This window comes from Mustelus asterias, chromosome 21 (assembly GCF_964213995.1).
Source record: "Mustelus asterias chromosome 21, sMusAst1.hap1.1, whole genome shotgun sequence".
Classification (NCBI taxonomy): Eukaryota; Metazoa; Chordata; class Chondrichthyes; order Carcharhiniformes; family Triakidae; genus Mustelus; species Mustelus asterias.
The window spans coordinates 38,145,040-38,279,887 of record NC_135821.1 but is presented as its reverse complement, the minus strand read 5'-3'; the positions used below and the strand labels follow the sequence as shown (position 1 = coordinate 38,279,887).

Sequence of the window (134,848 nt, the reverse complement as noted above, 5' to 3'; positions counted from 1 at the left end):
TGCCATCCTCACCTCCTGTTCAAGAGAGCCCTGACTCTGGACAGCAGCCACCTATTCACTCCACTCAGGAGGTAGGTGATACAGTTCAGTGGGTAAGGCAAGGAATGGATCCAGTGTGGAATTCGTTAAAAAGTCAACCAATAAAATTACTGCACCCTGACAAGCTGTAGTAATTTTGTTAATATACACTTTATCTGGCAAAAAACGTCCCGTTCTGTGTGTGAAAGGGACCACTGATGTTTTTACTGATCATTTCACTCTGGTCAAAGAGACAACTCATCGCTCAAGGGTTTTTTACAAAACACTCTTGCCGCTATGTGTATGGTCACAGTATCAGAAGGATTTCAGATCCAGAGAATATAGGAATGGAGGTGGAATCCTGTTCTCACCCAACCCGCACTATCTAACGGAGCGCACTGGAGAGTGAGCTGAATCCAATTAAATCCACCGCCCAGAGACTGGGCAGGAAAATGGGAGTACCCCATGATTGCTTCCAAGAACAGGAGTGTTGGAGAATGTGTGTAGCTGCCCCCTCCCCCCCACCCCCGCCGCCCTCTGTTACAACTCTCAGTGCAACAACATCAGGATGCAGGGGAGGTCATTCCAAAGATGTGTAGGATAGGTGGATTGGCCATGGTAAATTGCACCTTCATCAGGGGGATTGTTTTGATTTGATTTATTATTGTCACATGTATTAGTACACAGTGAAAAATATTGTTCCTTGCGTGCTATACAGACAAAACATACCGTTCATAGAGAAGGAAAGGAGAGAGTGCAGAATGTAGTGTTACAGTCATAGCTAGGGTGTAGAGAAAGATCAACTTAATGCAAGATAGGTCCATTCAAAAGTCTGACAGCAGCAGGGAAGAAGCTGTTCTTGAGTCAGTTGGTACATGTCCTCAGACTTTTGTATCCTTTTTCCCAACGGAAGAAGTGGAAGAGAGTATGTCTGGGGTGCATGGGATCCTTAATTATGCTGGCTGCTTTCCCGAGGCAGCGGGAAGTGTTGTCAGTGTCAGGATGGGAGGCTGGTTTGCATGATGGACTGGGCTTTGTTCACGACCCTTTGTAGTTCCTTGCAGTCTTGGACAGAGCAGGAGCCATAACAAGCTTTGATACAACCAGAAAGAATGCTTTCTATGGTGCATCTGTAAAAATTGGCGAGAGTTGTAGCTGACATGCCAAATTTTCTTAGTCTTCTAAGAAAGTAGAGGCATTGGTGGGCTTTCTTAACTATAGTGTCGGCATGGAGGGACCAGGACAGGTGATCTGGACACCTAAACTTGAAGCAGGGTAAATAGGTGGGGTTATGGGATAGGGCCTGGGTGGGATTGTTGCAGGCTTGATGGGCCATAGGGCCTCCTTCTGCACAGTAGGGATTCTATGACTCTGCTCCCAAACAGAAATTGGCCCAGAATGAATGAGATTCTCTTGTGATGTGCAAAGCTCAGAATCACACCTCTGGAATACTTCCAGTAATAAATCCAGTTGTGGGTGTCCTGTTGACCTTTGTTTTAGAAAATGTGATGATGATAAATGGTTTTGAATTGCTGTTTTGTTCCTGCCCCAGCACAGAAGGCAGGAGTTGTGTTGTACATAAAATAATGAAGAGTTGGATGTGATTAGAGAGTTGTGATCTTGTCGCAAGGCCATCACAAAGATTATCACTGTCACTCTGTAGTCACTGTGGGTAAGAGTATGTGCTGCCTGAGGTGTACAATATATAGACAATCTAATATGTAAGATAATGTGGACATCTCCGTGAACTGATTCACAAATGATTCAATGGATAAGAAGGCCATAAAGTGTATGTAAGCACTTTCTGAAGGAATAGAATTTTTTTAAAAAACAGAAATATAGCCATAAGCTCCAGGGCAGTGCAACCCTTATTAACCCTCAATAACCTATCTATCTCTGTCTTAAAGACACTCAATGACCTGGCCTGCACAGCCCTCTGTGGCAATGAGTTCCACAGATTCACCTCCCTCTGGCTGAAGAAATTCCTCCTCATCTCAGTTTTAAAGGAGCGTCCCTTCACTCTGAGGTTGTGCCCTCGAGTTCTAGTCTCTCCCCTCGTGGAATCATCCTCTCCACGTCCGCTCTATCTAGGCCTCTCAGTATTCTGTAAGTTTCAATTAGATTCCCCCCCGCCCCCATCCTTCTAAACTCCATCGAGTATAGACCCAGACTCCTCAACCTTACATCATTACTTACCCAGAAAAAAAATAGAATCAAGACCATTTCTAGCTTCTGGGTAACTATTGCACAGACCCACACCAATACCCCTCAGAGCTGGGTCCCACTCCCCTCCCCACCACCAGCACTGGACTACTAGACTTACTAAGAAGTCTCACAACACCAGGTTAAAGTCCAACAGGTTTATTTGGTAGCACAAGCTTTCAGAGCGCTACTCCTTCATCAGGTGAGTGGGAGTTCTGTTCACAAACAGGGCATATAAAGACATATAAAATGTTTTTTTAAACATTATTTTGTAAATTGAGTTTGTGTCTTTATATGCCCTGTTTGTGAACAGAACTCCCACTCACCTGATGAAGGAGCAGCGCTCTGAAAGCTAGTGGCTTGTGCTACCAAATAAACCTGTTGGACTTTAACCTGTGTTGTGAGACTTCTTACTGTGTTTACCCCAGTCCAACACCAGCATCTCCACATCATGGCTACTAGACTTACACCACCCTTAGTATGAAGAAATTTGTCCCGACATTACAGTTAAAAACCCTTCTACTGAGATCAGATCCTTTTTAAATTTCATTGCATAGTAGAATCAACTGCTTAACTTGCTGGTAGTCTATACCAAAGGCATCTCCCTCAGAAATCCCATCTGTTTTGTATTGTAGGCTGTGTCTAACCATCCAGCGAACCAACAGCTACTGCAGTACATTGAGTCTCGGCAGCAGGTTTTATTGTGTAACATTAGTTACTGCAATAGTATGCTGGAGCAACTGGAAATACTCTCCAGTCTCAGTGAGGTAAGTGAAAGTTACCATTGCGACCGATCATTTCCATCACCTCTCCATCTGCTTTTTGTTTTGTGCCAGAGTTTAAGGTGAAAAACTTGTTTGTTTTCCTACTGCCTTCTGCAGAGAGGAAGGAACTGCATTCACATGGTGCTGTCCTTTCAGGACCGTGCTACGTCCCAAATGCCTGGTCAATGAAATGCCTTTGAAGTTGCAACGTGGGGACGTGTGACTGAGAATTTATTTTCATTCGTGGGATGTAGGCATCGCTGGCTGGGCCAGCATTTATTGCCCATCCCTGAGGGTATTTGAGAGTCAACCACATTGCTGTGGCTCTGGAGTCACATGTAGGCCACACCTATGATTCTATTCTATCTATAATATTTCATTGTGTCCTAGCACAATGCTGCTCCTGTGTTGCTAGGAAAAAGCATAATTTTTTTGTGAAACCTTTGGAAGTGGATCTTGCATTTAATCTCAATCTAATGTAAAGTTAGCTCCTCCCTTGTGGAAATGTTCCATTCCCTTTGTGAAAGTACAATGGGGTGGCATGGTGGCACAGTGGTCAGCACTGCTGCCTCAGTGCCAGGGACCCAGGTTCGATTCCCGGTTTGGGTTACTGTCGGTGGGGAGTTTGCACTTTCTCCTCGTGTCTGCGTGGGTTTCCTCCAGATGCTCCGGTTTCCTCCCACAGTCCAAGGATGTGCGGGTTAGGTTGATTGGCCATGCTATATTGCCCCTTAGTGTCAGGGGGATTAGCAGGGTAAATATGTGGGGTTATGGGGATAGAGCTTGGATCGGATTGTGATTGGTGCAGACTTGATGGGCCAAATGGCCTCCTTCTGCACTGTAGGAATTCTGTGAATTGGATTCTCCTGATCCACCATTGTGGTCTCCTTCAGGGAATTTGACAAGGAATTTCCTCCCGTCGCACTGTTCTCATCAAAGTGCTGAGGTCCCCAAGTGCTTGTATATTGCATCCCATAGCCCTGTCTTCAGTTTCCCTATCAGAGGTCACTGGTCTGGAGTTTTCAATGTCCGGCTGGATAGGATGTTAAACCCCATCTGCCCCTTTAGATGGATGTGAAAGATCCCGTGACGTTATTTTGAATAGCAGGGTGGGGCATTCAGCCTGGCATTCTGACCAATGTTTATCCCTCGACCGGTGTCGCTAAACAACTGATGATCCAATCTTTAACATGTTGCAGTTTTGTGGAGTCTTCTGTGTGTGTGAATTGGTTCCTGCACCACAGTGATTACACTGCAGAAGTATTTCATTTGTTGTAAAGTGCTGGGGGATACCCTGAGATAATGACACTTAAACCTTTTTCTTTCAAATAAAGAGCGCCAGTCTGACTCCAAACACGATGCTGATTACTGGTACATAACACATTCTGAAAACCCCTGTTCAAACTAGAGTGCGCAATGGCTCTTGGATTCATAGAATTCCTACAGTGCAGGAGGAGGTCATTCAGCCCATCGAGTCTGCAACAGAGCATCTTACCCAAGCCCTCTGCCCGTTACCCCATTAATCCCCTAACCTACACAACTTTGGACAGTTAAGGGACAATTTATTGTGGCCAATCCATGGGGGATTTGAGAAAAAACTTTTTTACCCAGAGGGTGGTGATGGTCTGGAATGCGCTGCCTGGGAGGGTGGTGGAGGTGGGATGCCTCACATCCAAAGTGCCTGGATGGGTACTTGACACGTCATAACATTCATGACTATGGGCCAAGTGCTGGCAAGTGGGATTAGGTGGGCAGGTCAGGGCCTTTCGTGCGTCGACTCAATGAACCGAAGGGCCACTTCTGCACTGTAGTATTCTGTGAATCCACCTAACCTGCACATCCTTGGACTGTAGGAGAAAACCGGAACACCCGGAGGAAACCCACATGGAAATGGGGAGAACTTGTAAACTCCACACGGACAGTCACCCGAGGCTGGAATTGAACCCAGGGCTCTGGTGGTGTGAGGCAGCCGTGCGAATCACTGTGCCGCCCATTGTTACATCATTGACACAATGTCCTATAATTGCCCTTCATCCAAGTGACTGAAGACTATCAATTCAATTGTTACAGGAGAGTATTTGGAAAGTACTGGATACAGCACCAGCAATATCCCTGGGCAGAACGGAAGTAGTTGCATAATTTCATTTTCCATTATCGATCAAATCTGTAGCCCAAGTAATTGTAAATGACTGGGTTTGATTTTATGTGTATCATGGAACTATCCTCCACTCGCTGTATTTCACTAGCGAACTAATCCTGCTTTCATCAGGAAGTGTTGCTATAGTTCTTGCCGTGAGTTTTATTCAATATTGTTGAGTGATTCTTTGCTGAATGTCCCTAACTCTGGCCGATCGACTCAGTGGAGGTAACAGACACTTGGACAGAATATTTATGCATCACTAAGTTAGCACTGCACTCAATAAACTCGCTGTATAACTGATTACATAAGCCAGAGGTTCACGACATGGTTACCAGCCAAAGGCTTACATGAAGCTGGTGCTTCAGATTGGATGTGGCATGGTGCTGCCACCCAGTGGCTCAGCAAGAACTGCAGATGTAAAGATCTCATATAGAATCTTGGTACCCTACAGTGTTGAAGGAGGCCACTCGGCCCATTGAGTCTGCACCGACCACAATCCCACCCAGGCCCTACCCCCATGCATTTACTCTAGCTAGTTCCCCTGACACTAAGGGGCTATTTATCATGGCCAATCCACCTAACCCGCACATCTTTGGATTGTGGGAGGAAACTTGAGCCCCCGGAGGAAACCCACGTAGACACGGGGAGAATGTGCAAACTCCACAAAGGCAGTGACCCACTTACAACAAACTTGTCTTTCATCCCTTTCATTTTTATTGGCACTTAAGAATTCTGCATCAGTGTTCTTTTGTTTCTACAGCCTTCCCCAACTGAGGTCGAGGAGCCGTGTGAAAATGGAGGCCAAAATTCCCAAGGGAGTGGAGAGCCAGTTGATGGCCCCATGGCTGACTCTGAACTGCCTCAAACTCAACCTGCTTCTAATTTGGACAATCCCAATGAAACTGATTAAAGTGGGCAGCAGATGAAACACTCACCCCAAGCTGCATTCTGCTCGGTCTGCGATGCATAGGTGCACCAGAGTGGAGTGGTTGTTTTAATCTTCTAAATAAATAGAACTACTGAATGGAAAATATTGTAGTGTTTATGGGTGAACCAGTAACTTCCACCTCGGTTATCTTTGCCTCAATGGACACACCGCTGGAGTGTTTGGGGCTTTGGGTATGTTTTGATTTTGCTTTGTTATTGTCACATGTATTAACATACAGTGAAAAGTATTGTTTCTTGCGCACTATACAGACAAAACATACTGTTCATAGAGAAGGAAATGAGAGAGTGCAGAATGTAGTGTTAGTCATAGCTAGGGTGTAGAGAAAGATCAACTTAATGCAAGGTAAGTCCATTCAAAAGTTTGATGGCAGCAGGGAAGAAGCTGTTCTTGAGTCGGTTGGTACGTTACCTCAGACTTTTGTATCTTATTCCCAAAGGAAGAAGGTCGAAGAGAGAATGTCCGGGGTGCATGGGGGTCCTTAATTATGCTGGCTGCTTTTCCAAGGCAGTGGAAAGTGTAGACTGAGTCAATGGATGGGAGGCTGGTTTGTGTGATGGACTGCAAGGGTATGTAGGTGACTGTTGAGGGTGTTCTGTGCCTGGAAGGTTCTGCTGCAAATAGGATAGGGGACTGCAAACAATTGAGGTTTGGACAAGCTGCTGTCTGGAATTTCCTCCTCTTGTTTTCTCTCTGCCTCAGATATGCTTATGAAGGAGACCACAGTTTTTAAAAGGGGGATTGCGGCAGGTGCCGTCATAATCATTGAATCCTACAGTGCAGAAGGAGGCCATTCAGCCCATCGAGTCTGCACAATCCCACCCAGGCCCTATCCTCATCACCCCATACATTTATCCTAGCTAGTCCCCCTGACACTAAGGGGCAATTTAGCATGGCCAATCCACCTAACCTGCACATCTTTGGACTGTGGGAGGAAACCGGAGCACCCGAAAGAAACTCATGCAGACACAGGGAGAATGTACAAACGCCACACAGTGACCCAATTCGGGAATCTACTCTGATCACTATTGCCTAAATGTTCTCCTACTAACACTTACTTCACTTGGTCCCACAACACTTCCCATCTCAGAATGGAAAAATAATGCTGTGAAAAATGTTTCTAAACACATTCTAGAAAAGCTTTCCTTTCTCTGCTACTTCACACTACTTCTATTCCAGTTTATATTCGGGCAACTGAAGTCCCCCATTATAACTACTCTAATTTTTGCACCTCTGTCATTTCCTTGAAAACCTGTCACTCCACATCCATAACGACATACATTTGAGTGTTGAAGGGACCACTTGTGCACAGTAAGTTCTGTGATGGTGCTTAGCAGCACACTTGTTGACTGAAAAACAGCAAAACGTTTTGGTTAAACTATACATACTCACCATTTTCTCAACGCTTTGCTGAACAGTGCTGGCTCCATTAATTATCCATTGTAGATTCTGGTCTGCCATTACAATGCTGGGCTGTAGAATAGTGGTACTCTGTGACGGTGTAATTGTTATCCCAGAAGTGTTTGTACCTAAAGGCACAGTTTGTACCATGGATGGCATTGACTCTGTGCTACCAGATGATGGTAGACCATTGCTCAACAAAGCTGGAAGTCCTTGAGTTGGTGGTTGAGTTGTTGGGGTAGGTTCAATAAATTCTTGTTGACTGGTTGAGAACTGGGTCATCGCTGGGACAGGGATTTGATGTCTGCAAAATGCTGGTGGATCTCATGGATAAGATGGGTCAAGTGCATCTAGTTATTCTGCTAACTCTTGTGCATCTGGAGAGGAACCAGCAGAGGACAGCACAGTATTAAGCACAAAAATGGCCAGAATTCCAACACGATGCAGTAGCAGAGGGTCAGACAGCCCAGTGAGTAACCAGGAGCCAGTGAGTCAAGAGATTCCACTACTTCAAGGCTAATTTTTAATCAGTAAGGGAATCAAGAGTTGTGGGGATAAGGCAGGAAAGTGGAGTTGATGATTATCCTATATCAAATCAGTTATATTATCATATATCAGATCATCACATTGAATGTCAGAGCAAACTCTGGGCCAAATGGCCGCCTTCTGCTCCTATGGCTTATGGAATTCCCAAATACTGTTTGGTGTGGACTGGTAATCAAAGCATCCAATGAAGTTGAGAAGGGGTGCTGTTGCTTGCTGGGAATGGTTCTCAACATTTGACTGTGTCATGGTTTGAAGCGGGATGGGAAACATAATAAAACAGCAAAATATACTGAAATAGACCGCTACACATTTTATTTTGTTAAATTAGCCAAACTGAGTCAGGAGAGGATAAGATGACTTGGTGTATTCTTCCTGAATAGCCATTGTACACCACAGCTGAATGGAATACAACGGATGATAGATGTTGGGGGAATCTAAGGGATTGCAGAACCACGATCAGTGTTTTGGACAAAACCACTGGATTAAACTAAACCAAGATCTACATTTCAAAACACTGCAACTTAGCTCTCCAACCGCAAGCATTTTAGACTTGCAAACTATAACTTCATTATTACAATAGGAGATGACCCACATAGAAACACAGAAATTTAAGTCTACTTTTAATGTACTTATTGTCGGAATTGCAGACTGGAAAGAAATGGTTGTAATCCTTATTAAGCAAATTTCTGATCATAGGTCTTGTATCCTTTCCTCTCTGTTTCCTCGGGGAAACTCAATTTACATTTATTGAATCATAGAATCCCTACAGTGCAGAAGATGGCCATTTGGCCCATTGAGTCTGCACCGACAACAATCCCACCCAGGCCCTATCTCTATCACCCCACATATTTATCCCTCTAATCTACACATCCCGGGACACTAAGGGGCAACTTTACATGGCCAATCAACCTAACCCACACACCTTTGGAGTGTGGAAGGAAACTGGAGGAAACACGGGGAGAATGTGCAAACTCTGCACAGAGAGTGACACAACCCGGGTCCCTGGAGCCGTGAGGCAGCAGTGCTAACCACTGTGCCACCATGTTGCCCCATTTTTTGTTGAAAAATAAATGTGTTTCAATAAATTTATATAAATAGCAATACTCAGTGAATTAATCTGGGAGGAATGTCGACATTATTAAAAGTCTTGATTCGCTGATAATCTCTTTTGATTTTTATTTGTTCATTAACCAGCTGTGGACACTGACAAGGGCAGCAATTTATTCCTCTCCAGAAGGTGGTGGTAAGCTGCCTTCTTGAACAGTTGGGAGTGCACAGTGATGTTCGAGAGGGAGCTCCAGGATTTTGATCCAATGACGATGAAGGAACGATCATTTCGGGCCTGAACATCCATGCAGTGCCAACCACAGTCGAATTGCCACTCCCTTCTTTTTTTACTCGCCCACGGCTGGAGCGCAACATTTCTCACTCGATCCTCCAACCCGGGCCCGGTAAGTAACACACGAGCACAGCAGCATCAGGGGTGCACAAGCAATTAGAAATGAGCCACGATCAGGTTCATACATCAGGGAAGACTGTTTAGCATTCATTTATTTTATGTACAGGCTGACGCAGGGGCTTGTTATCATGATGCCATGAATAGCATGTGTACAGTACATGTAGAGACCTGGACCATTGTAGAGTATGCAAATCACTCTGCTGTTTTCCATTAGTCATAGTGTTAACTGGGAAAGCCAAGGCTTTGTCAAGGAGCCCCCCCACTATGTATGTGGGTGTATGTGTTTTTCTTTTTGCTGCCTTAGTCTTGGAATTACCTGTTGAATGGATCAGTTCCCTTCATGTCCACCTTGAAGTATAGTTTCTTCCAATCTTTCGTTGCCTGCTTTGACAATTTGAAGGATTGAGCCTACAATAACAACATATCTGTTGTCTAATATTCTTTTCTTTTGTGGGGGCTTATACCAAAATTGGGCGAGCTGTCCCTCAGATTAGTCAAGTAACAGCCTGACTGTCTGTAGGTATGATTAAATTTCCCTAACATCACTATCCCTGGATGTGTCCTGTCCTACCGATAGGCCAAACCCACTAAAGGTGGTGGCACAATGGTGGACAGTCAGGAGGGAGATGCCCCATGGAGGGGGGGGGGGGGGGTGTTCTCAACATTGACTCTGGACCCTGTGAGGTCTCCTGGTATCAGGTCAGATATGGGCAAGGCATCCTGCTGATTACCATCTACCGTGTCCCCCTCAGCTGAGGAATCAGTACTTCTCCATGTTGACCACCACTTGGAGGAAGCGCTGAGGGTCTACAGGCTGTTGTCTGGGTGGGGCAATTCAATGTCCAACCAAGAGTGGCTCCATAGTACCGGGGCAAGTTTCTTGTATTATTGGAGCAAAATACTGTCGATTATTGTAAATCTGAAATAGAGAGAAAATGCTGTAAATAGTCAGCAGGCAGGCAGCATCTGGAGAGGGAAACAGTTAATGATTTTCCGACCCTGTCATGGCAGACACACTCAACCAAAAGTCCATTGACTTTCAGCGGGATTGGACAATCCCAGCGGTGGCCAGGGCTGGAAAATCCTGCCCAATGTCTCCGGTAGATGTCTGTCTCCGGTATCCCACCAAGGATGGCTGAAGTGCTGTTTTCGTCCCTGGTAAACATAGTCACTAAATAACTTGTATTTTGCACTGCTCTGGCCCTTGTGCATCAGTGTGGGAAAACTCCCAGGAATGTAACTCGTTCCTGTGGTAGCTGAACATTTAGTGGATTCCAGATTAACCTGGCCCCTTTTGGAACAGCCTGCCCCAAAAACAGAAGATGTTCATCCCTTCATTGCTGCTAATATATTATCTATGCAGAAAAGTTGGGTTTAGAAAATCCTTCAATGGCACTGACAATTCACGTATGAAACTTTCTAATATATTTAACAGTTCTCTCTCTCGGGTGTTGTCACTTTCTCCTTTAAGTCTGGGTCACCACACTTCCCAAAAATCCAGCACTTGACTCCACTGACCTGAAACAACTGCTTGTTTCTAACTTCCCTTTCCCATCCAAAGTCATGGAATTTATGGGTGCCTGCAAGATCCATGTCCATCTTCTCTGGAACGCCATATTTAAATCCCTCCAATTAGGAGCCCGATTCTCCCATTGCGACCTGCAACTTTCCTGCTGGGTCGGGTCAGGAGATGCGCATGTCGGCCATTTTGCGGGTTCCTCGCGAGCTTTTACGACCCGTGCGCATCTCCCAAACGGAAGAAAATGGTGCCGCGGGGAACACGCAGATGTCCAGCAGGAAGTGAGGAAAGTCATTTGGATATGTTTTAAATATATTTAAATGTGATTATTGGGCCCGGCAAGCAACTCCCACCCCGCCAGGAGTACTTCATTCGGGTGGGGTTTAGACTAGCTCCCCACATTCAGGGAACGAGCGGGAGACTCTGCAAGAATGAAGGGGGTGGCAATTGGGGCGCCCCAGGGGGTCAGGTGGCAGAAGATGGTGCTCCCTGGGCATGGGCACCCTGGCAGTGCCAGCCTGTGTCCAATGGCAGTGCCTAAGGGGCAAAATGCCCATGTCAAGGGGCCAACTTGGCACTGTACAGCAGGCATTGGGCAGTGCCAAGGGGGTGGGGCCTATTGTGGGGGGTCCTCCTGCCACTCTGCATTGGGATCGGTCTGGAGGGAGGGCAGCAATTGGGGCAGGCTGGGGGGGTGGTGGTCTGCTAGGGGGGCCTACCGAGGTGACGGGGGTGGGGGGATTGCCACTATTGGGGAGGCTGGGCTAGACAGAGGGGCGCTCTGGGAGTGGAGGGGGAACCAGGGCTAGCCCGGGAATTGTGGGGGCCGCGATCGGGCCGTGGGGGGGCTGGAGTGGCAGCACTGCGGGGGTCCTGGGCTGCCCAGCGATTGAGCTGACCAGCAAATGGGGAGACTGACAGATCGGGGCTACTGCGCATAGTTCCAAATTGTCAGACTCCAGTGCGAATAGGCCCCGCCCCTGGGTTTTTAATGAGATTCACAATTGTGACTTCTGCAGTGCACAGAGTGTGGAGATTCAGGTCTGAAGCTGCACTGAGAAAACAGTCGGGATCTAGAACCGTTTTCCCACCAATCAACGCTTTTGGGAGAATCGCCCCCTAGGTTTCTGCCTCTTGCACAGTGTTAAAATGGCTCTTACCAAAGTCACAAATGACATCCTATGCAAACGTGACAAGGAGAAACTATCCCTCCTCGGCCTTGTCAAGCTGTCTGCAGCTCTCAATTTAATTGGCCATCCTATCTTTCCCCAATTCCTCTCCACTGTTGTCCGGCTGGGTGGGACCGCTCTCACCTGGTTCCATTCTGATACATCGAAGCATAGCCAGAGAACCATTCGGTTTCACTTCCTGCTCCCGCACCATTACTGTCATCTCTTCCCATTTCTTATCCACCTGCTGTTCCTCGGCAACTTCAATCAAAAGCGAGGCATTAGTTTTCAGATGTAAACTGACAACACCCAGCTCCACCTCACCACCAGCTCTCCCGACTCCTCCACTGATGCTAAATTATCAGATTGCTTAGCCAACAATGGGCAGCACAGTGGCAGTGGTTAGCACTGCTGCCTCACAGCGCCAGGGACACGAGTTCGATTCCCGACCTTGGGTCACTGTCTGTGTGGAGTCTGCACATTCTCCCCGTGTCTGCGTGGGTTTCCTCCCACAGTCCAAAGATGTGCAAGTTAGGTGCATTGGCCAAGCTAAATTGCCCCTTAATGTGAGGGGGACTAACAGGGGTTATGCGGGGTTACGGGGATAGGACCTGAGTGGGACTGTTGTCAGCACACTCGATGGGCCAAATGGCCTCCTTCTGCACTGTAGGGAATCTATGATCCTGTACCAGTTGAGCTCACCTTCCCTCCAGTTAAATATTGGGAAGACTGACACCATTGTTTGGTTCCTGAAGGGGGTTAAAAGAAAAAAGAGACAAAACAGAGGAGGGTGGACAAACTTAGCTAGATGTGCTTTGTTAGTGACTGGATATTGTAATCACGTGCATGCTCAGAATGTAGTTAAGTGATTCAGTTGCCAGTATGTATGTAGGCATAATCAGGTAGAGATAAGAGAATATTAATGTGCAAGTGATTGGTAATGGCACATTCAATACTATCTGTCCATCAGCATAAAAATGATGTTTTGTAGTCTTTCAAAGAACTTGCACTCCATCCGGTGTGGGTATAACTTCCTTGCATATGAACGATTAAACCGGTGAAAGGAAACCAGAGTCTCATTTGGTCTTTGCGGAATTGGAGGGTAATTGATTCCTCGCTTTCATTTCCAGTCCCTGCTCCAACCTCCATCCCGCTACCTGACAGCAATCCGAGACTAAACTAGGCTGTTCACAACCTGTGTCACACTTCACATCGAGATGAGTTCCAACCACATATTTGCTCCGATGCTGAGTCAGCACATTTCCACGATGTAATATTGCCTGTCTTCATCCCCGCCTCAGCTCTTTTGCTGCCGGAACCTTCACTTGCGCCTTTGTTACCGCGAGACTGGACTATTCCGATGCACTCCTGGCTGGTCCGCCACATTCTACTGACTGTAAACTTGAGGTCATCCAAAACGTTGCTGCCAGTGTCTCACCTGACAGCGAGTCTCACTTCACTATCACCCCTCTGCTCAGCTCACAGCAAGTCTCATTTTGCCATTTATTTGATTTTATTATTGTCACATGTATTAACGTACAGTGAAAAGTATCATTTCTTGCGCACTATACACACATACCGTTCATAGAGAAGGAAACGAGAGAGTGCAGAATGTAGTGTTACAGTCATAGCTAGGGTACAGAGAAATATCAACTTAATGCAAGGTAAGCCCATTCAAAAGTCTAACAGCAGCAGGGAAGAAGCTGATCTTGAGTCGGTTGATACGTGACCTCAGACTTTTGTATCTTTTTGCCGAAGGAAGAAGGTGGAAGAGAGAATGTCCGGGGTGCGTGGGGTCCTTTAATTATACTGACTGCTTTTCCAAGGCAGCGGGAAGTATAGACAGTCAACGGATGGGAGACTGGCTTGTGTGATGGATTGGACTGCATTCATGACCTTTTGTACTTCCTTGTGGTCTTGGGCAGAGCAGAAGCCATACCAAGCAGCAAATTACATTTGCTGCTCGGCTGGGAGTCATTTTCATTTTGAAATTCTCATCCTCATTTTCACTCTATAGTGGCCTCACTCTACCCAATCTCTGTCATCTTCTCCACCCAAGAAATCTATACACCTTTATTTCTGGCCTCTTTTAACATCTCTGATTTTAATTGCTTCACCGTTGGTTGCTGTGCCAACAGTTGACAAGGCCACAAGCTCTGGTACACCGTTCATCTCACTTTCCTCCTTTTAAGAATCGCAATCTCTGACCAAGCTTTTGGCTGTATGGGCCAACATCTCATGTGGCTCGACGATTCATTTTGTTTTAAAATGCTCCTGCAAAGTACCAGGACAGCTTCCAAATAAGTGGTCACCCATTTCAGAGAGAGATGAGGAGAGATTTCTTCTCGGAGGGCCCTTAATCTTTGGAATTCACTGTCCAGAGAGTAGTGATCAGAACACCATATGAAATAGCAGGAACAGGCCATTCAATAAGGCCATGGCTGATCTGATTGTGGCCTTATCACTTTCCTGCCTTGCCTCCCATAACACTTGACTCCCTTGTAGATCAATAATCTGTCTAATTCAACATTGAATATATTGACCCAATCCACTGCTGTGTGGAAGAGTCAGAGGTTTAAAACATGGGAACAGGCCCTTTGGCCCAACTTGTCTATGCTGCCCTTTTTTTTAAAACCACTGAGCTAATCCCAATTGCCTGCATTTGGCCCATATCCCTCTATACCCATCTTATGTAACTGTCCAAACGCTTTTTAAAAGACAAAATTGTACCCGCTTCTAGTACTACCTCTAGCAGCTTGTTCCAGACACTCACTGCCCTCGTGTGAAAAAATTGCCCCTCTGGTCCCTTTTAATATCTCTCGCCTCACATCTTAAACCTATGCCCTCTAGTTTTAGACTCTCCTTCCTTTGGGAAAAGATATTGACTATCTCGCTGATCTATGCCCCTCATTATTTTATAGACCTCTATAAGATCACCCCTCAGCCTCCTACGCTCCAGGGAAAAATATTCCAGTCTATCCCCTGCCTCTCCTTATAACTCAAACTATCAAGTCCCGGTAGCATCTTAGTAAATCTTTTCTGCACTCTTTCTAATTTAATAATATCCTTTCTATAAGTGACCAGAACTGTGCACAGTATTCCAAGTGTGGTCTTACTACTGTCTTGTACAACTTCAACAAGACGTCCCAACTCCTGTATTCAATGTTCTGACCAATGAAACCAAGCATGCCGAATGCCTTCTTTACCACTCTGTCCACCTGTGACTCCACTTTCAAGGAGCTATGAACCTATACCCCAGATCTTTGTTCTAGAACTCTCCCCAACACCCTACCAGTAACTGAATAAGTCCTGCCCTGGTTCGATCTACCAAAATGCATCTCCTCACTTCTCTAAATTAAACTTCATCTGCCATTCATCAGTCCACTGGCCCAATTGATCATGATCCCATTGCAATCCTAGATAACCTTTTTCACTGTCCACAATGTCACTAATCTTGGTGTCATCTACCAACCATGCCTCCTATATTCCATCCACATCATTAATATAACTGACATAAGTGGACCCTGAGGCACACCGCTGGTCAGAGGATTCCAAAGAAACGCAGATTCAATTCTTCCTCAGATCCATTATTTTTAAACTATGCCCCCTAGTTCTTGATTCTGCCATGTGTGGGAAACATCCTTTGTCCATCAAGTCCTCTGAATATTAAACATTTCAGTAACATCAAATCTTATTCTTTCAAATACCCAATGAGTATCATCCCAGTGCTCAACTTTTCCTGATAAGACAACCCTTCATCCTAGAAATCAGTGAAGATTGGTTCCTTGTCTAATTGTCAAGCTTGAATATATTCAAGGGAGTTGTTCAACCTTCAAGGGAATTGGCGGGGGGGGCATGGCTGATGAGTAGCCTCTGAGGAATCATAGAATCCCTACAGTGTAGGAGGTTGTTCGGCCCATCAAGTCTGCACATACTCTGACACAGCATTTTACCCAGGCCCCATTCCGGCAACCCCACATATTCATCCTGCTAATCCATAACCTACACCTCTTGGGACACTAAGTGGCAATTTTAGCATGGTCAATCAACCTAACCCGCACATCTTGGAGTGTAGGAGGAAACCAGAGCACTCAGAGGGAACTCACGCAGACATGGGAAGAATGTGCAAATTTCACAGTCACCCAAGGCCAGAATTAAAGCTGGTGCTGTGAGGTAGCAGTGCTAACCACTGTGCCACTCCACAGATCAAAAAGCCAATCTCGATGAAGATGACTGCAATGCTTCAACCGTCTTCTGCCTTGCCTTTTGCATATTCATGCTGTCAAGGTTGTTCTGAGCTTCCTCCTCTTGTTTAATGGTTGACCACCATTCACAGCTGAATGTGCAAGGCTCTAATTCAATTCATTGTTTGTGGGATTGTTTGGCAGTGTAAGTAGCATGCTACTCACTGTCAACATGCATATAATGCAACGTTGTAGCTTCACAGAAGGTATCTCACTTTCAAGTTCATTTACACTGCCAGAACCTCCAGGGCTATGGGCCAAGTGCTGGAAAATGGGATTAGTGTGGTCAGATCTCTGTTGACCAACAAGGATATGATGGGCCAAATGGCCTCTTTCTATGCTTTAAATCTATGAATCTACTTAGTACTGGTCCTGGTATGATTTTCTCTACATCTTGTACAGGAGTGTCTCTTCTGGCTTGATGTTAAAAGTTGAGTGGGGAGATGCTGGACCATGAGGTTATGGATTGTGCTTTGGGGACCACAGCCCTTCAGGAAGATCCAGTTTTGAGATGCTACAATGGCTCCTATTCTATCCCAGTTGGCATGGTGATAGTGTGTCACAGTGCAATGGATCATGTCCTTTGTCTCCAGAAGGTCAACCCTACCACTACTGCCAGAGACAGGCATAGAATTATAGAAACCCTACAGTGCAAGGGGGCCATTCAGCCCATTGAGCCTGTACCATCAACACTTCAGTTTTTAAAGTTAATTTATTTGTATCACAAATAGGCTAACATTAATACTGCAGTGAAGTTACTGTGAAAATCCACTTCCACCCTATCCCCATAACACCACGTATTTACCCTGCTAATCCTGTGACCCTAAGGGGCAATATACCATGGCCAATCAACCAAACTCATATCTTTGGACTGTGGGAGGAAATTCTCACACCCGAGGCTGTACCTGCACCAGGTGGATGAGTCAGGACGCAATTAAGTAACATTTGCCCTTGCATTGGTATTCTCATCATCCCAAAGTCCAGATTTCAGTCATGTCCTTCACGACTTGGGCAGTGGGGCACAGCCAAGCAATCCTTGGTGATGGACATTGAAGTCTGCCAAGTGGAAAATCTGTGCTCTTGCTATGCTCAGCCATGTTGTGGGATCTTGTGGTGTGTGAACTGGTTATCACGTTTTCCTGCACTACAACCCGTTACTACACTTCAGAAGAACTTTCATGGTCCCTGTTGGGTGGGGTGCGAAATGCTAAAGTCTTTTCTGTGAAGGACATTCAGCTTTGTGAGTTACCTTACATTTGCTGGCAAGCAGAATACAATTAAAACTTCTCCGAGGACATCTTGCATTTGTCCTGTTGGTAGCTGATGTTATGGAAAACTGACATTTAACCACTTTCAATCAGTAACCCAGCCAGACAACAACATTGTTAAAGAGCAGAAGGTTGTTTTGGAGTGATGAGGAAAGGGAAAGAAGAATCTATTCTACAATAACACATCTTACTCATAATAAGTCAGTATTTATTAATCAGGCTCTTCTGCATCATATTGCTCAGTTTCAAAAAGGTTAATTTTCCACATTAGCAGATATTCCAAACCAAAGTACAATATTACTTTTATACAAAAACAAGCAATTCAGCAAACAGCATTTTTTCCACATTTACATTCTTCAAAAATACAAATCCATTGTTATTCCTCACTCTTTGGGTTTTGGAGACATTCTCTTCCTTTGGAAGCAACTGTAACTTTTTTTTCTTTCGCATCAGCATTCAGGAATGAAGACATTCCCATATATTTACACATTTAAATAGATCCAGTAATACAGTACACACTGCAGTGTTTGATCTCCAACATCCGTAACCCAAACCCTTGACTTCACCATGTTTGGCCTATTGAACATTACAGAAAAGTTAGTACCAGAGAATCATTTCCTCTGCCCACATTACAGTCTACAATGGTGATGTGGTTAGCTCTGAGGTTGCATATAGTCAAGATGCAACAATCCAAACACGTGTTGTGAGCCAATTGTGCATCAACAAATGACCGGACAAATAAGTCACATCTAGTGTGCAGCATGAATGTTGCAAAGTAGCAAAAGACTCACTTTCATATCACCATGTAGATCTATACCTTTTAAAAACCAACCAATTACAAAGGATTAAGAGTAAACACACAATCCTGTTTTAATTTCAATTAATCCTTCGGGATGTGTGTGTCGCTAGTAAGGCCAGCAATTATTGCCCATCCCTAGTAAACATTTACTGTTGATTTTAAAGTTAAACAACCCATCAGGAGAATAGGATTGAAGTCCAAATACATGTGGGTGCCAAATTATCAGGAGGTATGGTCACAGGCCTGGAGAAGCCTTATAAAAGTAATATATAGGATATAGTTCGACTACTTTTAGCTCCTATGGCACTGTTGGGTTCAGCCACTATTCCAAGGCAGCTTATCCCATTTGTCCAAATAGATATTCTTTCTACAAATCTAGAAGTATGAAAAATAATACATTAGAAAAGCGACAGTACAACAGCAAGGGAAACCATTTCCCCATGTCGCCGAGGTAGCTGCACTGCTGTTTCAAGCAGTGACCAGGAAGGGGGAAGGTCAGAAAGTGAGTTGTCCCCAGCCTGGAGAACTGGGACAAAATAAAAGGTTAAACCAGCAAAAATTAACAATGCAGAAATGGTTCATTTTACCTCTTTGTAATGGTTCAATTTTCAAAATGGTCACTGATGTTGCAACTCACTCTTAAAAAGCATTGCAAACAGTTTGCAAGTCCACTTTAAGATGCCATGAATCCAGCTGATGAGGCAGAGAAATATCCCTATGCCACATAGATCACACAACCATGTCATTCCACATTAAATCAGAGCAGTTAAAAACAAACGCAAGTAAATATGGAGTGTTCCCAGGAGTTTAAAAAATATATATATCTAGGTCAGTAAGAGAAACCCATGGGCGTATCCGGAGATCACTCAGCCAGGGTCTTGGAAGAGTTGCTCTCCAAATTATAAATCAGCTCAGTAATAAGTTCATCTGCCTCGTTATACCCGAAAATCACCACATAAATGTTTCAGCTCAATTTACTGCGTTAGTTTGCCTATCCAAGTTGAGATAATTTTGATTGGCATCACCAGTTGGCATGTGCAATAGATTTAAAATGGACTTCAAACTGGTTCACCGTCCATAATTTACAGCAAGATGTTTCTAAACCAAACTCATCACATATCCAGTTAGATGGTTGTACAATAGAACAAAGTGGTTGGACTCCCAAGTTTGCATAGAGCCTAATAAAAAGCAAAGTGCCACTAACAGAGTGTACAAAATGATTACAATTAACAGGGGCCAGCTGCATGAAAAGAACCAGCACTTTCTAGAGATGCATTCACATCACAGAGCTCCCCCGAGTACTTACACAGTACTCACCAGTGCTGGTATTGTGATATGACAAGGACATAGTCTATACTCAACATACACCCATAACATGTACAAATTAAAGCAAAATATATTTACATAAAGTTTTTGCAACAAAAAAATAAAAGACCTCTCAGTAAAGAGTGCAACAGAACACAATTGCAGATTAATCAACCTAAAGTGCTTCAATTTCAGGGATAAACAAAAGAAAAAGACTTAAGGTACCCTAACAGTTTTCCTAGTGTATAGATTCAACCTAAATGAAACGGCAGATACTCCTGATGAAGCTTTCATTTATTTTCTTTCTCTCCCTTACCCAACCGAACAGCAACTCAGAATAATATGCATCGCACTGGGCATCAAAATAAGAGCCCTCCATAGCTTACAACATATTTCAGAGTTTTCAAAATATAATGGGTCAAAGATCTTCCTTTGGGAGGGAGGGAGGAAAGAAGGTTGCTGTGATCAGCGAACTGATGGATGGCAAGTTTTCCAGCTTCAGTTCTATACTAACCACATAGTTTTAACAAGATTTTGGCACAGAGTTCTCTGGGGAAAGTGGGAGGGGGAGGCATTCATTCGGTTCTGAAACAGATTTTACGCAATCTTCACCATTCTCTTGCCCAACCCTGCTCTACCGTAAAGTCCAAAGCTCCTGTGCAGCATGACAATGAAGTCAACAACTTTGCCACTGCACAAGGTGCCCATTTAATTATCCCCTTTCTTTGATAAATCAGACAAGTGCAAAAGGTAACAGTGAACTCATTATAAAACACCATTTTTGACATTTTATATTTGGTCGGTGAATTTACATCAGCTGCAACGGAGGAGATTAAAACTCTAGCTTTGAAAAGCAAAAAAAAAAATCAGTGATACATACCAGTGGCCCCAACTGCATGAGGTCAGAAACATCTCTGAACGTAGCGACTAGTACAGATTCAACAATAATCACTCAGTGCAGGTTGCAACAAGATTGAAATGTTCCATTAAGGTGCACAAAAATATAAAACCAAGCCATTATCCCAAAATATTAAGATATGGGTGGGGGGGGGGGGGTGAAGTGTAATAACACTGGCCAGAAATCAGAGGGGCGGCTTGCAAGTGACAGAATTAAAATGTATAGATTTTAACACTTTTCAGAGTGCACTCTTCTTCAGATATTATATTGAGACTCTATTATATTGAGGCTGAGGAGATGAGGATAGCTGCCAGAGGAGGGGGGGAAATCAGATATTTAAACTTATTTTGGCCATGCACAAACTGCAATTTTTCACTAAATATAGATTTTCTCGTGGGGGTTTATACATCACATCAGTAAGTTTACAACTGGACTGATGGCACTGTGAAATATCACTGATAATTCACAGCAGTGTATGATGCTGTTATGCTGCTGGCTGTGAATGACATACTGCCTGCCAACATGCGCTGGCATACAGCTCAGACCACTGCTCCCAGCCAACACATTCGTCAGTTTCAAGATGTGCAAGTCTTGGCGCCCATTTTGTTAAAGAAAATTGTTCCGGAGTTTGAACCATGCCCAGCAGGTCCAAAACAGAATCTAAGAATTTTCTGAAGCCACATTCCTCCAAGTGACTCAAATGGTTCCCCCACCAACAGTCCCCCCCAGGGTTTCAGACTCCTGTATGCCATCTTCTGACTCAGACCCAACTTGAGTAATGCTGTATTTTGTTACTTCCACTGTTTTAACAGAAAAATGGCAGTATACAGATCTTTTAACATGCGATTGCCTACTCAATGCTTAACTGAGTTGAAACAAAATTGCCTCAGAATAGACTATTCATCTGGGGACTGTGGCAGCATTTCCTTTCTATCTGAGCGAAACTAACCCCAGCACTTGTATTTTTTTTATATTGAAAAAGACTGCATGGGAGATCAGTGCAAAGACAATGACAGTGGACGTGATTCATTACTAAAATGCGTGTTAAACCTGTATTGGCCTTTGGTTTTCCTTTTAATCAAATCAGTCCCTTCAGCCAGAGGAATGGTGACAATGCCTATACCAAAGTCACTTTGGGATAAAGGCAGCAAGGTCCGGGGGGGGGGGGGGGGGGGGGGGGGGCTTTCAAAAGTTGCAGCAATTGAAGCATTTAAAACCCACGTATTACTAATGAGGGGCATGCCTTTTCAATTGGATACTGTATCCAAAGATCCATTGTTGCAAATGCAATTTAATGAAACTTAAGGAATAGATATTTTGCCAATGCCACATGCAGTACATCAATGAATTATAATTAAATACCAGTTTGTCTTTATCGTCTCACTTTTCTAAGCAAACAGGTACTGGCTATCAAACTTGGTGAACAGAGATGATAATACACTTACTTCTGGATTGGTAAGAACTGATCAAACTCATTCTTTTACACTTTTGACGTATAGATTTTAATGAAATAGTTTTTAAAGTTTATTTATTAGTATCACAAGTAGGCTTATATTAACACTGCAAAGTTACTGTGAAAATCCTCTAGTTGCCACACTCTGGCACCTGTCCGGGTGCATTGAGGGAGAATTTAGCATGGCCAATGCACCTAACCAGCACTTCTTTCAGACTGTGGAAGCAAACTAGAGCATCCGGCTGAAACCCACACAAATATGGGGAGAACGTGCGGACTCCACTCAGACAGTGACCCAAGCAGGGAATTGAACCCGGCTCCCTGGTGTTGTGAGGCAGCAGTGCTAACCACTGCCACCGTATACAAAATGTGAACAAAGATTCTTAAACATATCAACTACTAATGGTTATATACCAGTTATATAGTCTATAAACCGTTGCAGTTTGATTGTGACAATATCTGAATTTAAAGCACCCTCCAGCAGTTCAACATTGAACAATCCAATCAACTTCACATTATAGTATTCCTACTTTATCCTGTTTCATATTGAGTTAATTTTGAATAAATTGGCCATGGTGCAAGATTCTAAAAATTAAAATTACACCAACCTATAACCATAAACATGCCAGATTAAATATTCTGACCTATTAGTGGGATTGCAATAGATGATAAAAGTTAAAGATTGTCAATGTACTGTACATGTTTAAATAAAATTTAGTTTACCAGTTTTATTTACATACACTTCATCCCTTTGCCTTACTTTTTTTTAAAAAAATGCTGTACACCCTGGTGACTTGAATGCAGTCTACAGTGCATTTATATAAACCCTGAATATTCCTATGCAATTTAGATTTCTGATCGTTCAAATCTTGCATATTCCAGTCATTTCAGAAGGAAATCTACTCCAAGCACACCTTATTTTTCAAGTCAAGGTATTTGAAGCAAATTTATTTGAAATCAATGGCCCATGTTAAATTGGAAACAAAAAGCTGTCTCACATACAAATCGCACAGATACTTTACTCAAACTGATTCATGCATATTCTATTATTTGTACTTCCACACACCTGATTCACAGGTGAAAGACTGACCAACAATCGAGCTTATTTAAAAATCACAAGATGCATCTCAATTCATCTGAATTAAGTAGGAAACACTAGAATAATGGATTACTGTAAATTAAACTCCGTTTAGATGGCAACACAGATGCTAAAAATGTCACGTTCAACCACCTCAAGTTCACCCTTTTGAAGCAACTTGTATACATTATTAAACAACCTTGGAGTCCCATTGTCCTTTATAGGGTACTAGTTTAATTTGCTAGAGAGAAGTCAATCTTAGCTGCATCGCTTTCTGAAGGCATTCGATGGAAGTTAGGTATCGTTTACCAGAAGAATGGGAAAAAGGAAAGTTGACAGAAATTGCTCTTAAAGAAAGCCCAAATACACCATTTACGGCAACATTGGCACCGGCCCAGGCAGAAATTTGTCACACTGTGTAGGCTAATTGTGGCTTGGGGCTGAGTTATTGGGAGACCACTGACCCTTGGAATCACAAGGCTTCAAGATATGAAAAGGAAAAGGAAGTCGCAGGAAAAGATTAAGGAATGGGATCAGCTGCAAGTGGAATTAATCCATGGTAAAGTCTTGTGCTTTAAGAAAGGCAACAGATGAATTAGGGATGTTCAAGTCTGTCATGAAAAAGACATCTTCAGTCTCATGTGCAGCATTGCTTCTATACATCAATGCACAGATAAAATGTGCCTACCAGGAAATTGCTAATCAGACAATAAAAATGGAACAGCAAGCACAAATTCCAAGTCTGCTCTATTAACTTAGTAACCGCAGGATTCAAATGCATATGCATTTTCTCCAGCATATTGCAGTAAAACCCAATAGTACACCCAGCGAGAGACAGTTGGTGCACAGATAACATCTTATTCAGGTTCAATTTGAAATGAGGATTACAAAGAAAAGAAACTTGTTCTTGGTAGCAATTTAGAAACACTCTGTCCTGTGACAAAGATAGATCCTGCAATCTCCATAGAATCATAGAAACCCTGCAGTGCAGGAAGAGGCCATTCGGCCCATCGAGTCTGCACCGGCCACAATCCCACCCAGGCCCTACCCCCATATCCCTACTTATCTTGGAATATGCATAGATTTAGCATGTGGATGGATCCAGAGTAGAATTTATAGGATTGTGGTAAACTCGAAAGAATCTCAAGGTGACTTATGTCTCAAAACCGAATTGCAGCACCAACTCCTATCTCAGCATGTATTAATGCTTGGATTCTGCATGCAGCAGTGAAGCTTGAAGTTACAAACACACATCTGTGCGTCATGGACTTTCCCTTTCCTGATGCTAGTTTGATTCAGGCTCCAAGTCAAAGGGATCACCAGATGACTGGAAAAAGTGATGTCATTTAGCGGAGTAAGCAGCCAATCACACAGAAGTATCCTCAGACAGCAAGCCAGAAAGTAAAAATGCACTGATTATTCTTCTACTTTTTAATATCTATTTACAAAGAGCAAAATAAAGTAGGGTATATGGATGGTATTACTAAGTTTAAATGCCAACCTTAAAAATGTTTAGATGAGCGAGTTCGAGAAATTTGACATTCCACAAATGTATTTCAGTGCCAAAGCGGTCTTTCAGAAGTAATTAAACTTAAATGCTTAAAAGCTCAGTTTCACCTCATTCAACAAGGTAAAACCCAAGGGATGTACAGTGAGATCAGCATAAAATTGCAATTTTTCATCAGTTCGGTGAATTTCAATTGATTGCAGACTGTGGGGACTTCAACAGAGCATACTACGGCAAAGGTTAACTGCACATATATGGACCCCAAAAGTTGCTGAATTTTGAATGCTGACAGTTTTCCTGTCATTACTGTAAAGTTCAGTTGAGGTTCTAGTCATCTGAGCTTTTTCCATTTCTACACACAATTGGAATCTTTGTGTATTGATCATTTTACACAGAAGAAATTGTAACATGCTCAGCATTACATTGCATGATAGGCAAAATATCTGGACAACCTTGTAACTTGTGAGATGCGCAGGAGTAATGAGGTGGTGCTGCTCTTCAAAGGCTCAGAGTGTAACATGCAGTTAATAGAAGTATCCACAAAGAATTATCTAAACTTGTAGCTAACCAAATTGACTTTATGGCAGGAAAGATTTATAAAAGCAGAGAATAAAGAAAGGGGGGAAGGCAACACTATTGATTTTAATACATAACTCAACAAGAGAAAAGTCACATTTTAAGGTTCAGGAAAGTAGTTTGAGAAAAAAGTTTCTAGCGAAGTTTGAAAACAGATTAACCAGTTGGTTCTGCCAATGAATTACTGACTTATTATTGTTAACAAGGATGGTACCAAACAGATATCCACTATTGGGAAAGACTGAACAGTTAGGGCTTTCTTCTACAACAAAGAGGCTTGGAGGTGACCAGATGAAAATGAGTTAGACAGGGTAACTGCAGAGAGAATGGTTCTTCTGGTGAGAGAATCTAAAAAAAAACTTAGGGTATTTAATTCAAGATAGCTACTAATAAATCCAATAGGGAAATTAGGAGAAATTTATTTACTGAGATGAAGTTAGAATGTGGAAATCAGTATCACAGAAGTGATTGAGACAAACAGTGTGGAGATGCAGTCAAAAAATCAGATGGGTCCAGGAGAGAAAGTGAGGAAGATATGCTGAAAGGTTGACACCAGCTGGGTGCAGGCGATAAACACCAGCACAGACTGGTTGGTCTAGACGGTTTGTTTCTTTGCTGTGCAATTCTATGCAACTGTTCGTACTGTTGCAAAACACTCTGTGAATAGTTGTTCTTTTAGATTTAAAATAATCAAAGTTAGATTATTGGTTCTATGATTCTAAGCCTTAAACTAAACAGATCAAAAGACCAGATTTCTTAAACACAGCTCTTCTGTTTAGTTATGCAATATAAATGAAGTTCCCAAGTTCTGACTACACTGAATCCTGCATCAGTTACCATCCCAAATAATAAGTCTCACAACACCAGGTTAAAGTCCAACAGGGTGGGCTCACCCGAGGAAGGAGCAGCACTCCAAAAGCTCATGATTCCAAATAAACCTGGTGGATTTTAACCTGGCGTTGAGAGACTTCTTACTGTGCCCATCCCAGTCCAACGTTGGCATCTCCACATCGCTGATCCCAAATAATGTTCAAATCCACTTTTCCGTGTTTGATTTAATTATAGAGGGAAGCTGATGAGATGCAACAACCCTTATTCCCAAAAATTGCAATACTTAAAAAAAATTCTTATGGGCAATTAATTTTAAGCCATTTGAAAACAGTTCACATGCAAGCAGAATATTAATGCTGAGAAAGTGTACAATTATATGATTTTGATCATGTCACTGGGTAATCAGAACACACTAATCAGAGGCAAGACAATTCCCCATGTGAGTGGGAAGTAGAATTAAACAAGGATTGATTTGTGCAGTGATATAGGGGAGTGAGTGAGTGTGGTAAGGGTGGAACGGGGTGAAGAGAAAGGCAACTCTCATTCATTTTGTAGAAATTATTCTAATGTTAATAAAACTAAATATTTGCTTTTTAAAACTTAGTCCTAGCCTTTGGATTCCTTGTCCTGTTTCGAGGTCAGTGAGGTAATATGGTGCTTCACCACAGTCTGAGCATTCTGCTGTCAAACAACCTAGCAACCAACTCAAATGGTAAGCATCATAAGCCTAGCAAGACAACTTGATTCTATTGAATTTAGATCTTTCACAACTGCAACATAGTAAATGTGATTTCAAAGACTGGCACAAAAGAGCAACATGCAACTTGGGGAAAATAAAGTGCATGAGTAACAGCATTCATTAACAAAAATATGACTAAACAGTCAATTATATTTTTGCAAAGGTTTGTAAATCAGGATTGGAAGTTGAGGTTTCATTCAGTAATCCTATAAGAGACATGCAGAAATGTAAAAGCCAAATACAAGCACTTCCAGAAAGTTAGAATTCCAGAGAGCCTGGTACATACATAATGGGTTTGGATTTCAATTTTAAAACATTTCACATTTACGCTGATGAGAAGTTGAATATAGATGACAGAAGCCACGTAAACAGCATGCTTTGAGAAGGTGATCAGCGTAGTTGCAAACAGCACATTTAGGAGCAGCGGGTTATTGGGAGTGGCTACAGAGTCTAATTCAATTTGTCACTTGGAGGAATCAAGGATAATCAGGTCGATATAGAATGCTAAAATATAATTGAAAGGCAATTGATTCAGTACAGCACTGTGGGTGTATCACATGGACTGTAGCAGTTTAAGGCAGCAGGTCACCACCACCACCTTCTCAAGGACAGTTAGGGGTGGACAATAAATGATGGCCAAGCCAGCAACATCCCATGAATCCAAATCAAAAAAAGCTTCTTGCTTATTTATTTTGTTGTTAATATTCGTAATATGGCACAATCAGCTATTTTCCCAGATTCTGGAGATCCAAGGCCAAACAATGACAGGGTTGCAAACTGTGATTAAATGTATTCCTGGAGATTTCAACACACGTCTTATCCCCACACTCCAGCCATCTATTGGCCAACATATCTATCCTCAGGACATACTGCCTTCCTACGCCAATTGAAAAGCAAAAAAAACTCATTACCCAATTGGATGATGCTTGACTATCAGCCAAGCAAACTTTTACCCATTTTCAATATTTTTACATATGCAAAAAGAAAAGTTCACAGAAAATGATAAAGAAGCAATGATCTGTTTTAATGCCCTGATGATTTTTCTCCAGGGCTGCACACAATCCTAGAGATTGATCTTCAATTCGTGGAAACTCCAGGCCAATCCTAATGACAATGTGAAACTGTGTCACCTACATCATCCATTAGCAATGTTTAAATATTTGCTCATGTTTTTATTTTACGAGAAGGTAATAACCATTACTAATCTAATGTAATTGAGGGTGGTCACAAGAGCCAAAAGCCCATCATCTAAATTCCACGATTATGTTAAGTCTTCAATCATTCCATGGTATCTTACCTTCTGGGCTTAGTTTTGTACGAGGAATGTGTGGTGCTAATGCAACTTTATATTCATACTGCAGGATAAAAAGTGCATTACTGTGTTTTACAAAGTAATTTGCATGCGATTTACAGCTCACAATTTGCATATAACTAATGTGCAAGAAATGCCAAGTTGGCTGGATCTATTTCATTCACAGGTGGCTGTGGGTCTCATGTACGTTGTACAAGCCCACGAGATACAAGGAATTTCATACGCCTCAGTAAATCACTGATTATTCACTTTGAATACATCAGTGTTTAAAAATGCATCCGGTTTAAAAAGAATCCTCTGCATTCGGATACATTGACTTTGCAGAGCAACAGGCCACTGGATAATACAGGAAACAAAAGAATTTGAATCATTTGAATAATGAAGATGGCGCCCAACATAGGCTGTAGCATTGTAGGATGCAGGGTCAGATACCACAACATCCAACACAGAGCAACATTTGTTGGGATACAGAGAGATCTGTATATAGCCACTTCTTGCTTCAAGTTTGGTGTCGATTATGGATCAAGTTCAGGTTTCGATCATTAGGCAATAAATAAAAACGTCTGCCAGACACAGTTAGGTCTTCATCACTACTGCATTCCATTATGAACAGAGTCCTAACTAAACTGAAGTCAGATGGCAATTCAAAATCTCTAGAGTGGGTGTGAAACTTTAAAACAGATGTTTTTTTTGCAAATTTACTTAAAAAAATTAATTTACCCAAATCCATCAGTATGGCTTTAACAAATAAAACTTCAGATTTTCCAATGTTTACCACACTGTTCAGCAACAAATATTCCATTAAATATATTTTGATATTTGAGCTATAAAATGACATCAGAAATAAACTCTTTCTACAAAGACTAAATTAATTGCACTTTCCAGGCCAGTAACATTGGAAAGAAAACTGCTGCTATTGCACATAAACTTAGCAAGAAAGGAATAACTTTAGGCAATTGGTTTAACTTTAGGCAATTGGTTTAAAATCGCTTCTCCAAATCAGAGTCTGCTCTTAATCCTGAATTTCTGCTTTGCTCGTAATATGGCTCAACTCAAAGTACTGGATGATTCATTTTGTTTACAGCACAAAACAGTTAGGGACAGTAGACAAATTTCTTTAGGCAACTAAATAGATTTAGAGCTTCCAAACAATAGTTCAGTGATACCACCTGCACCAGGGGACCAAACAAACACTGACACCGCAACTGAATACTTAATCCAATCACTGGTCTATTATTGCCAAAATTCAGGCAAAACATAAAGTGAAAGCATGACTATTGCTGTGAGAATATCTCCATTAATAATACTCAGAGTTGATCCTCCAATTCCAGTTTGATGATTGATCTCATTTTCCAAATCAGATTTTCAACATTCACACCTTTCCTTCTATCTCTGATTGATGGGATGCTGCATTGTTTCACATACCTTTCCACTCCTCAAAGAAAATGCACCAAAACAAGTCCTTCTTCCTTTCTCAGATCACAACATTAAGGTCACCCAACTATACTCATTTAGATTAAAATGCACTGTGCTGAACTATCAGCACCAACTATCCCCAGGTGACATACAGCATGGGCAGGCGCAGTTAAGGCACCTTCAACCTGAAAGTGCCTTAACACAGACTTCAGGAAACTACACCAACTGTGTCATGATCTTTGCATTTCCAACTTTAATCATTATGGCCTCTCTGACTGACAGTGCCATTGTATAACATTAGGAAGGGCTGTGTTTTGTGGCTGAGATCTCTTAAAACGGAGTTAAAACTGCTCAAACTTATTTCAGCTGGGGCCTTGGCAGCTAGGAGAAATAATTTGGGCTGACTCATTTCTGGCACCAAAGCTTTTTTTAAAAAAAGCTGTTAACTAACTGCACTAGAGTTCATTTTATATACTGCGGCGAGTTAAACTGAAGTGTTTTGAAATAGAACGTATTTTGCACAGATCTCCAGTCAACAGGAGCTGTTTAGTTTAGTTAAATGCTAAATACAAGTGAAGGAATTGTGTTTAACGCTGGACCAAACAGAAAGTGTTTTGTCGACTTACTTAAAATTGTGGCCAGTGACAGCACCACAATTCTTGATTACACCTTTCATTATCTTCAGTTTAATTCAAAAGCTTCTAAACGCCGAACGCAATTTGACAAAGATTGCAGCAGAAAACACAAGAAAAACAGGTTGTGATAAATATGCGCAATATTAATAAAAAAATACAAATTTTGACAACTATTAAAATCTAGATCTGCGTGATTTAGTAAACTTTTGCAAGTGGCCTCAGGACTCGTGTGTAACACTCAAATATTTCTCACTACATTCCTATAAATTCAATTCCCACATTCGTAATCCAAAGGGTTCTATTGTACATTTACGTGCAGCTTACAAGTGGAACCTGCATAACTAGCAACTTTACAGAGTTGACTAGTGTTAATTGGAAGCAGTTGGTTATTTAATATGCATGCAATTCAGAACCACACTGCATTAATGGGAGGACTGTACCACAGCAGTAAATGTGCAAAGAATGCTAAATCACCAATATATTAAATCATTAATTTGATAAATTCTCAATTGCTAAGTGCTGGAAACATTTGGAGACACAATGGGACATCCTTCAGAATTTTGGTAGAGTGACTGTTCTAATTTTGGGACACAGTAAGTTTTATATTGTTCCTTTCTCAGTGGAATGGTTTTGCCACTACGAGGAACTCATTGATTTCTTTGTGAAGATTGCATGCTCCAGTAGAGAGAAAATGCTATCTTCTTCTCCAGCCTCACTTGTGTTAAGTACAGCTGAACGCTCTAGTAAGACTGCCCAAAACATGTACCTCAACCCAAGCTCAGAACAGCTTTTCTTATGAACCAGTGCTGTATTGCCATTTCCCAAACCAGCCAACGCAAAGATTTCTCCGATAGAGATTTGCCAATTCGGGTCAAATAGTGCTCGATTGTGTCAAGATTAATTCTGCCATCTCACGTCCTTCATGAATAATTAGATGGAGATAGTTTGAACAATATTAGCAGCTCATTCCATTGCCCTGGACAGGATCCAAATCTAAATCTTAGAGACAGCATTGTAGCACATTGCATCAATCAACTTACTCAAATGCAGCAAGTCTTTTTTACTTTGCTTTGGAAAATGGGCCAGGTAGCATAGCACATTATAAAACAGTATGAGATGTTCACCAATTATAATCCAGGAAAAGAACTTAAGGACTAAAGTGACTTGATTCTTGTTTACATTTATATTATCTGAAGTGGGTAACTCCAATTATGGGTTGAAAATAAATTGTAGACTTACTACCACCTGATCATGTAAAAATATTTAGATCCAAGACTGAACGTAGACTCACTCAATGCTTTAGTGCTACAGCTCTGTGTTTGGTCACTAGGGGCTCTAAGTGAACTACAAAGGCTATAAAAAGCTTCTGGTGGCTGAGATCTGATGCTCCACCATGATTCTTTTCATTTCACTGATCCATCGGAACTTTCATCAGCATTTTCTGTAGGTCAAGAAAAAGCAGCTCCCAACCAGTAAACTGATCCAAACCCAGCTGGCCTGCAGGCTTGTGATCCGCCCAGTTACAGTGCAGCCAGTTCAGGAGAACCCTCAATGCAGCTTACTGTTCAATTCATTGAACAACAATAGGCTGCCCTTGCATCACACACTGATGTTTGCCATTCTTTTTGTAGAACGAATCCTGGCTCCCCAGCCTCCATTCTCCCTTTTTCTTGCTGAGACTCCAGATACAATCCAGGCCCAGCCAAACCTGTCAAGTCTGTTGTAAGCTTCGACTCCGAACTGCACCTGGAGAAGAATTCTCCTCCTTTTCAGTTTACACAAAGCATTTCTGGACCCATTTAACAGCAAAATGCTCGATATAAACGGCACTTCTGTGTAAAAGGGACCCTTTTTTAAAATCCTGCATAAGTAAAAGATGGAAATTTCTTTGAATATTAATCCAGAAAAACAGACGATTGAGCAACTTTACTTGGGGAAGCTGTTCAAGTCTATTTCTTCTTCCACCTTTTGCAGCAACGCCTGAATGTCATTCGCCTCTATACCAGACAGATTTGAAGGGGGCCCAGGACTCTCGAGAGAAAGAAATGTAGTCACATCCATATTGTTCAAGCCTGCTTGAGGATCTGTCTGCGACCGTTGCTGTGTGGCCTGACTGCTTTCCTCAGAGTCAGAGGGGAAAGTCTGAGACTGCAGCCGAGTTTGCTCCTGATTAGGGGGAATCTGGGAAGAACCGGCTTCCGGTGTTAGATTTTCCTTGCTGTTGGAGGCTTTTTCTTTGCTCGAATCACGGCAGGCACACTGGCACTGACAGGACTCCTCTTGTTTGATGATTATGACAGGAACACTCAATCCTATTTGCTGCACTGGGTTTCCTGGAAGAAAAAAAGAGAAATGGAACATGACACACATCTATCTACACAATCTGGCCCCCAAAAAGGCCAGAGTACACATATTGCAATTATATTACTCACTGGTTTGCCCAGTTGGAGGCTGGAGCTGAGAGGACAGTTTGTTGCAGTGTTGTTTGATTTTTAGATGACGTTTGAATCAGAATATAAAGATAGGGTGGGCGTGCAGTTAGAGATACAGATTAATGGAGCATGAACTTCAATTTTATGTCCAACCAGCCCCTCAGCTGTCACTCTCCAAAGTATTATTAAACAAGGTATGGCACCAAGCCACATCAGGAGATACTGGGTCAGAAGAGGTAGGTTGTGTGAGACTAAAAGGGGCAAAGTGAGATAAAGAGGAGAGGATTAGGGACAGAATTCCAGCACTTGGGGCAGAGGCAACTGAAGGCAAGGCCACCAATGGTAGCGTAATTAGAATTGGGAATACACAAGAGGCCAGAATTAGTGGATCACAGATCTGAGGGTTATGGGTTGGAGGAGATAACAGATGGGCAGGGGCAAGTTCATGGAGGGATCTGAAATCGAGGATGAAAATGTTAAACTCAAGCCATTTCTTGACTGAGACCCAATGTTTGAACAGGCACGGGGTGACAGGACTTGTGAGTTAAGACACAGACAGCAGATGTTTGGATGACCTCAGGTTTACCAAAAATGTGGGCTACCAGCCAGGAGTGCATTGAAATAGCCAGTCTCCTTACGGAAGCACGGATGAGGGTTTCAGCAGCAGGCGAGTTGAAAGGCAGATGTTATGGGGATGGAAATAAACAGTTGCAATGATGGTACTAATACAAAGTTGGATGTTCATCTCAAAGTTGAATTAAAGCTTGCAAACAGAATGGCTTAATCTCAGACATTTGTCATGGAGGGGTCAATGACCCACAGGTGGTAAATGCATAGCAACCCTGAGGGGTAAGCTGTACTCCTTTACCAATAGACAGAATTTGGTAGGTTTGCCGTAGCCACTCGAATCTCTATTTCCGTAAAAGAACCCGCCTGACTCATGCATCAGTCTTCTGTGGTGAGCAGGGAATGCAATCTCTTACGCCACTGCAGTCAGCATAAACGGAATATAGAGAAACAATTACTTTATCCAAGATCAAGTATGAACTCTGTTTATATTCCACTTCTGGCACCAACTATCCCAGTAATCTCATGAATTTTCAGCTCAGCCTGCTAATCACATCCAACAGATTTATCACATTACCAATACGTGTTCCAGAGGCAACCCAGGACCACAAGCCGAGCCCCGAGCAAGTCCACGGAATTCAGTCCTGTTTGTACCAATACTTCCTGTTCATTGAATTGAGGGCATCAAGTCACCCACAGTGTTGGACTGGACTTTTATGGTAGGGTTGGCAGCTCCCTTCCCTGAAGAATAGTAATGAGCCAGTTGGAGTTTTACAGTTATCTTTGAGCCCACAGGTGACCCGACTTTGAACCTTGTTGAGGACCTGTGGGTTGCGTCGTCCTCAGGACAATAAAAACTGCCTGGCCAGCGTAAAAAAATAAATAATTCTGAAGGTTTGGGAAAGAGGCTTTCATCCCTGATGAATAAATCCTAAATCAGAGCAAGTGATGCTAATTGTATCATAAATTTAGTCCATGAGGCCCATGAAGACAAAAGCTCACTTTGATGTATTCCATCTTATTATGAATTAATCAGCTCAATTGTTATGCCAACATTTAAAAGAAACATGGCAAATTGAAATAAAGCATAAAATCTTCAGTTACCTGTGTTGCCAGAGACTGGTATGGCTGTGGTAAAAAACACTTTTTCTACTTTAGGCCCCTGATGCTGTAATGAAAAAGACAGCTATTAGAACAAAACGAACTTCACCATTAATCACATCAGTTGCATAAAATGATAAATTTTGCCATCTAACAGCACTGAAGATAGCAGTGTTCACAGGATTACATCAAATTTATTATTCACTCTTGTAGTAAAGTAGCATTTTCAGACCTGTGACAACAGCAAAGGTCAGAGATACCAACGACAGTAAACTTTGCACATTGATTTTGTAAAATTGGCAGCTTTATAAAGACAGATGAATGTAAATGTTAACAAAAAAATACAAATTTTCTTCGAAATCCTCCACTTGATATATGGGCTAAATATGCTCGACTGACTGAAGCTGAGCAAGATCATTGTCGCCTTCACTGGTTGAAATAAAGAGCGAGCAGAAGTGCAGCACATGGGAGAAAGTGAAAGAAAGAAAACAAAGAACTTGAAGTTACACATCGCATTTCACAATCCCAGAATATCCTAAGGCACCTCACAGCCAACGAAGCAATTCAAAACATCACTGCTCAGTTAATTTACACAGCAAGATTCCGCAAAAGACAAAGTAAATAGCCAGATATGATGATTTTAAAATGCTCTCATTCTTTGAATGGGAAGGTATATAAATGAGAAAAGAGATCAGACTCCCTAGTGGTGACTATTTTGATGTTGTGACTGAACATTAATGAGTGAGGTTTCACTAATACCATGCTTTCTTTGCATACCTAACCTTGATGAGGCATTGCCTCCCCTAGACAAACTTGAGCTAGTCAGTATGCTTTAATTTCAAACCTTTTATTCAGAACTATTTACCAAGACCTCCAAGTGAGTGCACATGGCAATCAGGAGACAGATTCTGCTCCAAGCTGCCTTGGAGTCTCTGCCATCTGACTACAGATGTCACAGTTCCATTTTTAATATCATGGTTTCATTAACATATTCATAAACCCACAGTGACCGACCTCATCCATTTCCAGCATCGATTGCTGTTTTTAAATAAGAAAATGCCTCTTAAACACTAAAATATCAAGGGAGCTTTCAAACTTCACTATGTAATCTTTAGGCAGAGACATCTAGATAATGTGCGACAATTCATTTCTTTGACTCATTCGTATTTTGCATAGTATCTATTGCAGAGTTTTTTTAAAAATCTATGTGACTTTGGAAGCCCAGATGAGTTGCTGGGGGTTTCCAGGATCTTTTGTTCCCTGACTGGACTGCCTGTTGCAACAAGTCAATAAGAATGGTGTCTATGGAAGACTTGCCAAAGAACAACATGCAATGACCGAGTGAAAAGATTCTGGAAAGAATTAGGATTTCGGACTCATGGTTTCTCAGAATGAGCGTAAGCACTGTTCATCAGATGCACCTACTTGCATGATGAGAACATAATGCCTTCTGGGCGAAGACATTATCCTTGATACTAAAAGCACTGTTTTAAAACTTCTCTGTGGGGATCCAGTGAAATGAACAATCCCCCAGGGGTCCTCTGCAAATAGCAACGATTTCTAAGTGACAATGCATTTGTTACTCAAAGGAAATCAATGCCACTGCTGTAGCAAATGCTTTTATTTGCATTCAGCAATAGTGATGTGCTGATAAGCAAACACAGAAAAGCAAATATTTGAAGATTTTAAAATATTTCCAGGAGGAGGAACAAGGCAGGAAAGCAGGATTAAGGAGACAGTACCAGCGCAGGCTCAGGTGAGCCAAATGGCCTTGTGGGTTGCATTTTCTGTGATTTTTATCTTAATGATTTTGCAGACTTCCATCCTTCCCCCAAGCTCCTCTTACAGATATTGAGGGACCCTGACGACTTGGAGTTTTAAAAAAATGTTCAATTCAGCAGACTAAAAAAACATGCATGAAATTAGTCTAGAAATGTGTTTTGTCTGGAATAAACCCCGTGAATTATGATTATTACCGGCATAATTACTCTTTTACAAGGAAAACGAAAGGATCAAAAGTTATAGAAAGGTAAATAATGATCAAACGATTCACTAAATATTATGGCACCAGTCTTGAAGCAGCTACAGAAATATTTCCTTTGCAGTGAAATTGGCCAGGGGTATATAACAGCGAAAGCAAGATGCTTCTGCTCAATAGCTGACAGCAGTTAAATTTCTCTGCATGAGGAGTTTCCCTGTGGTTCTTCACTCAATGTGAGAGATTAAATAAAATAGCAAGCATCCGAGAGTACAAACTGCACAGTTTGCCGAAAGCAATCTTTCTTTCCATTCCATAGTTAGTTATGAGCACCAGCTCCACAACTCAACGGGAACAAACTTTCAAGTTATGCACCAATAAAACCACCCAACATCTTAAGCATGAAGGGCCCGTTAACCTGCCCGAGGCATTTTTCTACCAATCGCAGAATCCCTTCAGTGCAGAAGGAAACCATTTGGCCCATTGAGCCTGCACTGACAACAATTCCACCCAGACACCACATATTTACGCTGCTAGACCCCCCCGACTGTAGCAATTTTGCACAGCCAATCACCCTAACCTGCACATCTTTGGACTGTGTTTTTTGGGATTGGGGGGGGGGGGGGGGGGGGGGGGGGGGGGAAGAGACCGGAGCACCTGGGAGGAAACCCACGCAGACACAGGGAGAACGTGCAAACTCCACAGTGACCAGAGTTCAAAATTGAACCAGAGTCCCTGGCGCTGTCAGGCAGCAGTGCTCACCACTGTGCCACCGTCCTGCCCCATTCTATACCAAGTATAAAACATATAGAAGTATGGAACGTATAGAAGTACTATACCAAGTGTAGAACTTCTAAGTATTTGAATGGATATCAGACACCTGTATCATATTTAATTGATGACATTGATCAACATTTACATGTTGTTGTGCCCCAACATTGTACACTTTGGCATGTGTTGAATTACAATTGAAGTCAATAACAGTTGTTTTCTAGGAGAACTTTGCCATCCATTTCCCCAGCAAATTGCCATAGCAAACAATGAGAAAACAATGCGCCAACTGGTTAGCCACTACACTGTGATGTTAGTGGGGGATAAATGTTGGCTAGAATACTGGGAGAAGGCCTTTCTTATCCATCATGACAACTGTACGTCACCAGTTTGTTGTGCTGCATGATCCTTGAAGATTCAAAACCTCAGATTTGCTACAGCGCAAGAGGTGGTACTTGGCCCAGTATTTGCACAGACTCTCTGAAAGTACAGTTCGCTTAGTGCCATTCTCTCGGCTTCTCCCTGCAACCTTATATTATTTTTCAGGTAACAGTCTAATTCTCTTTCAAATGCTTCAACTGAAAAGCTACCTCCACCACTCTCTCTGGCAGTACATTCCAGATGCTAACCACTTGCTACATGAGAAAGTATTTTCTCATGTGACTTTTGTTTCTTTTGCCAATTATTTTAAATCGGTGTCCTTTTGTTCTCAACCCTTTCACAAGTGGAGAAAATTTCTCACTATCTACTCTGTCCAGACCCCTTGTGATTTTGAATACCTCTATCAAATCTCCTCCCAGCCTTTCCTTCTTCTCCTAACTTCTCCAATCTATCTTCATAAGTGAAACTCCTTATCCCTGAAATCAATCTTGTGAATCTTTTCTGTAATCCCTCCAATGCCTTCACATCCTGCAGTGGACAGAGCTGGATGCAATATTCCAGCTGAGATTGAGCTCATCATGACGTTCAACACAACCTCCTTGCTCTGGTATTCAATGCCCGAATTAAAAAGCCTTCCATATTGAATGCTTTATTAACCGCTTTCTCAACCTGTCCAGCCACCTTCAATGACACCCAGGTCCCTCTATTTCTGCACCACCTTCAGAACTGTGTCCATTATTTTACATCATCTCTCCCTGTTCTTTCTACCAAAACGAATCACCTCATATTCCTCTGGATTGAGCTTCATCTGTCACCTGTCCACCCATTCCATCGATTTGTCTATGTTCTTTTAAGTTCCACACTACCCTCTTCATAGTTGACAATGCTTCATATCATCCCCAAATTTTGAAATTCTCTGGGTCATTAAAATACATCAGGGGCGGCACGGTAGCACAGTGGTTAGCACTGCTGCTTCACAGCTCCAGGGACCTGGGTTCGATTCCCGGCTTAGGTCACTGTGTGTGTGGAGTTTGCACATTCTCCTCGTGTTTGCGTGGGTTTCCTCCGGGTGCTCCGGTTTCCTCCCACATTCCAAAGATGTGCGGATTAGGTTGATTGGCCATGATTAAATTGCCCTTAGTGTCCTGGGATGCATAGGTTAGAACAAAGAACAAAGAACAATACAGCACAGGAACAGGCCCTTCGGCCCCCCAAGCCCGCGCCGCTCCCCGGTCCAGGATTGAATCCTGAATCCAGGATCCCCGCCCAATTTTCCAGCCTATCTACATACCAATATCCTATCCACCGAGCTGTCCCTCACAGCTACGATGCTTTGTTCATTACAACCTATTAACTTACCCCCACCCCCCCATTCCAGACCATGTGATCTCCAGGGAGAGGCGAAAACCCAGAGTGAAAAACCCCAGGGCCAATATGGGGAAAAAAAATCTGGGAAATTCCTCTCCGACCCCCTGAGGCGATCGAAACGAGTCCAGGAGATCACAATGGCCCCGATCGGAAAATGCTTCCCAACCCTAGTCATTTCCACTTCCACGAACACCATATGAATTCCCTGCCCCCGAGACAGGTTCCCAACTATCCGCAGTCTCACTCTGTACTGGCACCAGCAAGATGATCATAGAATGAAGCCTTGAAACGAGAAACCAGGAACAATTAGCCCGCGCCGCTCCCTGGTCCAAACTAGACCACTCTTTTGTATCCCTCCATTCCCATTCCGTTCATATAGCTGTCTAGATAAGTCTTAAACGTTCCCAGTGTGTCCGCCTCCACCACCTTGCCCGGCAACACATTCCAGGCCCCCACGACCCTCTGTGTAAAATATGTCCTTCTGATATCTGTGTTAAACCTCCCCCCCTTCACCTTGAACCTATGACCCCTCGTGAACGTCACCACCGACCCGGGGAAAAGCTTCCCACCGTTCACCCTATCTATGCCTTTCATAATTTTATACACCTCTATTAAGTCTCCCCTCATCCTCCGTCTTTCCAAGGAGAACAACCCCAGTTTCCCCAATCTCTCCTCATAACCAAGCCCCTCCATACCAGGCAACATCCTGGTAAACCTCCTCTGTACTCTCTCCAAAGCCTCCACGTCCTTCTGGTAGTGTGGTGACCAGAACTGGACGCAGTATTCCAAATGCGGCCGAACCAACGTTCTATACATCTGCAACATCAGACCCCAACTTTTATACTCTATGCCCCGTCCTATAAAGGCAAGCATGCCATATGCCTTCTTCACCACCTTCTCCACCTGTGACGTCACCTTCAAAGATCTGTGGACTTGCACACCCAGGTCCCTCTGCGTCTCTACACCCTTTATGGTTCTTCCATTTATCGTGTAGCTCCTCCCTACATTATTCCCACCAAAATGCATCACTTCGCATTTATCAGGATTGAACTCCATCTGCCATTTCCTTGCCCAAATTTCCAGCCTATCTATATCCTTCTGTAGCCTCTGACAATGTTCCTCACTATCTGCAAGTCCTGCCAGTTTTGTGTCGTCCGCAAACTTACTGATCACCCCAGTTACTCCTTCTTCCAGATCATTTATATAAATCACAAACAGCAGAGGTCCCAATACAGAGCCCTGCGGTACACCACTAGTCACAGGCCTCCAGCCGGAAAAAGACCCTTCCACTACCACCCTCTGTCTTCTATGACCAAGTAAGAAGTTTAACAACACCAGGTTAAAGTCCAACAGGTTTATTTGGTAGCAAAAGCCACACAAGCTTTCGAGGCTCTGAGCCCCTTCTTCAGGTGAGTGGGAATTCTGTTCACAAACAGAACTTATAAAGACACAGACTCAATTTACATGAATAATGGTTGGAATGCGAATACTTACAACTAATCCAGTCTTTAAGAAACAAAACAATGGGAGTGGAGAGAGCATCAAGACAGGCTAAAAAGATGTGTATTGTCTCCAGACAAGACAGCCAGTGAAACTCTGCAGGTCCACGCAACTGTGGGAGTTACAAATAGTGTGACATGAACCCAATATCCCGGTTGAGGCCGTCCTCGTGTGTGCGGAACTTGGCTATCAGTTTCTGCTCAGCGACTCTGCGCTGTCGTGTGTCGCGAAGGCCGCCTTGGAGAACGCTTACCCGAATATCAGAGTCCGAATGCCCGTGACCGCTGAAGTGCTCCCCAACAGGAAGAGAACAGTCTTGCCTGGTGATTGTCGAGCGGTGTTCATTCATCCGTTGTCGCAGCGTCTGCATAGTTTCCCCAATGTACCATGCCTCGGGACATCCTTTCTTGCCAAATTTCCAGCCTATCTATATCCTTCTGTAGCCTCTGACAATGTTCCTCACTATCTGCAAGTCCTGCCAGTTTTGTGTCGTCCGCAAACTTACTGATCACCCCAGTTACTCCTTCTTCCAGATCATTTATATAAATCACAAACAGCAGAGGTCCCAATACAGAGCCCTGCGGTACACCACTAGTCAAAATACACATCTTTTTAGCCTGTCTTGATGCTCTCTCCACTCCCATTGTTTTGTTTCTTAAAGACTGGATTAGTTGTAAGTATTCGCATTCCAACCATTATTCATGTAAATTGAGTCTGTGTCTTTATAAGTTCTGTTTGTGAACAGAATTCCCACTCACCTGAAGAAGGGGCTCAGAGCCTCGAAAGCTTGTGTGGCTTTTGCTACCAAATAAACCTGTTGGACTTTAACCTGGTGTTGTTAAACTTCTTACTGTGTTTACCCCAGTCCAACGCCGGCATCTCCACTTCTATGACCAAGCCAGTTCTCCACCCATCTAGCCACCTCCCCCTTTATCCCATGGGATCCAACCTTTTTCACTAGCCTACCATGAGGGACTTTGTCAAATGCTTTACTAAAGTCCATATAGACAACATCCACAGCCCTTCCTTCGTCAACCATTTTGGTCACTTCTTCAAAAAACACCACCAGGTTAGTGAGGCATGACCTCCCTCTCACAAAACCATGTTGACTATCGTTAATGAGTTTATTCCTTTCTAAATGCGCATACATCCTATCTTTAAGAATCTTCTCCAACAACTTCCCCACCACGGACGTCAAGCTCACCGGCCTATAATTACCCGGGTTATCCTTCCTACCCTTCTTAAATAACGGGACCACATTGGCTATCCTCCAATCCTCTGGGACCTCACCTGTGTCCAGTGACGAGACAAAGATTTGCGTCAGAGGCCCAACGATTTCACCTCTCGTCTCCCTGAGCAGCCTTGGATAGATTCCATCAGGCCCTGGGGATTTGTCAGTCTTTATATTCTCTAACAAACCTAACACTTCCTCCTTTGTAATGGAAATTTTCTCCAACGGTTCAACACTCCCCTCCGAGACACTCCCAGTCAACACATCCCTCTCCTTAGTGAATACCGACGCAAAGTATTCATTTAGGATCTCCCCTACCTCTTTGGGCTCCAAGCATAAGTCCCCACTTTTGTCCCTGAGAGGTCCGATTTTTTCCCTAACAACCCTTTTGTTCCTAACGTATGAATAAAATGCCTTGGGATTCTCCTTAATCCTGTCTGCCAAGAACATTTCGTGACCCCTTTTTGCTCTTCTAATTCCCCGTTTGAGTATTTGCCTACTTTCATTATACTCCTCCAGAGCTCCCTCCGTTTTTAGCTGCTTGGACCTAACATACGCCTCTCTTTTCCTTTTGACCAGTCCCTCAATTTCCCTGGTTATCCACGGTTCTCTAATCCTACCCTTCCTATCCTTCTTTTTTACAGGCACATGCTTGTCCTGTAGCCCTAACAACCGTTCCTTAAAAGACTGCCACATACCAGATGTGGATTTACCCTCAAACAGCCTCTCCCAATCAAGAGCTGCCAATTTCTGCCTGATCCCAATAAAGTTAGCCTTCCCCCAATCCAACACCTTACCCTTGGGACACCACTCATCCTTTTCCATCACTATCCTAAAGCTAACAGAATTGTGGTCACTATTTGCCACATGTTCCCCAACCAAAACTTTGAAGACCTGACCGGGCTCATTCCCCAGCACCAGGTCCAGTATAGCCCCCTCTCTAGTTGGGCTGTCCACATATTGTTCCAACGAACCCTCCTGTACACATTTTACAAATGCCTCACCATCCACCCTGCCCTCAGCGATTTCCAGTCTATACCAGGGAAATTGAAGTCTCCCACTACAACAACCCTATATTTCCTGCACCTATCCAGTATCTCCTGACATATCCATTCTTCCACTTCCCTTGGGCTGTTGGGGGGCCTGTAGTACACCCCCAACATAGTGACTGCGCCTTTCCTGTTTCTAAGCTCCACCCAGAGTGACTCGCTACACGACTCCTCCGAATTGTCCTCCCTCTGCACCGCTGTAATATGCTCTCCAACCAATACCGCTACTCCCCCACCTCTTTTGGCCCCTCCTCTGTCTCGCCTAAAACACTTGTACCCTGGAATATTCAGCTGCCAGTCCTGTCCCTCTTTCAACCAAGTCTCTGTCACCACAACCACATCCAAATTCCTCGTGCGCATTAAGGCCCCAAGTTCGTCTGTTTTACCTGCTACGCTCCTTGCATTGAAGTATAAGCACTCCAGACCCCCAGGCTCAGTGAGGTCGTCCTCCCCCAGAGTGCTCTTCTTCTTTGCCAGCCTTGTCCCAGCCCCAAGCTCGTCCCCAGCCACCACACTTATAGACCTAATAGTTTGATCCCCACCCCCCTGCCATACTAGTTTAAACCCCCCCGAACTGCATTAGCAAAGCTCCCAGCCAGGATATTTGTGCCCTTCCAACTTAGTTGTGACCCCTCCCTCTTGTACAGGTGCCATCCTCTCCTGAAAACCTCCCATTGGTCTATGAAAATAAAGCCCTCCCTCCTGGACCAGTCCTTTAGCCAGGCATTCATTTGAACCAACTCCCTATTCTTATCCTCACTGGCACGAGGCATTGGGAGCAGCCCAGAGATGGCCACCCTAGTGACCCTACTTTTTAACCTATTTCCCAACTCCCTGAATTGCTCTCTTAGGACCCCCCTACTCTTCCTATCTACGTCATTTCCACCAATATGTATAATGACATCCGTTTCTTTATCTTCCCCTTTTAAAATGCCTCCTATCCGCTCGGAGACATCCGTGACCCCAGCACCAGGTAGGCAGACTACCATCCTGGAGTCCCGTTCGCCCCCACAGAATCGCCTGTCTGTCCCTCTAACTGACGCATCCCCCACCACTATCGCTCTCTTAACCCCTCTCTTCCCTTTCCGGGCCACAGAGCCTGACTGTGTGCCAGTGACCTGGTCACTGTGTCTTACCCCTGGAGAGGCACACTCCTCCACACTATCTAAAACAATGTACCTGTTTTGGAGTGGGACAACCACAGGTGACCCTTCTTCTAACTGTCCACTCCCCTCCCCTCTCACACCTGTCACCAAGCCCTTCCTATTTTGAGACACCTCTGGAGACCTCCCTTGTACTTTACCCTTCTGCCCTTTACTCCTCCTAACTGTGAACCACGTGTCATTCTCCCGATGCCCCGGTGTAACTAGTTGCCTATAACTGCTGTCAATTTTTCTCCCATGTTCCCTGACTCGGCTAAGGTCAGCGATCTGCAGCTCCAGTTCCCTAACACGGTCCCTCAAGAGCTGCAGTTCCACGCACCTGGCACATATGTGAACCTCTGGGAAGCTAGGTGTTTGCAGGAACTCCCACATCCCACATCGGAAGCACTGCACTGGCCGATCACTCATACCTGCCCTTATCCTTTATAGGGTTGGGTAAAAAATAACTAGCCTTGCCTTGCCCTTTTAGCCCAAGCCCTGTGAGCCAAAGCCCTTATAATGCACACTCTGCTACCCACTCACTCCACTGCCCGCTGTATAGTGCAGACGGCTTTTTATGCTCCCGACGAACCCCCCAAGTAACTGCCTTTTATACTAAGACTCAACCTCCCAGAATCCCCTTCAGCTGACCTCACTTCCTCAATTCAAAACCCTGAAAAAAGCCCGCGAAATATACTAGGAATACCCTTAAATGAATAAATGAATAATTAAATCACTTCTTAGCTTACTCTCAGCACTCCTGCTAAGACTCTCTCCCCCACTCTCACTCCAGTTAAACAAAGAGGGATTAGCGGGTAAATATGTAAGGATATGGGGGTAGGACCTGGGTGGGATTGTGGTCGGTGCAGACTCGATGGGCCGAATGGCCTCTTTCTGTACTGTAGGGTTTCTATGAAAAGCAAGGGTCCCAACAGTGATCCCTGGGGAACTCCACAAGTCGTACTCCAGCCTGAAAAACACCCAACTACTTGCTGTTTCCTGTCGCTCAGCCAATTTTGTATCTATGCGTTACTGTCCCTTTTATTCCGAGCTATAATTTTGCTCACAAGTTTGTATGGTACTGTACTAAATGCCTTTTGGAGGTCCATGTATACCACATCAACAGCACTGATCCCATCAACCCTGTTACCTCGTCAAAAACCATAGCAAGTTAAACAGGATTTTTCCTTAAGAAATCCATGTTGATTTTCCTTAATTAACCTACATTTGTCCACATGGTCATTAATTTTGTCCTGAGTTATTGTTTCTAGAAGTTGCCCCACCACCAAACTTCAACTGACTGGCCTGTTGGGCTTGTCGTTACATACTTTTTGAACAAGGGTGCAACATTTGCAATTCTCCAGTCCTCTGGCACCACCCATATCTAAGGAAGACTGGAAAATTATGGTCAGTGTCTAGGCACTTTCCATTTTCACTTACCTCCGTATCTTTGGATGCATGTCATCTGGTCCTGGTGCCTAAGTATTGACAGCCTATCCACCTCATCAATTTAAACCCTTCTAGTGTCTGAATTACCTCCTCTTTCACCATGGCCTGGATAGCATCTTCTTCCTTGGTAAAGACAGATGCAAAGTATTCATTTAATACCTCACCTATGCCCTCTGCCACTATGCGTAAAATCTCCTTTTTTGGTCCTTGAAGGGCCCTACTCTCTTTATCACCCTCTTACTATTTCTATGCCTAAGACAGGCTTTGAGATTCCCTTTTTCATATTAGCTGACAGTTTCTTTTCATCCACCCTCTTTGCTTCTATTATTTGCTTTTGCAGCCCGGTTCTCAATTGCATTTCCCACCTGACATCTATGCTAAGCGCACTCTTTATTCTCTCTCTTTTTATCAACCAAGGAACTTTGGATTTGTTTGCCCTACTTTCCCTTTTGAGGAAATATAAACTGATTGCACCCAAGCTCTCACTCTTCTTTGAAGGCAGCTTATTGTTCAGCTTCTATTTTTCCTGCCAACTTTTGACTCCAATTTATTCCACCCAGATTCGTTCTTTCCCCAATGAAGTTGGCAATCCCTCAGTTAATTATTCTTATGTTAAATTGTTCTGTGTCCTTTTCCATAGTCAGCCTAAACTTTATGATACAATGATCACCGTTGCCTAAATGTTCTCCTACTGACACTTAATCCACTTGGGCCCACCTCACCCCAAGAATCAGGTCCCACAACACTTCCCATCTCAGAATGGAAAAATAATGCTGTGAAAAATGTTCCCAAACACATTCTAGAAATGCTTTTCCTTCTGTGCTACTTCACACTACTTCTATTCGGACAATTAAAATCCCCCATTATAACTATTCTAATTTTTGCACCTCTGTCATTTCCTTGAAAACCTGTTCCCCCGCATCCATAATGATATACATTCGAATGTTGAAGGGACCACTCATGCACAGTAGGTTCTGGGATGGTGCTTATCAGCACACGTGTTGACTGTCACACAACCAAAAAATTTGGTTAAACTATACATACTCACCATTTTCTCAGTGTTTTGCTGAACAGTGCTGGCTCCATTAATTATCCATTGTAGATTCTGGTCTGCCATTACAATGCTGGGCTGTAGAATAGTGGTACTCTGTGACGGTGTAATTGTTATACCAGAAGTGTTTGTACCTAAAGGCACATTTTGTACCATGGATGGCATTGACTCTGTGCTACCAGATGATGGTAGACCATTGCTCGACAAAGTTGGAAGTCCTTGAGTTGGTGGTTGAGTTGTTGGGGTAGGTTGAATGAATTCTTGCTGACTGGTTGAGAACTGTGTCATCGCTGGGACAGGCACTTGAGATGTCTGCAAAATGCTGGTGGGATTCCCAAATGCTGTTTGGTGTGCAGTGGTAGCCAAAGCATCCAATGAAGTGGAGAGGGGGGCTGTTGCTTGCTGGGAATGGTTCTCAACATTTGACATGGTTTGAAGTGGGATGGGAAACGATAACAGCGATCCAGAATCTCCTAGAGCAGTATTAACAATGGCTGCAGGCTGAGCATCACTGCCATATGTTCCAGGTATTCCAATTATCCCATCTGAGGAGATAAGACAGCATTTTTTCATTGAAATAAGTTTCTATAAAATCACAACTACAGCTTAAAAGGGAACTTTCAAGTCTATTTTGCAACTGTGATTTTATTCCTTTTTACCATCTCAAATCTCCAAATAGTCGAGCAATAAGAAACACAGCTGTAAACACATTAGGGATCTGATGTATTCTCTTCAATTACCAGCCAGAAATAGCAAGCTTGCACCGAACAAAGGAACAAGTAAAGCATTTCTAAATAGACCATTTCCCCACTAAACTGAATTAAAGATTTAAGCAATGTCTAAAATTTTACTGCTTTGAGTGAATATTTCTAGTAATTAATTCTTTATTACTCAAAGGAAAAAACGATCCTTAGACAAATTTATTGAATCAATTTTAAATCATAAAAATGACAGATGTGGCACAAGTCCAAAAACCAATATTCACATTCCAATATCTCAAAGGTATTGAAGCAACTCTACAAGGGGAACTGGGTCAAATCTAAGGTTGAAGGTATCGGAAGCAATTTTTTCATGTGAAAATTGCCATTTGCCTTTTCTTACACTGTTGGGTGATCAGCTGAAGAGGAATTTGGAGTCTCACTTACTTTTGCCTCCTACTCTGTGCCAGGTAGACCTTGTGTGGGTATTTGGAGGAGGGGAAGAAGAGACAGATTTCACTAAAATGATGCACTATACTCTCTTGTTCAAAAGCCTTCAATTGATTCTCCATGATGTACCATTATATATCTCCATGATAATGTGCATTTAAACACATGATGGGCAAGAAATGCTGGCCTAGCCAGCAACACCCACATTCTGTGAAAGATTAAACATAAAAACTTCAGTGCTCGCTCCCTCTATGGACAGGAAGATACCCTAAATATTAAAATACAAATCGAGAAATCTGCTCTTATTTCCAGTACTGTATGTCATCTGGAAATGAGGATCTACGTTCTTCACTTGCTCCATAATTAATCTTGACTACATGACTACACAACTCCCACTCTATTTTTCGAGTTATCCTCTTCCTCCCCATAGGCAAAGCTTGTGCTAATACACTTCCACACAGGCAATGACAGCCCTTCAGTATGTCAATCAACCGCTTTCTAGCGTGCTCTAATGAGTTATTCCAACCTTGGAGATAAGCACAGCCCGATCCTGTCCTTATTAAGCCTTCATACATGTTTACTAGCACAAGTAAACTGAGCAATTAAGAGAAGCAGAAAGTCTGGCAGATTTCCCTCACCCGTCCACCTGTCCAGGAATAGAAGCTAATCATAGTGCCTGACCATGACCTCGACTCAGACGAAGCAACTCTATACAGATGAGATCAAACCCAAACACTTGTGTAGATTTCAACAATAAAAATCCTTGTTTTTTTCCCTCCCGACTCCTCTTCCTATACGCCACCCTCACACCCCCACACATGCCCCTTTCCCTTCATGTGCGAGCTCGCCCCATTTTACTGTTGCGCATGTGCTCTCTCGTTGCTCGCCCACCCCTCTCCCCCACCACCAACACCATCAACTCCCCCAGCCCCACACACTCCCCCGTATCCACCGCCTCCCCACACATCTCCACCAGCCCTTCCTCCCCCCACACGTGCCTGAGGCCCAAACACACCTGCTCTCGCACACATCTCGCCATCTCCCGATGCTGTCTCCATCCTCAGGATAAATCCTCGCTGTTGTACACGGGCTTTTCCATCGAGTAAACAACGAGATGCGATAAATCAAATGGTCCAATCAGAGAAGAGGCTATTCAGTACTGGATGCTGACAGTCACCTATTAGCATCCAGTACTCGAAGAGGCCTTGCTCGGATTGGCCCATTGCATTGCTGTAAATTATTACTGAAATTGGTCAGTTGCGACTTTTGAATGGTATTTGTCGGTCATGTGACGGCCACTTGCTCCACCGATTCGCTGGAGACCCTCCACAGACCCCCAGGGGTCTGCAGAACTCAGTCTGGGAACCCCTGTGGTACAGGATGCTTAAGCAATCTAAGACACTTGTGTCAATACTGCTCTTTATGTGGTTAAGAGGTGGACAAGAACTGCCCGTGAGGGTTGCAATCCTTTATATTATCCCCAACATCTATCACCTGGCTTTCAACTGCTGTATTCCATTCAGCTGTGGAGTACAATGGCCATTCAGGAAGAATACACCTCGAGTCATCCTACCCTCTCCTGACTCAGTTTGGCCAATTTAAAATAAATGTGTAGTGGTCTATTTAGTATATTTTGCTGTTTTAATATATAATGTGAAAACCTATCCATTATCAAAAACCATTAGTACATACACTTTAACATTAAATTGCTTGACACTCCATTTCCAAGCAGGTGGTTACAACTCCAAATCACCATGTAGTCAAAATTTAATATTCCTGTAACGGGGAGCAACTGTGTGTAACTGTAGTTACTTGCCCCCCCACCCAGACAAATGGTTCCTAGAGAAATTGTTTTTTTTAAAAAATCACAGGAAATACTAGAAACGTACAGTTATTTTTAGCTGAGGTGAGTAGACCTGCATTATTAATACTGGAAGTCAACTGCAATACAGAAAAGAGAGCGTATTCATACCTGTCTGTTGAGAGCCATCATGACTGGTGCAGTTATCAGTATTGTTAAACATCGATTCAAAGATACTTTCTGCTGAAATAGTGCTTAGGTCCCGTCCTTGAGTCTAACAGAGGAAACAAAACAGGAATTAATGGCAGGTAAAATCGGCATGTGGTGGCAGCAGAAGAGAGAAGTGCTTCAACATTTCTGATTTCTAACGAGTACATAACATGGCACTTGGCCACTCCTGTGCGCTTCATCATAGTAAGAAGTCTAACAACACCAGGTTAAAGTCCAACAGGTTTATTTGGTAGCAAAAGTCACGAGCTTTCGAAACAGGCTGTCCCTTCGTCAGGTGGGTGGGAGTTCTCCCCAGTCCAGCGCCGGCATCTCCACGTCATGACGCTTCATCATAACCAAATCTTAATTTTTAAAAATCTTTTCCACCCAATCACAAATTTACATTCCAACTTCTGTTTACTGAAGAATTGAAATTCTTGTCTTTGCAAATGTTCTCCCCTCCTCCCAAAGCCACCAACACTCGCCGAATTTAGATGTCATGAATTTTTTTGACAGTGCAGTCCCTTTCGTTCCTAATCCAGGGTAAATTTAGTGATCCCACAAGCAGAAGTCAGGGCTGATCTGCCACAGAACCTTACTTTCCATTTAGCTTTTTTAGGTTCACATCCATTTTCAAAAAGTTACAAATGGGAAGCAGGAAACCTGGGCATATATTCCCCACCTTAGCTCAGAAACACTCCAAACCGATACAATCCTTGCTCCAGTTAACTGCAATAGGAAGGGAAATCCTGACAAGTAAAAAAGACCAACAATCTAGGGACGAGGCTTTACCTACGTACTAGCTGCAGCAAAATTAGTGTCCCTTTATACACACTCTGATTTTGCTATATAGAGTGGACAGTTTTTTTTAAACCTTACATGATTAAAGCACCATACAGTTCTGTTCAAGGGTAATTGATCGGGGAAGTACATTTGTAGAATAGGTCCAATTACCAATTAAAGGAAGGAGCAAGCACACTACATATATTGCTAGAAAGCAAAACATTTGCTTACAACAGAACTGATTACAGTTATCCAAGTGAAAAAGATTTCCTTGCGAAACGAAGGGAGAAAAATGCTAAGGAAAGAAGTTCTTTTAATTTAGCACCTTTCATGTCCTCAGGATCTCCCCAAAGTATTTTACAGCCAATGAAGTACTGTACTTGGGTAATGTAGTGACTGCTGAAATGTGGATGTGCAAATGATATTCAGCAAGGCTCCACAAGCAGCAGCGAGATAAATGACCAGATAATCTGCTTTTGTGATGCTGGTTGAAGGATAAACACTGGCCTGGACACAAACAGTCTCCTGCTTTTCTTCAAATTGTGTAATAAGATCTTTTACAATCATTTGAGAACACATGGGATCCTTGGATGTAATGTCTCATTTGAAAGAAGATTCGACAGTTCAATGTGTCCCACATGGAAGAGATGGGCTCAAGTCTCTGAAGAGGGGCTTGAACCCATGACCTTTTGAACCCAAATACAACATCATTGTTTGAGAAACATCCTCCTTTCGGGCAAGTGAACAATTTAAGGATGTCAGTCAGGAAATTGGATGACCAAATATAACTGCATTCAGTGATAATAAATTCATAGAAACAGATCCACAGCAAGGCAAAATTATTATACATCCAGGACAAGCTGGGAGATTCAGCCAATAGCATTATTGGTCAATTTGGATATATGGTGCCCCACTGAGATTTACAAAAATAGTTTGAAAAACTGTTAGCATCAAAGAGATAACTGACGTCAAAAGTATGAACATATTGCAGTTTCATTACTAAAAACAAGCAATGGCTTACCGACTGTGAATTTTCTCTGAGTTCTGAATCCGTAGATATTAAGCTCAGATCACTTAAACAAAGTGATTGGCTTGTCTCCTATATAGAGAGAATTGAAAATGTCACACCATTATAAATCTAAATCCATCTTTAATAGGACGGACAGTATTTTGTACTTAATACCCCATGATGCTTTCAACAGCAGATTTTCCACAACAATAATATGCAGCTTTGACAAAGCATTCTAACGTACATGAAACAGTTCCCTTCATTGGCCCAATAGAAGGCACTGTGTGCTGCATGGATTAGAATGGATTTAAAACAGTTTGGCATGTTCATAATTAAATGAAAATGAGAAACACATCACTCATTGATCCACCAATCCAATGCTGATAAAATCAAAGTTCATTCATTTACTCGTATCACCAGTAGGCTTACATTAACACTGCAATGAAGCAACTGTGAAAATCCCCATGTCACCACACTCCGACGCTTGTTCAGGTACACTGAGGGAGAATTTAGCATGGCCAACACACCTAACTAACACGTCTTTTGGACTGTGGGAGGAAACCCATGCAGGCACAGGAAGAACATGCAGACTCCGCAGTGACCCAAGCCAGAAATTGAACCTGGGTCCGTGGCACTGTGTGGTAGCAGGGCTAACCACTGTGCCACCCCAAGCTTCACAGACCTATTTCAATCCACCATCATAATGTTCAGTACACAAGTTTAATTTTAAATCAGTGCTCTATACATTCTTACATTTTGCAGAATGAAACTGTTAACCAGTTAAATGCTGCCTTTCTTATTTCCAATTATATAGGTCTATAGAAGGGTCTTCACCCAATAAAACTAATTTTTTTCTTTCTGATGCTCAATACCGACATGGGGACTTGCAAAGATTTCTGGCTTTATTTCAAAAGATTGCTTTTCTACTTTCCCACTGGCTCAACCTCCTGCTACTTTCCAACAACTAAGTGGGTCAGAGACAAAGCCATAATTCTATTTTAGATTATTTCCATGTGCCAGGTGAACGACTGGTTGAGCGCACACTGGAACCGCTGGCAGAATTCCCAAAGAACGACTGCATGCAGCTACTAACCTCATTCATGGAACTCTGGTTCGAAACAATAAATGGGTTCTCTTTGTCATGAGCCTTCATATGACTCTTGAGACTATACTGTGTGCTGAAAGTCTTCTCACAGCCATCGCTGGGACAGAAAAATGGTCGCTCACCTGCAACATAATTTGGTTTTAATTCCCAGTCACCTGTAAATTCACATCTGATTCCAAGCAGCAGCAAAACAGTTCATTACACAAACATTTGCAATGGTATTTGCACAAGCAGATACACTTCATTTCAACTGAAAGCAACTAACCTTGATACATTGAAGGTTACACAGGAACACATCATATTTGAGCTTCTTCTACCCTTCCAATGGGATATCATTGCATAGTGGTTATGTTACTAGACTAATAATCCAGAAGTCTGGATTAATGGTCTGATTAATAATCCCCACCACAGCAGCTGGTGAATTTAAATTCAGTTAATTAAATAAAATCTGAAAAAACCTAGCGTTAGTGATGGTGGCCACAAAACTGCCAGATTCATGTAATCGAATCATAAAATGGTTACAGCGCAGGAGGCCATCTCAACCTGCCGAGTTCATGTCGGCTCTGCAAAAGCAATCACCTTTCTACACAACTGCAATTTATTTCTTTTTAGCTGCTAATCTAATTCCTTTTTGAAAGCCACAATTAAACCTGCCTTTATCACAGTCTCAGGCAGTGCATTCCAAACCATAACAGCCTGCTGTGTAAAAAGAAAGTTTAAAAATCTCATGTTGCCTTTGGCTCTTTCGGCGATCACCTTGAATTGGTTCCCTCTGGTTCTCAACTGTTCCGCTGAAGGGAACAGTTTCTCTCCATCTGGTCTGTCTAGACCACTCAATTTTCTCCAACAGATCTCCTCTCAATCTTCTCTTTTTAAAGGAGAACAACCCCAGCTTCCCCAACCGATCCTCAGCCAAAATTCCTCATCATAGAATCCCCACAGTGCAGAAGAGGCAATTCGGACCATCAGGTTTGCACCAATTCTCTGACAAAGTATCTTACCCAGGCCCTCTACCCTGCCCTATCCCTCTAACACCACACATTTATCATGGCTAATCCATCTAACCTACACTAAGGGGCAATTTAGGATAGCCAATCCACCTAACTTGCACATCTTTGGTACATCCTGAGAAACATTCTCCTTTTCTGCAATCTCACAAATGCTTTCATCCTTCCTAAAAGTACATTATCCAATGGACACAATACTCCAGCTGAGAGCAAGCTGGCGTTATTACTAATCTTTTCACCCAGAGGGTGAAGGGGATCTGGAACACAGCCTGAAAGGGTGGCAGAGGCAGAAACCCTCAATATTTAAAAACAGTGCTTTGAAGTGCTATAACATTCAAGGCTCCAGAACTACAGCTGGAAAGTGGAATTTAGGTGGATAGCTACTTGTCAGACAGCACAGGCACAATGGTCTGAACAGCACTCTTCCTTGTAAATTTCTACAATTCTAAAATGCACGTTTCCTTATTTCTTTACATAAAATTTGAGCTGTCACATGTCCACCCATACCACCAGCCTATGTTCTCTTGAAGTTACTCACTATCTTCCTCACAGTGGGCGGCACGATGGCACAGTGGTTAGCACTGCTGCCTCACAGCGCCAGGGACCAGGGTTCAATTCCGGCCTTGGGTCACTGTGTGGAGTTTGCACATTCTCCGTGTCTGTGTGGGTTTCCTCCCAGTGCAAAGTTGTGCGGGCTATGTTGATTGGCCATGCTAAATTGACCCTAGTGTCAGGGGGAATAGCAGGGTAAATAGGTGGGGTAACGGGAATAGGGCCTGGGTAGGATTGTGGTCGGTGCAGACACAATGAGCCGAATGGCCTCCTGTACTGTAGGGATTCTATGATGAGTTCACATGCAAGTTTTGCGTCATTAGCAAATTTTGAAATTGCACACCATACACCCAAGTCTAAACCATTAATATAGATCAAGAAAAACAGATCCCAGGAGTGATCCCTGGGGAACACCTGTATACCTCTCTCTCCAGTCTGAAAAGCTCATCACTGTTTTGTCACTCAGCCAACTTCATATCCACTCTATTACTGTCCCGTTTTCCATAGGCCTCAACAATGCTGACAAACCTATTATGTGACATTTGGCCTTTCCAAAGTCCATATATGCCACATCAACTGCATTATCTTCATTGGCCCCACTTACCTTCCCCAAAAAAACCTGAACAATTAGTTAGCTAAGTATGATGTGTCTTTAACAAATTTATGCTAATTTTCCTTAATTTATTCACCCTTGTCCAAATGACTGCTAATTTTGTTCTGGAGTACCTTTTCCGAACCATAAGGTTAAAATACCAGGCCTATAGTTGCTGGGTTTATCCTTACATCCTTTCTTGAACAAAAGGTATAACATATGCAATTTTCCAGTCCTCTGGCATCACCTCATATCTGAGAAAGATTGCCAGACTAGGGGCCAATACCTCCACAATTTCCTTACTTTCCTCAGATGCATATCATTCAGTCCTGATGACTTATCAACTGTACTCCATCAGCCTTTATAATACTTGCATCAATTTTATGTTCAAGTGTCTCAATTTTCTCCTCCTGCATGAAGACTTTGGCAGCATTTTCTTCCTTGCTAATGAGAGATGCAAAGTCCCACACCCCTCCTCTTACTACCAGTTTACTATTTATATATACATAGATGACTTTTGGATTCTGCTTTATTTTAGTTGCTGATTTCTTCTCATACTCTGTCTTTGCATCCCTTACTTCCTAATCCATTGTCTCTCTGAACTTGCGTTCAGCCCATTCCCGACACCTGACATAGGCACTCTTTTGCTACTTCATCTTCCCCTCCATCTCTCTTGTCATTCAGGGTGCTCTGGATTTGTTTGTCCAACCTTACGCCAGATTATCCTTCTGGTTAAATCATGTCATTTGAAGGAAGGAAATCTATTATCCTAATCTGATCTGTTCAATGAAACACCAGACTTCCAGCAACGTGGTTGACACGTGACTGCCCTCTGAAATAGCTGAGCACGCCACTCAGAACTCAGTTCACCATCACCTTTAAGGGGAACTGGAGGTTAAGTTTAAAGTTTATTTATTAGTTTCACAAGTATGTGTCCAAAGATGTGCGGATTAGGTGGATTGGCCATGCTAAATTGTCCCTTAGCCTCAGGGGGACGAGCTGGGGTAAATGCATGGGGTTATGGGATAGGGCCTGGGTGGGATTGTGGCTGGTGCCAACTCGATGGGCTGAATGGTCTCCTTCTGCACTGTATGATTCAAAGTAGGCTTACATTAAAACTGCAATGAAGTTACTGTTAAAATCCTCTGAATGGTTTTATGAGTGACAGACAGATCCCAAGAATGAGTAAAAACTGCACCATATACAGCTCAATTCTAATAATCTCGAACCTAATTCTACATTTTATGTTCCTGTTTTGCTGAAAAGTGCTTGATAATTCTTCAAGGCAGAAATTACTGTTGAAAACTGCAAACACCATCCTCTTGAGGTATGTTTGCATTGTCAAGATCTATGCTTTTAAACATTTGAGTAGTCTGAATGGATCCCAGTAACAGTTCCACAGTGCAAAATGGTGGGGTACTGCCATTTCTTTTGAAGTTTATAAATTATGAAATTAACAAGGCAACATAATTAAAATTTTTCAAACACGAAATATTGCCTTTTTCGAATACACAGATGCTCCCCAATGAACAATTCACAGCAATGATTCCTGGTAAAATCCACCCACTTTCTCAAGAGTTGTCACCCATCTATGATGGTGTACACACCACAATGCTGTGGGGTGGCCAGTTTGGACAACTGGTCTGTACATTCAAATAAAAAAGTGGCAGCTTATTTTGCTAACCATAGTTTAGAAACAGTCTTGAAAGCAATCCTCACTTTCTAAGGCATTATTTTTGAATATGGGAGATAGACATCTTAAAAGCTGTTAAACGTTCTAAATTTTCCCAACATTGGGTACGAATTTTGAATGAAGACTTGAATTGCTCCGAAAACAAATTGGGAATATTTAAAAATAAATTGCTCAATTTTAACAATCCAATTAAATCACCACCCAGTTTTCTTGTGCAACCTGAAATACGGCTGTGTAATGTTACAAGGCCTATACAATGTCAAGACCAATGCCACTTTGAACATTTCAGGAGGCAATTCATTTTCACATCAGTGAAAACGCACAGGTATGTTTCATAACTATACTTGTGGTGTAAACCACAAAATGTGTTTTTGAAAGCACATCTATCGTGCTACATATCTTGCATAGTTTTATCACTGCCCATAACAAAAGTCTAATTGTTTCTTGTGATGCACAAAAGCTGAAGATGCTCTAAGTTAGTGATCAATAATTTTTTGTTCTGATATACTTAGAATCTTGCAACCATTTCTGTCCACCTCCCCACAAAAAAAATTTAGCAAGTGACAATGGTTTTGAAAATTTCAGTAGGTCTTTTCAGTCTCTTATTACAGAATTAAACATTACCATGAAACAAAATTGCCTCTTTCAATGCATGGAAATTATTAGGAAAAATACACGTGCACTATGGCAGTGGTTCCCAAACTTTTTTCACTGGGCCGCACTTTTGGAATAAAAATTTGCTCACGCCACACCGAATTTCTTATTGATAAGAAATACATTCAAAAACAAAAAAACCCCAACTCCTAGCAGTGCTTGATTCATAACATAGAACACAACTACTTTATATCATGGGACATCCAGAAAGTATAAAACAATGCTTGTTTAAACCATGTTTAAATGTTTCTTTGATTATCCTTGAATCTTCCCGCCACACTTGCCATCCTCTCTCACCGCACCAGTGTGGTGCGCCGCACCCTTTGGGAACCACTGCACTATGGAAAGGGGTGATTTGAGCACAAGATTAACAACATTATTGACTGCTATGCAAAAGAATTGCTGCTGCCGGAGGATACAGCAGCTTGTGCATATCTCACTAAAGCTGTGTTCTTTCCCAAATGGAAGGGATGGGCATTTGAGGAAAAGAATGAAACACTGGATTGATTACCTGTGTGGGTTCTGACGTGCGTTCTGAGATGGTGACTAGCAGCAAAGGCCTTCCCACAGCCGTCATGATCACACCTACAAATGCAACACAAAAGAACCATGGAATCCCCGATCACTCCTGTACCCCACACAACCTATGGAAATAGCTGCGGTGCCAAAAAGTCCCAAACTTGATTTAAATTTGGAGACAGTAATTTATATTTCCTGTCGAGGCTCAATAGTTTTGCATCCCTGAATATTTTCTTGATGTTGTATATGCTTCTGAATATTAAAAATGTATTATGGGGATAGAGAAACAGTTTGAAACATTAAATTTTAAAGTAAAAACGGTTCTCTATTTTGTCTGAAAGGCACCCCTGTAGCTGCCTGAAGCTTTTTTCCCCTGAAAAAAAATGGAGAAGTGGTAATGGAGTTCACCCATCAAGCAACCACCAATTCGAGCCAATATTGCCTTCATAAGAAAATGCTTCTGATTGTCAATTTTGCCGTTGGGCAGCTTTGAATATCTCCAAAGCTTAGCAGGGTGGCTTATATTTTTAAAAAGCAAACAATGCTCCCTGCTCAGCAACCCAAATTATGCTGGAATCATTGGTCCCTGTTGGAAGCTCTGGAATGTCACCCTGTGAACTCTGCATGCTGTTGCTCAAGAACGGTACTCAAAAAGATGGGAGCTGCAAGACAAATAGTGGAGAGATAAACAGCTACTTTTCCTCTCTTGGAGGCATCGGCCTATACAATGGCCAGTACTACATTAGACAGCAGCCCTCAACTTAAACCTACATCGAGTTAGCTGGTGATTCACATGGAAACATCCTGACAATTCTCCGGCTGGCCATCAGGAGTGATAACTTTAATTGATGTTTTTTAAACTCCTCTGCTCTAGCTCCTTCGTAAGTTTTCCCTTCTTTTTTTGGCTTATGTTGAAATACTTACTGAATCACAAAAGTATAGAGGTAGAGCAAGTAATCTGGAAAGGTAATGTTACTTATTGCGAGGGGAATTGATTACAAAGGTGGGGAGATTAAGCTTCAGTTGTATACGGTGAGATCACATCTAGAGTATTGGGTACAGTATTGGTCTCCATATTTAAAGTAAAATGTAAATGCATTAGGAGTTCAGAGGAGGAGTACTAGACTAATACGAAGAACAGGTGGGTTTTCTTAGGAAGAAAGGCTGGAAAGGTTAGGTTTGTATCCATGAGAGTTTAGATGAGCAAGAGGCGACTTGATCAAAACCTTCAAGATCCTGAAGGATATCGACAGGGTGAATGTGGAGAGGATGTTTCATCTTGTTGGAGAATCTAAACTAGGGTCACCATTTAATATAAAGGGTTGCTCATTTAAGGCAGAGATTAAGAAACTTTTTTACTTGAGGATCATGAGTCTTTGGAACTCTCTCCCTCAAAAGGCAGTGGAAGTAGAGTTTCTTTTTGAATTTTTACGGCAGAACTAGTTAAATTCTTGATTAACAAGGGGATGAAAGGCTATCAGGATAGGCAGGAATAGAAACCATAGAAACCCTACAATGTAGAAAGAGGCCATTCGGCCCATTGAGTCTACACCGACCACAATCCCACCCAGGCCCTACCCGCTAACCCCTCTAACCTACCCATCTCAAGACACTAAGGGGCAATTTTAGCACGGCCAATCAACCTAACCCGCACATCTTTGGACTGTGGGAGGAAACCGGAGCACCCGGAGGAAACCCACGCAGACACGAGGACAATGTGCAAACTCCACACAGACAGTGACCCAAGCCAGGAATCAAACCCAGGTCCCTGGAGCTGTGAAGCAGCAGTGCTAACCACTGTGCCACCGTGCCGCCCATGGGGGGGTTGAAGTTACAATCAGATCGACCATAAAAGTTATCCAGATGTTTTCTATTTGATTGGTGCCCAACATGGATCCAGAGGTGGTTGAGAAACAGGTAGTGGATTACGTCAAAAGAAAATCTTTGCTGAATATGGGAGTCCCAACACATTGAAGGTATACATGGGCCATAGTGCAAAGGCCTGGCTGGCAGACTGTAACCATCATTACAGAGCCGATAGCAATGCAATGAAAACAGCAGGCTCAAGGGGCTGAGTGGCTTACTCCTAATTTGTATGTTCATACGTACTTATCAGTTAATGCTGACATACATTAGCTGCTTTTACATGCGTTTCATTCTGGGGTAGCATTGCCAGCAAATTCACATTTTTCATTAAAAGCAAAGAGATTTATTCGCTGCCATCAGCAGTCAAGCAAGATCAGTCTGTTGGGAGTTAACAACGTTAAATCAATGCAAAAGTAGATACTTAGTTTGTGCTTCGCTCTCATTGTTTTTAATCTTTTGGATGAGACATCCATCCTCTTGGGTGAATGTTAAAGATCTCAAGGTGGTATTTCAAAGAACAACAGACGAGTTCTTCCTAGTGTCCTGGACAATATTTATCCCTTAATCAACACCTAAAAATAGATTCTGGCCATCATCACAATGCTGTTATGGGAACTTGCCATTTGCAAATTAGCTGCCACATTTCTTACATTACACTGTCAACATTTTGAAAGTACTTAATTGGCTGCAGAGTGCTTTGGGACATCCTGAGGTTCCTGTTTTTATTTGCATTAAGCAACAAAATGAAGCAGCTGCAAATGATGGAAGGCTGACATAAAACAACCAAGGCAGGAAGGACTTGGTCGGTTGGTCAATGACTGGCAAGAACAGACAAATTAAAATTTCACTTAACCCTTTACCAGAATGCTTTGAAGTTCTTTTTCTGACTAATTTCTGTTTGTCTCTTTTATTCTCCACCTTCATTTACAATCATTTCTCTTGCTTTTGAGTTGCGCACTTCCCATCTTGTATTTGTTGTAGAACTGTGAAGGACATATAGGGCAGATTGGAAGAAATTTCTCCCCTTAGTAGAGGAGTCAATATGGAGGGGTATAGACTTAAGATAAGGGGCAGGGGACTTAAAGGAGATTTGAGGAAAAATATTTTCACCCAGAGGGTGGTGGGAATCTGGAACACTCTGCCTGAAATGGTGGTAGAGGTGGGAGCCTTTACAGTATATAAGCAGCATTTAGATGAGCACTCGAAAGTCATAGCAAACGAGGCTACGGACCAAGTGCTGGAAAATGGGATTAGAATAGATAGGAATGGCCGGTGCAGATGCGATGGGCCGAAGGGCCTCTCTGTGCTATGAAATTCTCACTCAACAAAAAGAATGATTACAGCACAGGCGGCAGCCATTAAACACATCATATCTGCATTGGCTTACTGAAGCAGCAATTCCCCATAACCCCAAACATTCTTGCATTTCAAATAATGATCCGCTTTTTCTGAATGCCTCTGAACCTGTCTGCACCACACTCGGCAATGCATTCCAGATCCTAGCCACTCACTGCATAAAAAATAAATTCATGTCACCACTCGTTAATTTCCATACCTTTGCCCTGTTTTTAAATGCTGCTCATTTTTTATTTTGTGTCAGTTCTGATGAATAATTAAACTGAATTAACTTGTCTACCCTCTCCATATTTAACTGAGCGTATCCAGCATTCCCAGTTCATGTTGGATTTCCAGCACTTGCAGTATTTGCTCTTAGTGTTTTTTTGATAACCTATGGTCATGTCAACCAGTTTGTTCCATGTTTCCTGCTTCATATCTTTTGACCAATCTGATCTCCATAACCAGTCCTCACCCATATGAGTAACATGATCAGTTTGTTTTAAGCAAAAGTTACCTTCAATTTGGTCTCCTGTGTTTTAGGCAAGACATTGAAATGAGGCACTTTTGTTCACTCAGATGGACATAAAAGGTACATCGCTATTGAAACAAGAACATGGGTCTTTTCCCTGGTGCTTACAGCATATATCCCTCAATCAACACTTTAAAATCTGGTTATTTATTTTGTCTTTGTTTGTAGGACTTTGCTGTGTGCAAATTGGCTATGGTGCCTGTCACATTACAACAGTGACTACATTTCAAAGAAAGTCAAAATAGCTGGAGAGCAATTTTGGACATTGGGAGGTGGCGAAAAGCGCCATTTAAATGAGTCTATATCTTTAACAGTCCCATCCAGATTTGGCAAATGAAGCATTTGAAATACAGCAATTTGTGCCTTTAGTTATTTGCTTGCATTGAAAAACAGAATTACTAATCTGGTGCCTTGACATGCAGGCAAATAAAATAGCAGCTGTGCTGAACAACGTAATGTGAAATGTCAGAAATGGGAATAGTCCCATCTGTGGTATATTTATTTTGCGTCATAGGGAATCAAATCTCATGAAACTGATTCACAGTAAGTCTACTTCAGCTGGGATAATATAAAATTTTGGAGAATTATTTTGTTAGAGTGAATGCAATACAGTCTCAACTGTGTTCCAACAAAGCTTTCAAACCCTGAGTGCCAACCTATTAAAACTACCCCCCTGGATGTTGCAAAGTTAACTGACAAATAAAGCAACTTCTCCTCCCCTAAGAGAAGGGAAGGAAGAAAATTATGAGGGATAAACATTGGCTTGCACACCGGGCAGAACACCCTTGCTCTTCTTCACAATTGTATCAAGAGTTTTTACATCTACCCAAGAGGGAAGACACAGTTTAACACCTGATAAGTGGGATGGAACCTGTGGCCATCAGTATTCCCTCAGTACTGTTCTGAGAGTCACGCAAGATTTTGTGTTCAAGGTTTTGGGAGTAGGTCTTGAACCCATAATCTTCTGAATGACAGTCGAGAGAGTTACCTACTGAGCCACAGATGATAGGTGGTAAACACTGCTCACATCCTAATGATATCAAGCACCAGAATACAACTGCTCCTGAGAGTGCACATGGACATTTGCAACGACAGTATTAGACTCAGCTGTGCAATCCCTTAGCACAGTTTAAAAAAAGGCCATGTAAAAGACAATTAGGATTCAAAATATTATACATCACTAAATATAAAGCAAGGACATAATGTACTGAGCTGAAGGAACAGGTAATCTGTGGGATAAACGCAAGGACACCCCAGTTCGTTACAGGAAGGATAATGGAGTCATGAAAAGGTTGCAGCAAAACAATGACAAAATGAAATCATGAATGAGGTCGTTATGAAAAAGGATTAAAACAGGTGTTAAAACCCCCCCCCCCCCCCACTGGAATAGACACAATTATATGGATATATAATAAAATTTCTTTGAAAAATATTTGCAAATAATAGTCTTCTTCACACAAAGACAACCTGACGAAGTACTTTTAAGGAGGACCTTCAAGAGCACAACACCACCTGGGCTGGAGTAAAATAAACTGCAATAGAGGAGCAAGGCACCAGACTCTTACTGCCTGTTGACACACAGGATCAAGGCTGGTAGAAGTGTGGAACTTTTTCTCCATAATTGGCTGACTCCTGTTTCTATGTTGAGAAGATGGATAGTGGAGCTTACGCTGGTTGCCAGTCTGGCAATAAGCAGCAAGACCATCACCGCAAGAAGTGGGAGTCTAGAAAAATCTCTTTCACTCAAAGGATTATTAGAAATGATTTAACATAGATGCCTTTTGAGGTAGAAACAAACATTTAAAATCGGAACAGGAAAAGTATTTAAAACTATAAAGAGAAGATGAGGCAATAGGATTAGAGTAAATACTTCAATTGAGGACCTGGCACTAGGTTTGGCTGAATGTAGTACAGGAGGACTTGTGCTGAGTCTTTTAAATTTGGTGATGTGGAAGCAATGAACACTGCACTTATCAAAGTCAGTCAGTTGGACGTTATCTACAAGTTGTCAGAATGTTACAATTCTAGAATCTTCAACTGTGCAAAGTTAAAACTATTATAAGTTATCACCCTAATCTGCAAGCCTCAACTCATTTGATAATTTTGTCAGTGTACTATTGTCCCTGTGATTCAAAGATACTAGTCAGACAAAGAAATGTCTCAGATATAGACGCATGCAAAATAGGACATAAGCTACTTTATTTTGTAGTGAAAAAAAGAGAAGGCAGAAAGTGATGAGCACCTCATTATTTAAAACATTCCATTTCGGCGGCATGGTAGCACAGTGGTTAGCACTGCTGCTTCACAGCTCCAGGGGCCTGGGTTCGATTCCCGGCTTGGGTCACTGTCTGCGTGGAGTTTGCACATTCTCCTCGTGTCTGCGTGAGTTTCCTCCGGGTGCTCCGGTTTCCTCCCACAGTCCAAAGATGTGCGGGTTAGGTTGATTGGCCATGCTAAAATTGCCCCTTAGTGTCCTGAGATGCGTAGGTTAGAGGGATTAGTGGGTAAAATATGTAGGGGTATGGGGGTAGGGCCTGGGTGGGATTGTGGTCGGTGTAGACTTGATGGGCCGAATAGCCTCTTTCTGTGCTGTAGGGTTTCTAGGATTTCACATTGGCCTTGGGGTAAACAATTACATGCTTGGTCTAAATAGAATAGGCCCTATGACTGTATTTGAAAACGGTTCAAGTGCACTCCCAAAACACAAGCTCAGTGCTCACTGTAACAACGTACGTATTAACTTCTGCCATTACGTGCAGGATATAGTTCACTATTATTCGGAAATCAGAGTTACTAATTCCCCTCAAACTCCAGGAAATTACTGTTCAAATTCCTCAAAAAATGAACAGACTATAAAAGGAGTAAGCTCTAAGTTTACTCGAAAATGTTTTACCCAAACCATGTCAACGTCTAACTCTTTAAAATTATTTTATTCCTGGTTTGAAAATATATGTAATACTTGTATTTGTAGCAAGCTGGCAGCGGAATAAGTCATAGCGTCACTGCTACATGTTGAGATCCCCAAAAAAATGTAATCACAGATACTTTACAGTCTAGCATTGCGTGCTGACTGATGATGCATACAAATTATCAGCTTCATAGACCAACTGTGGCAGTGTTGAAAGCTTTTACCTAAATGGCTTCTCTCCTGTATGGGTCCGGACATGCTTCCTCAGGTCACTGAGTGTAGTAAAGTACTTAGTGCAGCCTTCTGATTCACAGTTAAATGTTTTCCCTGTGTGAAGCCTCTGATGGGCTTTCAACCTGGAAATGAAATGGAAATTAAGGCAGTTACTACTAGAGTGGATAATAGAGTTGACAACTTAATGTATGATACATTAACAATTGCTAAACCATATTTTACATGGAAGAGTTGTCAAAGAATTTATCTTCAGGAGAGCTTCACTTAAAGCAGAGTAGCATCAAACATCGCAAATCAAAAAAAACTCGGATATGTTCACAAACGTAAAATACTGCGCATGCCAGAAATCAAATAGAAACAGAAAATGTTGGAAATACTCAGGGGGTCCGGCAGTATGTTTGGAAAGAGAAACAGAGTGCTGTTCATCATTTCAACTATTTTTAGACCCTGATCCCTCTACACCTCCATCCCTTACCAGGGCCATCGGAGAGCTCTCCATTTCTTCAGAAGCACCAACAGTCTCCAGCCACCAGCACCCACCGAGCTGAACTGGTTTTCACTTTCAACACTTTTCCATTAACTTCGTTCACATCCTGTGTCAAGGGGCCTGCCTTTTCGTGGAACATTTTTTCCAGTCTTATTCTGGCCCCCATCCCTTACCTTTTTTCCGATGACTATCAATAGTTCCCTGCTCGTGCCCCGAACTTGAGAATTTCAACTGATTTTTCTTCCAATTTCCACCCTTCTCATGTGGCCCTCCAACTCTCTACTTCCTTGTCTCAATTTCTGAGGATAGACTCAACTGATACTCACTATAAATCAACTTATTCCTCAATGACTCTCCAACTGTGACTGACAACGACATCAAAAGCATTCATTGAAGTTCATACTGACAAGGACCTCAAATGTGTTCATTCAAATTCTGTTCTCACCTTTTCTCCACCTTCCCAGAACCACAATAGGGTTTCCCTTGTCCTTACCCCAGCACCCTTTGTATTAAACAGATCATCCATTGCCATTTTTGCCATCTCCAACATGATGCCATTAACAAACAATCCCTTCCCAACCCCCTTCAGCATTCTGAAGGGACTGTCCCCACCACGATACACTGGCCCACTCTTCATTGCTCCAACACCCCCCCCCTCCTCTTCACACAACACATTTTCATGCAAGCCAAAAGTGTCTTCCAATTTATATTTATAAAACAATCAGGTTACTCATGAATTGTTTTAAATCAGATAACCAATAAATCAGAAACATACAATAATGATTTTTGTTTTTAATAGTCTATTTAAACTCTGTTTTCAAGCTGATTCTCTACCATCCACTACCAGGTGAGCAGAAATTTCCTTCAAACTAAATACTGGGAAGACAAAACCAGTCTTTGGTCTCGCCACAAACTCTGCTCCCTAGCTACTGGCTCCGTTCCTCACCCTGATAAATGTCAGGTTGGATACCTTCTGGCCACAAATATGCTCCACCATCAAGATAGCCTAATTCTTCCTGCGTAACATTGGCTAATTCCATCCTGGCCTCAGCAAATCTCCTGATGCATGTCTTCATTACCTCTAGGCTTTATTATTCCAATGCTCTCCTTGTCACCCTATCTTCCACCATGCATAAACTTGAGCTCATCCAAAATTCTGTAACCCATGTCCTAACTCTCACCATGTTCAATTCATTTATCACCCCAGTGCGTGCTGACCTATAATAAACCCTGGTTCAGAAAGTTCTCAAATTAAAGTTCCATTCCTTGATTTAATCTCTCAAGAATAAGAACTCTGAGCAAGAGTAGGCAATTCAGCCCCTTGAGCTCCAGCATTTAATACAAAAATGGTGATCTCATCTTGGCCTCAACTCCACTTACCTACCCATTCACCATTGCCCTTCAAACCCTTACTAGATAAAAATCTGCCCACCTCTTCCTAAAAATTTAAGTCCCGGCATCCACCACGCTCTGGGATAGTGAATTCCACAGACTCATGATCCTTTAATCAAAGTAATTTCTTATCTCAGTTTTAGGATAAGGGGTATCAGATTTAAAACAATGACTGCTTGTTCTAGATTACCCTACAAGAGGAAACATCCTCTCCACGTCCACTTTGTCAATCCCTCTTACCATCTTGTACACCTCAATTAAATCTCCTCTCATTCTTCTAAATTCCAGGGAGTATTGGCCTAAACTGCTCAACCCCTCTCAAGTCAAACCCCTTATATCTGAAATCAATCTAGTAAACCGCTCCTGAACCACCTCTAATGCAACTACATCCCTTTCTCAACGGGACTAAAATTGCACGCGATATTCTAAGTGTGGTCTCACTAATGCTTTAAAGAGTAGCAGCAACCCTTACTGCTTTTATATTCTATTCCTTAAACAATAAATGCCAAGATTCCATTAGTCTTCCTTATTACCTGCTGTATTGGCATACTTGTTTTCTGCGATTCATGAATGAGAACACTCAGATCCCTCTACACCAAGCACTTTGAAGTTTCTCTCCATTTATATAATTTCCTTTGTATTTTTCCTACCAAAATGGATAATCTCACACTTAACCACATTAAACTCCATCTGCCAAATTTTGTCCTATTCACTTAACCGATCCATATCCATTGTAAATTTCTTATTTCATTATTGCAAATCACTATCCCACCTATTTTAGTGTTATCTGCAAATTTAGCTATGGTATCTACTATCCCTGCATCCAAGTCATTAATAGATTATGTTCTTGCCTCTCTGCATCGCTGTTGCCTCCTCCAGGCCTAAAAGCCTTTGAGATCTTGGCAGTGCTCCAATTCTGGCCTAGTACATCACAGATTTTATATTACTCCACTTTTGGTACCTGTGCTTCAGTTGCTAATGCCCCAAATCCTACAATTCCATACCTCAATATCTCCCTCCCCTCCTTAAAACATATCTCCTTGTCCCCCTGCCAGCGTTCCCCCCCCACTCCACATTTTGCTTATCTGACCGAATATCTCATGTGGTTTATTACCTGTGAAACACATTATGTAATGTCTTTAACATTGTAAGACATTCTAAGTTGTTAGTTCTGTACTTAAAGTTGAATGCATAAATTCTTCAACAATTACTGCAAATCATTACATTTTATAAAACATATCTTTGGTTTTTGGACTGGAAGGTTTATAGTGGATTTCCCCAAGGAGTTGGTATTATATTCATCCCGTTGTACAGGACACAATTTTACCATCGTTGGACAATATGAAACTTATAAGTTTTGTGAACTGTATGAAGGATAGTGTAGAACTTCAAGTTGGTGGAATGAATGGATAAGTGCAGATAAAAGTTAATGCAGAGAATTGTAAAGTGATTAATTTTGGTAGGAAGAATGAAAAACAATCTAAAATAAAGGATATAATTCTAAATGGGGTACAGGAGCAGAGGGACATGTGGGTATATGAGCACAAATCATTGAAGGTGACAGGACATGTTGAAAGAATGGTCAATAACACGCCTTTGGCTTTATCAATTAGCGGATAGAGTACTAAAAGCAAGGACGTGTTATAAACATGTATAAGACACTGGTGTGGCCTTGACTGGAGTACTGCATCCAGTTCTGGGCACTGCACTTTAAGATGTGAAGGTATTAGAGGGAGTACAAAAAAGATTCAGGAGAATGGTTCCATGGCTGAGGAACTTCAATTACACAGATTAGAGAATTTGGGACTGCTTTCCCTGGAGAATGTTGGGAGGAGATTTAATAGAGGTATTCAAAATCATAAAGGATCTGGACAGAGTAGATCAGGAGAAACAGTTCTCATTTGCGGAAATATCAAAAATCGGAGGGCACAGAAATAAGGTCATTAGCAAAAAAAAAAATCAATGGCAGCGTGAGGAAAAACCTTTGTGCAGTGAGTGGTTAGGTGGAAGTAGTTGAATCAAGGCGTTCAAGAGGTAATGGAATAATAATCTGAAAAAGAACAACGTGCAGGGCTATGGGGAGAAGACAGAAGGCTACTAGGTGAACTGCTCCTTCAGAGAGCCAGCAGACACGACAGGTTGAATTGCCTCCTGTGCTGTAACCATTCTATGATTTAAGAAAATGGAAACTTGGCAATATTAATGTATTTTTAATTTTACCTAAAAAAGGGAAGAGGGATTTTTTTTTGATGCAAAGGACTAAAATGAAATGATAGCATCACAGCTGGGGTTGGCTTTTCCCTGAAACGAGTTCAACACACAAGTCAAAAAAAAAATCAATGCATAGATGCAATGGTTTAAGTCAGTAGCTAAGATAATTGGAGACACAAAGTGAGCAGGTGTGACTGAGTATCTGCCATTTAAACAAGCAACTCTCGGTCTCAATTTAAAAATAAATGGAAGGTTTAAAACAACACTTTCAAAAGGCAAACATAAAACTTCACAATACTGAAGGCTAACTAATACACAACTACACTGCTGTTTGGACATGATGGAACTAGGTTGAGCAACTCAAATGTTTATAGCCCCTTGCGTGGCTGTGTTCTGCACGTATTCAACAGAAATTGCTAATCAGCCACAAGCGTGGTTACAAACACAGTGACAGCTCAAGTGACTTTAGTGGAAAATATCTTGTACGTGATACAAGTAAACATTAGACATTTGTGTACTTAAAAATTTATCCTTCAGTAATCAAACATAGCACTCAACTCTCATTGTTTGCTTTCTTTACCATTTTACCAAAGGGAGCCGAGAATGTATACACGCACATACCAAAGATAAGAGTCTAGAGATCACGTGACAAATTCTTACAGCTTGTTATAAACCAAGTCTCCATTGCTTCTAAGCTCTGATCAAGCGACTGACACGGAAAAATATGGTCAGGCTGACCCAAAGTTTTGAAGTGGAGATGCCGGCGTTGGACTGGGGTAAACACAGTAAGAAAGTTTTGAAAGCAGGACACATGCAATAAGCTGATTAACATGACCAGAGCATTTGAACAAACACTGCAAGCACTAGAAATCAAACAAATAGAAAATGTGGAAAAACACAGTAGTCAGTTCGATATGGAGAACACAGGCAAGTTAACATTTCAGGTGCAACTGTTCATTAGGACTGATGCAGAAATGCAAGATTACGAGAAAAGACTGGCAGACAACATAAAGGGGAATTTTCTGTAGGCAAATAAATAGTACATGGATGGCAAAAAGAGAAGGGCTGATTACCCAAAAGGTCATTTATACACAGAGGCAGGGGTATGGCTGAGATCTTAAATTAACACTTTGCATCTGTCTTTACCAAGAGGGAGAGACTATCCAGGCCATTGTGATAGGACAGTAAACTGTCACCAGAAGGGTTCAAAATTCAAACATGAAGCATTCGATAGACTGTGCTTAAAGTTGATAAGGCATGCGATGCATCCACTGACATGGAAGGAATAAAAGTAGAAATTGCAGGGGGCACTGACCATAATTTTTGTTTTCCCTCAACACAGGGGAGGTTCCAGAGAACGAGAAATGTAGACAGTACACTTGTTCAAAAAGAGTTGTACGGATAAGCTTACAATTACAAACCAGTTTAACTTTAGTGGTGTGGAAACTTCTAGAAACAATTATTCAAGATATAATTAATAGTCACATGGAACATTGTGATGTGATTAGGATTTTTAAAGGGGAAACCACGTTTTAACGAACTTGCTGGAGTTTTCTGAAGAGGAAACGGAAAGGGTCAATGAGGATAATGCTGTTGATGTGGTGTATCTGGACTTTCAAAAGACATGTAATACAGTAGCACACAGACTGGATCAGAATGAACTGAACCAGACATATAAATACTGTGGCTACAAGAGCAGGTCAGGAATCCTGCAGCAAGTAACTCACTTCCTGACTCCCAAAAGTCTGTCTACCATCTACAAGGCACAAGTCAGGAGTGTGATGGAATACATTCCACATACCTGGATGAGTGCAGCTCTAACAACCTTCAAGAAGCTTGACACCATCCAGGATAAAGCAGCCAGCTTGTTATCCCTTCTACAAACATTCAATCCCTCCACCACCGACAAACAGTGGCAGAAGTGTGTATGATCAAGATGCAATGCAGAAACACACCAAGGTTTCTTAGGCAGCACCTTCCAAACCCACAACCATCTAGGACAAGGTCAGCAGATGTCTGGAGTTCCCCCAAGTCACTCACCATCCTGACTTGGAAATATATCACCATTCCTTCACTGTAGCCAGGTCAAAATCCTGGGACTCCCTCCCTAACAGCACTGGATGCACCTACACCTCAGGGACTGCAACAGTTCAAGGTGACAGCTCACCACCATCACCTTCTCAAGGGCAACAAATGCTGGCCTAGCCATCATTGTCAATCACCCGAATGAACTTTAAAAATAAAAGCATTTGTACAGAAGGTTACGCCAGAAATGTTAACTTGTCTGTTCTCTCCAGTCACTGGCTAACTAGTGACTGCTTGTGTTTCACAATTCCATTGTTTTATCGCTATTGTCTAATGCAAAGAAAATAACAGTCTTGCATTTATATCACTATACAACCTCAGGATGGTCTAGAGTACTATGTATGGTCAGCATTGTAATGTGGAAAGCACAGCAGCTAATTTGCACGCAGTACAATCCCATAAATAGAAATGCAAATGACCAGATTCTGGCTATTAATATCAGTCCAGGGATAATTATTAGCCAGGACACAAAGAACTTATTCATTCTTTTCAAAACAGTACCATAGGACTTTTTAAGTACATCTGAAAGCCAGATTTAATGTCTCATCAGATGATGCTACTTTTCACAATTTCCTTCATGCTGAACGGGTATCAACCGAGGTTTTATGGTCAGGTCTCTGGAGCGGGACTTGAACCCACAATCGTCAGACTTAGTGGAAAAAGAACCATCAACTGGCATTGCTCTCCCAGAAGAAGCAACATTAAAGAAACTCTATTCTTAGGTCTTAGGTTATAATACTACCTTTCCGCCACCTCCCCCCCCCCATACACTTGCCCCTCATCTTTATTTGCTTTCCTTTATGATTCTAGTTATGGTGAAGATTAACACTCAATATGTTAAGTTTGTCTGTTCTGCCACAGACCTTGACTAACCTGTAAAGTTTGCAGCATTTTTTGTTTTCTTTGCCTACAACAGCCTTGTATAAATATTAAATTCTACGTCACCCAGTCTGTCAGCATTCGGATGCTTTGCAACACCATATAAACAGCATGAGCTGCAATATAGTACGAAACAAAGTATTTATATTTTCCATCCCAGTACAGCTGCAGTCTGAACGGTGCTAAATATAGACCTCGCCCAAACTTTGTTGCCAGTTCATGAATGAAATTTCCTATGGTCTGACCTTGCTTTGAACAGTAACCAAGATTGCTATGGTGTACCTTCAAGATTACGTATCATGACAAATGACAAGTTATTTAAAAGCCAGGATGCAGGAAGAGATGCTGGAATTGCCCAATATGGCCAAAAGAGTTTTTTTTTAAAGTGTAGAATTTGGCAAAGACGATAAGGACAGGGATGAAGAGATAAAATAAGTCCACTTCAGCTGAATTTCAACTTCACTGCCTGTTTCAAATTTACATCTCTGGATGAATGAAACTCTGCTGCTCGTGGAGGGGGAAGAAACAATGAGGAAAGACAAACATACAGAATGGATACTACATTACTATTGCTGAAAAAAAAAGACTTTGCCGAAGCTTTTTGTCTCACTCAATCAGGACAATTCACAAAAACACCAAATAGAAAGGGAGCAATTTATTAAACAACATTATCCATGACAATATCTCTACCAGAGTCCATCTGCCAATCAGCACTCTTCTCGTAGTATAAGTTGTTATTCCTTTTACATTTGGTATTCTTGTGAACTGTTCTGATAAGTGTGGGGCAAAAAGCTTCAATTTAAAAAAATGCATTTTGTTTAAGTACAGTAGCACAATGGTTAGCGCTGCTGCTTCACAGCGGCAGGGACCCGAGTTCGATTCCCGGCTCGGGTCACCGTCTGTGTGGAGTGTGCACATTCTCCCAGTGTCTGCGTGGGTTTCCGCCGGGTGCTCTGGTTTCCCCCCACAGTCTGAAAGATGTGCTGGTTAGGTGCATTGACCCAAACAGGCGCCGGACTGTGGCGACTAGGAGAATTTCACAATAACTTCACTGCAGTGTTAGCGTAAACTTGTGACTAATAAACAAACTTTTAAAATAAGATTCAAGTTCTGTACTACCAAATGAATGTTTGAATATTACATTCTGTAAGTTGCTACAAAGTCTTTTTCATGTTGGAATCTTTGTCATCACTTGAGTTGAGTGATCAACATTACAGCAGCTGCTTGCTGTGTGTTTGAATTTCACCAGAACAATGAATGATAAGCTTCCCACAATAAGCAGAGCATTTTATTGAAAGCTACACTCGGTGCTCTAATTCGCCCCACAGTGCAGCACATATTTGTCATCAAGCATGTATCTTTGGTTGCAAGATTGTCAAGCACAAGAATATTTCTCAGTTCATGAGGTGATGCAGAGTACCTTAATGGATTTAAAACCACAAGCTGCTTCAAATCATCTTTTCAGCCCCCGCAAATCATATTAACAACAAACAGATCGCACCAGCCTTATAAACTTTATCATCTTTCTCACAAAAGTTATCAATATCCAACTCTACATGGTCTGAGACAGGGACTCACTGTGCCAACCATTTGTTAATTCCCTTGTTCATTTAATACAATTAGAATGCTACAATCAGCCCTCTAACTGAATGACAACTTATCCTGTCATGAAAAACAAACTTGTTTCCTCCTCCTGCTTGTTTGCTTGTTGGAACCTGTTGGGAATAGAGTGGTGGCAAAAATAGATATTCTGAAGTCAAAGGGTTTTAGATTCAGCTTTAGCAAATAAAGCCTTGAAATGTGCTTTTTCTTCCATTCCAAGTAGTACAATGACGCTTCTCATAGCTGGGGGAAAAAAAAATAATGCAACCACAGAACATTTTTGTGCCAAATTAAAAACCAGTTCAAAATACCTACATTCAAAAAAAAGTTGAACAAGGTCAAAAATCCACAAGGGCAGACCAGCAACTAAGACCTGAAAGCACAGTTACGAGCAAAAGGATCCTATCACTAATATGTACACAATGACTTTGCAGTTGCACTGGGGCTGACATTGCTCTTGTATTTGATAGGGCACAGATAAGACAAGCTTACAAGATTGACAGAGAAACTGATCCATCTAGCTTCCCCCACACCAAGACGCTGTATTTTAAACAGGATTGGGGATAGTGGAATTAAAATTTCCAGTTTTTAACAAAGGGATTGCTGTGGTACTGTGGACTAGTATTTGAAATCCACACAGCAGGTTTAGTTTATTAGTGTCACAAGGAGGCTTACATAAACACTGCAATGAAGTTAGTGAAAATCCCCTAGTCGCCACACTCCGGCACCTGTTTGGGTACACGGAGGGAGAATTTAGCAGGGCCAATGCACCTAACCAGCATGTCTTTCAGACTGTGGAAGGAAACCAGAGCACCCGGAGGAAACCCACGCAGACACAGGGAGAACCTGCAGACTCCGCACAGACTGACAGTGACCCAAGTTGGGAATTGAACCTGGGTCCCTGGCGCTGGGAGGCAGCAGTGCCAACCACTGTGCCACTGTAGGTATATCTTCAAATAAAATTATTTTGATCATGCTGTGTAAGATTGCAGCTGATCAGGCAAGGGTGCAGTTTTTCATGTAGAGATCAATCCAGTGATTTATTATCAAAACACTATTTTCCAAGATCAAAAAGCTATTAAGTGAATGAAAAAAAAACACAAACTGAAAATAAAGGAATCAAAAGGCTGTTGGTATAAAAGGGAGAGAGTTTTAAAAACCAATTTGACAGCTGAACAAGTGAACCAATGCTGGGTGGTTGGAAGCAGTTGAAAGGTCATGGATACAAGATTTAATTGGAGAGATTAGAGACAAGAGCATGTACAATGTTCTTTAGAGACATGAAAGCCAGTAGTTGAGGTTGGGAATATCTTAAGGTTGAAGATTAGATTTGATAGGTGGATAAAAGTAAAGAGAACAGGGTGATACAGGAGTTGGTTGCGATTACGTCCAAATGGAACGCATCCTAGGTTATTAAAAAAAAAGCAATGGGAGAAATAGCAGAGGCCTCGATTACAATCTTTCAATTCTCATTCATGGATATAATAGTACCAGAGGATTGCTAATGTTATATCACTACTCAAAGGAGGGGGATAAGCCAAAAGCTATACACCAATCAGCCTTAACACGAGTATCCAACTTCCCTCCAGCAAATCAGGGACAAAATAAACTTTCATTTGGAAAGACATGGATTAATCAAGGCGAGCTAGCATGGATTTATTTAAGCTCAATCATGCTATGAACTTGTAATAAGGTGGCTATAAATAGAGGAATACAAAATATTTTTTAAAACTCCTATTGATTCGTGTCAGAGGTTAGATATTCAAAAATTATTGGAATATCTGGGGAAAGAAGTTGAGGAGAATTTTTTCAGTTGTCAGAAACATGAACGTTTCACTTGAAAAAGGTGGAAGGAAGCAGCTTCCAAAATCGATTCTAAAAAGGAAGCTGTAAAGGTACTTGAGCACAAGGAGTATAACCGAATTGCAGAATAAAAGTGAGGGCGTGGGGCTAAGTGACGCCGCTCTTTCCAAGTGTTAACACAGACATGATGGGTTGAATGGTCTCTGTGTGCTGTAAGTTTCTATGATTCTCTTGGCTTGCTTGATGGGTAATCATAGTCATGGATGAGTTGGGCTGAATAACCTGTTCGTTATTATCTGCTTCAGTAAGCTTTCCATAAGCGAACAAAAGATCTGTCCAACTCCATGATTTCAGTGAATCACTGAACATGTATCTCTTGCCCTTGGCACCAGACTAAATTGCTGACCTGATGAGAACAGGATTATGGAACAGCTCAACACTTGTGGGCCATTTCCAGAAGTCTTTGACTAGTCCCTCACACATTTAAGTTGTACAAGAAAAACAGGGAAAATGCACAATTAAGAATAAGGAATAAGATATGAAACAACAAACAGCAACATATCCACATTTGAAACACCCTATGGATTAACAAGGCAACCAATTCAAAACTAATAACCCAAAACAATCAAAGAAAGGTCTGCAAAGGGCTCTCTTACCCAATTCAAGGCTGGTAAATAGTAATAGATCAAGTCAAACCTGACTAAAGTAAATGTCTCATCTTTCAGGAATGCTGATGGAAATTGGAAAGGCTATTAAATGGTGACTGAATGGAACTCATGGAATTGTGACCATCCGTGAACCATGAGGCATTCACTTAGCAGTGCACAGACAAACTGAAGTCAGAATATTTTGTGACCAGAACCTCAACGTCTTAAATTAGGCACTTAGCTTTGCGATAACAGACTTTTCGTTCTGTCCAGTGACACATCTAATGCCTAATGTAAATGTGGCATGAAGTATGTGGCATCACATGACTGACACCTGTTTAATATACCCCCACAGAGACAGATTGGGGAAAATACACCAATTAATTCATGGAAAGGTGTGACCACATTAATGGGGTTGTATTATAGACCACCCAATAGTCAGCGAGAATTGGAGGAGCAAATCAGCAGAGAGATAGCAGACAACTTCAGGAAACATAAAGTTGTGATAGTAGGGGATTTTAATTTTCCACATATAGATTGGGACTCCCATACTGTTAAAGTTCTAGACGAGTTAGAGTTTGTAAAATGTGTTCAGGAAAATCTTCTAAATCAATATATAGAGGTACCAACTAGACAGGATGTAATATTAGATCTCCTATTAGGAAACGAGTTAGGACAAGTGACGGAAGTGTGTGTAGGGGAACACTTTGGTTCCAGTGATCATAACGCCATTAGTTTCAAGTTGATCATGGATAAAGATAGATCTGGTCCTCGGGTTGAGGTTCTAAACTGGAAAAAGGCCAAATTTGAAGAAATGAGAAAGGATCTAAAAAGCGTGGATTGGGGCAGGCTGTTCTCTGGCAAGGATGTGAATGATAAGTGGGAGGCCTTCAAAGGAGAAATTTTGAGAGTGCAGAGTTTGTATGTTCCTGTCAGGATTAAAGGCAAAGTGAATAAGAATAAGGAACCTTGGTTCTCGAGGGATATTGATACATCTCTCTTCTTCTCGACCAGAGTATGACATGTATAGGCAACAGGGAGCAAATAAGATGCTTGAGGAGTATAAAAAGCGCAAGAAACTACTTAAGAAATCAGGAGGGCTAAAAGACGACATGAGGTTGCTTTGGCAGACAAGGTGAAGGATAATCCCAAGAGCTTCTACAGGTATATAAAGAGCAAAAGGATAGTAAGGGATAAAATTGGTCCTCTTGAAGATCAGAGTGGTCGGCTATGTATGGAACCAAAAGAAATGGGGGAGATATTAAATGGGTTTTTTGCATCCGTATTTACTAAGGAAACTGGCATGGAGGCTATGGAAATAAGGCAAACAAGTAGAAATTATAGAAATCATAGAAACCCTACAGTACAGAAAGAGGCCATTTGGCCCATCGAGTCTGCATTGACCACAATCCCACCCAGGCCCGACCCCCATATCCCTACATATTTACCCTCTAATCCCTCATACCTACACATCTCAGTACACTAAGGGGCAATTTTTTAGCATGGCCAATCAACCAAACCCGCACATCTTTGGACGGTGGGAGGAAACCAGAGCACCCGGAGGAAACCCACGCAGACACGAGGAGAATGTGCAAACTCCACACAGACATTGACCCGAGCCGGGAATTGAACCCAGGTCCCTGGAGCTGTGCAGCAGCAGTGCTAACCACTGTGCAGCAGCAGTGCTAACCACTGTGCAGCAGCAGTGCTAACCACTGTGCAGCAGCAGTGCTAACCACTGTGCAGCAGCAGTGCTAACCACTGTGCAGCAGCAGTGCTAACCACTGTGCAGCAGCAGTGCTAACCACTGTGCAGCAGCAGTGCTAACCACTGTGCAGCAGCAGTGCTAACCACTGTGCAGCAGCAGTGCTAACCACTGTGCAGCAGCAGTGCTAACCACTGTGCAGCAGCAGTGCTAACCACTGTGCAGCAGCAGTGCTAACCACTGTGCAGCAGCAGTGCTAACCACTGTGCAGCAGCAGTGCTAACCACTGTGCAGCAGCAGTGCTAACCACTGTGCAGCAGCAGTGCTAACCACTGTGCAGCAGCAGTGCTAACCACTGTGCAGCAGCAGTGCTAACCACTGTGCAGCAGCAGTGCTAACCACTGTGCAGCAGCAGTGCTAACCACTGTGCAGCAGCAGTGCTAACCACTGTGCAGCAGCAGTGCTAACCACTGTGCAGCAGCAGTGCTAACCACTGTGCAGCAGCAGTGCTAACCACTGTGCAGCAGCAGTGCTAACCACTGTGCAGCAGCAGTGCTAACCACTGTGCAGCAGCAGTGCTAACCACTGTGCAGCAGCAGTGCTAACCACTGTGCAGCAGCAGTGCTAACCACTGTGCAGCAGCAGTGCTCACCACTGTGCAGCAGCAGTGCTCACCACTGTGCAGCAGCAGTGCTCACCACTGTGCAGCAGCAGTGCTCACCACTGTGCAGCAGCAGTGCTCACCACTGTGCAGCAGCAGTGCTCACCACTGTGCAGCAGCAGTGCTCACCACTGTGCAGCAGCAGTGCTCACCACTGTGCAGCAGCAGTGCTCACCACTGTGCAGCAGCAGTGCTCACCACTGTGCAGCAGCAGTGCTCACCACTGTGCAGCAGCAGTGCTCACCACTGTGCAGCAGCAGTGCTCACCACTGTGCAGCAGCAGTGCTCACCACTGTGCAGCAGCAGTGCTCACCACTGTGCAGCAGCAGTGCTCACCACTGTGCAGCAGCAGTGCTCACCACTGTGCAGCAGCAGTGCTCACCACTGTGCAGCAGCAGTGCTAACCACTGTGCAGCAGCAGTGCTCACCACTGTGCAGCAGCAGTGCTCACCACTGTGCAGCAGCAGTGCTAACCACTGTGCAGCAGCAGTGCTAACCACTGTGCAGCAGCAGTGCTAACCACTGTGCAGCAGCAGTGCTAACCACTGTGCAGCAGCAGTGCTAACCACTGTGCAGCAGCAGTGCTAACCACTGTGCAGCAGCAGTGCTAACCACTGTGCAGCAGCGCTAACCACTGTGCAGCAGCAGTGCTAACCACTGTGCAGCAGCAGTGCTAACCACTGTGCAGCAGCAGTGCTAACCACTGTGCAGCAGCAGTGCTAACCACTGTGCAGCAGCAGTGCTAACCACTGTGCAGCAGCAGTGCTAACCACTGTGCAGCAGCAGTGCTAACCACTGTGCTACCGTGCCGCCCGTAGGGAGGTCATGGAACCTATACAGATTAAAGGGGAGGAGGTGCTTGCTGTCTTGAGGCAAATCAGAGTAGGTAAATCCCCAGGACCGGACAGGGTATTCCCTCGGACCTTGAAGGAGACTAGTGTTGAAATTGCAGGGGCCCTGGCAGATATATTTAAAATGTCGGCATCCACGGGGGAGGTGCCGGATGATTGGAGGATAGCTCATGTTGTTCCGTTGTTTAAAAAAGGCTCAAAAAGTAATGCGGGAAATTATAGGCCGGCAAGTTTGACGTCAGTAGGTGGTAAATTATTGGAAGGAGTACTAAAAGATAGGATCCACAAATATTTGGATAGACAGGGACTTATTAGGGAGAGTCAACATGGCTTTGTGCGTGGTAGGTCATGTTTAACCAATCTATTAGAGTTTTTCGAGGAGGTTACCAGGAAAGTGGGTGAAGGGGAAGGCAGTGGATGTTGTCTACATGGACTTCAGTAAGGCCTTTGACAAGGTCCTGCATGGGAGGTTAGTCAGGAAGGTTCAGTCACTAGGTATACATGGAGGGGTAATAAATTGGATTAGACATTGGCTCAATGGAAGAAGCCAGAGAGTGGTAGTGGAGGATTGCTTCTCTGAGTGGAGGCCTGTGACTAGTGGTGTGCCACAGGGATCAGTGCTGGGTCCATTGTTGTTTGTCATCTATATCAATGATCTGGATGATAATGTGGTAAATTGGATCAGCAAATTTGCTGGTGATACTAAGATTGGAGGTGTAGTGGACAATGAGGAAGGTTTTCAAAGCTTGCAGAGTGATTTGGACCAGCCAGAAAAATGGGCTGAAAAATGGCAGATGGAGTTTAATGCAGACAAGTGTGAGGTATTGCACTTTGGAAGGACAAACCAAGGTAGAACATACAAGATAAACGGTAGGACACTGAAGAGTGCAGTAGAACAGAGGGATCTGGGAATACAGATACATAATTCCCTAAAAGTGGCGCCACAGGTAGATAGGGTCGTAAAGAGTGCTTTTGGTACATTGGCCTTTATAAAATCAAAGTATTGAGTATAGGAGTTGGAATGTTATGGTGAGGTTGTATAAGACATTGGTGACGCCGAATTTAGAGTATTGTGTGCAGTTTGTGTCACCTAATTACAGAAAGGATATTAATAAGGTTGAAAGAGTGCAGAGAAGGTTTACAAGGATGTTGCCGGGACTTGAGAAACTGAGTTAGAGAGAAAGGTTGAATAGGTTAGGACTTTATTCCCTGGAGCGTAGATGAGGGGAGATTTGATAGAGGTGTATAAAGTTATGATGGGTATAGATAGAGTGAATGCAAGCAGGTTTTTTCCACTGAGGCTGGGGGGAAAATAACTAGAGGACATGGGTTAAAGGCGAGGGGGGAAAAGTTTAAAGGGAATATTAGGCGGGGGGCTTCTTCACGCAGAGAGTGGTGGGAGTGTGGAATGAGCTGCCAGATGAGGTGGTGAATGCAGGCTCACTTTTAACATTTAAGAAAAACTTGGACATGTACATGGAGGAGAGGGATGTGGAGGGATATGGTCCAGGTGGTCAGTGGGACTAGGCAGAAAAATGGTTCGGCACAGCCAAGTAGGGCCAAAAGGCCTGTTTCTGTGCTGTAATGTTCTATGGTTCTATGGCCATCAAATTTCACACAAAAATACCGACTTTGGAAATGGAAACGACTTGCATTTATATAGCACCTTTCTTGATTTCAAGGCATCCAAGTGCTTTATAGTCAATTAAGTACTTCTGAAGTGCAAACACTGTTGTAATATAGGAAACATGGCAGCCAATTTGTGCACAGTTCCCACAAACAGCAATGACCAAACCAACAGAGAAAATGTTGGAAAATCTCAGCAGGTCTGGCAGCATCTGTAAGGAGAGAAAAGTGCTGATGTTTCAAATCCAGATGACCCTTTGTCAAAGCTAAAAGGCATAGAAAGTGGGAGATATTTATATTGCAGAGTGAGGAAATGAAAGATGAGTCATAGCCACAGGAACCAGGGAAAAAGACTGCTAATGCCTGTCCACAGAGAGAATAAAGGGTGTGAACGGCCAAGAGAAGCTGTAACAGATGAAGATGGTGGGGTGGTGGGGGAAAGAGAAAGGATAGAATAGAAGTAAAATGTAGAAAAGGGGAAGCGGGGGAGAGAGAAAAGGTAAGGGAAGGGGGATAAAGTAGGGGGAAGTGTGGAAAACTGTTGGGACATTGGCCGACTCAATTTTTCTGCCCCCTCACCCATTCCAACCACTCTCCTTCCGAGCTTTCCGCCCTTCGCTCCCTCAGGTCCAACCCTGACATTGTCATAAAACCTGCCGACAAAGGGGGTGCAGTTGTCCTCTGGCGCACTGACCTCTACCTCGCTGAGGCTGAGCGTCAACTATCAGATACTTCCTCCTACCTCCCCCTGGACCATGACCACACCACTGAACATCAAGCCATCATCTCCAACACCGTCACCGACCTCATTTCCTCCAGATGCCTTCCCCCACAACTTCCAACCCTAGTCTCTCAATCCTGGACAGTCTGCTTCTACCTACTTCCCAAAATCTACAAAAAGGACTGCCCTGGTAGGCCCATTGTGTCAGCATGCTCCTGCCGCACTGAACTTATTTCCTCTTACCTTGACTCCATCCTCACTCCCCGGTCCAATCCCTCCCCACCTACATCCAGGATTCCTCTGATGCCCTGGATCATATTGACAGCTTCCAGTTCGCAGGTCCTAACCACCTCCTATTCACCATAGATGTGCAATCTCTCTACACCTCCATCCCACACCAGGACGGCCCGAGAGCTCTTTGCTTCTTTCTTGGAGGCCTGAACAATTCCCATCCACTACCACTCTCCTCCACCTGGCTGAACCCGTTCTCTCAACAACATCTCCTTTAATTCATCCCACTTCCCCAAATCAAAGGAGTAGCAATGGGTACTCACATGGGTCCTAGCTACACTTGTCTTTTTATAGGGTACGTGGAACATTCCTTGTTCCAAGCCTACCCAGGTCCCCTCCCACAACTCCTTTACTGATACATCGATGACTATTTTGGTGCCGCTTCATGCTCTCGTCCAGACCTTGAAAAATTCATCAACTTCGCTTCCAGTTTCCACCCTTCCATGACCTTCACCTGGTCCATCTCAGACACTTCCCTTTACTTCCTTGACTTCTGTCTCCATTTCCAGCAACAGACTACCTACCAATATCCATTACAAGCCCACTGACTCCCACAGCTATCTGGACTACAGCTCTTCACACCCCACATCCTGTAAGGATTCCATCCTTTTCTCTCAGCTCCTTCGCCTCCGTCTCATTTGTTCCGATGATGCCACTTTCCAAAGTGGTGCTTCTAATATGTGCTCCTTTCTCCTCAACCATCAACCATGGATTCCCATCTAGTGGTCGACAGGGCCCTCAACAGCGTGCAGTCCATCTCCCGTGCCACGACACCCCGCCACCGCCAAGAACAAGGATAGAGTCTCCCTTGTTCTCATTTCACCCCGCCAGCCTCCGCATACAAAGCATAATCCTCTGCCATTTTCACCAACTCCAGCGTGATGCCACCACCAAACACATCTTCCCTTCACTCCCTCTGTCAGCATTCTGCAGAGATCATTCCCTCCGGGATAACCTCGTCCACTCCTCCACTATACCCAACATCTCTCCTGTCACCCATGGCACCTTCCCATGCAATGGCAGAAGGTGTAACATCTGCCCCTTTAGCTCTTCTATGCTTACCATCCAAGGCCCAAAACACTAATTCCAGGTTAAGCAGCGTTTCACTTGCACCTCTTTCAATTTGGTCTATTGCATTCGCTGCTCCCAATGTGGTCTCCTCTATATCGGAGAGACCAAGCGTAGACTGGGTGATCACTTTGCTGAGCACCTTCGGTCTGTGCGCAGTCAGGGCCCTGACCTTCCGGTTGCTTACCATTTTAACACCCGATCCTGCTCCCATGCCCACATGTCTGTCCTTGGCCTGCTGCAATGTTCCAGTGAAGCTCAACGCAAACTGGAGGAACAGCATCTCATCTTCGGCTGGGCACTTTACAGCGTTCCGGTCTCAGCATTGAATTCAACAACTTCAGATGATTAGCTCGACGCCACCTCGACCCCCTTGTTTTCATTCTATTTTATTTAATTTTTTAAAAAACTATTCTCAACGTTTTGTTTCCTTGTCTTTCTTCCCCCCTTCTCTCCCCCCCCCCCCCCCACTCTATCCCCCTTCCCTTTTCTACATTTTACCTCTGTCCCATCCTCTTCCACCTCCCCCCCTCCAACATCATCTGTCACAGCTTACAGCTTCTCTGCCATTTGGCCACACTCTTTATTCTCTGTGAACAGCCATTAGCAGTCTTTTCCCCTGGTTTCTGTGGCTATGACTCACCTTTCATTCCCTCAACCTGCAGTATAAATATCTCCCACTTTCTAGATCTTTAAGCTTTGATAAAGGGTCATCTGGACTCGAAACGTCAGCTCTTTTCTCTCCTTATAGATGCTGCCAGACCTACAGAGATTTTCCAGTGTTTTCTCTTGGTTTCAGATTCCAGCAGTAGTTTGCTTTTATCCAGTTTTTAGCAATGACCAAACAATCAGTTTTTGACTTTGACTGAGGTTAGGACAGAAAGGATAACTCACTCTTCCTCAAAAATGTCATGTCATAGTCAAAGGTGACATGATATGGAACAGTACAGAATGAGAGATTTTAATGAGCTAGGAAACCATACAGGAAGCTAACCGATATTGGCAATTCTGAAGGTGATCCTTTAGGTTGGCACAAACCCGGATGCTCTGAAGGATCACAATATAATCAGAAAAGAAACAGGCTGGACTGTGACTTTACCCAGGATAGAATCAGGTACAGGTGAACTCTTTTTATTGATGGGGGACAGGCAGACCTGCTTAGTGAAGTCTTTGTGAAGAAGCTGCGAACTGACATTACAAGTTTTATGCTGTGTGTAAGCATAGGCAAAGGATGCACTTCTTGCTTCTCTCAACAGAAAAGACAAACAAGGTCTCTGTTCTCTAGTTTATTCCATCAATTACATGTTGAGTGGCATCATACAGTGTAGCCTTTGAGTGCCTGATGCAGGTATTGCTGGAAATAATGCCCCACTCCATTTGTAATTATAAATGCACTGCTGTCACTTAAGGTTCAAGTGTTCTCTGCACTCTGGAAATGATTGCAAGTAGGGTAGGTTCACACACCAATTCACCGAGTACACTGGAGCGGAGAAGGATGAAGGGCAGGCTTGTGTTCATAGAATTCTATTGAAAATCGAGTGTCAGATTAGACAACAAGATTATGCATGGTGCCAGCATTAGCTTTTTTGGAACATGATTGGCATGATACAACTTGCCCAATGCTGACTTCACCAAACAAAGCAGATGCCCAATGCAAAGCTTGAGAGTAAGCACAATGGGGTGGGTAGTAGTGGTGATCATAAAGCTACTGGATTGAGATTAAAAACCATCTGGTTTCTGAATGCCCTTTTTTGTTGTCCTTATCCAGTCTAAAGTAGTCACCATAGTCGCAGATGGCCATTGATTTAGCCTGAGGATCACCACACCTCAGGCGAGGAGCAAGGTTGAGAAGGTGGGCCTTCATGAATAATCTCGGCCAGTACGGGAATTGAACCTATGCTGTTGGCCTCAGTTGGCATCACAAACATGCCGTCCAGCCAACTGAGCTAAACCAACCCCACCCCAATACTCTTTAGGGTATTGTTGTCTTTACACAGTCTAGTTTATGTATGACTCCAGATCGCAGCAATATGGTTGGCTCTTAACGGCCCTCTAAAATGGTCAAGCAAGGCACTAATTTGTATTCATGAAAGTGGCTAATCACCATTTTCTCAAGGACAATTGGGGTTAAGTGTTCGTCTTAACAAAGACACTGTTCTACCGTGAATGAATTTTTAAAAACTCTGGTGTCACTGATTGCAACTTTATTTGGAAGCTGCTCATTTAGCCAGGCCTCTGTTACCACAACTGGTTTTGTAGCAATACAAATTGCTGTTTCTGGAGTTCTGCATCCCTAGGATATACCTTCAATGGGATATGGTATTTGGCCATGCTGTGATTAGGAGAATGGTGACAAAGTACTAACCATCTGATGTACAGTTGTGCCAACCATGTCATTTTTAGGGGCTAGGTACATATTGTCCACTTCATCATGTGCAAGGCCTTCAATTCTCAATCCACGCCAGCCTAAGCCAGGTCCTGGTCTGCTGGAGTTTCTGCTTTTGCAGGTTCTCCTTCTGCCAGTCCTCCTTCAGGCTCATAACTGTTCACAGTCCTGTTCCCAGTGACACCAGAGTTTTAAAAAATTCATTCACGGTACAAGTGTCTTGGTTAAAAAAGACCAGCACTTAACCCCAATTGTCCTTGAGAAAATGGTGATTAGCCACTTTCATGAACAGAAATTAGTGCCTTACTTGACCATTTTAGAGGGCCGTTAAGAGCCAACCATATTGCTGCGATCTGGAGTCATACATAAACTAGACTGCGTAAAGACAACAATACCCTAAAGAGTATTGGGGTGAGGTTGGTTTAGCTCAGTTGGCTGGACGGCAGGTTTGCAATGCCAACTGACGCCAACAGCATAGGTTCAATTCCCGTACTGGCCGAGGTTATTCATGAAAAGCCCACCTTCCCAACCTTGCCCCTCACCTGAGGTGTGGTGATCCTCAGACAAAATCATCTGGGACTATGGTGACTACTTTAGGCTGGATAAGGACAACAAAAAAGGGCATTAGGAAACCAGATGGTTTTTAATCTCAATCCAGTAGCTTTACGATCACCACTACAGATACTTTCTTAATTCTAGATATTCTTTGATTAACTGAACTTAAATTTGCCAGCTGTGATGGTGGAAATATGTGTCAGGGATCAGCCTTTGCATTGCTAGTCCAGTAACGTTACCACTAAGCTACTGTAGCCGGTATGATGCAAAGCTGTAGCAGAGATGTGCAATTGAAGCTTGGGGTAACCACCCCACCAAATTTCCAATCAAACACTTGGTTAAGCAATGCCCCTTTTTCTGAAATAGGAAATAGCAAACCGAGCTTACTTTAAAACTGAACATAGCTCTTGTTTGCACTTGCTGTGTCAGTCGTTTTCTACTCAATGTGAACCAAAAGAGACCATGACAGAGCTCCAGCTCAGATCACTTCTTAAACTAAATTCCCACTTCCTAAAATGTTGGTTTCAGGGTCAGGTCACCAAGATGTGGCAAGTGTCTTACATTCTGCAGATTACAACAGCTCCTCCCGACGTGTGGACATTTCTAGCACGTGAGTCTTTTACAGAGAAGCTTCATAGGCTTCTTGAACATACAACAAGTTCTGTAAATTGCCTAATGGTCGTGTACAATACATGATTTTCTTCATCCTGGAAATTCAGTTATTAATATCTACCCATGTCTAAAAAATGTAAAAAGAAATTTCTGCTGAAAACTCCTTTATGAGGACAATGCACATCCTGATCTCAACTCACCGTGTGCTTTTCCTAGGCGAAACCACATTAACCACTAACAAATCACTGTAGAGTTACTGTATTTGAACAAAATCCACATCCTAAGGCATTAATTAACTGAGACAGATATGTTTCCTTTGCTATTAGAGTCATAGAGTCAGAGTTTTACAGCACAGAAAGAGGTCCTTCGGCCCATCGTGTCTGCGCTGGCCAAACACCTATCCTAATCCCATTTTCCAGTACTTGGTCTGTAGCCTTGTGTGGTATGGACTTCAAGAGCTCATCTGAATGCTTCTTATGAGGATTCCTGCCTCTACCAACCTTTTCAGGCAGTGAATTTCAGATTCCCACCACCTCTGGGTTAAGTTTTTCCTCAAATCCCTCAATCTCCTGCTTCTTACTTTAAATATATGGCCCCTCGTTATTGACTCCTCCGAGGGGAAAAGTTTCTTCCCATCTGCCCTATATCCCTCAATTTTGTACACCTCAATGAGGAACCCATCAGTCTTCTCTACTGCAAGGAAAACCCCAGCTTATCCAGCCTCTCTTCTTCCACAACAGAACCGCAAGAGTGAAAACCACCAATCCAAAATGAAGCAAACGGCTATCAAGTTACCATTCCTTTCAAGTGTCAACTTAGCTCAGCTGATACCACTAACACGGACTCATGAGGCCATAAGTTCGAGTCATGGATTCAGATGGGAGCTCATCCTATATATGGCTGCTTCACAGCAGCAGAGCAAGTGATGTCGCCTGGATGATATCTTCACCAACAGGCTGAGGGTTAATGCAAAACATTCCAAAACACCAGACAAGGAGCTCCCCGAACAAAATACAAACATATTCATTGGTTATGTATGCTGCTTGTGAGGCATTGCTGTTTGCAATTTGCTACCACTTCATGCAAGCGACTGAATTACGTTTGTAATAGTGAGTCTGAAAATCTTGGACATTTTGATAATGTAATACAGCTCGAGGAAATGTTTTTGCTCTTAAATTTGTGCAGAAAAAACATCACATGCATTCAGTACCATATTATGAAAAACAGTTCATTCCCTAATGCACATCTCTCAAGTTGGTGAGGAAAACAAAGCTACCTGTTGACCAAGTCTGTCAAGCAGTCCAGGTGTATGCAATCACAATTTGAGTGTCAAGGGACAGCAGCACTTGCTAATGTTCAACCCTGAACAGATTTTCAAAAATAAAGGCTCAAAAATCAATGTGATTAGTATTTAAATTTGGCTCCGCTCTTTGCAGCTAAGTCAGGAGTAGGAAGCAGGTGTTGCAGTATATTTTGCTCACGCAGGTTAAATTTAGCATTGTAAATCAGCTGTTACTAAAACTGTCCAACCTTTCAGTCCTGATGTTATTGAATGCATTAGGAACAAATGATATAATGACTTGAAATTCAGAAAGAAAAATAGAATGTCGGAAATGCACGAAGCGCCTTCCAGACTACCAGATCCACAAAAACAAAACTAGCTTTAACTCGTGAAATCTACTTCCTTGTTCGCTAGTCAAAAGAATGTAGAGATGGTTGAACCCTGCAACATTGAAACAATAATCAGTTTCGCCTCAAAGTCCAGGTATCACAATGCTACAAAGTATAGGTTGAGTGAAATCATAGAAACCCTACAGTGCAGAAGTAGGCCATTCGGCCCATCGAGTCTGCACCGACCACAATCCCACCCAGGCCCTACCCCCATATCCCTACATATTTACCCGCTAATCCCTCTCACCTACGCATCTCAGGACTCTAAGGGGCAATTTTTAGCATAACCTGCACATCTTTGGATTGTGGGAGGAAACCGGAGCACCCGGAGGAAACCCACGCAGACACGAGGAGAATGTGCAAACTCCACACAGACAGTGACCCAAGCCGGGAATCGAACCCAGTGAACCCAAACCAATTCAGGAATAGGCAAATCAAGTGACCGAGATCCTTTGAGGAAACTTGGTTTAAATTTCAAAAAAAGTGCTCAATTTAAAAATTCATTTCCCTCCTTCCTACACACAAAATGAAGACCCATCTCCGGCTAATCAATTCAAATGACAGAAATTTCCCGTTCAAAGCTAAGTCATTAGAAAGGCAAGATGTGAAAACATACACAAGAGTGAGAAAGACATAAGTAGGGAATTAGAGCGTATTAAACTAAACAGTGCAGGGTAGGGACCAAATTTGGGTGGATGCCATAAACCAAAAAGTAGAGACAAGGCAAGAGCAAAAATTCTTAATATTGGAAAAAATAAACAGACAATGGCAGGAAGGGACAGAGTATAAAGCTCAAAGTCAATCAGCTAATAAAGCTAGATGGTATAAAAATAATAAAAGGACAACTAAAAGTGCTGTATCCTAAACACATGTACCATTTGAAACAAAACAGATGTACACATGGCACAAACAGAAATTAATAAGTACAATCTGACAGCCATTGCAGAGACACGGCTACAGGATGAAATGGATTGGGACCTAATGTTGATGGGTACATGCCAATTAAGAAGGACGAGAAGCTCGGAAAAGGTGGAGGGATGGCTCTGTTAATTAATGATGGCATTAACACATGAGAGAGGGATGACTCAAGCTCAGGAAACCAGGATGTAGAAGCAATTTGGGTTGAGATGCAGAATGATAAAGGCAAGAAGTCACTTGTGGGTGGTGTGCAGGTCCCCTAATTTTAACTACGCAGTAGGACACAATATAAAAGAGGAGATAATGGAAGCTTGTCAGAAAACTCGTGATAATCATGGGGGATTTCAATCTACATACAGATTGGAAAAAAGGTGGGCAAAGCTAGCATAGATGAGTTCATAGGATGAGGCTAGGGGAGAAAAAAACCAGAGGGCATGGGTTAAGGGTGAAAGGAGAAAAGTTTAAAGGGAATATTAGGGGGGGCTTCTTCACGCAGAGAGTAGTGGGAGTGTGGAATGAGCTGCCGGATAAAGTGGTAAATGCGGGGTCACTTTTAACATTTAAGAAAAACTTGGACGGGTTCATGGATGAGAGGGGTGTGGAGGGATATGGTCCAAGTGCAGGTCAGTGGGACTAGGCATAAAATGGTTCGGCACAGACAAGAAGGGCCAAAAGGCCTGTTTCTGAGCTGTAATTTTCTATCGTTCTATGGTTCTTCTATGGTTTTCAGGATGGTTTCTTAGGACAGCATGTTCTGGTGCCAACTGGTATTGTGCAGAGAGATAGGAGTAATTGATAACCTCGTTGTGAAGGCACCCCGAGGGTGAAGCAATCATAATATGATTGAATTTTATGTTCAGTTTGAGAGAGAGAAGATGGCATCCAAGACTAGTATTTTAAACTTAAGTGCAATTATGAGGGCATGGAAGTACAGCTAGCTAAAGTGCTGAAGGGATTGGTCAAGAGGTTGTGGCGATATTTAAAGGGGTATTTCAGAATACTCAGATTAGACAAATTCCAATGAGAAAAAAATTCTAAGGGGAGAGCCCATCATCTGTGGTTAACTAAAAAAGTTAAAGTGTTAAACTTAAAGAAAAAGCATATTTGCTCAAAGATGGGTAGGTCAGAAAATTGGAAATAGAAAGATCAAGGAATAACAAAGATTGATAAGGAAAAATTAAGAGTATGAGAGAAAGCTAGCTAGAAATACAACGAGGGACAGTAAAAGTTTCTGCAGATATTTAAGTAAGAAAAGAGTCAACAAAATGAGTGTTGGTCCAATAGAAAATGCATCTAGGGAATTGATGATGGAAAGTAGGATGGTGACAGATGAATTAAGCAGGTACTGCATCAGTCTTCATTGCTGGAGATGCAAGGGACATCCCAGAAATAGCCCTAAATCAGGAAATGGAAGGGAGGAAGGAACTAGAGAAATTGCAACCACCAGGGAAGTGGCAGGGAGTAATTTGTTGGGGTTGTGGGCTGGTCAAGATAGATTTCAGCCCAAGATCTTGACAGAAGTGGCTATTGAGTTAATCAATGCATTGGTTTTAATTCTCCAAAATTCCCTAGATTCAGGAATGGTTCCATTAGATTGGAAGATAGCAAACGTAACTTCTTTATCCAAAAAGGAGGGAAACAGAAAGCAGGAAATTATAGGTCAGTTAGCCTAACATCTGTCATCAGGAAAACATTCAAATATATTAAAGATGCTGTAGCAAGGCATTTAGAAAACCTCAAGGGAACCAAACAGAGTCAACATGGTTTTGTTAAAGGGATATCACGTTTAACCAATTTATTGGAGTTCTTTGAAGGCGTCACATGTGCTGTGGATATAAAGGGAAGCCAGTGGATGCACTATACTTAGATTTCCAGAAGATATTTGATAAGGTGCTATATCAAAGGTTATTGCAGTCAAAAGCCCATGGTTTAAGGGCAACATATTGGCATGGATTGTAGATTGTTTCCTGTTGGCTAACCAGTTGGGATAAATAGGTCGTTTCCTGGTTGGCAGGATGTGATGGCATGCCACAGGGATCAGTGCTGGGGCCTCAACCTTTTACAGTTTCTATAAATGACTTGGATGCAGGGACTGAAGGTATGGTTGTTAAATTTGCTGATGACACAAAGATAGGTAGGAAAGTATATTATGAAAAGGATGTAAGGAGGCTACAAAGGGATAGAAATAGGTTTAAGTGAGTGGGCAAAAATCTGGCAAATGGAGGGTAATGTGGGCAAATGTGAAATTTTGGCAGGAAGAATAAAAATGATCTAAATGGTGAAAGATTACAAAATTCTGAGGTGCAGAGGGATTTGGGGGTCCTAGTGCGTCAGGCACAGCAAATGATTGGGAAAGTTAATAGAATGTTATAATTTATTGCAAGGGTAAAAGATTACAAAAAAGTAGGGAGGCTATGCTCCAGTTGTCCAGTAAGAAGTTTAACAACATCAGGTTAAAGTCCAACAGGTTTATTTGGTAGCAAAAGCCACACAAGCTTTCGGAGCTCCAAGCCCCTTCTTCAGGTGAGTGGGAATTCTGTTCACAAACAGGGTATATAAAAACACAGACTCAATTTACATTTACAGTTGTACAGGGCATTGGTGGGATCACATCAGGGGTACTACGTGCATTTAAAGCACTTCAGAGAAGGTTTACTAGACTAATATCAGGATTGGACGTGTCGCCTTATGAGCAAAGGTTGGAAAGGTAAGGTTTGTATCCACAAGAGTTTAGAAGAGTAAGAGGAGACTTCATGGAAACCTTTAAGATCCTGAGGGGTATTGACAGGGTGGATGTGGAAAGATGTTCTCTCTTGTCGGAGAATGTAGAACTAGGGGTCATGATTTAAAAATAAGGGGTTGACCATTTAAGACAAAGAATCATAGAATCACTACAGTGCAGAAGACCATTTGGCCCATCAAGTCTGCACCAACCACAATCCCACTCAGGCCCTACTCCCGTAACCTGACATATTTACTCTGCTAATCGCCCTGACACTAGGGTCAATTTAGCATGGCCAATCAGCCTAACCCGCACATCTTTAGACTGTGGGAGGAAACCGGAGCACCCAGAGGAAACCCAATCAGATACAGGGAGAATGTGCAAAATCCACACACACTGACCCGAGGCCAGAATTGAACTCGGGTCCCTGGCGCTGTGAGGCAACAGTGCTAACCATCGCGCTGAGATGAGGAGAAATTTTTTCTCTGAGGGTCGTGAGTCTCTGGAACTCTCTTCCTCAGTAGGACGTAAAGCAGAGTATTTGAATACGTTTAAGGCAAAGCTGGATAGATTCCTGATCAACAAGGAGATGAAAGGTTATCCGGGGTAAGCAGGAATGTGGGGTTGAGGTTAAAATCAGATCAGACATGTTATTGAATAGTGACCATGATGTGGCGATGTCGGCATTGGACTGGGGTAAGCATAGTAAGTCATCTCACAATACCAGGTTAAAGTCTAACTGGCTTATTTGGTAGCACAAGCTTTCGGAGTGTCGCTCCTTCTTCAGTGCCGCAGAGTTAGTCCTGGGGCCTCATCTATTTACAATCCATATTAATGATTCAGACAGAGGCCAAGATTAACATATCCAAATTTGCTAATGATACAAAGCTGTGTGGAGCACAGAGGATGCTGAGCCAGCTCAGCAGGTTAAGCCCGTGGACAACAAGATGGCAGATGGAATAACGTGAGCTTATTCACTTTGGCAGCAAGGGTAGCAAAACAAAATACTTTTTAAAAGCCGTGAAAAATTTAAACACTGATGTTCAGAAAGACTTGGCTGTACTCATTCAAGGGACACAAAATAAGCAGGCCTAGCACAGCCAGGAAACAGGAAGGCAAATGGCATGTTGGCTTTTATTGTAAGGGGACAGAAGTACAAGAATAAGGAAGTCTTGCTAAAATCTGGAGTACTACGTGCAGTTTTAGTTTCCACATGCAAGAAAGAATATATATTGCATTGGAGGTCACTAGATTCATCCCTGGGAGCATTGGCCTGTAAGAGACCACATAAACTGGGCCTAAATTCTGGACTTTAGAAGAACTAAAAGATAGCTTAACTTACCTATAGAGCGTATTAAATGCTTTTTCACAACCCTGCACGTCACACTCGAATGGCTTTTCCTTGGTGTGGACTCTTACATGGATTTTTAGGCTGTAAGAGGTGAGAAAGGCCTTGCCACAGCCCTGCTGATTGCAAACGAATGTATATTCACCACGGTGAGTCTTCTGATGTGTCCGCAGATTTCCTGCTGTGCTGTATGTACGTGGGCATCCTTCAAACGTGCACTGATATCGTTTTACCTTGGGGTGGATGGAAAACAAAGAAAGTATTACACGTCCTAGCTGGAGTTTATACATTCAACCTCTGTAGTGGTTTAATTTGCAACAACCCACTAATCAACTTTACACACATGTCCAAATGCAACATTCTGGAATATGAATATTATTTCTGGCTTATGACTATTATTAGTATCAATAGTAAAAGTGATCATTAAACAGACAGCAGAAAAAAACCCATTGGTTCACTAGTGCCCAAGGAAGGAAATCTGCCATTCGTACCTGGTCTGGCCTACATTATATATTTGGAAGAGGGAACTGAATGCATCATCTCCAAATGTGCAGATGACACAAAGTTGGATGGGAGGGTGAGCTGTGAGGAGGATGCAGAGATGCTTCAGCATGATTTGGACAGGCTGAGTGTGTGGACAACTACATGGAAGATGCAGTATGTGGATAAATATGAGGTTATCCACTTTGGTAGTAATAATAGGAAGACAGGTTACTTGAATGGGTGTAAATTGAGAGAAGTGGATACTTGCGAGACCTTGGTGCCCTCATGCATCAGTTGCTGAAAGTAAGCGTGCACGTACAGCAGGCAGTAAAGGCAGCAAATGGTATGTTGGCCTTCATTGCTAGGGGATTAGAGTATAGGGATGTTTTGCTGCAATTGTATAGAGCATTGGTGAGGCCACACCTGGAGTAGCGTGTGCAGTTTTGGTGTCTTTATCTGAGGAAGAATGCCCTTGCTATAGAGGGAGTACAGCAAAGGTTTACCAAGCTGATTCCTGGGATGGCAGGTCTGTCATACAGGGAGAAACTAAGTCAGTTAGGATTATATTCACTGGAGTTTAGAAGAGTGAGAGGGGATCTCATAGAAACTTATAAAATTGACAGGGTCGATTCAGAAAGAATGTTCCCAATGTCGGGCAAGTTCAGAACTAAGCGTCATAGTTTGAGGGTAAGGGATAAACCTTTTAGAATGGAGGTGAGGAGAAATTTCTTCATCCAGAGGGTGGTGAATACATGGAATTCACTACCAGCGAATGTAGTTGAGACCAAAACTTTGTCCGATTTAAAGAAGAAATTAGATATAGCACCAGGAGCTAACGGGATCAAGGGATATGGGAGGAAGGGGGATGAGGATATTGAATTTGATGATGAATGGCGGAGCAGGCTCAAATGGCTGAATGGCGCACTCCTGCTTCTAGTTTGTGTGAACCCAGATCTACAGCAGAGTAGGTCTGGAGTCACATAGAAATGAACTAGCAAACCACTCAAGGCAATTAGGAATGGGCAACAAATGTTGACCTAGCCAGCGAGCCCATGTTACTATAGAATAAATTAAAACTTGAAAACAAGGCAGTGAGTTACTATGCTATAATTCAATGAGCAGTTCAACAAAAAAAAAAGTAAATTCAAATTATAGTAAAAATTTTAAAAGGTGTTTGGAATCAAGGGCTCCATTCACCTCAGGCTTCGGGAGCTTGAGATTGGGACTAAACAGAGATCCTGCGCCTGGAATTGCTTGGACCAGCTCAGTAATCTTCCTGGAAGTAGCCTCCTCACTGGCTGCCTCCAAGCTCATTGTCCAATTAAGGATAGCAGGTAGACTCCTGATAGCCCTATTAGAGTGCCAGCAGCTCCAAAGGGGTGAGCACTGCTGAAGGAGGTCAGGAATCATAAGGGCACTGGCACATGGAGGCACCCTCAGCGTGTTCAGGTCAGTCAAATGTTCAGAGGGGCCAAGATGACTGGCATCTCCGAGCAGAAGGGAAATCTCTCCGGCTAAATCGTGTGGGCCACAGGTGCAGCTTTTCCTGCCTCGTCCTCAACATTAGGGTTTGGAGCCTCCAGTTCTGACCCCACCACCATCACTACTCATGCCCACAACAGCGAGGCTGCCTCAATCAAGCTGGCAGCTCCACACGTGGCATGGATATCAGCAAAAAGTTGACAGCACCACAAAAATCATCCAGTTGGTGCCATGAAGATGTAAATGGGCACCCGCCTCTGTGCAGCACTCGGCTGATTCGCTTTGCAGAAACTCCCTGGCAGCAGAATTGGGGAACCGTTCTGCTCAGTTCCACACTATTTTCCCAGTCCAGCAGCTCAGGGTCAGGAAAATTCAGCCCCAGGTTTCTCAATCATTTACTGCTAAGAATCAGCTATCATCTTACAAAAGATCAGAAACTGCAGTTAATTCAGAAACCAACAAAGTGACTAACCAATGCAATTTACTAAACATCTTTTCCTCCCACCTTGCAGTAAATTAGTAGATTGCCCCATGCTGAATCAATGTTCTGTTCATAAAAGTTAGTGATGTCCATCCACAAATTATACTGGAGCCTTTTATGTAATATTTGTGCTCAAAGGGGAGTTAGTACTCAGATACTCAGTCAAGTTCACCTCTTTTTGGCCATACCAACCTCAGTAGTTGATTCAAACACCAGTCTAAACAGCTACTTCCTGCACCAATACATCATTCCATCTTTTTTCTGGCTATGTTTAATGTCAAAAATATATTAGTGCAGAATTAATCAAGACCAATCTTATTGCAGTTCAGAACTTCTATCATTGGCACAATTTGGGCCGAATTTAAACCCGATGCAGACCCTGAGATCCCCATAATTAGTAATAGTTCACTTTCTACTCATTTCTATTTTCCTCCCAATTCCACTCTAGAATTTTAGAACATCTTTTAAGACAACCCTTTCGCGCAATATTAATAAAGTTTTGCACTGTCTGACGGGTTACCTTTTGGATGGGTCACCAAAGCGATGGCTAATTTGTCTGCACTGGCACGGTATCCAGTTCTTCATCTAAACTATCGTGCATCTCTCAGCAAACACCGTCAAAACCAGTGTACTGGTTATCAGATTGGTTGGTTGTGAGAAAATGGACCACAATTTCTGCCAATGCAGTGACTTTGCACAAATAATTCACTGGATGTGGAGCAATTTAAGCAGCTCAGTCTTAAGAAAATGTCAAGATGATAGGAATTCAAGTTCTTTCCTTGTATTATCTGCAAACTAGGAGAATGAAGCACACAGTTCTGGCCACAGGTGGCTCTGTTTGACCCCCTTGGCAAGGTGACATGATACGATGCCTATGAAGTCACATTGGTGCACAGAACGAGGAGCTGCTTACAGAAACAATGCTCAGAAAATAAAAATAAAGAAAAGGCCAAAGGAAAATCTAAGCTTCATACTTCCGAGATGTGAGGGAACAAAGCTTGAGGAAATCAGCAATGTAATGCAACAAATGTACAGGTTACTTGAGAAGCAAAAAGTTACGAGAGTAATATGTTATCACATAGTGATATGCTAAACAGAATCTTCCTGCAATCAACTGTTAATTATTCCTAGTAATGTTGCACTCGAGCCATTTACCAGAGTAATGCTGCACTATGATTGCATTAAATAATGAATTTTGCCTAACAGAAAGGAAGCTGATTGCCAACAGTACAAAATTAATATGGTCGTAAGGACAAGAGTCCTTCAGAACTACTTATGCTCCGAGACACCATCTGAAACACTCGTTGGATTAAAGCTTTACAATTCACTTCCAGTAATCTATTATTTAATTGAAAATAAGCTCCAGTTGGCATTATTCCCATAGGAGCATGTGGTTTAAGGAAGTGAGTGATTTCACTGCAGTTCTGCTGAATATTTGCAGGCAATGCCATGGTGACATTCGGAGGACAGTATACAGGATACTATTTTTAAAAAATAATTCTTAATGAATGTTCTGATTTAACATTTGCCAATAATGACAGCACTGCCCAGCTTTAGTGACATATTGTGTGGAATTTACATGAATAATGAACTAGTTGCACTGATCATATGCTGCTCTAATGAAAGATATACATGGATTTGGTTTCTACTGTCTTCAGTAGTATGCAAGATTCTCAGCACATTGTGACTAACACAAGCATCTTCAGCATGTCAAATTTTGTACAAAAGAACCAACTGATCACACAGACCTCATGGCAAACTAGCCCAACACAATTTATCACTTTGCAGATTTGGTGAGGCATACTGCAGGAATGCAGTGCGTGTTCAATGCAGGTAGGACTTTTAAAATTCAATGCAAGGGGCCCAAAACAGGAAGGTAACCTACTCAGCCAACAGAACTGCAGTAGAGCAAAACTCCTGACCACTTACACAGAAGAATGCAACCCCATGCCAAAGTTAGGGGCAAGGTCATTACTAAAGATCAGGACAGGTAGTCCAGGTTGTTGGTGCATCAGAAACATAGAAATCAGAAGCAGGAGTAGGCCATTTGGTCCTTTGAGTTTGCTCCACCATTCATTTTGATCAGGCCATCACTTGCCCACAGCTGCTTCCATGTTGGAGAGAAGTGGGAAAGCAGAGCAAAATAAGAGCTCAGTGTCACTGGTACAACAGTAATTGACCCCTTCCATGTCTAAAATGACACACAGTGGCAGCAGTGTACACCATATACAAGATACACTGCAGAAACTTGGAGGCTCCTTCGACAACATCTTCCAACCTGTGATCTTTACCAATTAGAAGAAAGGTACATGGGAACACTACAACTTAAATGTTCACCTCCAAGTCACACGCCATCCTGTTTGGAGCTATAACACTGTCCCTTTTCTGCCACTGGGTTCAACTCCTGGAACTCTCTCCCTAAACAGGAAATATGGACTGCAATGGTTCAAGAAGGCAACTCACCACCACCTTCAAGGACAATTAAGGATGGGGCAATAAATGTTGGCCTAGCAGTGATGCCCAGATCCTATGAATGAATAAAAAACCCTGGGTGAAATTTAGGGTTGGAGATAAATCCAACTGAAACTCAAATGCATCTTCATTCTGCCCATTTACCACAACTGTGACAGTAAAAGGCTGGAAATTAATCGTATTCCTAAAAGTCCCAATTAGTTATTAATTAAGCACTTGGCAAAAAAAGACTTAAAATATAAAAATTGATGTGGAGATGCTGGCATTGGACTGGGGTGGGCATGAGCTTTCGGAGCACTGCTCCTTCATCAGGTGAGTCACTCACCTGAGGAAGGAGTAGTGCTCCTAAAGCTCGAGATTTCAAATAAACCTGTTGGACTTTAACCTGGTGTTGTGAGACTTCTTATCGTATAAAAATTGAGGCTACATGAAACAAGAATGTCCAAGATTTTCATCTCTGGGTTTAGTTGAGTGGTATTGAAGCATAGGCATTTATTAGAAGAAATCCATGTTACAACTAAATTAGACATTTCTTAAGGCGCCTGTGCTTCGATTAGGATTTATCCACCAATGAGGCAAGTGATATAGATCACTTCCCAGCCTTCCTACAAAGCCAATAAATAATGAATTGAAATAAATATCAATCAATAATTTGATAAGGGATAGTCAGCACGGTTTTGTGAAGGGTAGGTCATGCCTCACAAACCTTATTGAGTTCTTTGAGAAGGTGACCAAAGAGGTGGATGAGGGTAAAGCGGTTGATGTGGTGTATATGGATTTCAGCAAAACGTTGATAAGGTTCCCCATGGTAAGTTTTTGCAGAAAATACGGACACATGGGATTGAGGGTGATTTAGTGGTTTGGATCAGGAATTGGCTAGCTCTAAGAAAACAAAGGGTGGTGGTTGATGGGAAATATTCATCCTGGAGTTCAGTTACTAGTGGTGTACCGCAAGGATCTGTTTTGGGGCCACTGCTGTTTGTCATTTTTATTAATGACCTGGATGAGGGCGTGGAAGGATGGATTAGTAAATCTGCGGATGACACTAAAGTCGGTGGAGTTGTAGACAGTGCGGAGGGAAGTGGCAGGTTACAGAGGGACATAGATAAGCTGCAGAGCTGGGCTGAGAGGTGGCAAATGGAGTTTAATGCGGAAAAGTGTGAGGTGATTCACTTTGGAAGGAGTAACAGGAATACAGAGTACTGGGCTAATGGTAAGATACTTGGTAGTGTGGATGAACAGAGGGATCTGGGTGTCCATGTGCATAGATCCCTGAAAGTTGGCACCCAGGTTGATAGGGTTGTTAAGAAGGTGTACGGTGTGTTAGCTTTTATTGGTAGAGGGATTGAGTTTCGGAGCCAGGAGGTCATGCTGCAACTGTACAAAACTCTGGTGCGGCCGCATTTGGAGTATTGCGTACAGTTCTGGTCGCCGTATTATAGGAAAGATGTGGAAGTGTTGGAAAGGGTGCAGAGGAGATTTACCAGGATGTTGCCTGGTATGGTGGGAAAATCGTATGAGGAAAGGCTGAGGGGCTTGAGGTTGTTTTCGTTAGAGAGAAGAAGGTTAAGAGGTGACTTGATAGAGGCTTACAAGATGATCAGAGGATTAGATAGGGTGGATAGTGAGAGCCTTTTTCCTCGGATGGTGTTGGCTAACACGAGGGGACATAGCTTTAAATTGGGGGGTGAGAGATATAGGACAGATGTTAGAGATGGGTTCTTTACTCAGAGAGTAGTAAGGGCGTGGAATGCCCTGCCTGCAGCAGTAGTGGACTCGTCAACATTAAGAGCATTCAAATGGTTATTGGATAAACATATGAATGATATTGGAATAGTGTAGATTAGAGGGGCTTTAGATTGGTTCCACTGGTCGGCGCAACATCGAGGGCCGAAGGGCCTGTACTGCACTGTAATGTTCTATATTATCTGGGCTTGGAAAACCAATCTCAATCTAAAAGAAACCACTTTATTTGACACCTCTGGAATTATCACTGTCCATTCTTCCTTCCTCTTGTGTTACATAGGTCACCTAGTCAGTACAAATGAGTTCCAGAGGCAAATAATAAAGGAACTTGCCAAGCAATGGGAAACACAGAACATGGCTAAGTGTACAACTAACCAGAGGAAGGCACTCAACAAAATACATTCAGCTCCAGATTTATACAAAATCAAGGATAGATACAAGTTTATATTTAAAAGTGGTCACTGACTTACAAGTACAGCCTGCAAGCCTTAAGTCAAGACAGGCACAACGATAAATTCTGATGAAAGGTCATCGACCTGAAACGTTAACTCAGTTTCTCTTCACAGCTGCTGCATGACCTGCTGAGCTTTTCCAATTTTGTTTTGCTCTCATCACAAATATAAACTGGTTCTAAAACATCCACATTGTAAAGTGCCAATAAATAATTGCTTACAGCGCTGAATATGGAGGAACCCTAGGTCAAAGTGATTACAAGGTGGTTAAACTGAGGAATAATGTCTGATACTGCACTAACGGCCAAGCTCACTGAAGTGGAATCAGTCCAGAGAGACTGCTGCTAAAAGCCATAAATCATCATGTCATGATGACTGTTATTTCAGTTAGAAATGAGGCTCCACTGCACAATGCTTGCCTTTTAGCCAGTTTCAGGATGAGATCGCTGACACAAAAAGGAACACTTCCAATACTCATTTAAGTACGTAATGGGGCCCCTTCTGTTACAGTCCATCATAGGGGCCTTATCTCGTTACTAGTTGTGTTTATCTTATGCTAGATTTTGAAGACATGGGCAATTATTTTAGCCCGTGCGGGAAAGCAGCAAAACCGTAAACTCTCGATTCCGATTTGTAAATGTTTGTTTCTCGGTCAAGGTCGTATATTCCCCCCCAACCCACCCCCCCAAAAAAAAAACAAGTAGTTCTGTAGATTTTTGAACAGGTTGCCCATCACCGTGCTGTTTTTCACCCTTGCAAACACATATTTTCATTAATTTATGGAATGTGGGCGTCGCTGGCTAGAAGATGGTGGTGAGCTGCTTTCTTGAGCCACTGCAGTAGGTTGACCTACAGTGCTGTTAGGGAAGGAAATCCAGGATTTTGACCCAGCGACAGTGAAGGAATAGTGATATATTTCCAAGTCAGGATGGCAAGTGATTTAGATAGGGAACCTCCAGGTGGTGGTGTACCCAGGTATCTGTTGCTTGTCCTTCTCGGTGGTAATGATCCTGGGTTTGGAAGGTACTGCCCAAGGAACCTTGGTGAGCTCCCGCAGTGCATCTTGGCCACTGGCAGCTGTGTGCCACCTACAACGGTGATGGAGGGATTGAATGCTTTTGGAAGGGCTGGCAATCAAGTTGGCTGCTTTGTCCTGGATGGTGTCGAGCTTTGAGTGTTGTTGGAGCTGGACTCAAAGTATGTGGAGATTTTCCATTACACTCCTGACTTGTGCCTTGTACATGATTGACGGGTTTTGGGGAGTTAAGAGAGGAGTTACTTGCCCCAGGATTCCTAACTTTTGACCTGCTCTGGCAGTCACAGTATGTATATGGCATATCCAATTTGGTTTCTGGTTAATGGTAACCCTCAGGATGTTGATAGTACGGGATTCAGCGATAGTAATGCCACTGAACGTCAAGGAATGCTGGTTAGATCCTCTCTTTGGATTGCCATTGCCTGACACTTGTGTGGCATGAATGTTACTTGCCATTTGTTAGCCCAAGCATGGATATTGTCCAGGTCTTCCTGCATTTGGACATGGACTGTCAGTGCAGTCATGAGCAAACATCCCCACTTCTGACCTTATGATGGAGGGAAAGCACATCTAGCAAAAATCAAAAAGGAAGTAATTTTCACAAACTGTAGTTTTGTTTCCAAGTTATTTTTAAAACCGAAGTCATGATAACTCCCAAGCACAAATGTTTCAGTAACCTGCAAAATGGCACTTAGGGTTTACTTCTGTCTCTCGAACGAGGAGACCCTTAAAACATATTTCAAAACATTTACATAGACTAAAATAAATAAAATATATAAATGTGGCAATGGTGACTGCTAGGATAAACTGAAAAGACAGACTTGCCTTATTCCAAGTTCTGCGTTACAGTGGACCACTTTATAGTGAGGCCCCAGTGTATACTACCGGGTATAGGATGCTACCGGGACTCGATGGATTGAGTTATAAGGAGGCACTAATAAATAAACTGAAACATACATCAGAAAATGCAGGCGAAAGATCCTACCATGAGGATAGGGGAGCTGGTTTTATCTAATCAGATAGTGAAGAGGCTATCCACTCAGTCTGAATGCAATCTGAGCCTACCAATGTTCCATCTGATTTTTTTCTTTAGTTCACACATTTTGTTGAGGGTGGCCACTTTGCTGCACCGCGCAGTCTCTAAGATTACTGCTCGGCTGCATTTACATGCACATTAAAGGAATAGATGATGTCGCGCAGCCCGTTTGTTTTGCTGTGCAATATATGCCAGGGATTATTTTGAGCCATACACCCACACAACAAAGGAAAATTGATGCCTCCAATAAGCCTCTCACTGCATTCCTGTATCCAACTGGACACAGCCAGAAAGAAAGACCAACATTTATAAAGAACCTTTCAAGACCTCAGGACAATTAGGTACGAGGTGCAGTCAATGTTGTAATACAGGAAGCCTAGTAGCCAATTTGTATAAGGCAAACTTCAAGCAGCAGCAACAACCAGATAATTTTTCAGAGGTCTCAGTTTAACACCTCATCCAAAAGACAAGCAGCACTATCACAGCAATGTTCTGGAGTGCAATGTCACTGTAGTTTTTTTTATTCCAACAGAAACAGGGCTTTTTGAGACAATTTCCACCAATGAGACTATGGCTGATCTGCAGCCGACCTAAAAACTCTCATCCCTTTGGATAATAAAAAATAAAATCAATCTCGATCTAAAATTTATTGATCTAGTATCAATTGCTGTTTGCACTCAGCAAGATCCCAAATTGAGATTACGACAAGAGAGATCTATTTTGGCAATGCGGATTGAGGAACTAATATTGGCCAGAACACTGGGAATCACAGGTACTTCACACAGAGTAAGCAAACCTTTTCAAGGTCATGCTAAAATATTTACAACACAAATACGTTAAGTATCTAGCCCTGTAATGAGGCTGGATCAGGTTTCTGTTGTAGAGATCCTCACTGAACTATGAAAATACCAGAACTCCCTCCAGTAACACAGAAGAGCAGTGCAATATAGAACCCATGGAACAGTTTCCACCGACTTCTTTTGACTTTTTTGTGATGGGGTTAAGGGACAAGTCTATAAGACCATAAATATATTTTGACAATGGAGGATCTACCATTTGGGCTGATACTCCAGAACTTTGGTAATCAAACTTCTGTTGCAATAATTGGATCTACGTAAAAGGATTGATAGCCATGACTTAGTACTGAAACCTGATCAAAAGGTTGTGGGTTCAAGTCCCATTCCCGAGAAACTCCACTGGTGTTTTAATTATATAAATTAAGGTCAAGTGTGTACAGATGGTGGGCACTCACTGGATAAAGGGACATGGTTATTTATTGGTACTCAACGAATATAAAAGGGCCACCGTTGACACTCGTGGATCATGGATTCAGGAGCGACAGATTCAGTGAATAAATCTAAAATGGAGTCAAGATTGACTTCTGGTCTCCACTTTTGGCTGCTGCAAAAGGTTCAACATTTGTATTGAAGGAGTGCTGTTCTTTCAGAGGTGCAATTGTTTAAATAAAACGCCTGTCCTCTCAGGTAACCATCTTGATTTCATGGCACCATTTCAAAGAGGGCAGGTTCTTCCCAGCATCCTGGTCAACATTTATCTCAAGTAACAATGAACACATTATGTGGTCATTATCACAATTATGCATGTGGTGTCTGTCACTTCAAGACAGGTTAAAGTCCAACAGGTTTATTTGGTAGCAAACGCCACACAAGCTTTCGGAGCTCCAAGCCCCTTCTTCAGGTGAGTGGGAATTCTGTTCACAAACAGGGCATATAAAGACACAGACTCAATTTACATGAATAATGGTTGGAATGCGAATACTAGTATTTAGTATTCGCATTCTACTAGTATTCGCATTCCAACCATTATTCATGTAAATTGAGTCTGTCTCTTTATATGCCCTGTTTGTGAACAGAATTCCCACTCACCAGAAGGGGCTTGGAGCTCCGAAAGCTTGTGGCTTTTGCTACCAAATAAACCTGTTGGACTTTAACCTGGTGTTGTGAAACTTCTTACTGTGTTTACCCCAGTCCAACGCCGGCATCTCCACATCATGACTTCAAGACAGTACAGAAGTGAGTCACCTGACTTGAGGGACTAATGAAAACAGAGCAAGTGATCACACCAGAGGGTGGGGTCCTCTCAGAAGAGTCATTGAGCAACCATTTAGGAAGCATGTAAAAACTGGGGCTCTGCCCCAAGGTAGTCATGGGCTGCAATCTCCTATTTAGTATGGCCAATCTACCTAACCCACATATCTTTGGACTGCAGGAGGAAACCGGAACACCCGGAGGAAACCCATGCAGACACGGGGAGAATGTGTAAACTCCACACAGACAGTGACCCAAGCTGGGAATTGGACCTGGATCCCTGGCGCGGTGAGGAAGTAATGCTAACCACTGTGTCACCCTTCAGGACAATGAGGTTGTGAAAGGTGCTTTGAAATGGTTTTCATATCCATCACATTTTGAACTGCCAAAAAACAAACAAAAGAGAAAGCCAAAATGTCATGCTGCTTTTTCCCCTGACCTGGAGTCGTAACTTACATTCACTGTCTGGTCTGATAAAGTGCAATTAAACCAAATGTACATATTCATAGCAATTAGACTTTGTGGCCTTGCAAGGACAGACTTAAACACAAATTGACCAAAACAACTGAATGCATTGTTTCATAGTATAATGGCTCCATTAAAAAGTGTTGCTCACAGTAAGTCAAGGATGTAAAGATCACTAGTTTTATTATAATTATGCAAATATATTCATTTAATAAAATTTAAAGGATAGAACAATTCCTTTCTTTTTGATATGCTGCACATAAAATAGAAAGGAATGCAAGAAAATGCTCTGGACATAGCATGCTCACAAAACACTCTGCATATGCATGTTAGGAATAAGCTACAGCTTTAAGTTCAAGTTTAATTTATATTTCTGCATTTGTGCTGGTAGAGGAAATCAGAGTTTTGGTTTCACTTTAGAGTGATGCCTGCATATCTTGTGGGTTTGTTTGTCTACCTGTGTTTTAATGAGCTTTTATAACTTGAAATGCGGAGCCATGTTATCAAAGGGGGAAGAGGGCTGTGGCCTGCATGGGATCCATGTGGAGATGCCGGCGTTGGACTGGGGTGAACACAGTAAGAAGTTTAACACCACCAGACTGGCTGTCCTGTCTGGAGACAATACACATCTCTTTAGCCTGTCTTGATGCTCTCTCCACTCACATTGTTTGTATCTTAAAGACTTGATTAGCTTGTAAGTATTCGCATTCCAACCATTATTCATGTAAATTGAGTTTGTGGCTTTATATGCCCTGTTTGTGAACAGAATTCCCACTCACCTGAAGAAGGGGCTTGGGGCTTTGAAAGCTTGTGTGGCTTTTGCTACCAAATAAACCTGTTGAACTTTAACCTGGCGTTGTTAAACTTCTTACTGTATCCACACAACACCCAGGGAGAAATACGGCTGTTTTAATTTAGTTGGAAGCAAGTGCCAGGAGCAGCTGGACACAGGGGAGAACACTGCAGAAAGCAGATTTCCCAAAAGAACACAGGCCCAAAAGCCAAGGAGTTGGACAAAAAGGCCCAGGCCTTAAGTCGAGGAACAAGTACAGGAATCTGAATAAGATCCTATCCAGCGAAGTTAAAGGAAGAGAGGAAACAGCTCCAAATAAAACAGAGACAGTTGCAGGAAGCAGAATCAAGATTCTCCACATCGATACAACTGCTTTTGGCCTAGAACTTGTTGCCAGTGTCCCATGAGAAGGAACCCCTCTATCCTTCACCCTAGCCACTTGGGTTGGGTTTATGCTTATTTCCAGCAATCTTGATATAGCAATTATAAACCTGTTAAGTGGTTCCTCACCATGGTAGGGATCCCTGTTTCTAGCTGCTCCTATGTTTATGAAGGTTGGAAAAAGGGTAACTAGAAAAGTATTGGAATAATCATGCCTGCAGAGGACAACAGTATAAATGTGTTCAGTGCCATTGAATACGGAACTGTACAATATTGTCAAAGTGGATGGTCTTAGTGATCAAAAGATCTAAGCTGAGAAGACCATCTTCTTTTTCAAGAAAACAAACCAAAGCAAACAAAGGGATAAAGCAAGGAGGGCAAAGGCCCCTTAGTCACCTGCTGCCGGGACCTGTTTACTGTGCATTTGGCTAGGCCCTGGAGCAGGTTCACGAGGCGGTCCTCCTCCTTCCCCATGCCGCTCAGGAGCATAGGCCTGAAGTGCAAACAAAACAAGATTTTTCAAATAACTGAAAAGGGAGTGCAGCCTAAAATATGTAACACAGACATGGTCCGCAGACTCCACAAGATTGCAAAAAGGGCAGGGAACTCATGAACCAGTATAATTTTCAGTTGCATGGGCTGCTGCATGCACCACTCTCCACCCCAGGTCAAATTTAACCACCTACCGTGATGAAATTCAAGCCTGGAGCCTCAGAGGTTGTGCTTATCAGCTCAGTGCCCTAAACACCAGGTCACAAAGACACCAAAATGGAACAATCTAGTTGACTTGTACATGGCTAGGGAATGGCACGGGGTTTTTTAAGGCAATGACTGCTTATTCCAATGATTAACAAGTTGCTGCTCAGCCAAGACTGCACAATTAACATGGCTCAACAGCACAGAAGCAATACAACATGACAAGGAAAAAAGATGAAAGAAGCAATCGGGCAGACTCTTGAAACCTCATTCGAATATGCATGAAAATGGAGCAAGCATTTAATGATTTGCAATGTGCGAAAGAAGGTTCTGCTGTTAAATTAAATCGAACATAGTAATTTTAATAAATGAACTGAAATGGATGCATTGTCTGATGCAAGCCTGCATGGGGATAGTAAAGTGTGCAAATTGAAATAAATATAAAAGGTCAAGAGATGATATACATGCAAATGTTTGGAAGATTTTATTGGACGCAAATAAAAATGTCCTCGCATAGTACACCGGCACTTAAAATTAAGATACAGAGTACAGGACTGAGTTCTTTACAAATCAGCATTTATTCCACTAAGCTAAATATACTAGTTTGAAGTTACCACACAAGATATGCATAACTTGGGCTCTCACACAACATGGCCATTTAGGCAGAGTATACGAGGTGACTTGCATCCGTGGATCCTTCAACATTACACAGGAAGAGACTGCAGAGGTGCAAGGTGAATTTAACTTCAATTTTTTTCTTGATACCTTTCGGTACTTTATTTCTAATCAAAGAAGTCAATTCAAAGCAAATCCAATCATGTCTCCACCAGGGACAAACCAGATCCAAGCTGACAAGACAAGACTGCATCCCATCTTGGGCTCGATCAAACATTATCCAAGCTGACAGGATGAGGTATTGCACCCCATCCCGGGCTTGATCTGACGCTTCATCTTAGCCAAAAGGCTGAGATGGCTTTGAAAAATTGCATTAGGTAAAGCCTCGGTTTAACCTCATTGGCTACCCTGATCCTTTACTCTACCCCAGCTGGGGCAAACCACAATCGCCGGCATCAACACACCCCCGGTGCAATGGGCTAGCCTTGTCCCCTCGCTGATCATGGTTTCACCCCTGCTAAACAAGATATTTCCATTTGGGGAGTTGAAAATTAAGGATCCTAAATGCAGGAGAGTCACTAATAGATTAAATAAGGAATTCAGATGTTTTTCTTTTACCTATGGTGTGGTTACAATGTAGAACTCATTCACGCAAATGCAATTTTTATTTAACTTATTCATTCATTGGATGTGGCATAACTAGCAAGGCCAACATTTATTGGCCATCTGTAGTTGCCCAAAAAGGTAGTGGGGAGCTGTCTTCATGAACTGGTGCAGTCCATACACAGTAAGAGTTTTAACAACACCAGGTTAAAGTCCAACAGGTTTATTTGGTAGCAAATACCAAATAAACCTGTTGGACTTTAACCTGGTGTTGTTAAAACTCTTACTGTGTTTACCCCAGTCCAACACTGGCATCTCCACATCATGGCAGTCCATACAGTCAGGCTACTGCCATGATGGAGAGTCCCAGGATTTTAACACAGCAATGAATGAATGGTGAAATATTCCAAGTCAGACTTGGAAGTGACCATGCACCTACTGCCTTAGTCTTCTAGATGGGGAACATAGAGTTATATGAAGTAAGGATACTTGTGTGAAGCAGAAACAGACCATGTGGGTTGAATGGCCTCTATGTTCAGTAAATGCTGTGTACATCAGAGATAAAATGTATTTCTAAATACAAGTATCTTGGATTCCCAAGAAATAATTTCTTCACCTATAATGTATTATATTTCACATCATTACTTAATATAACAATCTCCCTTGATACTTAAAACACACTTAAAAACATACTCCACTGATGATCAGTGATTGTACCATGTAGTTCATCAGTGCCTACCACGAAACTCACTCACTGGTCCATAATGAGCAGCTAACTACTGGAAGGCATTGTCCTATATCCATTTACTAGAAAGCACATGACTACAACCAGCCGTCACAAGAACCCACCCACTGAACTAATCATCACACACCATCACCCTGATCAGCCAGTCAAAACACAAAGTTAGCCATCGATCACAAGCAGCCAGTCCACTGTCAAATAATCACCAGCCAGCCCAATGTGTGGGCTTTGCTGGCTTAGAGCCCTGTGCTTGCAGAGCTGATGTGATTAAACCAGACTGCTGTTTCAGCTTTTACTACAGCAGCTACAGGACCCATTAGGAGGTGGTAGGACAGGGGTCCCTAGTGTGGTGGGCAGCTAATTAACAGATTTATAATCACTACTTCAAGGTCAGTGGAAATGAGCACAGACTCAAAGTTTAATGTGGGTACACTCTGCATACCCTTCACTACATCCGATTGAAACTTCCTACTTCACATCCACTGTGCAAAGTATTTTACCAAGATCAAACAATTCATTTAAAGTGCTCTAAATGATAAAAATCAATGCAGTACAGTATTCTGCACAAGAAAAATGGAGATCAGGGAATAACTCCTCTTCCTTACAAACACATTACAGCAGTGGTAGTTACACTAGTCATAAGAACATAACGAGGAGCAGGAGTAGGCCATCTGACCCCTCGAGCCTGCTAAATAAGATCATGGCTGATCTTTTTGTGGACTCAGCTCCACTCACCATAACCCTTAATTCCTTTACTGTTCAAAAATTTATCTATCCTTGCCTCAACTGCTTCAGTGGGCAGGGAATTCTACAGATTCACAACCCTTTGTGTGAAGAAGTTCCTCCTCAACTCAGTCCTAAATCTGCTTCCCCTTATTTTGAGGCTATGCTCCCCAGTTCTAGTTTCACCCGCCAGTGGAAACAACTTTTCTGCTTCTATCTTATCTATTCCCTTCATAATCTTATATGTTTCTATAAGATCTCCCCTCATTCTTCTGAATTCCAATGAGTATAGCCCCAGTCTACTCAGTCTCTCCTCATAACCCAACCCTCTCAACTCCGGAATCAACCGAGTGAATTTCCTCTGCACCCCCTCCAGTGCCAGTATATCCTTTCTCAAGTAAGGAGACCAAAACTGTACACAGTACTCCAGGTGTGGCCTCACCAGCGCCTTATACAGCTGCAACATAATCTCACTGTTTTTAAAACTCCATCCCTCTAGCAATGAAGGACAAAATTCCATTTACCTTCTCAATTACCTGCTGCACCTGCAAACCAACTCCTTGTGATTCCTGCACAAGGACACCCAGGTCTGGCACAGCAGCATGCTGCATTTTTTACTATTTAAATAATAGTCCATTTTGCTGTAATTCCTACCAAAATGGATGACCTCACATTTACCAACATTGTACTCAATCTACCAGACCCTCGCCCACTCACTTAGATTATGTATATCCCTTTGCAGACTTTCAGCATCCTCTGCACACTTTGGCCTTCCACCCACCTTAGTGTCATCTGTGAATTTTGACACACTACACTTGGTCCCCAACTCCAAATCATCTAGTGATTCCTCAACTATAAGTAGCATTGGTACCAAGCAAATGCAACACCCCCAAAGGAACTTAATGCTATCAAATGGCCTGTTGACTTTTGGCACACCAAGTAATTCCTGATTATGCAGTGCTCTGGTGGTAAATGCTCATCCATCCAGCGCCAAGATAGTTCAGCTAGGAAGTAATCTCTGGTCACAGGAATCAACTCTTTAACAAAAAAAAAATTAAAACTAAAAAAGCCTAAAATGAAACCAGTGTCATTTCCAGAGCACAAGTCGACTGTTTCACTGATTAACATCAGAATTTCATTTCAAAGCTCAGATAAGTTATTCCTTTTTGATTCAAATCATCCAAATTAAACAAGATCACTGTCTCATTTGTGGAAATGAGCCTAATTTCAGAAAGTAGGGCAAAGAACTAGGGAGACTTTGTGCATCGAATTATTTTTCAATACTACATAAAATGGATTGAAATGCAGCCACAATTTCCACATGAGTTTTAATGCAAAATACTGCTAGAGGAACATAGAGACCAGATTGGGCTTCCTTCCATCAGGGCACAGGATGCGGAGATAAAGCAGAAATTTAGGCATCCTCCAAATGAACACTTACACCTTCAGAGAAGCTCCTGTAAAGTTGGTCCTGTAGCAAAGCACTTACAAAACAAGTATCAGATTAAAGAGATGGCCACAGTCATAACTATATATTGTCTAGTGTCATAATGAAAACAGTTGAAGCTGTTATCAACTAGTTACAAGCATTCCAATAACAGTGAAACACTTAGATTCTTAGAAGATTTCCAGCCAATCGTGGACACGAATGGTTAACCATTGCATAAATTTATAAATACTAAGTGTTTTTGTCTTTGAACACATTCCCTCCAAGCTGCAACACTTCCCATTATTGTCAACATCACCAGAATTTCACTCCATGCTTCGTGTGTCTCAAAAGTTACTACAGACAATTTGACTGAACGAGCATGTTTGATCTGGTTATTGCAACAGCCACACAACTACTGTCCAAAGTAAATAAGACAGCTTTTAAGAGCAAAGATTTGGTTCAATGTTTCCATCTCCCTGTCCTTTCTCTTGTTCTACCATGGGACATGGACATTCAAGCAAAGCCAGCATTTGTTGCCTATTCCCAAATGCCCAAATGAGAAAGTAGTACTGATGCACCTATTGAAACTACTGCAGTCCATGTGGAGTAGGTGCACCCACTATGAGAAAAATCCAGGATTTTGACCCAGCAACAAATGAAGGAACAGAGATATAATTCCAAGTCAGGCTCGTGAGTGGCCTGCAAGAGGCTCTCCCAGTGGTGGTGCTCCCATGCAGCTGCTGCCCTCGGCTTTCTAGGTCAAGTCAGAGGCTGGGAATTCTATTGTGTGGAGTGAATATTACCTGTCACTTCTCATCCCAAATCTAACATTGTTCAGGTCTTCCTGCATATGGACACAGACTGCTTCATTATCTGTAGAGTTGGGAATGGTGCTGAATATTGTGCAAAGAGCAGCAAACATTCCTACTTCTAACCTTATATGGAGGCTCATTGATGAAACAGCTGCAAATGGCTGGGCCTAAGACACTACCCTGAGGAACTCTTGCAGTCATGACCTGGGATGAGATGAGTGGCCTCCAACAACCACAACCATCTTCCTTTGTGCTATGTACAACTCCAACTAGTGCAGAGCTTCTCCCCAACAACCCCCCACCCCCAATTCCCATGACTCAAGCTTTGCCAGGCCTCCTTAATACCATATTTGGTCAAATGCTGCCTTAAGGCAATCTCTTGCCTCACCTCTGGAATTCTGCTCTTTGGTCCATGTTTGAACTAAGATTTTGAGGTCAAGAGCTAAATGGCCCAGGCAGAACCCAAGTTGAGCAGTGATCAGGTTCCTTTACAAGTACCGCTTGAAAGCAATGTCGATGACACTTTCCAGTTGATCAACAAGAGGCTGTTGTTAGGTGGTAATTGGATGGAAAAGATTTGTCCTGCTTTTTGTGGATAATTTTCTACAGTGTCAGATAAATGCCAATATGGCTGTGCTGGAACACCTTGACTGGGGTGCGGCACAAATCTTCAGTGCTATTGGTGGGATGTTGTCAGGGCTAAAAGCCTTTGCAGTATTAAGTTCCTTCAGACAGGAGGATGATATTGGAGGTGCCTTCCCCTGTTCAGTTGTCCACCGTAAGAAGTTTAACAACACCAGGTTAAAGTCCAACAGGTTTATTTGGTAGCAAAAGCCACACCAGTTGTCCACCACCATTCCCAGCAAGGTGTAGCAGGACTGCAGAGCTTTGATCTGTTCTGCTGGTTATGGGATCACTTAGCTTTGGTCTACGCCAAGCAGCTTCTGCTGTTTAGCATGCAAGTATTGTTGTGCTGCAGCTTGGCTTCATTTCTAGCTATGCCTAGTGCTGCTTCTAGCTTGCTTTCCTGCACTGTTGATTGAAGCTTGATGGGAATGATAGCGTGAAACATCAAGCCATACCATGAGGTTACAAATTGTGATTGAAAACAATTCTACTGCTGTTGGCAGCCCACAGCACCTGATATGTGCCCAGTTTTGAGCTGTTAGATCTGTTCTGAATCAATCCCATTTTGTATGGTGCCATACATCAGTGCTTGGTGAAAAGACTGGACTTCACCTTCACAAGGACTGTGTTGTGGTCACTTCTAGTGTTATGGACAGACGCATCTGCGACAAGTAGATTGTCGAGGACCAGGTCTGATAGGTTTCTCCCTCTATTCGTTCCCTCACCACCTACTGCAGTCTGGCAGCTATATCCTTCAGGACTCAGTCAGCTAACTCAGTAGTGGTGCTACTGAGCCATTTATTGAAATCCCACACCCATAGTACCTTCTATGTCTTTTCTACTCTTGGTCTTTTCCCCCAGTGTTGTTCTTCAGTTCATCAGTTGATGGAGGGCAGCTGTGTGTAATCAGGATGGGATTACTTTGCCCATCAGACTTCATGGGATCTGGAGTCAATGTTGAGGACTCCCAGGCAATCCCCTTCAGGCTATATACCATTGGGCTGGTGCCCTATCAATGGGACAGGACATACTTGAGTATGCTAATGGTGGTATCTTGAGCATTAGCTGCAAGAAACAATACAGTCAAGTATGGCTATGCCAAGCTGTTTCGTGGCACAGCTCTCCGAATTTTAGCCCAGATGTTAAAGGAGAATTTTACAGGGCTGTTGGGCAGATGTGCTGTTATCCTTTCCAGTGCCTAAGTCAATGGTAGGTGGTCGACTGGGTTTTATTACTTTGACTTTTCAGTAGCAGCTGAGTAGCTGATTTGATCATTTCAACTACACTGCTACTGTTCAAATCAATTCCAGATTTTATTAATTAAATTCACTAGCTGCTATGGTGGGATTTGAACCCATGCCCCAAAACATAACCCTGGGCCTCTAGATTGCTAGGCCAGTGACATTACGACCATCACATCAACCTCCCCCATCTCCTACCGCACGAATTCCCTACTATTCATTATTTCAACCAGTTGTGCTTTTTCTTTAAAAAATTTCTTAACTATTCCCTTTGTCCGAAGAGTTGGTTAAAAAATGTGCTGAAGTAAGCCACCTATCCCTAAATGCGACAGCAACACTATTTCCTCTGTAGAACTCACATGAAATGTCTCCTTTTCAAGTTTCTCTGCTTCTCAGTGGCAAACTGCCAACTTTTTATAAGAATCCACCACTACTCTTGAGCACTCTGACAATGACTAATAAAAGCATTGCCATAGAGTAAATGCATTTACTGTCCCTAAACATTTAAACAGATTTGCAGTCTGCCTTTCAAGTACAAAATTAACTCCAAAATCACCATATCGGCAAGATGCAAGAGGAGAACATGCAACATTTAATTTGTGAAGGAATGCAATTTTTAAATACAGCCCAAGGTATTAAAACTCCCAGGTGGAGGCTCAGATGTGAATGCAACGTTTTTGTAATACAATGCATCCAAATTCAGAAATTTGAAAAACAGCACTGTTGCGCACTGCTGCTAAGCATTGTCGAAAAATTTGCAGAACTAGCCTGGTGATGTGCCAGTTTGCATTTGTCTATCAAGTTTTATGTTTTCAAATGAATAAAAAAGGCACGGTAGCACAGTGGTTAGCACTGCTGCTTCACAGCTCCAGGGACCTGGGTTCGATTCCCGGCTTGGGTCACTGTCTGTGTGGAGTTTGCACATTCTCCTCGTGTCTGCGTGGGTTTCCTCCGGGTGCTCCGGTTTCCTCCCACAGTCCAAAGATGTGCGAGTTAGGTTGATTGGCCAATCTAAAAAATTGCCCCTTAGTCTCCTGGGATGCGTAGATTAGAGGGACTAGCGGGTAAAATATGTAGGGATATGGGGGTAGGGCCTGGGTGGGATTGTGGTCAGTGCAGACTCGATGGGCTGAATGGCCTCTTTCTGTACTGTAGGGTTTCTATGAAATCTGGACATAAACGTTTAGAATAGAATAATTGAATACGTTTTCAAATGGATAATCTACAGCATACAAGGTCTTGGTGGAATTCCACAGGAACGGCACACTGGATTGATTTGGCATACATCATTATAATTCACCATGCAAAAAGATGGCCACTGCTGTATAGCCAAGCACCTATTTTACACCGACTTTAGATTAAAAAACTAAGATTAAAAAACTAAGATAAACCACTTTATAAAAAAACTAAATATCCCAGAAGGTATTTTTCAAGTCAATTACTTGCTAGCTTTCACTGCCTCAATGTAACAAGGGTTGGCACAAGTTCTCTTTTTTCACATAACTTAACATTTTTGTAGCATTCCTCACATGCAGGAAACAAAGATTCAAAGTGCGTTCCATCAGCAGGGGGGAAGAGAGTGGACATTAAACCGAAGAGAGAGAAAAGAAACTGTTAAGTTTAGAATCTACAGACACAGGTAGGAAAACAGAAGAAATTATTTGCAGGTAGTTCCAAAGGACAGGATTGTGGTGATTGAACCAGCTGCCAATGGCCTGGGAATGGAAAAAGAGCAGTACAGTTAGAGGAAGTGGAAAGGTACATATGGGGACAGGAAAATAAATGCAAGGCTTAGACAACATCACAAAGGTAGGAGTGGGCCACAATTATAAAGCAATTTGAAAGGTAAGATGTGAGACACCAGTGGACCGGGGAGGATTGAGGGTAGGGTGACTGGAATGCAGTACTTTACGTATGTATTTTGACTAAAAGGTAACAAGAACATCTGCTAGCCTTCCAAACTGCTTTTGATTGTTTACCTCTTTAACCTTCGTCTCAGGACACTCTGACTGCAGGGTGAGTGTGGCTCCCTCTATGTTCCTGGGCATGGGGGTGGATCCCGGGTTGATGGTGAACTGAATCTGATCAGGAGAAATGGTGTGATGGACATAACCCTGCGACATTCCATCAGGATCTGATATCAAATAAAAGTTGTCCTCTCCGCTTTCAGTTAAAAAAGACACCAAGTTATTATTGTTTCCTCCTTCATCTTCATCCTCCTCCTCGTCCTCTTCTTCAAGGCCAATTGGGTCCTGTTCTATTAGGACAGTTGTCCGATCATAAACTGTTCCAGACGAAGAGGACACCAGGCCATTTTTACCAGAAAATCCCATCTTCTCCTCTCTCGTCACCTCCTCTTCTTCATCTTCTGTTTCATGATACGTGACATTGTTATTCTCAGATACAAGTTTGCCTTTTTCTGGGTCATTGTCACCCATGTTGTATTCTGGATTATGGCAGAATAGTGGAATTCTCTGGATAATTATGAGAGAGAGAGAGAGAGAGTCATTAATACAGAAAAATGCATAACACCAGCTTTCCATAACTGGAAAAGATGATTTGCATTTAGAGTCATACAGTCAGAGATTTACAGCATGGAAACAGGTCCTTCAGCCCAACTTGTCCATGCCGCCCAGTTTTTATGATTAAGCTAGTCCCAACTGCCTGTGTTTGGCCCATATCCCTCTTTACCAACCTTAACCACGCAGCAGTCTAAATGCTTTTTAAAAAAAAATTATACCTATCTTTAATACAACCTCTGGCAGCTTACCACCCTCTGAAAAAATTGCCTCTCTGGACCCTTGTACATCTCTCCCCTCAAACCTATGCCCTCTAGTTTTAGACTCCCCTACCTTTGGGAAAAGATGTTGACTATCATCTATGCCCCTCATTATTTTATAGACCTTCTAAGAGTGGCCATACCAATGTCTTGTACAACTTCAACAAGACGTCCCAACTCTTGTATTCACTGTTCTGACCAATGAAACCAAGCATGCTGAATGCCTTCTTTACCACCCTGATCACCTGTGACTTCACTTTCAAGGAGCTATGAACCTATACCCCTAGATCTTTGTTCTAGAACTCTCCCCTACTCTCCTCCTCTATGTTCAATCTACCAAAATGCATCACTTCACATTTATCCAAATTAAACTCCATCTGCCATTCATCAGCCCACTGGTCCAACTGATCAAGATCCCATGCAATCCGAGATTACCTTCACAGTCCACTATGCCACAAATCTTGATGTCATCTGCAAACTTACTAACCAGGCCTACTAAATTCTCATCCAAATCATTAATATAAATGACAAATAACAGCGGACCCAGCACCGATCCCTGAGACATATTGCTGGTCACAGACCTCCAGTTTGAGAAACAACCCTCAACAACCACCCTTGGTCTTCTGTCATCAAACCAATTTTGGATCCAATTGGCTACCTCACCCTGGATCCTGAGATTTAACCTTTTGCAACAACCTACCATTTGGTACCTTGTCAAAGGCCTTGCTGAAGTCCATGTAGACAACATCGACTGCAATGTCCTCATCTACCTTCTTGGTTACCACTTCAAAAAACTCAATCAAATTTATGAGACATGATTTTCCACTCACAAAGCCATGCTGCCTGTCCCTAAATCGGTCTTTGTATCTCTAAATGCCTGTAGATCTTGTCTCTGAATACTTAACAACTTACCCACCCGGCGTGTAGTTCCCAAGCTTTTCCCTGCAGCCCTTCACCCTCCAATTTTCAGGCACCTCACCCGTGACTGTCGAGGATTCAAATATCTCTGCTAGGGGACCTGCAATTTCCTCCCTAGCCTCCCACAACGTCCTGGGCTACACTTCATCAGGTCCTAGGTATTTATCTATATTTATGCACTTCAAGATTTCCAGCACTCCTCCTCTATAATATGTACACTCAACACATGACTATTTATTTCCCCAAGTTCCCTAACATCCATGGCTTTCTCAACAGTAAATACTGATGAGAAATATCCATTTAGGATCTCACCCATCTCTTGTGGATCCACACATAGATGACCTTGTTGATCCTTAAGAGGCCCTATTCTCTCTCTAGTTACTGTTTTGCCCTTCATGTATTTGTAGAAGCTTTTTGGATTCTCCGTTGCCTTATTTGCCAAAGCAATCTCATGTCCTTTTTTGCCCTCCTGATTTCTCTTAACTCTACTCCGACACCTCTATACTCTTCAAGGGATCCACTTGATCCCAGTTGCCTATGCTGGTCATATGCCTCCTTCTTTTTGAAGTCTCACAACACCAGGTTAAAGTCCAACAGGTTTTTCTGGTAGCACAAGCCACAAGCTTTCGGAGCGCTGCCCCTTCATCAGGTGAGTGGAAGTCGTGTTCACAAACAGGGCATATAAAGAAAAACTCAATTTACAAGATGATGGTTGGAATGCCAGTCTTTACAGGTAATCACGTCTTAAAGGTACAGACAATGTGAATGGAGACGGCCTCAACCGGGATCTTGGGTTCATGTCACACGATCTGTAAACCCCACGACTTGCCTGGGCTTGCAAAATCTTTCACTGTCCTGGCTGGAGACAATACACATCTCTTCAACCTGTGCTTAACCCTCTCTCCACTCACAATGTCTGCACCTTTAAAACTTGATTACCTGTAAAGACCCACATTCCAACCATTACTTTGTAAATTGAGTTTGTCTCTATATGCCCTGTTTGTGAACAGAACTCCCACTTACCTGATGAAGGAGCAGCACTCTGGAAGCTTGTGGCTTGTGCTACCAGATAAACCTGTTGGACTTTAACCTGGTGTTGAGACTTCTTACTGTGCTTACCCCAGTCCAACACCGGCATCTCCACATCCTTCTTTTTGACCAGGGCCTCAATATCCCGAGTCATCCAGGGTTCCCTACCAATACCTGCCTTGTCCTTCAGTAAAAGGCATGTGCTCACCCTGAACTTCTGAAAGCCTCCCACTTATCAGACGTCCCTTTGCCTGCCAACAGACTCCTTCAATCAACTTTTGAAAATTCCTGCCCGATATCAAAATTGGCCTTGCCCAAATTAGAATTTTAAAGTAATTTATATATTATTTTTCACTGAACATTTATGAAGCATTTAGATGAGCAATTGGAACACCATAGCATACAAGGCTATGGACCAAGTGCGGGAAAATGGGTCTTTGTGTGTTGTAAACCCATACGACACTATGACAACCTCAAGACTTCCCAACCAATGAAGTACACTGAATGTTATGTGGGAAATGCAGCAACCAATTCACTCACAGCGAGCTCTCACAAACAGATAAATTACAGAAAGTGGGAAAACACACTGTATTGGTTCAAGTCATACAAATCATAATCATAGAATAGTTACAGCACAGGAGGCCATTTGGCCGGTTGCGTCTGCTGGCTCTTTTGAAGGAGCAATTTACTTAGTGACACGACACCGACTTCTCCCCATAGCTCGGCACAATCTACCTTTTCAGATAATAACCCAATTCCCCCTTGAATGCCTTGATTGTCCACCAGACAGGCAGTGCATTCCAGACCCTAACCACTCACTGTGTACAGAAGTTTTGCCTCATGTCACCATTGCTTATTTTGCTAATGATCTTAAAATTTGTCCTCTGGCTCTCGATCCTTCCACCAATTTTTCCACAACTACTCTGTCCAGACCCCTCCCGACTTTGAATACCTCTCGCAAAATCTCCTCTCAACTTTCCCTCCTCCAAAGAAAACATTCCCAACTTCTCCAACCTATCTCTGAAACCACTCTTCTGAATAGTTTCCCATTCTGATCACAGTGAACTGATACTAGAAAATGAAGGGTATTGCCATGACTTACTACATGGACACACTGGTGCAAAGCAAGAGGCCAGTCATGCCGAGTGATCTGTGCCCCAACAATACAGCCAGTGCCTCAGGGGAGGAGGGGAAAACCAGAACAAACACAGCATTAGAAGACCTGGATTCTCCACGCAGTGTCATCACACACTAGATTTTAAAATTTAACAATAATGCAAGGTCATTTTAAACATTGTACTCCAGATTAATGCATATCCGATTAGAGTCCAATTCTCATCCAAGAATGCCAACCTATCAAATTACATTCTATTACACAGTTTCAAATCCAAGATTACAATACTTCATCTTAAATGTTGTTAGCTTTGAATACTTGGTACCTGGAACAATATAGCAAAGTTATTATCCAGGTTGGGAGCACTTTACACAAATTTGCAAGTGGGTAAAGTCCTCAATCACCAAACAAATTTAAATACAAAGATTAGCCATAGATAACATTATGATCCAAGCTCAGTATTTCATGGAAAGATTTGCCTTGAATGAATCAGCATTTCAGTGAACTCAAAAGACGTAGCTTGGCAAGATCTAAACTAGGAAAGTATCTGCTAATTATGTTCACTTGCTAAATGTGAATTAAAAACAAGTATTACATACATCAAGTGAGTGTGAAATTTTTGGTTAAACTAATCTAATAATTTACAACAAACACAAATTTAAATAGAATTTAAGCCAAAGGACATGGACATGACTGACAAAGGCTAGTAATGGGTGCTCATTCCCAGTTGCCCAAGAGTTAGGAATGGACTATCTTCTTAGCCCCGTATCTGCAGCAGTCTGTTACAAAGGGTGTGGGATTGGGATTAGGATGCTATTTGGGCCAGACCAAGGATGATGATAGATTTCTTTGCCTAAAGGATATTAGGCATGGTTGCACAGTGGTTTGCACTGCCGCCTCACAGCACCAGGGACCTGGGTTCAATTCTGGCCTTGGGTGACTGTGCAAACTCCACACATTCTCCCTCTATCTGTGTGGGTTTCCTCCGGGTGCTTCCGTTCAGTCCAAAGATGTGTAGGTTAGGGGGTAACAGGGATATGGGTGTATGGCTGTGGGGAGTTGGTGCAGACGCGATGGGCCAAATGGCCTCCTCCGACCGTGTAGGGATCTATGATTGAAGAATCAGTTTGACTTCAACCATCTGATTTCGTCAATTTGATTGATACCAGCCTGATACGTCAATTTTTGCTCTACCATCCACTCTGCCCCCTCCTCACCCACAACCTGTGTTCCACCCCAACCCCCACACAACACCCCCCCACCATGCTGCAGTCACTCATTCCCTCGCCCTGCCCCCTTCCCTCCCCCCGCCCACCCTTGCTCTGCCCCCTCCCCCCGCCCTTGCTCTGCCCCCTCCCCCCCGCCCTTGCTCTGCCCCTCCCCCCGCCCTTGCTCTGCCCCCGTCCCCTCTCCACCCTTGCTCTGCCCCCTCCCCTCCTCTCCCACCCTTGCTCTGCCCCCTCCGCTCCCCCCGCCCTTGCTCTGCCCCCTCCGCCCTTGCACTGCCCCCTCCCCGCCCTTGCTCCGCCCCCTCCCCTCCCCCCACCCTTGCTCTGCCCCCTCCCCTCCCCTCCCCCCCCACCCTTGCTCTGCCCCCTCCCCTCCCCCCACCCCTTGCTCTGCCCCCTCCCCTCCCCCCACCCTTGCTCTGCCCCCTCCCCTCCCCCCACCCTTGCTCTGCCCCCTCCCCTCCCCCCACCCTTGCTCTGCCCCCTCCCCTCCCCCCACCCTTGCTCTGCCCCCTCCCCTCCCCCACCCTTGCTCTGCCCCCTCCCTCCCCTCCCCCACCCTTGCTCTGCCCCCTCCCCTCCCCCCACCCTTGCTCTGCCCCCTCCCCTCCCCCCACCCTTGCTCTGCCCCCTCCCCTCCCCCCCACCCCTCCCTACTCCGCCCCTCCCCCGCCCCCCTCCCCTCCCCCCCTTGCTCTGCCCCCTCCCCTCCCTGCTCCGCCCCCTCCCCACACTCCCCCTACTCTGCCCCCTCCCCCCCCTGCTCTGCCCCCTCCCCACACTCCCCCCCCCCCTGCTCTGCCCCCTCTCCTCCCCCCCCTTGCTCTGCCCCCTCTCCTCCCCCCCCTTGCTCTGCCCCCTCTCCTCCTCCCCCCCCTTGCTCTGCCCCCTCTCCTCCTCCCCCCCCTGCTCTGCCCCTCTCCTCCTCCCCCCCCATGCTCTGCCCCCTCTCCTCCTCCCCCCCCTTGCTCTGCCCCCTCTCCTCCTCCCCCCCCTTGCTCTGCCCCCTCTCCTCCTCCCCCTCTCCCCCCTTGCTCTGCCCCCTCTCCTCCTCCCCCCTTGCTCTGCCCCCTCTCCTCCTCTCCCACCCTTGCTCTGCCCTCCGCTCCCACCCTTGCTCTGCCCCTCCCCCCCCCTGCTCTGCCCCCTCCCCCCCGCTCTGCCCCCCCCTGCTCTGCCCCCCCCTACTCTGCCCCCTCCCCCCCCCCGCTCTGCCCCCCCTACTCTGCCCCCCCTACTCTGCCCCCTCCCCCCCCCTGCTCTGCCCCCTCCCCCCCCCTGCTCTGCCCCCTCCCCCCCCCTGCTCTGCCCCCTCCCCCCTGCTCTGCCCTCTCCCCTCCCCCCCTGCTCTGCCCCTCCCCCCCTGCTCTGCCCCCTCTCCCCCCCTGCTCTGCCCCCCCCTGCTCTGCCCCCTCCCCCCCCTGCTCTGCCCCCTCCTCCCCCCCTGCTCTGCCCCCTCCCCCCCCCCTGCTCTGCCCCCTACTCTGCCCCCTCCCCCCCCCCTGCTCTGCCCCCTACTCTGCCCCCTTCCCCCCCCCTACTCTGCCCCCTCCCCCCCCACCACACTTCCCCCCTCTCCCCACACCCCCCCTGCTCTGCCCTCTCCCACACACCCCACCCCCGTGCTCTACCCCCTCCAATGTTCCCCCATTCACTGTGCTGCTCCACCCCAGCCCCCCCTTCCTCCTCCATTCCGCAGCAACCGCTACCTCCTCCTCCTCCCCTCAGCCGCACTGACAGTCCCGCATCCCGGGATGGGGGGGTAGAGGCTCTCTCTCTCTCTCTCTTGCAGCATGAGGCCGGGGCTCGGCTTGCTGCTCCTCTTCCGGGTTAGCCCACACACACTCACTGCCCCCCGGCCAGGCCCTTACCTGCTGCTCCCTCGGCCCCGCTCGCCGTTGCGGTCCCCGCAGCCGCCACCATGGCTCTCCGCCCGCGGCACGCCGGGATGGCGGCAGCGCCAGCCCCGCCCCCCTCATCGACAAACAAACAAACAGGCGGCCACAACAATAGGAGCCTCCCGCCGCCGCCGCTCTCCCGGGCCCGGTACAGCCGCTCTGAGGGGAGATGGGGTTGGGTTCCGTGCGGGCGGATGCAGCCCGTTTCCCCGGACGACGACCCTCAGGGGCCGGAGGTCAGTGCTGACGTCAGCGCCGGCATCACGTGATCCTGGCGCCCCGCCCCGCCGCACGGGCGGAACTCTCCAGAAAGTTCCGGCGCTTTCCTGGCGCCGCCTCCCCAGGGGGAGTGTGTGTGTGGTAACGGTGCAGCCGGGGAAAGGAGGTCTGCAGCCAGCCCAACTCCCGTTATTCTCAAATATCATAGAATCCCTACCGTGCACGAGGAGGCCATTCAGCCCATCGAGTCTGCACCGACAACAATCCCACCCAGGCCCCATTCCCATGTATTTACCCCAGCTAGCTCCTCCTGACACTAAGTAGGGTGGCACAGTGGTTAGCACTGCTGCCTCAGAGCGCCAGGGACCTGGGTTCAATTCCCGGCTTGGGTCACTGTCTGTGCAGAGTCTGCACGTTCTCCCCGTGTCTGCATGGGTTTCCTCCCACAGTCTGAAAGACGTGCTAGTTAGGTGCATTGGCCGTGCTAAATTCTCCCTCAGTGTAACCCGAACAGGTGCCGGAGTGTGGCGACTAGGGGATTCTCGCATTAACTTCATTGCAGTGTTAATGTCAGCCTACTTGTGACACTAATAAATAAACTAAGGAGCAATTTAGCGTAGCCAATCCACCTAACCCGCATGTCTTTACTCTCCAGAATTAGGGAAAGTGATGCCACTTATTATGGAAAGTGGAAAGCACAGTGATTGGCATTGCTGCCTCACAGTGCCAGGGACCCGGGTTTCAATTCCCGCCTTGGGTCACTGCGAACCTGCGCGTTTGTGGGTTTCCTCCCACAGTCCGAAAGACGGGCTGGTTAAATGCATTGGCCATGCTAAATTCTCCCTCAGTGTATCCGCACAGGTGCCGGAGTGTGGCGACCAGGGGATTTTCACAGTAACTTCATTGTTCATGTAACCCTACTTATGACACTAATAATTAAACTTTTAAAAAAAAGCTTAGCTACCCAGGTTGTCCCTCACCTTGTTGGAAGGTCATCCAGATCCCTCATCACCACCATTCACCTCGTTCTCTTTTCTTCCCCTCATTTTGATGCACTCGATTCGCATCAACAGCAGAGACGGTGGCATAGTGGTAAAGTCAGTAGACCGGTTGTTCCCAACCAGTGAGCCGTGAAGACCCCCATCCTCCACCAAGTGTACCATGAAAACAGATTCAAAATGAGTCAAAATTCGTGTAATTCAACTAAAATTAATTTTTGTTTTCGACTCTGTGGTCTGCATCTCCAAGACCTAAAGAGCCTTGGGCCTTCTGGTCAAACGCCAGCTGGGAAAGAGCCATACATGCGCAGTTAGATTTTTTATGTTGGTCAGGCAATTGTGGTGGTGAGTAGGAGGAGGTCTCCCGGTTCACTGCCAGATTGGGATGCCCTGCACCATGGTGCTCTGAAGCTGGCTTCCCAGGCGTACTTAGGCTCTGAACCCGCTCCCGCCCGCCCCCCCCCACCAACCCCAAGCTCCCAGCTGTCAAAAAAAACTGACAATGCCGGAAGATTGCAGTGCCGGACTCGCCCAAAAGACCAGCATGGAGGACTCCCACCTTCACGCTGTTATTATGCTTAGAAACTTTTGGCAAAATTCCGCCCATAAACTGTATAAAGGAACCTTTGATTTTCTTAAAAACACAGTTTGCAAATAATTTATCCAGTTCATACAAGATTTAATATTTTGAAACAGTCATCAACATGTATGTTGACTGTTTCCCTCCACAGATGCTGCCTGATTACCTGAGTTTTTTCCAGAACTTTTCTTCTTAAGTCAGATTTCCAGCATCTGCAGTATTTTGCTTTTGCATTAATATTTTGTGTTCTATTACCTCAGATAGAAAAATGAAATATGAGAAAAAAGTGATAACGTAATTAAAAAAGAAAGAGGGAAAAGCAGAATGCAGGACTGAAGTCTCAGCATTATGTTAATCTCATAGGTATTAACTGAACTATAAGATACAAGTTTTTGCATGGTTTCAATATTGTGATTTTCAGCCCAACATGTGCCATTTCTTACTTCTCTCTGTCTCTCCTGCTTCTCCCAGGGTTTTTGCGCCCTTTTTGAGTATTCTCTTTGTGTGCAGTTCCAAGTCCCATTGCTCATGCACATGGGCCTGACCAATGTAAAAAATCCAAACTGCTCATTCGCGGCTCTTTGCCAGTTCATTGGGTCTTGGAGATGTCAATCACAGAGCTGAAGACGAAGGTTAGTTTTAGTTTAATTACATAAATCTTTAATCATTTTGAATCTTTTCTCGAGGCACACGGGTGGGGGTGGGGGGTGGGGGTGCGGGGAGGTCTTCACAGCACACTAGTTGGCAATCACAGAAGACACATTGTTCAGCATAGATTTGTTAGAGGAAGGTCTTGCCTCGCAAACTTGATTGATTTCTTTGAGGAAGTGACAAGAAGAGTTGATGAGGTAGTGCAGTGAGTGTTGTGTACGTGGATTTTAACAAGGCGTCTGACAAGGTCCCACATGGTATATTGGTCAAAAAAGTAAAAGCCCATCGGATACAGGGTAATGTGGCAAATTGGATCAAAAGTTGGCTTCTCAACAGGAAACAAAGGGTAATGGTCAATGGATGCCCTTGTGAATAGCAAGTTGTTTCAAGTGGTGTTCCACAGGGCTCGGTGTAGGCACTCTCATTGTTTATGTTCTATATTAACGATTTCGACATGAACGTGGGGAGGACGTTTGGAAAATTTGCAGATGACATAAAGATTGGCCGAGTAGTGGATAGTGTAGAAGATAGCTATAATCTCCAAAGCGACATCAATGGGCTGGTGGAGTGGGTGGTAAAGTGGCAGATGGATTTTATCATAGAGAAGTGTGAGATAATGCATTTAGGGATATCAAACAGTTGTGGGAAATATACAATAAATAGGAATATACTAAGAGGGGTAGATGAAGTGACAGATCTTGACATACAAGTACGCAGGTCCCTAAAAGCAGCAGTTCAAGTAGACAAGGTTGTAAAGAAGGCATATGAAATACTCTCCTTCATTGGCAGAGATAGACGATATAAAAGTAAGGATATAATGTTGGAATTGTATAAAATACTGGTGAGGCCACAACTGGAGCATTGTGTGCAGTTCTGGTTACCACATTACAGGAAAGACATAACTGCTCTGAAGAGAGTGCAGAGGAAGTTTACAAGAGTGTTATAGAAAGGATATTATTAGACGAGAAAGAGTGCAGAAAAAAGAATATTACAGAAAGGATATTATTAAACTAGAAAGGATGCAGAAAAGATTTACTAGGATGCTACCGGGACTTGGTGGTTTGAGTTATAAGGAGAGGCTGGATAGACTGGGACTTTTTTCTCTGGAGCGTAGAAGGCTGAGGGGTGACCTTATAGAGGTCTATAAAATAATGAGGGGCATGGATCAGCTAGATAGTCAATATCTTTTCCTAAAGGTAGGGGAGTCTAAAACTAGAGGGCATGGGTTTAAGGTGAGAGGGGTGAAATATAAAAGTGTCCAGAGGGGCAATTTTTTCACACAGAGGGTGGTGAGTGTCTGGAACGAGTTGCCAGAGGTAGTAGTAGAGGCGGGTACAATTTTGTCTTTTAAAAAGCATTTAGGCAGTTACATGGGTAAGATGGGTATAGAGGGATATGGGCCAAACATAGGCAATTGGTACTAGTTAGGGGCTTAAAAAAAGAAGGGTGGCATGGACAAGTTGGGTCGAAGGGCCTGTCTCCATGCTGTAAACCTCTATGACTCTATAATGTTGCCAGGGCTAGAAAAGTGAAGCTATGAGGAGAGATTGGATAGGTTGGGTTATTGTCCTTGGAACAAAGAAGGTTGAGGGGTGACTTGATGGAGGTGTACAGAATTATAGGGGAAGAGATAGTTTATTTTTATTCACTTATTCATCACAAGTAGGCTTACATTAACACTGCAATGAAGTTATTGTGAGAATCCCCTCGTGGCCACACTCCGGCGCCTGTTCGGGTACACTGAGGGAGAATTTAGCATGGCCAATGCACCTAACCAGCACATCTTTCAGATATGGGAGGAAACCAGAACACCCGGAGGAAACCGGAGGCGGCACGGTAGCACAGTGGTTAGCACTGCTGCTTCACAGCTCCAGGGTCCCGGGTTCGATTCCCGGCTCGGGTCACTGTCTGTGTGGAGTTTGCACATTCTCCTCGTGTCTGCGTGGGTTTCCTCCGGGTGCTCCGGTTTCCTCCCACAGTCCAAAGATGTGCGGGTTAGGTTGATTGGCCAGGTTAAAAATTGCCCCTTAGAGTCCTGAGATGCGTAGGTTAGAGGGATTAGTGGGTAAATATGTGGGGGTAGGGCCTGGGAGGGATTGTGGTCGGTGCAGACTCGATGGGCCGAATGGCCTCCTTCTGCACTGTAGGGTTTCTATGATTTCTATGAACCCATGCAGATACGGGGAGAATGTGGAGACTCTGCACAGAGAGTGACTCAAGCCGGGAATCGAACCCGGATCCTTGGCGCTGTGAGGCAGCAGTGCTAACCACCGTGCCGCCCTCAGATAGAGTGGACAGGATAAATTTATTTCCCTTGGTGGAGAATTCTAGAACCAGGGGACATAGATTCAAGAGATAAAAGCAAATTACTGTGGATGCTGGAATCTGAAACCAAGAGAGAAAATGCTGGAAAATCTCAGCAGGTCTGGCAATATCTGTAAGGAGAGAAAAGAGCTGACATTTCGAGTCCAAATGTCCCTTTGTCAAAGCCTGCTCAGATTTTCCAGCATTTTCTCTTATAGATTCAAGAGAAGTGGAAGTAGCTGTAGAGGGAACATGAAGGAGAACATGGGGAGGACGGGGGTAGTGGGAGTGAGTACATGGTTTGGTGTTGCAGGTGAAGGGTTAAGTAATGAATAGACCTTTGTACTTATCGGAGAAGAGAAGCCATTATAACACTAACCACACAGCAACAGGTGGTGGGTGGCCAAATTGGTAATCCTCACCAGATAGGACATTGATGTCCTGGATCTCGAGTGCAAGCATGAGGGAAGGTCTCAGATCATGGAGAGGCAGGCATCTCGGAGGAAGGCAAGATTACAATGGACAGAAGCAGGATAGGCAGAGAGTGAAAAGAATGTAGGGTTGTCTCATCCCTCATAAGGACTTCTGACCCCAGTGATTGCTCACTGCAATGTATTGTCAAGCATTCTATGTTTTTTTAAATTGTGTTATCATGGCCACAAAGGCCACGGGGGAATCACAGGGGGCACGGTGCTACAGTGGTTAGCACTGCTGCCTCACAGCACCAGGGGCCTGGGTTCAATTCCCAGCTTGGGTCACTGTCTGTGTGGAGTCTGCATGTTCTCCCTGTGTCTGCGTGGGTTTCCTCCAGGTGCTCCGGTTTCCTCCCACAGTCTGAAAGACATGCTGGTTAGGTGCATTGGCCCTGCTAAATTCTCCCTCAGTGTACCCTGAACAGGTGCCGGAGTGTGGCGACTAGGGGATTTTCACAGTATTTCATTGCAGTGTTAATGTAAGCCTATTTGTGACTCATAAATAAACTTTAAAACAATAGATCTCCCTGCGGGTTGCCTTATTGAGCGAGCACAGGCTCACCCAATGAGAAGTGGTCAGCGGTGTTTTTTAAACCTGTTACTCCATTGTTGTAGGTCCCGTGGTGAAGACTGCCTGACTGTAAGCCACAGGCATGGCCCTTTCCTTTGATGCACAATAAAGGTCATTGGTGATGGTAAGAAATTACTACATTGGTGATGGCTGAATTACTACATTGGTAATGATAAGAAAAAGCCATTATACCTCTTTTCGGGAAACTACGACACCAGGAGGGAAGACTGGGCCGAATACACTGAGCATGTGCATTACTTCTTCCATACTAACAACATTGATGGAGACGAAAAAGGAAAAAGTGATACTGTTGACGGCATGCAGGGCCCCAACTTTCAGCATGATAAGAAGTCTGACCTCTCTGGATGCCCCTGACTCAAAATCTTTTAATGAGCTAGTAGACCTGGTAAAAAAAACTATCAAGACCCAAAGCCCTCTGTAATCATCCAGCGATATTATTTCAATGTGGCTGAGGGATCTCCTGGGGAATCTGTCACTGAGTTCTTGACGTGGTTGTAGAAAATGACCGAATAGTCCAAAGATGTGCGGGTTAAGTTGATTGGCTATGCTAAATTGTCAGGGGATTAGCAGGGTAAATATGTGGGGTTACAGGAATAGGGCCTGGGGTGGGATTGTAGTTGGTGCAGGCTCGATGGGCCAAATGGCCTCCTTCTGCACTGTAGGAATTCTATGAATATAGCGAATTTGGACCAACTCTTAATGAAATGCTGCGAGACAGATTGGTATGTGGCATAAATGACCTCACCATCCAAAAGAAGCTGTTGGCAGAATCCAGCTTGGACTTAAAAAAGGCCATTAAATTAGCCTTATCACTCGAGAATGCAGAAAAAGGGGCAGAGGAACTGCAGGGGACATCAGGCAGCAATGTCCTCGACTAAGGGGAGGGACCTCATGTAAGCAGTCCTCAATAGAGAGTGCTTGTGTAAATCAGATGTTAAAGGGCCCCTTTTGATATAGGAACTAGTAGACTTGTCACCACCAGACAGTCAAGGAAAGGCAGTGATGACCCCAAGAGTATTAGAGGGCATAGTCCAGGGAGGTGCCCTGGTGAGCTCTGATGAAGGGTCATCTAGACTCGAAACAATGGCTCTATTCTCTCCCCATAGATGCTGTCAGACCTGCTAAGATTTTCCAGCATTTTCTGTTTTTGTTTCAGATTCCAGCATCTGCAGTATTTTGATTTTATGATAGCCCAGGGCGGTGCAGTTGCCAGATGACGGATTATTGCAAGCACTGTCAAAGAACGCAGCAACGGAAAAGTTCCAGGAACAGGCAATATGTGTGCTACCTCGGAAGAAAGCCGAGGTCAGCACCTGAGCATACCATGCAGATATCCCCTCTTCCAGAGACAGGGACACTACAACTGAATCATATTATTATAATGCAAGTTGTCCCGATAGTGGTAGAATTACGAGCGAATGTCCATCCCTTAAGGATGAAGATGGACATGGGAGCTGCAGTCTCTGTTATCGGAGAACAGATATATAAGCATATGCAATCGAGCATCCAACTCCTGAGGTTGGAAGATACAAAGGCCAGACTAGCCACCTACATGGGGGGACCTTTACTAATAAAACGCACCACAATGGCCCCAGTAACTTACAGGCAGCAATCAGCTCCTCTCCCACTCATTGTTGTAGGTGGGCGTGGACCAAGCCGATGGGGAGAGATTGGCTTCAGCTGAGCTGGCTGAATTGGTTGGAGATCTTCAGGCTAGGCATGGGGGACTATACAAAGTTATTAATAGATACCCTGGAGTTTTTCATGAGAGCCTGAGAAAAATAAAAGGTGCCCAGGCCAAGATCTATGTTGACCCTGACAATACATCTAGGTATTTCAGAGCAAGATCAATACCTTACTCCATGCTGGAGAAGATGGAATCTGAACTAGGGCACCTCGAAAGCTTGCTTACAGGAGCCGTGCAATTTGTAAAATGGGCTGCTGTTCTTGAGCCTGACAAATTAGTTCATCTTTGTGGGGACGATAAACTAACAGTCAATCAGGTCTCCAAAATCAATAGGTACCCCATACTCCGAATCAAAGATTTGTACACTAAGTTAACAGGCAGCAAGACGTTCTCCAAGTTGGGTATGAGCCACGCCTATCTTTAGCTTGAATCGGATGAGTCCTCCTGGAAATATATGACAATCAACACACATAAGAGACTCTACAGACATATCTGTTTGCCTTTGGGTCTTGTCAGTGTGCGACATCTTCCCAATGAGTAATGGCGAACATTCTTCAAGGGCCACCCAAGGTAGCGTTATACTTAGAGGGTGTTTTGGTCATGGGGGTTTCAGAACAGGAACACCTGGCCAAACTAGAGAAAGTCTTGCAGAGATTTTCCAGAGTGGGAGATCACTTGAAGAGGAAGAAATGTGTTTTTCCAAGTGGCCAAAATAGCTTATTTAGGCTACTGAGTAGATGGCAAGGGGTTACATCCAGTAGAGGATAAGGTAAAGGCCATGCTGGCCCCCTTGCATACCCGACTACGAAAATACCAGAGATAGTTCTGGGAAACTCCGCAGGCAGAGGCTTTTTCTGAAGTTAAACATCAGTTACTATCATCTAACTTACTGGCTCATTTTGACCCTAAGAAAGAACTTATATTAACTTGTGATGCCTCCCCATATGCGGTTGGTGTGGTGCTGTCACATTGTTGGAAAGAAATGGCACCAGGGCCCTTTTGGGTGCGGAGCGAAGGTATTCACAAATAGAGAAGGCTTGACAGTCGTATTTGGTGTGGAGAAATTCCATCAATACGAATACAGTCAATGGTTTTTTTATAGTTATCGACTGTAAACCCTTATTGGGCCTCTTCAAAGGGGACAAGGCAATTCTTCCCAAAATATTGCTTTCTTTTCTCTCCTTACCTTTTCCCTTTGTAATTTCTGTTTTTAATTTTATTTCAGGGTGTGTGTGTGTTGGGGAGGGTGGCTGATACGGGGTGTGTGGGGAGGGGGCAGATTACATTGTGTGTGTTGTGGGAAGGAGGGGGTGAATTTCAATTCATGTGTGGGGTAGAAGGATCCTTCTCCCGTCTCACACACAAGTCAACCAGCTTGTGGCGGCCTGCAGGAAGATGCAGCAGCTTCCCAGCCACAGCCCAAGTCTGAACTGGCGTGTCCTTGCCGCCCTGCAGGTGACATTAAATGGCCTTGAGAAGAAAACTGTCAGTGCCAAAATTGGATCCAGTAGAAAGGTTCATTGGGAGAAGGATAATATGTTTGTCGAATTAGTTTAATTTCCCTTCAATAAGGCTGCAATAAAGTCCAAATTGCAATGTACGACTTGGAGAAAGAGAGAGATGAGCAGGGCAAGGGCTAGGCTGGAAGCCACTTGGGCCTCAGTGCCAGTGAAGGGTGGAGTCAGAGGAAGGGAGTTTGTGACCCCACTTGCTGTATCTGACCCGAATTGGAGTTGCAACCCACTGTTTGCGAACTACTGCACTAAACCATACACAACAAATATGCACAATCATATGTTGAATCATAGTTCCCTTGTAATGGAAACCACTTTTGAGGTCCGAACCAAGATAAAATAATTCTAGAAAGCCTGAACTGTGGCTGTGCCTCCACATTGCAATTGATAACGCATATCTCAATGTTGAAAGGTGGGTAGGTCTTCATTGAGAGTGAGCAGAAAACACACGCTATGTGAACTGCAGAATGTTCTTGTATACATTGTAGAACAGTAAGACAGTGGCATTATTATACCCTTGGGGAAGGAGTATAATATTCAATTATTTCCAGTTTTCATTTTGAATTATTGACGATTGTTCCTTATTGTGGTCAGAAAATCCTATATTCCACCAAGTAAAAACAGGCAGCAGAATAAATTACATCTTTGTATGGAATATAATCTCATGTCACTCTCAGAGGAACTGTGGTAATTAGGAAACTAATTCCGAATTTAAACAGTGTCTTTGACTGTGTACATTTAAAGAGGTCCCGATGCAAAATCTTTGCTGACTCTGGTTTGTTGTTTTTTACTTTTAGAATGCACTTAAACCGCAAAGCTTTTGGTAATCGTGACACAAGTGAAGTCATTTCTCAATCCCATCCCAACACAAAATGCTCACAGAAAGGACATAGCAGCTGGAATTTTTCAACCAATATACAATCATCATAATTTCATCCTCGAGGAAAGTATATTTGCTACAAATTATTTTCTATATATTTTTACATATTCCCATAAAAAGGGAAATTCCTGTCGTACTCTAATTAAAGCCAGTTTTTATTGCTAATTTAAAAGCCAGTGTTTTTCAGGTCTTTTAGGGTTAAAATTCAGAAGAAATCCAGTGGAAAAATATAGAATGACCAAAACCCAAGTTGGAGAATATTGTTTTTAAAAAAGGTTTAATTTTGTACACTGTGCCATGGACAGACTTTGTGTTTCATTTTACTGCCTGTCATCATTCATATTGGTTCAGCCGCACGTGGAGTATTGCGTGCAGTTCTGGTCGCCACACCACCAGAAGAAAGTGGAAGTTTTGGAGAGAGTGCAAAGAAAGTTCACCAAGATGTTGCCTGATGTCGAGGGTGTTGTCTATGAGGAGAGGTTGAATAAACTAGGATTGTTTTCACTGGAAAGATGGAGGCTGAGGGGAGACCTGATAGAGGTCTCCAAAATTATGAGAGTTATAGAAAGGGTGGATAGAGGATTTTTCCCAGGGTGGAAGTGTCAATTACAAGGGGGCACAGGTTCAAGGTGAGAAGGGGAAAGTTTAAGGGAAATGTGCGGGGAAAGTTTTTCATGCAGAGAGTAGTGGGTGCCTGGAACGTGCTGCCAGAGGAGGTGGTGAAAGTAGGCACATTAGCAACTTTTAAGAGGCACCTGGATTGGTACTTGAATAGGGAGGGAATAGAGGGATACGGACCGAGTAAGGGCAGAAGGTTTTTTTTAGTTTAGTTAGGGCATCATGATTGGCATGGGCTTGGAGGGCCGAAGGGCCTGTTCCTGTGCTGTACTTTTGTTTTTTGTTCTTTATAAATACATATGAATTAGGAGTATGTCACTCAGCCCCATTTAGTAAGTTGGTATGTAAAACATGTGTGTTTTCTAACTGTCAGAGTGAGAAACTGAATTTAAAAATTCCATCAGCAAGGATTTCGTGAGTTTAAAAATAAAGGTTATTTATCATCACACATTTGCCCCAGATTTTGAAATGTGACATCTCATTCACTTGCCTCACACACAAAGATTAGATACAGGTGAAGATAAAACAATACGGTTACAACTTATAGTTATCTCAGTTTCCTTTCTGGCAGGTCCGTTGTTTCTTAAATGGAGGTGATACTTTCAAGTGAAATTCTGGCAAAGCAAGGGTTTCTCAATAAGCTGCAAAGTTTTTCGCAGTCAAACTTCCAGGATGATGGTTCTCAGGCAAACTCAAAGTTGGAACAGGTTGGGATTGTCTTTCTCCTATTTTCAAGGTACTGTTGTTTATTACTTTGACTGCTTGTATGACTTGCAACTGGTTCGATAGATTTCAGTGGATTTCTAATTCTGTCTGCAGATTCTGCTGATTTAAAAGCAGACAACCAAAATGGTTTCCCCATCTCGTGATTTCCAAACAAAGGGTGATGTGTCGGTAAATCTTAATCATCCTGGGTTATCATTTGGCATCTCGAGAGTTTGAGACAGCTAGTGTCTTTGAGTGGGATTTTCCACACCCCCACAGCAGATTTTCCAGCAGCGGAAGTGGCTCACCATTGGCTGCTGGTGGGAGCTTCTGGTCCCACCAATGTCTGTTATGTTTTGCATGGCTCCCCCATCTCACTATGGGGGAACCCACCGCAGGGCATCACATTTGGTGGGACAGGAAGATCCCGCTGATGGGAGGGGTTGGAAAATCCCACTCTTTATGATGGAAGAATCCATTCAATTTGAAATTAGTATGGACGGTACAGTGGCACAGTGGTTAGCACTGTTGCCTCACAGCACCAGGGACCCAGGTTCAATTCCGGCCTCAGTGTCAGTGCGGAGTTTGCGATTCTCCCTGTGTCTGCGTGGGTTTCCTCCGGATGCTCCGGTTTCCTCCTACATGCCAAAGATGTGCGGGTTAGGTTGTTTGGCCATGTTAAATTGACCCTTAGTGTCAGGCGAATTAGCAGGGTAAATACGTGGGGCCACAGGGATAGGGCCTGGGTGGAATTGTTGTCGGTGCAGGCTCAATGGGCCAAATGGCCTCCTGCACTGTAGGGGTTCTATTCAATGAAACACTGATACAACATCAGTCTGGAACATTCTGAACTGTTGTTCTCCTTTTATGATGTGGAGATGCCGGCGTTGGACTGGGGTAAACACAGTAAGAGTTTTAACAACACCAGGTTAAAGTCCAACAGGTTTATTTGGTAGCAAATACCATTAGCTTTCGGAGCGCTGCTCCTTCATCAAAGGAGGAGCAGCGCTCCGAAAGCTAATGGTATTTGCTACCAAATAAACCTGTTGGACTTTAACCTGGTGTTGTTAAAACTCTTACTGCGTTCTCCCTTTAGACAGGTGAGTGGTTTTAATTGATGAAAAAAGTCAGGTATCTCTTGGGCAGCCATCTTTTACAGCCTTTGTTCAGCTTTTAAAAATATAAAGTATCGGGACATGACAATTGCTAAAACTCAACAAGGACTTAGAAAAGAAAGTTACGCAATGACAACATGCAAATATTTAGTTTACACCACTTTAAGGAGTCTCACCATTAGACTTTGCCTCTGGACAATTTTTAAAAACTAAAAGCAAATTGAAGAATCTGTTTATTTTTGTGCTTCCACCCTTTTACGCACTACTGTGATGATCAGGTAATAAAAGCTGTCACAGGTTTTGCAAAGGGGAAGAGCTGCAGTTATGGTTTTAATAAATATTGGCTTGCCGTGTTCCCTGAATTAGCAGTTGATTGATGACCTTGGTTTTAGGGTTGCCAACTCTTTAGGATTGCCCTGGAGTCTCCAAGTATTAAAGATCACTCCCCCGGTTATTGCTGTGAGAACATTGCTATGATAAGGTTACATAGTGGTTGTTATCAGACCAGTAATCCAGAAGCATGAACTGAAAATAAAGACGAGAGTTCAAATCCCACCAGTGAAAGTGGGGAATTCAAGTGCAGTTGATTCATTTGGAATAAAAAAAGGCGAGGCTGGATTTTCTGAGGTGGAACCAGAGTGGATGGGCCTGGAAGTTCCCACGGCAGGTCAGCATAGTTCCAATAAAAGCAAATTGCTGCGGATGCTGGAATCTGAAACCAAAAGAGAAAATGTTGGAAAATCCCAGC

At 43.3% G+C, this 134,848-nt stretch overlaps 1 protein-coding gene and 1 long non-coding RNA gene across 2 annotated transcripts in view; one reads left to right on the top strand and one right to left on the bottom strand.

Moving 5' to 3' along the window:
* Nucleotides 1-27,533: 27,533 nt before the first annotated feature.
* mtf1 (metal-regulatory transcription factor 1) lies at nucleotides 27,534-121,993 on the bottom strand. Its single transcript, XM_078237772.1, has 11 exons — nucleotides 121,738-121,993; nucleotides 114,777-115,271; nucleotides 92,429-92,667; nucleotides 64,184-64,315; nucleotides 57,311-57,384; nucleotides 52,290-52,423; nucleotides 51,209-51,286; nucleotides 49,366-49,468; nucleotides 46,243-46,790; nucleotides 34,329-34,392; nucleotides 27,534-32,558 (listed from the first exon to the last, which is right to left on the bottom strand). The coding sequence occupies exons 1-11, from the start codon at nucleotides 121,843-121,845 to the stop codon at nucleotides 32,152-32,154; spliced, it is 2,382 nt and encodes a 793-aa protein (XP_078093898.1). The 5' UTR covers nucleotides 121,846-121,993; the 3' UTR covers nucleotides 27,534-32,151.
* Nucleotides 121,994-127,603: 5,610 nt separating this feature from the next.
* Nucleotides 127,604-134,848, top strand: part of LOC144509225 (uncharacterized) — a 50,121-nt gene continuing 42,876 nt past the window's right edge. The window contains exon 1 of the long non-coding RNA XR_013500422.1: nucleotides 127,604-127,684. This is a non-coding gene — a long non-coding RNA (uncharacterized LOC144509225). The remainder of the gene's footprint in view (nucleotides 127,685-134,848) is intronic.

Bases quoted from the DNA above. Each gene is read 5' to 3' on its own strand.
- mtf1 (XM_078237772.1), bottom strand. From the start codon at position 121,845: ATGAGGGGGGCGGGGCTGGCGCTGCCGCCATCCCGGCGTGCCGCGGGC. The intron at 52,424-57,310 runs GTAATCAATCCA...ATTATGTTGCAG, and splicing joins GCACGTCAGAACCCACACAG to GTGAGCGACCATTTTTCTGT. The intron at 51,287-52,289 runs GTTAGTAGCTGC...CTCTCTATATAG, and splicing joins ACCAGAGTTCCATGAATGAG to GAGACAAGCCAATCACTTTG.